The sequence below is a fragment of the Pholcus phalangioides genome, unplaced genomic scaffold (genome assembly GCF_987345545.1).
Source record: "Pholcus phalangioides strain wild (caught in Gottingen) unplaced genomic scaffold, Ppha-v1.0 ptg000013l_1, whole genome shotgun sequence".
Taxonomy (NCBI): Eukaryota; Metazoa; Arthropoda; class Arachnida; order Araneae; family Pholcidae; genus Pholcus; species Pholcus phalangioides.
In genome coordinates, this window is record NW_028301606.1 from 1,955,270 (window position 1) to 2,085,615 (window position 130,346).

Sequence of the window (130,346 nt, forward strand, 5' to 3'; positions counted from 1 at the left end):
AATCACTTTGGCGCAGTAATGCTCACACAAGCCAAGCATGCTTGCTGTGACATATTTTGTTATTGTTTTTTTTAATAATGAATATCATTCCTCCACTTATGCCAGGAACATAAATGTGCAAATTTTCATTTTTTTTTTTTTTTTTTTACTTTGCCAGAAATATGGATGGGTTTCCTTGTTGAAGTAAACGTTACAAAACTTTTAAGTTATAGAGTAATGTGGGTGAAGTAAACATTCAAACATTATTTTTCAAATTATTTTTTTCTCCCAAGAATTTGCACATTCATACTTCTTGCATAAGTGGAGATATCAGATTTTGTTGCTTATAAATTGAGTTCATACTTGGTGTCATGATTAGCATAGAAATGCTCATAATTATAAAATGCTCACTTTATGCTCAATTTCTCTGCATGACTGAAGCTTTTACTCATTAGAAATAATGTCACTAACATTCTATTTTCTTTTGGTTTATAAGTGAGCATTGTTTTTATGATTCATATATACAGTGAAACCTGTGAATAATGATACTGTTTATAACAATAAACCTGCCTATAGTGATATTTTCTTTGATCTCGGTAGAATTCCTATTCAACAGGAAATAGTGCAAATGCTCAAATTGTCTACAATGATAACCTGTCTATAACAATATTTTTTCTAGGTCCCTACAGTATCGCTATAGACAGGTTTCGCTGTATATGTAAAAAGACTATATATGATCACTGTAGGAGATTATTATTCCCAAATATTTGATTGACAGTTATTCTTCCAATTCCATCCCATAAATAATTTTCTTTATTTTCTACAGTTGGAATATTTATTCAAAATATGATTTAAATAGCAAAAATTAATGGTATGGTTTTAATAAGCGATATATAATAAGGGAACTTATGAAAGCGCATATACTACCCATATATATCTACCCATTTTCTGTTAGTTTTTTCTGTAAAGAAAAAAATCGAAATTTTACAAGAGAACACAGAATACTCAAATTTACTGAGAATACTGGGGCTTTATATTAATAGTAATACATGTTTAATAAAATTATTTGAATATATGAAGCAACAAGTTTTTTTAATTGTTTTGAATGATATTGAGCAATTAAAAGGATATTTTTTCCTTTTAGAGAAATTGAATTGCTGAAAATTGCTTTTGTTAAGTTTTTTATTATCCCAATCTTTCACACTTCTGTTGTTTTTCTTTGATTTATTCAGCTGGCCTGTGCCAGCACATGATAAAAGAGTGAAGATGTAATGTAAATTCATTGGTAATATCGATAAAAAGTACATAAGAATGTTTGCATATTGTCAGATTTTATACTTTGTTATTTAAAATGAAATATTTTTGTCCTCGATTATATATATTTTTCTCATTGCACTAATATATATATATATAGATAGATAGATGAATATCTTTTTATGTTATAGAAGGAAAAAAATGTACAGAGAGCGCATTTGGTAGTGATGCATTGAAAATAAACATTTGTGTACAGCTTTTGAAATTTTCATCCAGAAAACACACCCATGCAGCAGAACATTTTTAGTAGTGTATATTAAGTGACAAAAAAAATTGCTATGAAAAAATATATATACACACCACACATGTATGCAAAGTTTGAGTTTGTGAATTTATAAAATAAATAACTTGTCTACGAAAGTCTTATTTACCTTTACTCTTGTGAAACTTATTTTGTTAATGTAATTTTCAGTCTCTTACCTAAAATCAATAAAATCAAATCGAATTTATTCATTTACAACATAGAGATTTAGATTAGTTTAAAAAAAAACACAAAAAAAAAAAAAAAACATATTTATCATCCAGAGGCTGTGATGCCTGTATGGATGATTGAAAATTTACATGATAATTAATGAATAAAATATATAAAACATAGGACATGAACAGAAACATTAAAAAAAAGAGAGACAGATATACAACATAAAAGAGACAAAATTATCACTGTCAAATAAAACAAATACGTAAAGATAAAAAAAATCAAGAACGAAAAAACACACACATACACAACACAAAAAAGACAAAGTTCTTATGTATGGCGAGAAATGTAAAATAAAACAAAACATTATGGGAAAAAAAATGAAACTCGCACATACATAGACAAACAAGAACAATTTTTTTTTAATTGAAAAAATATTCATAATTAAAGTGGCAAGGCTAAAGTGAATAAATTTTATTGCTCCTTCTAAAGGTCAAAATAAGAGTCTACATCGTCTATTTAAATTAATAATTTGAAAACCCTTTCTAATTTAATACTAATTAAAAGTGGCACAGCTTTTAATATGAATACATTTCTTTTTAACAGTGCTTTTCAATGGAGAGTATTTATTTATTGTCAGACATTGAGCAATGTTTCACCCATTTTGTTTATTTTTGAATTGAAGGAAGATATTGCCTGATTGTTTAATAAATTACCCCAGGACCATCTTAACACATGGGTCTGCTAGGCATGGCCCGGAGGGCAGGCGTTCTCGTGTGTCCCTATGCACCCCAGAATGGACTCTGGTTTTCCATGGATAATGGAATCTGGTGCTAAGTTAACTTGCAGGTGCCACTTTGGCGAATGCTTCAATTTTCCACGTGGAAATTCGAACAATTGCCAAGGGCCACATAGTTTTTTGGCCTTCTGATTAGGGCTTTCCCTGTTATTCATGGTTTTGTTGCCTGTTGGCAAATTTTGTCATCCTTCACCCATTCCAGTCTAATTTTCTTGAGTACTCATCCCTCCAAATTAGCCGTCCTTGACTTTTTAGCTCGCTTAGTCTCCACCTCCAACATGTGTATATATGCCTCTGTGTCTAAGTCACTCTTTTGATAGCCCGCATGCTTTCAGCTTTTTAACCAATCCGTAATGGTATCAACTTGCAGAATCAGAAACCAGTATGCACTATGTTTATACATTTCAAAGCAGATTCCGAACAGGTGGATTAGAGTCTGGACATTCACAGTTTCCTGTGCTAGCCGCTGCATTGCCAATCAGCAAGAATGTATTTTCAGCTATGTAACAGTCAGCCCTCGGTTTACGAACTGGTCTCGGTTTATGAACACATAAACCAGTGAAAAGCACGTCTTACAAACATGCAAAATAGACTAAATACCAAAAAAAACTTTTTTAGATGTCTGTGACCGCATGTCAATTTTTTTATTTGAGAGAAGAGTTGGTTAAATAATTAAATTTCATCAAAGTAAAGCTTCCACATCCCATACGACTTCAGTTTTTAATACCATTAATCAACAAGTCATTCTAAACTTTAAGAAGCTCCGCACCAAAGAATGTTTTCAAAGATGTTTTGTAATATGTATGTATTAACCAACATGCAAAAACATCTGAAAACCTTTAAAATACTTTACGTTGCATAGTTCTTATTGACGATGCTTGGCAGCAAGTGTTTTGCAGAACCATGCATTTGGCTGGCAAAGATTTTGAGGGCTTTGTCATTAGATGACAATGAAGATGGCCATCTCATAATTTTCATTTAATCATTTCATAAGTATGGTTATTTTTTCAATGTTAGTTCATATAATATGATCTCCCTATGAAGTCTCGCCACAGAGAGCAACAGGCCTAGAATGGTGCAAATATTCAGTCATTACTCTTCCCTCATAATTCTAAATATAGATGGCAGCACTATAACAAGCATTAGAGAAATGAACTTCACGTTAGGTTCATAACACGCACGCACATTTTCCAGCATGGATAGATTTAGCAAAGCACAGTGGCAGGCCACATGATCTGGTTAGGAGTAGTATTAGTTTAATGATTTTTATTGTATTTAACTAGCAGATAGATTCAGGTTGGTTGTGGGCCCCAGGCAAAGAATTGGGGCCCAAAAATTGGGGTCCCTTAAATTATAAAAAGTTCAAAGTTTGGATTTGGTGGGGCACCCGCTATTAAATCTGCCTCCTGTTGTAAAAATTCACACTAAAAATTTTTGGGTTTCCAGGAACCCAATTGATTTTGCACTGAATAATTGATTTTGCACTGATTCCTATCGGAGAAATTGTTTCGGTTTGCCAACAATTCGGTTTACGAACGTACTTCAGAAAATAATTAAGTTCGTAAACCGAGGGTTGACTGTAATTGATTTCGCATTCAAGCAGACGCCAGACACTACATTTTCTCGAGAGAAATACAGAAATTTGGATTCCAAATTCGGGAAAGTACGGGACATTGTTACGCATTGCTAGGCTGACCATATTTTCTCTAGAGAAATACGGGACATCGGGATTCCAAATACGAGACATCGCCAATTATTGCCAAAAACTACGCCAAAACCAAACAAAGTTGCCAAATATTGTTGAAATTACTGAAAAATTACAATGGCGGGGAAATGATGCATTACTGCAAATTGCAGTGGATTAAATGTATTCCACGAAAAAAAACGTTTACCAAGGCAAATGCGGGAGATTAATATCCCATATATAGTTGTAACTATCATAAAATAATTTGAGTTGAAAAATAATTTCAATCTTCGACTTCAATAAAGAATAAAAATTCAAGTAGGCTTCGTGTGAAATACGGGGAAAACCGGGACACTTGTGCCAAAAAGTCGGGACGGCCAAAAAAAGACAAAATACCGGGACAGTCCCGGAAAATACAGGACGTATGGTCACCCTACGCATTGCTAAAATGATGCCATAAAAATAAGCAAAGTTGCCAAATATTGCTAAAATCTAGGTCAGAAATAAAACACTACGAAATTAAAACGTTCACCATGACAAGTTGTAATTATAGCTTAATAAAATTTATGAGTACGAAAATAATTGATAATTGATTTCAATAAAGAATAAAAAATTCAAGTTGGCCTTGTTTAAAAAAAATGTAAAAACCAGGAAAGTTTTGCAAAAAAGTCAAAACGGCCACAATGCGGAAAGTATGGTCACTTCATGCAGACAAATTTGATAAAAAGAAAACGGATATTTCTCTGACTACGGACTTCTCAACCGGCCGAAATTTGCAGAATCAAACAATTGATCGGGTTATGACGTCACAGCGCTCAAGTTCCGTCAGCTTAGAACTCCTTAATACACTCCTTAATAATATATGAAGGCGTCTTACGTCAGCTGTACGAAAAAGTTCGTTTCAAGGCGTGGTAGAAACGCGACCAATCACAGCGACGTATCTCACGAAGTCCGTAGGCGAGCCGGAAGTGCTCTCAATAGCCTCCCTGTTGTTATTGTTATTTATAAAATATTCTTTTATTCCTCGCAATCTGCAAATACGAATGTCGTATCAAATGATAGTTTAAAATTTCAGTTTCGGTGCGAGTTTTTCTTCGAAGCAATGGCAATTCTACCTCCTCCTTCTCAGGTAATTTTATTGAGGCATCATCACACCATTCGTTGACTATTAAATGTCAGTAATGTTTTTTTTTAATGTCAAAGTGTTTGTCCATCCATTGATATTTCATTTCCGTAAAATGTTCAAACACGGGACACATTGGGGGTTGATGTTTACCTCATCTCTCTCCTTTCTTTACTGTAACTTTGCTGGGGTATCCAGGGGGCCCCTTTTAGATCAGAGGCACATTTACGGTTTCGCTGACTATGGACCCTCCTCCCTTTGCTGAAACTTCGCTGAGGTAATCAGCCCAGAGCTTTTGAGGGGCCCCCTCTTGGATCAGATTCGAATTTACGGTTTCCCCTCCTGCTGGGCCCCTCTCTCCCTTCTTTGCTGGGGCAACCAGGGCCCTAGATTTTGGAAAAACCCACCTTTCAGATCAGAGGCAGATGTACTGTTTTACTGCCTTTGCTTTGACTTCTCAGGTACAACCATTGCCGCTGTGGTGGTCGAGTGGTCATAATGACGGACTCGCATCACTGGAATCTAGGTTCGAACCCCACTGTCACCACAGTGGTGGTGAAGTTGGTTTCTTGTGGTTCCCAACTTCGAGGCACAAATGCAAGTCGATCTCCCCATTAAAAAGTCTCGCCACAGAGAGCAACACGCCTACAACGATAAATTATTCAATCATTACACTTCACTCACAATTAGAAAAACTGGTGGCAGGTGGAAGCACGACACATAACAAGCATTACACATAACAAGCATTACACAGAAACAAACTTCACGTCAGGTTTCACTACACGTACACACTCATTCCCGCATGTACCAATTTGTTAGAGGTTCCGCAGAGGAATATGGACGAGGTGCATGTGTGGTTTAGTAGTAGGTACAACCATGGCCCAGAGAGTTTAAAAAGGCCCCACTTCGATCAGAGGTGGATTTACAGTTTTGGTGCCTGTGGGTCACCCCCTGTTGCTGTAACTTTGCTGGGGCAATCAGGCTCTAGCTTTTAGAAGGGCCTATTTGGGATCATAGGCAGATTTACGGTTTTGCCGCACGTGAGCTATTAAAATTTTGTTGCTCTTTCATTCTAGTCTAATTTTCTTGATCATTTCTCAAATTTGTGCATGTTATAACCTGCTTTCTCTCCCACTCCTATAAACATGCTTGTGTCTCTGAGTCAGTCTTTATGGTCATTCACATGCTCACACCCTCTCCAGGTTCCTCTTTTGGTAATTCACATGCTCACTGACACATACTCCCCTCCCATAACTGTTATAACTCCCGATATTTCTCCACCCGTGCTGTAGTCAGCAAAAATATCTAAATTTTTCTCAGTGATTTTCTTCCTTTGCAATGACAATAATTGAAATCTATAATTCATATGTTACTAGTTATTCTAATCAAATGGTTTATTCATTTTAGGTTGCTGGAAGCCATGAGGTGCTCTATGAATATTTCTACAAACAGGTGAAGCATTTTCTTCTCATTACATGTGTAATTATTAAATGTAGTGTTCCTCGTGGAAAGTTTTTGCTTTGAAAAAAATTCCAACATGGTTTATGGTTGTTCATGGTGGTAAGAAAGATTTTAGACAGTTTTTTTTTTGTAGCAGAGGGTTGGCAGAAGAGAATTTTCCCTGTCAAGTAAAGTCAACTGTGGTTAATGACAAAAAATTCAGCGGCTTATTTAAGGGCTTGACAAATCTTATTCATTCAACAAAAATTCTGATTGGCAACAAAAATTTTGTATGTGTAGTTTAAAAATGGTAAATTTTGTATGTAAAGTTTTCATACAAAATCGCTGGACAAATCCCAGGTGCCAGGTCACCATGGTGACTAAAAAAATTGGTATTGGCAGCTCTTAAAGTTTTCTTTGTGTAGCTACTAAATTGCAGTCTTAAAGCAACCCAAAATGTTTGGAATTTATAGCAGCATATCTCTCAACATGAACGAGGGTCACTATGCCCTGAAAAATTCAAAAGAAGCATTATTTTGGACCTTTTTCTTCAGGTAAGAATTTTTTTGGCACCTAAAAGATTGTTCTGGTGACTAGATTTTTTTACGATTTGTCCAGCCCTGATAGTTACTGTAGTCTAAGACTGAGGGCAATAATTGTTTGAAATTAATATCACCCGCACAACAAGTAATATTTCCATAATACATACACAGCAAATTCCAGCATGCACCAATTCAATGTGCATGTGTGGTTTAATAGTTGTGCCTCCGCCAACATAGAAAGGTGTCACGAAGTCCCAGAAAAGTTTGAAAAGGGTTACAGTGAATCCTGCTTGAAACGTTTTTTAAAAAAAACCCTCGTGCAAAAATGTTGTAAACACTTTAAGCAGGAAACCTCAATGAGAGATTTAGTGTATCTAGTGAAAGTTGGGATCAATGAAAATAAGTCTTACTAAGCAGGATCCATTATCTACAGGGGCATCAGAAGTGTTTGGAACTGGTGGGCTCTCGTCTTGATCTTTATATAAGACATGTTGAATTAATAATAATTTTGAATCTTCTGAATAAATTCAGGGTGCTCATACCCATGTCATAAATTACCATGTGTGTGCTCCAGCATTCCCAGCCTCGAAGTCACAAGTTACTTCTTTTGGTCATTCATGTGCAAGGGTATCAGAATATATCCGTGGGTTGAGCCTTTACATAATATTTTCATTTCTGAATTCTTTCTGGGGGTGTCGAGACCCATGTCACAAATTACCGTGGGTGTTCAAGCACTCACAGCACCCCCGGCTCTGATGCCACTGATTGTCTGTATTTTCTAAGGGAAACAAAATTCTTGGCAGGTGATATTTGGCCCTAGCCAAAAAAATTTGGCTGAATCCTAAGTTTTTCTTTTTTTAATTTCTATGCCCCGGCTTATTTAATATTTTGGCACCTAGTTATGGCATGCACAATGTTATACTGTATGCTAACATTTTGTTTGGTCTGATTTTCCAACGGGAAATGAGATAATGTGTATCAAGATCTGTGTTTTCTGTGATATCCCATGTAGAGCCTTATAATTATGAATATTGTGATATTATGTCATTATATAATCTCGCTTGGTAGAAATTTTTGTTTGTTTTATTAGAAAAATTTGTATTAACAAATATTGTTTCTGGTAATTTAGGTTGATCCAGTTGGAACTGATTGTGTCGCAGCAGTTGAAGCTGCTGCATTTCTGAAGAGATCTGGCTTGTCTGACTCTATCCTCAGCAAAGTATGCTTATTCACTTGTTTTAAAATCCTTAAACAGTTATTCATTTTTTCAGTTATTATTTTCGATAAAATCTGATGACCAAAGAGTAAAAGTACCAGTTATTTTTCCAAAATTCACTTTTGCTCATTGCGAAGTTTGACAAATCGAAAGAATTTTATGTGACAGTCAAATTTCTTAATAGCCAAGAATGATCTTAATGTAGAGAAAGACTGTCAAAAATATTGTTTTTCATGTTCCTGGGACTTTTTATCCATTTACTATGTTAAAAGACACTCATAAAAACCTCAGGAAATAAGAAATTTTTGTTTCATTCATAGACAATTTTGCTGGGGTTTTTTTTGTTTTTGTTTTTTTGGGGGACAAAAGATGCATTTAATGCAACTGAATAAAAAAAAAGGGGGGAAAGTTGCAAATGTGACATTCAAAAAAAGAGTATTCTTCTCCATGACTTAAAAGTTGGAGAATAAAAATATTTTATATTCATTTATTTCACCTGCAGGCCCAATTTGATGACTTGTTTGTGTGACCATCAACTATTCTTACTGCTATGATAGAAAGATTTTGGGCAGTTTGGCCATCATGAATGAATGAAAATCATTCTATGTTTTGCTTTGGTCAGAGTTGTGCGAAAAACAGTTTTTTTATTCATTTATTAAATCTTTCCATCCATCGCAGTGCAAATAATGGTTCCAAAAGTAATATGCTTCAGTCATTCTCACTGTTAGTATTCTAGTGTGAGTTAATAAAGGTTTTCAGTAATGTAATAATAATGATAGTATATTCTGTATGTAGTCTATGTCTACTGGTTGTTAATAATATTCAGTGATTTTGTGGAGCTGCTGTGCGGTTGTGTGGGCATCGTGCTGGACTCTGGTCCTGAGGATCCAGTTTTGAATCCTGTTGATGGCACAGTGGTGGTAGGCTGAAGTTGGTTGTATCCCCTAGGGGGACAGAGCGGGGACCATGGTTGGTCTGGAGGCTGAAGTTGGTTTTCTGCAGTTTTCCAGTTTCAAGGCACGAATGCAAGCTGGTCTCCCATTTAAAAAGTCTCTCTGCAGACAACAGACAGACCTACAACACAATACTGACATAACATGAAAATTCAAGCATTTCTATCTTTACTTCAGAAAATGGAAGACAGATGGCAGCATGAACACAAAGCTAGCACAACTCTACAACATAGATACATTAGAGCGACACATTCACTCAGAACACAGATTCCGGCATGTGCCGATTCATTGGAAATTCTGAAGAGAAATGTGCGCGAATTGCATGTACAATTGAGTAGTAGATTTTGTGGAACTCTCATTATCATTTAAAAAAAGAAGTAGCCGACATATATATAGACAATGAATGGTGCTGTTACAGATGCACTAACCTATTCATTTGATATTGTATTATGATTATTTAACATGGGAGAAGTTTTAACTTTTGATACATTTAATATTTTCAGATATGGGACATGTCAGATCCTGAAGGTAAAGGATTTTTGGATAAAAGAGGCTTCTTTGTTGCTCTCAAATTGATAGCCCTGTCACAAAGTGGGAAGGATCTCACTGTAGTGAACCTGAACTTGGATTGCCCACCTCCTCAAATGGTACTTTTATATATTGCTAATATAATTATTATCATGACAACATTGGTCTTGCAACTTCAGAGCAGCTGGATTGAATGTTTAGTTTCAATATTTTTGAGCAACAGAATTATTTTTTCACTTTGAATGAAAATTTCATAATATTATCCTAAAAGTGAAACTATAAAAATTCATCAATCAAAAAAATTCATTGATCAAAAAACACTAATATGCCATATATTAGTGCAAAATAAAACATTATTTATGGCACATTTTTTTTTAATTAAATTTTTACATTTCTAAAGTACGCTTAGATGCTGTGTCCTCTATGCTTGAATAAATTACTTAGTAGACAGGTTTTTTTTATAATTGTCTTTTCAAGCATATAATATTATACCACTTGGTCAAATTGATATGTTCAAAGTTGATTTCTGTAATTAATGATCATTACTTTTTTTTATGTTTCGAAGTCTGTGCATTAAGTTAGTGCTACTGTGAAATGCTAAAGCCAAACAAATGTCTTTCTTTCTGTAGAAAACACAAAGCGGCAGAAGCTCTCCGGCAATTGATTGGACTATAAAGGTACTATTGTTTACTAGTAAAATGTTTCTACGATCCCCACAATTCATTTTTGTTTTTATTTCAATGCACAGTTATTTGCTTCATTATAGGAAAAATATGTTTCTTTACTAGTTGGATGTTTATTTGAAAAAGTCCAGTAAAAAAAAATTCTGAGGATAGCAATTCTCTTAATTTTCAGCTGTCTGAAAGAAAAAAATATGAGGAGATGTTTTACTCAATGTCACCTGTCAATGGGAAACTGCCTGGTGATAAAGTTAAACCAGTGAGTATAAAAAAATGATTTCATGATAATGTGAAATAATTTTTCTCATTTTCATTTTTAGCTAAAAACAAGGTAAATTGTGTGTGGAAACAAATTTTGTCATGTGTCAACCAATGAATTGTGAATGAAATCGAAAACTATTAAATTTTTTTAATGCGTAACTTTTGTGATATTTGCAAATTTTTAACCTTTAATGAATGAATATAAGGAAAATATATATGACAATTTTTAGTGGAAATAAAATTAAAATTTATGGAAGCATATTTGGGGGGGGGAGGAAAATTAATTCATTGAAGGAAAAATTGATAACTGCCAAATAAGTGGAGATAATTTTAAAATTTGATGTTAAAGATACATAGGCTAATTACATGTGTGATATATTTTTTTTAATTATCCTTTCAATCTTATGTATCATACCACTTGGCTGAATTTATTGCAGGTGATGCTCAATTCTAAACTTCCAGTGGATGTTTTAGGCAAAGTAAGTCTTTTTAAAAACATTTTATGATGTTTTATTCTCAAGATTAGACAAAGATAAAGAGTTTGATTGAAAGACGACAAAATCTCTTTTTATTATGAGTTATTCATGTTGTTTATATTGAGTGATCTTTCTGATATTTTTGTGTGCTTCAGCTATTACGGTGAAATGGGGCTGGAGAAAAGTATGGCTACACAGGATTTATTGTTATAGATAGAATATTATAACCTATCCACAAGCATTGATGAAATATCTTGCCCTCATTAAAAGCATTTTATGACACAAATACATTTAGCGATGAAAAGCCCAGATGTTTTGAAAAGTTTATTTCTCACTGAACACATTTTCCTATACCCCTTACTCCAGGGCTGGACAAATCCCAAGCATCAGGTCACCATGGTGACTAAAAATTTTGTTTTGGCACCTAAAATTTTCTTTTTGTAGTTATTAAATTGCAGACTAACAGCAGCACAAAAGATTTTTGGAATTTATATCAGCATACCTGCCAACATGAAAGAGGATCATTATGCCCTGAAAAAGTCAAAAGAAGCACTATTTTGGAACTTTTTTGGCATCTAAAAATTTATTCTGGCACCTATATTTCTTGCGATTTGTCCCACCCTGTGCCTTACTTTGCACTTGCTGGCAATCAGAAGAAAACGTAATTAATTAAAAAAGGATTACAGGTGGTTTAGAGATTTATACTATGCCATGTAAAGGGTTATCACTGTGGAAAGTGAAAATATTATACAAGATTTTCACTTTATATTGAAGTTTATATTATGAAAAATACTGTGATGGATATTCTGGAAGGAATATTTCATGTTTGTTATCATGAATTTTATAATTCTTCAGGACATGAAGCACTGCATATGTTATTCAGTTGTATGTATCTGTTTTTTTTTTAATGTTATTCACTGGTGAAACCTTGCTTTTAATTATTGCATCTGAAACTCATTGAAATGTCATTATTTGTTCGAATTGTTTTTATTTCTGCCATTTTTTCTCGATTTGCTTGGTCAGCATAAGATTTATTTTACCTAATGTGGTGTTGCCCTTTTTTAACTTCAAAAGAGCCATTTAGGTTCCCTTCATTTTATTTTCCCTTTTAAATTGATTGTGGTGCTTTGTTCTTTCTCCATCCATGGTTGTAGCATGATCGTTTTTCTGTATTTTGATTTTGTCTCTCTCTTTCTCTCTTTTTTTAATAAGCTTTCATTTTAATTATTCTTCTATTTTGTTCTCAGAAGACCTATGAATAAAATTGAAATCATGGTACGTGTTGATTCTGTTTTTCGCGAATATAATTCATTTTATGATAATGAATATCTTTGAAAAGAAATTAAAATATATATATTTACTAGGGGGGCTCTGCCCCCTGCCGCCTTTGGCGGCCAACCCCCCCCCCCCCCCCCCCCACTTCTCTCCCGGACATATCTTGTTTATTTCGTCCCACTTCATCAGCGTGCTATGGAAAAGGGGAAAGGGACGTGTGAAAGCACCAGCCTACTGCAGAAGCGAATTTTAATGAAAATAATAATAAAGCAACAAAAAACAAATGAGATTCATCAAGTATCCCCAGAAAACTTCCCCATGGGGGTCCCCAGATTCAATTCGCTGAATTTCAGTGGGGCCCCACACTGGATATATCTTGGGCTACCGATGTGTTGCAAATTTTACAATGTTAAACCACAAAAATCAATGAGATACATTCAGGGGCACCGAATTACAACCTGCCAACATTTCCATGAAGTCCTGACCTGCAAGCTTGTTGGACACCCCCCTGTGAGAATTTTTCATTTTTATCAATTTTACAACGAATAAAATCCAGGGCCCCACATCCAGTAGCGGGGACACAATACGCAGATTTTTAGTGGGGCCCCAGACTGGCTATATCTCGGGTTTCGGCTGTGGCAAATTCTACAACAGAAAAGAATCAGATTCATCCAGGGCCCCCAAAATCAAACCTGTAAACATGGGCCCCCCGACTTGGAAGCTTGTCGGTCATCCCCCGGAGCGAGTGCCATGAAAAATTTCCATTTGTATTCGTTTTACCAACGAATAAAATCCAGGGCCCCCAACCAATTACCCGGGACACCAATTCGCATACTTTTGGTGGGGCCCCAGACTGGCTTTATCTCGGGCTTCCGCTGTTGCAAATTCTACAACAGAAAACAATGAGATTCATCCAGGCCCCCAAAATGAAACCTGTAAACATAGGGCCCCCGACTTGGAAGCTTGTCGGTCATCCCCCGGAGCGAGTGCCATGAAAAATTTCCATTTGTATTCGTTTTACCAACGAATAAAATCCAGGGCCCCCAACCAATTACCCGGGACACCAATTCGCATACTTTTGGTGGGGCCCCAGACTGGCTTTATCTCGGGCTTCCGCTGTTGCGAATTCTACAACAGAAAAGAATGAGATTCGTCCAGGGCCCCAAAATGAAACCTGTAAACATGGGGCCCCCGACTTGGAAGCTTGTCGGTCATCCCCCGGTGCGAGTGCTATGAAAAATTTTCATTTGTATTCGTTTTACCAACAAATAAAATCCAGGGCACCCAAAATGAAACCTGTAAACATGGGCCCCGACTTGGAAGCTTGTCGGCCATCCCACGGAGCGAGTACCATGAAAAATTTTCATTTGTATTCGTTTTACCAACGAATAAAATCCAGGACCCCCCCAACCAATTACCCGGGACACCAATTCGCATACTTTTGGTGGGGCCCCAGACTGGATATATCTTTTGCTTCCGCTATCGAAATTTTTCAACGTTAAAGCAGCAAGAAAACAATGAGATCCATCAAGGGCCCCTGGAAATGAAAACTTTTTACTTATACGTGAAATCTTCCCCGGGTACCCCGACCCTGTGTTGGGAGCACTGCTGTTGTGTGTGTATATTATACATATATATACCTCTCGGCATGGACCCCCCCCCCCACAAAGGAAGGGCTGACAGGGGAAACAACGATTCTTATCACTTTTTGATTTTTCACACTATAAATTAATCACAGAGGGGCCCCTGAAAAGCTGGTTTGGGGGCTCGAAATCTAAATTCCAGCCTAAGGGCTCTGCTGTAGGATGTAGGAGCCTCTTGGTACATGCACATAACATGTTCCCGATGGGTCAAATGGGTCCCGATATGTGAATATCGACCCAATATCGATATATGATATCATATCGATATATGAATATATGAATATGAATGTACGATATATGAATATGAATGTACGATATATGAATGTGAATATCGATATATGAATCGAACCCACTTCCGTAACAGATTTCCATCACTCAAAAATTTCACCCACTTCTGTCACTCGGTTGCTTAGCAACAGGCCCTTTTCGAGTTTGTTTGTGATTTTATATTATAGAATAGATTTAGCATAAAATAATAGTATAATTTCATGTGAAATAAAAAGATTGAAAATTTCACACTAATTAGTTTTGTATTGATTTCAGATTTGGGATCTGAGTGATACTGATCAAGATGGATGCCTTAGTAAAGAAGAGTTCATATTGGTAAGTGTTGGTATTACAGTACTTTTGCACACATCTGCCTTTCATTTTGTCATCTTCTAAAACATAACTGTATTTGTAAAAATCTATACTTTGACTTTGCTTTACTGCATTCACATATTTTTGAAATGATAATGTATTTTCAACTAAAAATCATCATTGTTTTAGATAGTAGCATCTTCATAAACATTTTTATTAGTTATGAAAATTTGACTCGATTCATCAAGCCCTCTGTTCTTTGATAGTGCTACAACATCTGATGAAATCATATTTATTTTAGGGTATGCATCTTATATATAAAGCTTTAGAAAATATTCCTGTACCTCCGGTGCTTCCACCAGAGCTTGCAGCTCTGTTGAGGAAGAAAAGTGTTACTGGTGGAGTTGCTGTTCTGCCTGATGTTCTACCCCCACTAGTTGAAACATCTACTGCAACTATTGGTAGAATTAGACGTTCCAGTACACCTTCTTCAGATGTAAGTATTTGACATATTTATTCTACATAACATCTCAGAATCATCCCATAGTACTGGACTACTATAGTAGAACTTGGAATAATTTATAATAATTTGAACCATGTTTCAGAGTTTCCTTTGTCTTTTTTTTCCTCCTTCAGTATGGTGGTAGAAATCAACCATGGGTTGTCAACACTATTGACAAAGCAAAGTATGATGATATTTTTTATTCCCTTGATAAGGACTTTGATGGACATGTAACAGGTTTAGATTGCAAAGATACATTCCTTCAGTCTGGGCTTCCACAATCTAATCTTGCTCATATTTGGTGAGTTTTTTTGTGTGCTTTTTTTTTCCAGGGCAGTAGATACTTGTTAGTTTGACACTCTTATAAGAGATAAAAATAATGTCCATTTAAGAGGGTCTCTGTATGATTTCACCTTTAACAATTTACAAAAAGCATTCCATAGGATCTTAGAGTAAAATCTTGAAGAATCAAGGAATATAGGTACAGCAAAAGCGATTTATTCTTTTTGAAAGTATTTTCCCTCAGATGGCATGCAATGGTCCCATCATTCAATCCACTTTTCAAAGCAAGTAGATAAGTCTTTTTCTGGAAGCTGCCTCTTAACCCTACACAGCAGAAATAACTAATAATAATCTCACAAAGCTTTTCCTTTAATGCTAGAAACCCAGAAATCGCATGATGCCATATCCAGACTATAATGGGGTTGTGGCATGATTTTAATATTGTATTTACACGTTATGTTTCAGTTTGAGAAATTTGTGACATCATATATCGAGAACTGGTAGAAATTTAAGTTGTGCAGTGTTTACTGAGGCATCTGCCAGAAAAAGTCTTTACTTGCTTTGAAAAGTGGATTAAACAATGGGACCATTGCATATCATCTGAGAGATGATACTTTCAAAAAGAATAAATCGTTTTTTGCTGGTACCTATATTTTTTGATTTTTTTCAAAATTTTATTTTCAAGTTTTATGGAATGCACCTTGTATAAAGGTCATTTGTGTGCATGTTTTTCATTAAATTAAATACTAATTCTCCCATTTATTTTTGAGTTAAGTGAGTTTCATAGCAAAATTAAGTTACCTCCATAAAAAATAATTAAGGGTATTTGTGTTTTTTATTGCTGAAGGGAGGACAATTCTTAAATGCTACTTAATTTATTTTGTGAATTTTGAATGAACTAATGATTTATGCTCACCTCGTTGGGCATTTTGCCTGTTGTGGCGTTGTATTTGTATTTGTAGCAGTGTTTTCCAACCTGTGATCCAAAGTACTCTGGAGGTGGGAGAGATCACTTTCATTTACTTCCATTGCATAAATCAATGGCACATTTAGTGCTTTCTTTTTTCAAACTGAGCACAACTCCGGCCTATCACCATAGGCAATTTACTACTAAATAAGTTGCGCCTGAAGTGTGCATGTGTGCCTAACAGTTTGAGTGTGTATCTAGTGTCGTGTAGGAATTTTTAGTGCTGTTATGTATTTTTCGAACTATGAGTGAAGCGTATTAACCGTTTAAAGGCCAATGTTCCATAAATGGAACATAGTTTTTATTTGCAAAAATATCAGGTAAAAATTGATTCTAATATTTCCGGTTTTTTATTGTATATAGAGAAAAGTTCAAAGTATTTTTTGAAATAAATTCGTAAACTTCATGTTAATTTAATCTTTTTTGACAGAAATTGGAAATTTTTTGGGAATTTTTTCCCCCATTTCGATTAAAATTTGCCGAAATTTCAATTTCGAAGTAAATTAAAAATTATTTTGTGCATTTCTACCACTTAATACATCAATCAAAGTAAATCAATTAGTTTTTTTGTACTGTTAAACATTCAAAAACTACGCGCGTTCAAATGTGCATGTTCCATTTATGGAACATTGGCCTTTCAAGAGAGCTGGATTCTAAGGATATCTAATGTGCAGTGCGCTGCTTCAATTTTCCCGTTCGAACTCCAAGGGTGGTGTCATCATTTGACATGTGTATGGGGGCGAATTCTGGGTAATATGAAACAGAGAATTTGTGCTTTCTGGAGGGTGGGGGGGGGGGTGAATTGTTTATATTTATATTGGTTGAGTACTTTTTATTCTTGCATTCTTCTAAATACATGTTTTTGTGAACCGCAGACTAATCAAACCGTGATCGGTAATCGTAGATAGTTTTTTTATGTTCAGCTGTATGTAACTATGTCCGGAAGATATCTCACATTAGAAGCTGTAGGATATTTAGAAACATTTAGATATATACATAATTAGTAGGATATTTATAACTCGCATATATATATGCCAATTACTTGCTAATGAAAATGGGGACATCACGGATGATGATTTTATTGTTGAAAATTATCTAAATTATCTAGTGACAACAGTTCCAACTAATGTATGTGGAATGCTAGATATATATTTTGTAACATCGAGGATGAAGTATTAGAAATTCCCGTAACACATTTTTAAAAAATGTGGGGCAGAAAAAGTGCAACACTCATGTGAAGGTTTCAAGAAAAGCGCAGTTTTAAGCAATCCAAAAAAAAAAAAAATGGGATAAGAAAAATTCTTTCTAGAATCCGATCAAAACCCTCAGCTCTGGATTCCATTTAAAAAGATTTGCCATATAACCATTATAGCACGTTGGGATAATTCATTCAGAGTTGCGAGAAGCAGATCTTATTTTGCATTTAGAATTCTGAAGAGGAGTGACAATGAACCTTCTACGAAAGAAGGAGGGGTTAATTATTCATCCAGGTCCACATTGTCAACTGAAAAAAAGATGTCAGGTCATCTGATGGACATTATATTGTGTCTGCGATGCAAGGACTTTGTGCGGTTTGCCAAAAACACCATATATAAATGCTACCAATGTGACAAACGGGTCCATCAAAGATGTTTTCCTTCTTTTATCACAGACATTATAAAAAAAATTTGAATTTTCTTCACGCACACACACGTTTTAATGGTAAAAAAATTGGTATGTGTTGCGAATTTAAAATTGTAGTCCAAAATAGAAAATTTCGGGAGATAACTGTACTCCAGAAATAAGAAATCGCGAGAATGTAGGCGATACCAGTTTCCGCTTTCACCTCTCCCCAAGTGCCAATGTTCCATAAATGGAATATTGGCACTTGGCATAAATGGAACATTGTGAAAAACAAAGAAAATAAATTTTTTCTTCAAATTTCAAAGTTGATCTATGCATAGGCATGCAAAAGGACCTCAAATTCCAAATTTCAAAACAATGAGTGATGATGTTCATAGTTTGGCCTTTAAACGGTTAATTGAATATGTGTGTCATTGAAAATCTGTTGCTCTCTGCGGTGAGATTTTTTGAATGGGAAGTGGAACACAATTTAGTGTTGTTAAATTGTTATTTATGACTTTAATTTTTATTGTATGTAAATTATTAAAACACCACACATTTTGGCTTTAATTTGGGGAGGGGGGATTAATGGACTGACATTTTCTATGGGGAAGTGTCTACAATGTCAAGAAACACTGAGTGTCAGGATTGGTTGAGTTATCCGCTTGTCAAGTTATCGTGGTTGCACTTTGATTCCTAGTTTTTCTTGTGTGTATATGCAGACATTTGAATGTGTCTTCAACTTTGTTTCTTAAAAATATTTTTTTATTATTACTATAAACATTTTTTTTTATTAAAAAAATTATTTGTTCTATAATCAATTGATCTGTTAATTTGTTTCGAAATTGATCAATCAAATTTAGTATTAAGAAATAATTATCACTAGAATTATTGTCAAAGAACATCATTGTCACTCACAAAGTAATAAGCATTCAATGATATTTTTACATCGTAAAAGCGCTGTTGAACAAAATGTTATGTGAAAGTCATACTACTATGTTCAAAAAGTTCTGAGACTTATTTTATTATGGAAGAATGAATACAGATAGAACCTGTATTCATTCTTCATTAGTGATTCATTTAGTGATAGAATGGTGTTTCATTCGAAGTAACTTACCTGCGTAATTATCTATTTTTGCCATTGTTCATACAAAGATGTAAATGCAGATTGCAAGTCTTTTTCTTTTGCATCCTCCAGTGCCATCGTCGCTGCTTGCTGCTCTTCTTTGGAACCTGATAATTGTTGCCCCTAAGTCACAAGTCAAGATCAGGAAAATAAGCTGGTTGTGGAAGAATCAGAATGTGATGTTTTGACAGGTAATTTGACACCGGGGGGACTTGTGAGGCAGTGTATTATTGTAATGGAGGACGTGGTCTCACAAAGATCTGGTCACTTGCATCTCACAGAATCATGCAGACATTTATATATATATAAGGACTCACAGATCCCTCCTGGCGTCAGATTACCTGTCAAACCACATTCCGATACTTTCACAACCAACTTATTCCCCTAATCTTGCCCCTTTTTTCCCTCAGATAAAGAATTTTCTTAAGGGACAATGGTTCTACATCACCATACGCAGAATAGTTACTTTGGAGGAAACACCAAATAAACAAGTTCTATCTGTATTCATTCTTCCATGGTGAAATAACTCTTGGCACTTTTTTTTTATCATAGTTGTATACGTATATCTCTACAGACTTTGGCACAGTTTGACCAAATTGGTACTTGCGCCAATAAATCAAAAATCCTAATCCGTCTCTGCAGCCTCTCTGCTAATGAGTAGAAATATTCATTCATAGTTTGCTCCTTTCACATTTTATAAGTATAGATTAGATGAAATATGTTCTAGTGTAATTATTAAGATGTATGTGTGAAATGGTAAGTTTGATGGTGTGACAGAAATGTTAAATTTCTATTGTGAATGCTTTAAAAAATTAAACTGCTAATACTCTTACATGTCTTAAGGAATCTCTGTGATATCAAGCAAAATGGAAAATTGAATATTGAGCAATTTGCGCTGGCAATGTATTTTGTTCAGTTGAAACTGAGAGGATTGGAAGTTCCTTCTGCTTTGCTACCTGAGATGATTCCCCCTTCAATGAGATCAAAAGGATCAGATGCATTAACGGTGAATATTTTATTTTCTTTCAGTGAGGAAGTTGAGATTGATTGGTAACATGTGTGAATTATTGATAAAAGTATGAATTTCGCAACAGTTCAGTGAAATCATTTGATACTATGCGATGCAGGCACAGCCTAGTAACTTCTCATGGTAAATGAATTTCTATTTATACAAATACAAGGGCCTTAATATTGGGTATTGTAATCATATCAAGTTTCACTTAACATTTTATGTTATTACTTTCAGTTTGATAGTTGAAGATTTGCAAAAACTTTGTGCAAGTCAGGTGCATCTTTTAAATTTTGAACATTTCATGTCTATTATTATAAGGTGTTTGCTGAAATTTTTTTTATGTATTGTAATTTTCCCCCCTTTTTTTTGTAGGAAAATACACCTTTAGTTCTTCCTGGTGAAAGCGAAAGCTCAGGAAGTAAAGAACTGGATATGATTAGCAACGAGATAAAAGAAATACAAATGTGAGTTGTTTTTATGCAAAACAATTTGATATATATATTTTTTAAATAAGAGTGAAGTCATTCTCTTTGAAAAGTAATTTATGAATTTAAATTGTTTTTGTGTGCATGTGTTGATATATACACTGCTCAAAACAAATAGGGGAGCAAGCAAAAAAGTGAAGAAAACCGTGCGAGACAGCCACGTATTGGCATACAATGGATAGTACACGCGTATCAATACGCAATACAGAAAAAAGATGTAAAAAAATTGGAATTAAGCTTTAATTCTTTGAATATATGGAAAAAACATGAAAAGATGATTTAGGGCAACAATTTGGTTACATGTAAACGATAAAAAAAAAGTACTGTTTAGACATGATGCATGAGTTTTAATAGGGCGTGTGGTCTCCTCAAACATCTAAGACTGCTGCACACCTGTTTGCCATGGATGCGATGAGGTTATCGATCAGACTTTGGGGAATACTGTTCCACTCCTCAAGAAGTGCAATCTGCAAGTCTCGGACAGTAACAGGCGGCCTTGGTCGCGCAGCAATGCATCATCCGAGCATGTCCCAAACATGCTCGATTGGATTCAGGTCAGGAGAGCACGCTGGCCATTCCATACGCTGTATTGTTTCAGCTTCAAGCATGTTCTCCGCCAGACGAGCTCTATGCGGTCGGGCATTATCATCCTGAAAAACAAAGGAATCTCCAATGGCTCCAGCGTAAGGGATGACATGAGGTCGCAGTATCTCATCTGCATACCTTCGGGCCGTCAAAGTGCCATTCCGAATGATATGCAGGTCCGTACGTCCGCCTATGCTGATTCCACCCCATACCATCCAACCAGCTCGTCTGTATTGTGACCTTTCACGAACGAATGCGGGGTTATTTCGAGCGCCCCTGTCCCTCCATACCAGAACACGTCGGGTGTCACACTCCAGACTGAATCGGGACTCGTCTGTAAACAGCACTTGGCTCCAATCATGTTGCTCCCAATCTCGATGTTCAGCAGCCCATCTTCTTCGGGCCGCACGGTGGCGGGGGGTCAACGGAATGCAGACCATTGGCCTACGTGCATAGAGCCCTCCCTCATGAAGCCGATTACGTACTATTTGGCTGGACACCCTTCGTCCTGTTGATAAGAGCAACCGTCTTTGCAGCTGCGTAGCATTCTCTGTTCTCTTTTGATGGGCTGTTAACCATATATACCGGTCATCAGTTGCTGTAGTGCTGCGTGGCCGACCTTGCCCTGGTCGACGTCTAACATTTCCTGTTTTTTGGAATCGATTCCACAGCCTTGCAACAACACTTCTGGCGACTCCAACAGCGTCCGCGACACTACGTTGTGTTTGCCCGGATTCCAGTCTGCCTATAACACACCATGCCATGGATTCCAATAAATCACGTTGTTGAGACATCCTCAAGTCACCCTGTCTCAAAAAAAAATACTGTGCAATCGAATTTCACAGTTACATCAGTAAAACAGACGTTTCTGCAACATCCCGATTTCTGCCCTTATCTCCTTTGTCTGGTTTTTGACGTCATGAACTTTGATTTGCATATGAAGTTTTCTTCTTCCGTTTCCTGCTAGGCTTTAAATTATGGATGATTCATTTTATGTTACTTATCGGTATACATCTTTGCGTAATTTTCTTAAAACCATGTGCTCCCCTAATTGTTTTGAGCAGTGTATATATATTTTTTGTTTTTAATTTGAACAATCATTCACATTTTGTATATCCATTCTCTTGTCTTGATTGTCTATATCAGAGTGCACAACCTCCGGCCTGTGGGCCAAATGTGGCCTGCCAATGGGTTTAAATCCGGCTTGCAGAAGGTGTTCTGATAGAAAAATATCAATGCACACAATATAGGATATAATTATTCTTATGCTGGCCATATTTTCTTCATAAAAAAGAAAGTTGAGGAAATTCTGATCCATATGGGATATTACCAATTATGCCAAAAATTTGTCTGCGGTGAGAAAAGTTGCCAACTTTTGCTAAAATTACTGAACAACTGTTAATGGTAGGAAATAGAGGGCTATACTACAAGTCGCAATGGATTAAAATGTAATTCATGAAAAAAAATGCATGCTTGTGACAATTATGCAAGTTTTTGGGTATGCTGGATAATTGTATGACAAATGGATTGAATAACTTAAAATCAACAAAACATTGCATAAACTGAAAGCACTCCATTTAGATGAAATATGTATGTATAGAACATGTGATGTATAAACTGTTTTAAATGTATGTATATAATTTATTTTTTATGATTTAGGGAAAAAATGACCCTGGAAAAAGATCTAGCCCAAAAAGAAGCAGATGTGAAAATTAAGAGTGGAGAGTTGAAAAACTGCCAGAATGAGTTGGATGCATTGGAAACAATGTTGAAGCAATTGGAAATGCAGAAAGGAGAAGCTCGAAAGAGGTTGAATGATCTTGATAATCAGGTAACACTTATTTAAATAATTTTTTTTCCACTTAACTGGTTTTTATGCTATTGTTTCATACCATTGTATAGGAATTGGGTGTATTTTTCCAATTTCACAAATATTTTTGTTTCAATTTTTTCCCAAATCAAATCAGCTTTTTTCCCTCAATGTCCTAGTATCAAGCTTGCTTTAACTATTGTTGATGCATGACTGCATGTTGAACTAGGTTATTTTAATTAACAAGATCATATCAAGGATGATCAGGAATATATACATTGTTAACGAGCTCATGTTTTTATTGTATATCGAGTGTGACCCTACTGCAACATTGATTCTAATCATCCCACTAATGTAAACATCCCAAAATGCCGTGATCGAATTTTATTCATAACCTTACGAATTTTGTGCTCCATAGATATTCATTGCGCTGTGTTTCTAAGTCAATAACCACAGGCCCGTGTAAATGACAAGTCCAAGGAAACAAAGATAAAACAGTTAATTAATCTTTAATTATTAGGCTACTATAAATAAGGGCATTAAATATACGATTTACAAATAGAAGCTAGGATAGTGCATTTACATAATTTCAATTTACATGGAGAGTGATAAATGGTTCGTAAAGTCGGAAGTGTGACTTACCCCAAATCCGGTGAAGATCAACTTCACTCTTTCGATGGTGCCCATTTCACGCTTATCTTGTGGACTTCCACAACCTCTCTCTATCTCACTCACTCAGTCTCTCTCTATCTCTCCTTGAGTCTCTCCCTGTGTCCCTCAAACTTCATATATATATTTTTCTTTGGCTATCCGCCTACTCCTACCTATATTCCATCAACTTCATTTCATTCGCTAATTCCGATTTTCTTTCCTAAATTTTCTTTTCCGAACTTCTCTTCACTTTACATTATTGGATAACATTTTCCTATGGACATGCGTTTCATTGGCTACTGCTATCCCTTTGGTTCGGTTGACGTTCCTGTGGGAACTATTCCCGGAATTCACAAATCTCCTTTCACCTAATACCATCTGCTCTAACCCTGGACTTTCTCACGCTTTTACCTGTATACAAAATTCTGACCAGCTGCAAATATCATTGAAATATGAGCGCGGCCGCTGAATTTTATTACCATATTCTTCTTATACAACTTATACCGATTTCTTTCATAGTGTCCTGCACCCTTTATGCGATTCATTTCAGTCCCCATATTTATAGATCTGCTTATCGCTACTTTTTATACTACTTCTTCGATTCTGTATTCCTTACGTGCTACGCGCCAAATTTATAGGTTTCTTTCATGATCCATATTCTTTGGGACTCTAACTCCTAACACCTGGATAACACCTGGCTGGTATGGCTTTGAAATACATAATTTCAAAGTCCATCCTTTCATACCATTATTCCTCGAACGATACGATTATTTAACTTTGCTAATTCCTTTACAGTATAACATTCCTCCCCCTGACGCTAAAATTTGCTTACAGCAAATTTTAAAGCTTCAATCAACTTATGAGGATATGGGGTTGTAAAGAGGACTATAGTTACTGACTGTACTACCCTATTACTTGGGCTCTGCCAAAAACTGTTGGGGTAAGTCACCACTTCTTTTACAATATATTGAAACACGAAAAAAATATGAATAGTTATTGAACATAAACATTGTATAAAATTTCCTATATATAATAAACATGAACTCAAGCAATGATATCAATTTCACCATCAACTTAATAAAAGATGAGGTATGGTACATGGCATAAAATCTCCTATGCATTAGAGCCACTCTATGACAGTCCAACCGCAAACACTATACTTATTCATCTGCAAAGAGAACTTTTGGACTTAGTAGAAAATAGACAATCTCACATAAATAAAATTATCAAAAAAATATTTCTCCATCACCTGCATAAAATAGGGACATATTGACATTTTTTTTTTTTTTTTCATTTGAAAATCATTTGGTGAAAATATCTGCATTCTCCTGAAATATATAAATATAAAATATAGCACGTGTTTGTTTCCATGAGTATAACCATATCATCGTTTACAAAATGATAACATAGTGGAACAAGTGAATACAAATAGGAAGATAGTTAACATAATGAGTAATAGGAATCGCATCCCTTGCGATATAAAAGATGTAGTAATATTTGTCCATGGTGCAAACCAATGACTCGGCGATACATGGTTCGCATAAAAGGCCAAAGTTGATAAGTTCGGGTGGAGAATTTCGAGGTTGGGATTCTCCAAACAGAAAGTTAGGGGTTGACATGTATGAACTGTCCTTCCATATAAACACAGTTTATCCGATATGCACCTGGTTTCTGCTTTGAACTGCACCACTTGTTTTTCTGGCGTAGTTCCCAAATGTAGAGTACTTGTCGCCACCGCGATGCGTTGAAAACTCACTGACACTGTCCCTTCGGCACACGAACTATAGGCGACAAAGGTCAATCGTGCTAAAGGGTTGCACGAGTAACAACCTTCTGCTGTAATTTCTTCCGTATGGAATTTCGGGCACACTGTACGTCGTTCCATCACGATGTGGTAATCTTCGAATGACAGATGCACATTGACAGGTTTGCTGAACAACAATTCAGACATTAGCTGTTCATTTTCGTCGATATAAAAATAGTGGTAACCGATAGTGCGTGGTAATGCTGAGACTTTATTCTCGATCATTCTGTGGAGAGCCGACGTCACCATGTGACAATGTAGCACTTCTTCATAAGCGCTACACTGTATACTGTTCTCATTGAAGATGAAAGAATTCGTTAGCGAACTGTTAGCTTGAATTTGTCCAATAGCGTTGCCTTGAGGTACTCCTGCTGGAGCTGCATGTTCGATGTACGCCTCCCTTTGTTTTCCTACTCGCATTATGAGTGAATTTTGCATTAACTGGGTTGGTTGGTCGTACGCGCCAAGGATATGAATTTTAACACCTTTTGTCGTGGACATGACATGATTTGTGACCGTCGCTTGAGATGACGCGTTCATGCTCTCTGTAATTTCCAAATCATAAAAACACGAGTATCCCGTGACGGCTCGTACTTCATAAGTCCTTAAATGATCAGGGACTAGGAAGGCTCTATAAAACAAACAACCTTGGGAGTCAATGATTGTGCATGTCGAGGAACCCGAGTCCATCGCTATACATCTATTTATTCCTGGGTATTGTTTAGACTCAGTCGTTTCCGCAACAAAACTTTTAGCTGGAACACAATGCTCGCCCCATCCACACATAGTGTTTTGAGGACACGCTACTTGGGCGACGGTTTTCAGTTCGGTAGGAAACGTGAAGTATTGTCTCTGGGTATTCCAATTACACTTGACCTTGTTCAATTTTATACTTAGAGAAAATATATTATTTTTGTTTTCATCTTGGAACCACAAACACTGGGTGAATTTCAAATTCTCGAGGGTAATCGTGGCGTGTGTGGTAAGTTTACAAGTGTCTTTGTCATGCACATTTTCACATTCGGTAATCGTTGAAGTCACTATTAAATGGTTATTGCATGTGGTGTCTAGCGAGCATACTACCGATAATAAAGCAAACAGCACCAACAGGGTCACGGTTTGGTTAGGCATTCCAATCCCGTTTAAAAATTGTTGCGTTTGATCAACGGAGTGACGTAACCGGCGACCGACATGGACCCATCCAATCATTGTTAATCTCGCTGTACCTCTAATTATGCGATAGGTGTGGTACACCACGCTGAAAACCGATTTGATAATTGTGAGAACAGTCGTCAAAGCTGTTTTGAGATATATGACCATAATAGAAGTCATTAGTATACACAATGCATACACAGTATATTGTATGGTCGGTGGCAAACATCGTAAATGTTCAAAGGCCGCTACACAGAAAAGACATGGCAATTTCCGGCAAATGGTTCTACCATTGATACGTAATTCTTCTCTCATCGTTAATCCGCCCTGTTCAGCCACAAATATAAATTGAAGGAGTCCCGGAAATCTGAGGAAATTCTCGGGCACCACTGCTTGCTTAACGGAATTATTGAAGTGAACAATTTCTTCTAGTCCTTCCTTCCTTACTATTAAAACACCCGATGTAGAAACTCTAACTACAGGGTCATGAAATTCGATAAATTGTCCGTTATGATTAAAAATGGCTTCTTCTTGATCTAACAAAGCGCGGCGATGGCGCTTGTGCACACTATCATGATCTACACGTTGATCACAAAAGGTTAAGGAAATTATACGCGGATCTTCAATAACATTGAATCCATCTATGTGAAAAATAGTGGATTTGCCGTGTTTGATTTTACAAAAACACGTCGCTGGGCTTTTACACGTCATTTCTTGGCAATATTCGGCCGCCCCATTGCATGGTGTGCTAGTGGAGCATCCGCATGGGAAACCGTCTCTTGTACACTCGAAAATTTTAGTAGTTCCCGGAACCGTAAGATTCTGCTTCATTACGAATTGACGGGGTTGTATTAGTTTTTGTGCTGTGCGCGGAGACCATATATAGCTTTTCCACACACGTACACAATTTTGACATCGTTTGGTCACTGCACAACTAGTCGCGGGCAAGTGCGCATGCTGTGCCTTGGATAACACGTGTGAGCATCTTTGGATGGCATCCTTCATTTCACATATCTCAACATTGTGTCTCGCCATTGCGCTGCTGCTGGTGAAAACTAGGAATATAATCTAGAAAGAGAAAAGTTGCGGTGTTTTTTTTTTTTTTTTTTGTACTGATTCTTAGTGATTAAGGAAAGTCACCTTCCTGTATACAAACCAGATTATATTAGATATCTCTCTCCATGAATATATTAAAGTTAAAATGGCAGCAAAATGTTACCATTTACTATTTTCTTATTAATTAATAGTAATGACATTCAATAGTTTCTGAGCTAGCGAATCTGCGATTCGGTCCAGAACAGTCTTTTCGGATTCTTGGTAATCACTTGGTTGTGATATCCAAGACATGAATTTTTCAGCCATGGTTGTATCATTTTCTACATGACTGTTACCGCTATTGGACGCATTAGAATTTTCTACGGAATTACTGTCCGTCTTTTGATCAATAATATTTAACTTCTGTACTCGACCATATTCATCCCGCGGTCGAAGATTATAATGGGACTCTTCTCTTATAGTTCCGGAACTTTCCCTTTCAATGGATTCTTGCTCACCCCCCATTTCATTTTCGTCTATAAAAGGAAGGTCATCCCAAGCAATAGAAAAATTCTGTGGGGAGACATTCGGTTCGGCGCCTGTGTTGTCCCCCTGGTCATCTGTAACTGGTATTGTGTTATTTTTTGGGTATTGGTATGAATAGAGAAACTCGGGGAGATCCAAAAAGGCATTGTCGTCATTGTTGCTTTCTGTAGCTTGCGGTATTTCCGTATTGTCGTCCTCAGTCGTTTCTTGTCCTTCGTCTGCGGAATTCTCATCATCTATTATTTCCGGGTAAGGTTCATAGGGTCTTTCTAATTGAATTTTCGTTAATCTGTCACTATGTACGCATTGACTAGGTTTCTCTGGTTTATAAATATGTTTTATACAAAATAGTACTGGTGATTTTTGTTCAACAATACGGTAAGGACCTGAAGATAATCTGCATAATTTACGATTAACTCCTTTCTTAAGTAAACCCGGATTATATAAATAAACCATATCACCTAATTTCAACTTTTTATCGAATGCGGTTTTCTCCCGATATTGCTCTTGCTGCTCAGCCGCTGCAAGCATACTTGTCCGCACAAATTCGTGCGCTTTTTGCAACTTCGGTAGCAATTGAAGAACATAATCTTCATGCGTATAGTAATTAAACGTTTGGGGTTCTTTCAATAACTCCTCCGCTGTATTCATGTCTTTCCCAAAAAGGACAAAATATGGACTTTCTTTCAGTACCGCATGTACAGCGCTCCGGTAGGACATGAGAACATGGGGTAAAAGATCATCCCATTCATTTGATTCGTCTAAAAGGCATGATAAGGTATGCGTTAAGGTAGCGTGACACCTCTCATTAGAACTATTTGTTTGCGGATGTAACGCGGATGTTGAAAGTGGTTTTATTTTAAGCTTTTCCAGCATTGCTCGGAAAACTGACTTATGTAAGTTGGATCCCCTATCAGTGAGACAAAATTGCGGTCGGCCATAACGCGCAATTATTTCCGAATAAAATGTCCGTGCTAAAGTCTCTGACTTGGTGTCAGGTAACGCTACTGCTTCAATGAATTTACTAAAATTATCCATCATCACCAATATGTATCTATTACCATGCGAAGTTATGTGAAAAGGACCCATTATATCAACCGACACTAATTGAAATGGCTCCGTAGGGATAAAATTACGTTGTAATGAAGCCTTTTTACGTGGGTCATGACTACGCCTTTCTAAACAAATACGACAAGTATTGACATGAATTTGACAGTCTCTGTAATAGCCGGGCCAAAAATACTGACTCCTCAGGCGCTGAAAAGTTTTGTCAAATCCCATGTGACTGCTTAAATTGTCGTGTATTTCGGTTAATATTTCATTACGCAAAACTAGGGGTATTACAACCTGTTCGATATAATCATCCCTGATGGGACGAATATCTTTAGATGCATAATGACATAAAAGACCATTTTTCATGAAATAAGCGTCACCCATCTTTTTAACTGGTTCCGCGTTTTGCCCAGTTAACATGTCAATAATAGGTTTTAATTGAGCATCGCGTCTTTGCTGTTCACGGATTCGTTGTTCTAATGATGAGTGGCCGGTCGTTACAGTATTTATAGCACGGCTCAAACAATCTGGTGCTTGATTCGACTGTCCAGCAACGTGCTCGACTTGAAAATCATATTCGGCTAAATTCAAACACCACCTGGTTAAACGAGGGTTTTTTGTCTTAAGCGAAATTAGGTATTGGAGTGGTCGATGATCGCTCTTCACCCGAAATCGTCTCCCAATTAAATAGGGCCTAAAATAGTTTATCCCCTCCATGATAGCAAGTAATTCTTGCTCCACTGCTGGATAATTTTGTTCCGCAGGTTTAAATTTACGGGACATGTACGCTATGGGGTGATTACCTCCATCATACTCTTGATACAAACAACACCCAATTCCTATTTTGCTGGCATCCGCGGACATAATAAATTCCTTGGTAAAGTCGGGAAATGCCAGTACAGGTGGGTTTCGTAGCGCTTGCTGAAGATATTTAAAAGCTTCTTGCTGCCTTTGGCCCCATATAAAATTTACATTTTTCTTAGTTAATTCAGTAAGGGGTTTGGCAATGTCAGAGTAAAATGGTATGAACTTCTTAAAAAAATTACACATGCCCAGGAAACGTCGAACTTCCTTTACCGTCCGTGGTTGCGGAAATTCGTCGATAGCTTTAACATTATCCGTGTGGGGACGAATTCCATTTTGCGAAATTATATGACCTAAATATTTAATCTCGGTTTGAAAGAATTTACATTTCTTCGGTGCAAGCTTTAAATTGTACTTCTCGAGTAATTTAAATACTCTGACCAATTTCTGTAAATGTGACTCAAGATCCGGACTAGCAATTAATATATCGTCAATGAAACAATGTATATAATCATCATTTAATTCTGATAGAAGACTATTAGCCAATTTTTGGAAAGCCACAGCACTATTCTTCATCCCCATGGGTAAACAATTGAATTGGAAACAACCCTCCTCATTACGGAAGGAAACTAGGGGTCTATCCTCTTCGGCGAGTTCAAGCTGATAATATGCACTACAAAGATCCAGGCTGCTAAAATATTTGGCTCCCTTTAATTGTGCCAAAATGTCCTGGATTAAAGGTAATGCATACTCATCCGATTTGATTGCCTCATTTGTCCGTCTAAGATCGACAACCATGCGATACGTATTTTGTTCTCGTTTTCTCACCATGATTGTCGGTGCGGGGTGAGAACTGACACAAGGCTCAATTATTTTACTCTGCAACATGTCGTTAATTTGTTTCCTCATCTCTCCTCGTAAGTGATAAGGTGTCCGATATATCGGCGACTTTTTTATTTCCTGATCCGACCACGAGATTTTATATTTTCCAAGAGACGTGCGCCCAATTTCACTGATATCGCGGGCGAAAACATGGGCATAGCTCAAAAGCAAAGGGGTTAGTTTCTTTTTGATCCCTGGTGGCAAGTCACCTAAGTCAAAGTCCTGTTCTGATAATTTATTTAATTTCTTATTCTCCAATGGTATTGGAGGTTCACCTATTTCGTCACACTCGATTACTGAAACTTTTCCCAGCTTCGTACCTTTACTTACATGTTTATGATGTTGTGACACATTGGCAATTAACACATTAATTTTCCCATGCTCATCGACCTTTCCCACTGAATGGGCCACCCATACCGAATTTGTCATATTTCTATTCCTTGGTGAAACTTCTACCTCATTTCCACATTGAAGTTGTGGAACCTTCACTGATATAATTTTAGACGATCGCGCCGGTAACCACAGTTTTTCGCTCAATGTGATATTTACACTACTACTGCCATTAGGAGTCGCACCTGGTGTACCTACTAATAAGGGGATATTCGTAGACTGATTACGCAAACATCCACTTCCTACATCCAAAATAAACTTTCCCGATTTTATAAAGTCAAAACCTAAAATGGCCTTATACTCTTTACTGAGCTCATAGTCGGAAACATATACTTTCTGATTAATTGTAAAAGATCCAACTTCTATAGGTACACTAAAACATGAATTATGGGGCAGTGTTTGTCCCGTGACACCACGAATTTCAATCTTATCATTTAGTATCTCTTGACATTGCGCATTATTTACAATTCTTTTCATGAGAATGGGGTCAATGACACTTATACAAGCCCCGGAATCCACGAGAGCGGGGAATTCGAGTGAACCCACTCGTACTATTATAATAGGTAGGTTATGGCCTAAAATTCCCGGTTGGTTAAGGAAGGATACGCAATTTTTGTGTAGTTGGCCTCCCCTACCCAAAAATTGTCACTGCCTCTCCGTTTGCTGACCGTTCCTGCTCTGACTTCTATAATTCCCTCTTCGGGAGGAAAAGTTTGCTCTATTCATTGGAGTCGACCTCCTCGGAAAAACGCTGACATTCGGACAATGTCGAATGAAGTGTGCGCTTGATCCACATTGAAAACAGGCGCGGTTGCCTTGTTGGGGCGCTCTAGCTAAAGGCCGTGGTGGGTCATTGTATCGTTGGGAAAAGTTACGAGTGTGGGATTGTTGATTATGAATGGGAACGAAGCTGCTCCTATTGTGAGACCCTTTTACCTCTCTCATCTCCTTGGAGAGTTCCTCAAGTTTAGTACGCTGTTGTACCGACTCATTCATAATTTCGGCCATCATTGATTGCAAAGATGCGAAATCGAAATTTGACTGCGGCTGTTGACTCGAGGCTACATTAACGGTCCCGAATGAACGGCAAAGACCTTCATTATTTTCTATTAACGTGGCGATTTTAATCGCCGTTGCTAGATCTTGGGGATCCTGGTTTAACACACTTTTTTGAATTCGGGGATTAAGTCCCGCTAGAAATTGGGATAATTTTGTGCGGTCGGCGAGACGCTCCACTTCCGGGCTAGAAAAATTTGCCCCTTCAAGGAAACCGAAAGCCGCATTCTTGATTCGTGAAGCGAATTCTTTGACGTTCTCATTTGCCTTCTGTTTACAACCCGTGAAATTTTGCAAATGATATGTTAAGGGAAATTCGTTGTGGAAAAACTTCAAAAATTCAGTTTTGAAACGTTCATAATTTGTTTCCGATCTCAGTTCCGGACTGGTGGCAACAAATTCGGCAGCGCGTCCTTTCAATTTTGATTTCAGGACAATTAATTTTTCATTATCCTGCCAGTCTGCTAATTTTGCGGTATCCTCTAGGGATTCAATGAAATATTCGGCCGAAAACGACGGTTCTGAACCGGAAAAATTTGCGATTAGCCCTAAATAGCCAGTGATTGTGTTAACCTTTACTTGGGGTGCTTCACCCGATGAATGCACCACACTACTACCACCGTGATTAGGCATTGTAATTTACCGCTTACGAAAAGTTATTGAATATTAATATGAAATTACGTTATATATTAATGCAACCTTGGACTCACATTGACACGGTACTGGTCTGAGGCACCATTGTTAACGACTCATGTTTTTATTGTATATCGAGTGTGACCCTACTGCAACATTGATTCTAATCATCCCACTAATGTAAACATCCCAAAATGCCGTGATCGAATTTTATTCATAACCTTACGAATTTTGTGCTCCATAGATATTCATTGCGCTGTGTTTCTAAGTCAATAACCACAGGCCCGTGTAAATGACAAGTCCAAGGAAACAAAGATAAAACAGTTAATTAATCTTTAATTATTAGGCTACTATAAATAAGGGCATTAAATATACGATTTACAAATAGAAGCTAGGATAGTGCATTTACATAATTTCAATTTACATGGAGAGTGATAAATGGTTCGTAAAGTCGGAAGTGTGACTTACCCCAAATCCGGTGAAGATCAACTTCACTCTTTCGATGGTGCCCATTTCACGCTTATCTTGTGGACTTCCACAACCTCTCTCTATCTCACTCACTCAGTCTCTCTCTATCTCTCCTTGAGTCTCTCCCTGTGTCCCTCAAACTTCATATATATATTTTTCTTTGGCTATCCGCCTACTCCTACCTATATTCCATCAACTTCATTTCATTCGCTAATTCCGATTTTCTTTCCTAAATTTTCTTTTCCGAACTTCTCTTCACTTTACATTATTGGATAACATTTTCCTATGGACATGCGTTTCATTGGCTACTGCTATCCCTTTGGTTCGGTTGACGTTCCTGTGGGAACTATTCCCGGAATTCACAAATCTCCTTTCACCTAATACCATCTGCTCTAACCCTGGACTTTCTCACGCTTTTACCTGTATACAAAATTCTGACCAGCTGCAAATATCATTGAAATATGAGCGCGGCCGCTGAATTTTATTACCATATTCTTCTTATACAACTTATACCGATTTCTTTCATAGTGTCCTGCACCCTTTATGCGATTCATTTCAGTCCCCATATTTATAGATCTGCTTATCGCTACTTTTTATACTACTTCTTCGATTCTGTATTCCTTACGTGCTACGCGCCAAATTTATAGGTTTCTTTCATGATCCATATTCTTTGGGACTCTAACTCCTAACACCTGGATAACACCTGGCTGGTATGGCTTTGAAATACATAATTTCAAAGTCCATCCTTTCATACCATTATTCCTCGAACGATACGATTATTTAACTTTGCTAATTCCTTTACAGTATAACAACATGAAAGAAAATCACTGTTGAATTACTATCGTGAATCACTTTTTGCACGATTATTTTGAATTTCTAAAACATTTTTGAGGCAATATAAAGTTTATTTAGCATTTTTGCATAGTAGATTTCTTGTAGAGTATACTTTCAAGGAAGCATGACCCATTGCTTATTTTGTTTAGTTGCTGTAGCTTGTTATAAATTGTGCTGAATAATATATATGTTTAGAATGTGGATTTTGGTTTCAAAATTTTTTTCAACCCATAACTTATAATAGTTCTCATAATTAAATTTAATAATTTGTGTTTTTTGCGTTTGTGCCTTCCTGTTTTGTAGTTTTTTAAATTATTATTTTGCACGTCAATTCTGGTTACAATATGCATGCTGTTTAATGTGCTTGATAGTTTTTTTTTTTTACCTCTTGAATAAATTAGAAAAGCTCTGTAGATCAAACACTCACGGAAGCAATCGAATCAATGGAAGAAGAACTTAACCAGGTAGTTTTTGTGTTGTGTATTGTTTTTCAATGTTTTGTGATGTTAGTATTTTTTTTTGTTAAAGGCTTCCCCTCTCCCGAACACATTCAAAAAATATGTTGTTTGGAGCTGAAAAAAGTATCTTTTTTTTTACCTGTCTTTTTTTTGTTGAACATAATCTAAGAGTAACATTTTCTTGTATTTAAATGATTTAGGTGGGTTTTTTTTAATTCTGGATTGAATAACTTCATTAGGGACTTCATTGGTAGAACTTGATTAAGCATTCATTTGCTCTATACTCTGTGATTATTTACTTAGAGAGATATATATCTCTGAGTATATACATGAATGAATGCCAGAACTTTGCCACTGGACTCATCCCTCTGAGTATATACAGGGTGCCTCAGCACCAGGTTTACGAACTTCTAGAAGGGGTAGGGTGCACCCAGATGACTCAGAATCATTTGCAATGTAGGGTCGGAAATGTTTTCCTGACGCATTAGAAGGCGTTACACAAGAACTATAGTTATGGGTGTTTTGTGCATTGGCCTGCTCGATCACCGTATCATGCCCCAATTGGTTCTTTCAGAGTCCCCAAACTGGAGGTATATCAAAGCATTGGTATATGACACTATTGACAGCACTGAAAAACTTGTTGCCTGCATTGCAGGAAAATCCTAGACATGCCCAGAATCTTCTAGAATGTTCAAAATCAAATCCTTTGAGATGTGAGATCTGCATTACAGCTCATAAATGACACTTTAAACACCTTTGACCTCTGTCACTTTTTTTATGCCATTTATTATTGAAACATGTGTTCACTTACATGGTGTCCTTTCACTTGTGTTTTCTGTGTACCCTACCGCATCAGGAAAGCATTTCCAACCCTGCATTGCTATGTGATTCTCAGTCGTTAAGCCATACCCTACCCCTCCTGGAGGTTTGTAAAAGTGGTGCTGAGACACCCTGTATACTCACTGTACTCTGTGAGCTCAATAAAAGTGTTGAAACTCAAACTAATTTTTTTTTATCATTATAAACTTTGATGTTTTTTCCTATATGTTGTGATTTGGTTTGCATGTTATTGTTTTATGCTTTGAGAGCACAACTAATTCTGATGCTTCAATCTGCTATGTTCATGTAGGATTTACTAATTTAAGGCTAGCCAAATGGCTTGCTGCTTTTAAACTGTGATTCCCATTCTATTAGGTATCTATTATCATTCTGTTTAATTGCATGCAATCTATCTTATAAGTAAAAGGTTTTTAACACACTGTGGGTACCATGACCTCCTGATGAATGATGCCATTCATTTTGTAAATTTTTTTAACTTAATTTTTAGAACAGTGAAACAAGTCTAAGAAAGACATTGTATATGAGGTGGAAATCTGTCTTTTATATGGAATCAAAAATAGTCCCAGTCTTGATTAAAGTTTTGACATGCACTTTTATAAAATGAAAACTTGTATGAAACTGAATATTATTTGAGTCTTTTGGCATTCTGTTTCATGTAGGTTCCACTGTAATTTATGCCCAATGAAAAATTGATGAAATAAAAAAATTTAAAGACCCATTTTTCTCCAATTGTAGATTGAGTTATTGAAGATACAGAAGGAAGAACAGAAAGTGGGTCTAGAGGTATAGTTTTTCAATTTTATGTTTCAAATATTTGGGAAACTTTATAGACTCTTGTGTAAGCAGAGTTTTTTTCTGTTAAATGTTTTCTGGTTTTTTAGGGGTATATTGTCTTAGATGCAGATCAGTTTTGGAGAAAAAAAATTAAAGACTTTTACCAACCCCATCCCTATAGCAGGGATCCACTGACTGGCCTGTAAAGTAATTTCCACCTGATCCACGAAAACGGAACCATCTTTGTAGCATCATGTTGGGGGGGGGGATGCTCCTAGGCTGAGCAATACCCCCAACCTGCAAGCCGGATACAATTGCTGGTAATTAATATGCAAGGCCAACAAAGGCCCCTCATACACCGAGAGGTGCCAGGTAGTGCCCAGATGAACCAATGCATACGTGCATGAAAGGTGTTTCCAAAATGTGTTGATCCACATAACACTCTAATGTTAAATCATCAGTTGTGTGAATAGTAACCTTTTTGGATATCCAGCCAAAAGACTTTTTTTTTTTTTTTTTTAAACCGAGCACAACTCAGGTCTATCGCCATAGGCAATTTTCTACCTAGTGAGTTGTGCCGGAAGTGTAATTGTGTGTACCTAACAGTCTGAGTGCGTATCAAGTGTTGTGTATGATTTTTCAGTGCTGCCATCTATATCTCAGAAGTGAAGTGAGTGATGTGTCGTGACTGAATATTTGTACTGTTTGTAGGTCTGTTGCTCTCTGTGGCGAGACTTTTTAACGGGGAGATCGGCTCGCATTTGCGCCTCGAAGTTGGGAACCACAGAAAACCAACTTCAGCCGACCCAGCCAAAAGACTGAAATATTGTGCACCCGTGCCTTCTTGCCCAGTGGATACACAATATAATTATAGCGTAGTATTATTACTGTTTCATAAATAGTTGGCCCAAAAAAATGATTAAAAATATTTTGATTATTTTACATTGTAACTTTTACACCATAGAAGGAAACATTTTTTTCCTCTCTGAAATGGGTCTAATTTTTGAGACTAATAAATTTGTCCTAATTTTTTGCAGTTTAGGGTAAGTAAGGGAGGGTCAGCTTACATACAAATTTTTACGGTAATTAGAGGACAAAGATTTTGCTTAAACCATTCTCTTTTTTTATCACTCGTGAGTCATAGTGATCACTCTGTAAATATCTCATGCATTGAAGTTCTAAAAATTGTAACTTACTTTTCTTCTTTAGGCTCAGGAGGAAGAACTCAAGACAAAAAGGGAAGAACTTAGCAGTATGAAGCAAGAAGAAGAGAAATTGGAAACACTGATAAAAGACAACAAGAAACATTTAGAAGTTCTCACAAACAAGTTGCAAAGTACTCAGTTGCAGATCAGTCAGGTAAAAAAACGTCATGTGCTCTTTTATTTTTTTACCTATGTGAATTTAGGAACTGTTTAATTTAGAAAAAATAATGTATGTATATCATCCTATTGACATTAATTTCAACCGATTTTGAAAGAGTTGTATTTCCATCACCTAAACTAACAGAGTTTATTCACAGTTTTCTCTTAAATTGCAATTTCAAATGTATCAGTTGAAAAACAATTTTTTGATGAACATCATTTATAAAATTAAAGTTTTAATCTAAAATCAGTGATGGCTTATCGATCTAATTATAGCTAAAACTCAAAATTGACCAAGTGAATGAACAGTACCAGCTAATGACAGATGGAATTACAAAAATGGATGCTGCTCTTCAGAATGGTGACAGTAGCATTGTACCTGATTATATTTTGAATGGAATTTCTCCCGTTCATGAGATTGATCTGAATACCTTTGCCCCTTCTGTGAGTTTGCAGAATCTGCATTTATAAATATTCTTTTCTTTTGAAAACAAAATATATATATTTATCTAAATAGATTTTATTTTCACACTTTTATCTATAAACAAAATATTCATATACTTTGGTTCTGATTAATCAAATGTTGATTAGTGTAGTAAGTAAGCATAGACTTTAAAAAGTAATTTCAAGTAGATATTAGTTTGTTTGGTTCGCCATTGAATAAACCAGCTGTAAATAAATATATTTTTTATTCATTCTGTTGCTTTTGGTGTTTCCCCCCCCCCCCATCATCAAAGTCATGTTAAACATAAAACTAGAAATTAAATTTTTATGTGCATTCTATATCTGTATTGTTGAGAGAAAAAAATTTAAAACATTTCTGATACCTTAAAAAACTCTTATTACACTGGGTAAAGTTCACACCTAATCTGCAAACGAAAGCGGGTAATAGATGGGAACATAGAACACCACAGCAACCCTGTCCTATTTCTAACCATTTTCAATTTATGGTGGATAATGGAAAAAAATGTGCCAAATCTAAAAAAAAAAACCCCAAATTTGTGCAGTTTCTGAAAGACGTACTCAGAGACTAAGCTCATATTTAGAAAGAACAGAAAAAGTGCTATAGGGTGGCATTATTTTCATTAGAATATCTGGCTTTAATGGTGAGCTGCAACAACAGCATCTATTGCAGAAGACCTCCGTGTGATGCTTGTGACGTCACTGAAGAAGGTCATCTCGCCTATAGCCATTAGATATACTACAAAAAAGGGTAAAGATGGTGCATGCAAAAAAAAATCGGCCTGCTATATCTAATAGCTATAGATAACTTTTGGAGGCCTTCTGTTATAGATGGTGTTTGCTGCATTCACTGAGAGATTGGCAAAGTAAAAAATCAACTTGTTGAAATCTGTAATTGTCATTCTAGATTTCAGTAATGCATTGCAAATTAAAGGTTAAATTTTTCCTCAGCTAGAACACATATGTTATATTGTAAGGCTCTTTTGAAAGCTGGTGAAATGGACAAATTTTTGGTGAATTTGACCTATTGTAGCTAGAAGAGGGTTTGGGAATCGACAGTTACAGATTTTGGTGAGAATTCGATTTTGCACTTCTTCAATCTCTCAGCTCTTGTAGCTTGCCACTAAATTCAGATATTCTAATGAAAATGATATCACCTTACAGGATTTTGTCTGTTCTTTCCAAATATGTGCTTAGTTTTTGTGTAGGCCTTTTAAAAGCTTCACAAATTTGGGTGGGTTTTTTTTCAGACTTGATGTGTTTTCCTTCCGCTATCTATTATTCACTATACCTTGAAAATGGTTAGAGATTGGACAAGGTTGCTATGGTGTTTTTTCTTTTTGGGCACACACCTACAACTCTCTTTTGCTTGGCAGATTAGGGGAAGTTCACCCTATATACATTTTTGCCACTCCACATCAAATTGCTTAACATCTTTTGTTAGATTTTGATATTTATCATTTTATACTTAAATAATATTAAATTAATGATATTTTATGTATAAATCAGTGAAGTCTATATATTTTCTGATGTTTTTTTCCTAGGGTGATAATGAAAATGTCCAAAGCGAAGTCAATGGACCTGTGGCTGATTTTCAAGTGAGTTTTGAAATCATCTTAATTTTTATTACTATGGATAATGTATTTAAATTTTCAAGTGCCAATATTCTAGCCTAACTTTTATTATAATATATACTCTTTTATGAGAATGTGTGGTGCATAATTTATATTTGCGACCATTAATAAAGTTTTAAAAATGTTCATAAGAAATTATTGGGTGTGTGTGTGCGCACGCGTGCGTGAAATTTTCAATTTTGTGTATACAGCAAAATGAAAAAAAATTATCCATTCTTTTGCCATAACACAATTTTCAGGTTTGCCACACTGCCTTCTGTGCATGCGTGTTTAGAATTGATACTACTGTGGTCACATTATCAAAGTTTAGCTGTGGTAGTGTCATTTTTCCTGTTTCTTTTTGAGTATAAACATGGCCACTAGCAAAAGAGGAACAAATACAAGGCCACAACAGGCAAAATGTCCAATGAGGTGGCTGAGAAAATGATGCCCATAACAAATATGGATGTCATATATTTCTAAAATATAGCAACCCCCAATCAAAAATGCAATCATAAAAACTAAAGACTATATATACATGATAAAATGTTATACAATGCCCATAAAATGTATTTAGGATTGTCTTATTGTAAGTATGGATAGCTTCTCTATTTACCCCAGCATCTTTATCATATTTTTTTTTAACGTGTCAATTGTGTTGGAATTTTCTACCCCCGGGGATAAGCTATTCCATTTATTAACAACTCTATTGGAGAAGAATTCCCTGCGACACCCTAACCTAGAATTGTCCTTTGCCAAATGGTACTGGTGTCCCCTTGTAAGAGCAGTTGATTAGTGACATTAATAATTCATGGTCTAAACTTTCCTGTGGGTGAATTTGAACCCAAGCACCCTGAACTCTTCCCATCTCTGACTTCATGACTTAACAACCCACCATGACATCATTTAGAGCAGTAATCCTATTTCTCTGATTAGTAGGTGTGCCAGAGGCTGAAATTCATCTCCCCAGCATGACCCAACCCACACGGGTAAAAGACTTACATCCCGGAAGGGACAGAGCCTGGGTCGTGTGTGGTCTGACAGAGGCTGAAATTCGTTGGAGGCTTACAATGCAATACAGGGATGCTGTACCAAATAGAGCAATGTTAAAGTGTGTATGAGTAGATAGAGAAGTTTTAAAGAATGCAAGCATGATGGATCAGGATGTCCCAAGTTCTACTGGCCAACACATAAGTTACCATAGACCAGTGTTTTTCAACCTTTGGTCCCCCGCACCCTTTGGTGGGATCCATGAGTATTTTCTAAGGGGTCAGCAGATCATTATCATTTACCACCATTAATGACACATTTAGTGCTGTGAAATTGTAATTTATTAATTCAATAGTTTATAGTTTGTAAATTATAAAGCAAATTATCAAAAATGCATTTTGGATTATATGGGGAGGGGGTGTGGCTTAAAATTGAACTTTGCTACAGGGGTTTGAAGAACATTGACCTTCACTACAGGGACGGGAGGGGGTCTGTAACATCAAAAAGGTAGGTAAATACTGCCATAGACGATGTAATGTTTTCTGAAGATTAGTCATAGTTATTCCCCTTTGAACTCTTACATGTTTGTGAATAAATTGAAACAAGTAAAGCAATGACACCATTTCTAATTTTCCCACATAGTTTAAACTTGGTGAAATGCAAAAATAACTGAAGATATTGTTAAATATTGTTACTGGTATCAGTAACAATATTTAATGTGATATCTTCTTGAATTTGATTAGACCCCTCCCCTCTTTCCCAGGGGATGATATTACTCCCTGGGAAACACTGGATTAGACTGATGTTAAATGTAAGATGCATTTGTACAAGAAAATTACTGACACTAATATAATTTAGACATGTGGCATTTAGATATTTTTGTCAACTGTTAAGAAAAGTATTTTGTAGCATTTTTACTGTGAGAGAGAATTTTCTCTTTCTATAGTTATTTTTTATTACAATTCTATGAACTCTATCCAGGATGATCCATTCAAGAATAAAGATCCTTTCAAAGAAATGAATGGATTTGCTACTGACCCATTTGCTGAAGAAGACCCATTCAAGTCTGGTAAGATGTTAAATATAATTTCTGTAACATATTAATAATACAGAACACCTGAAATACCAGTTCACATCTTTAAAGTACTATCTATTTATTATAAATTTTATTTGTTGATTAATATTTTTAGATCCATTTGCTGATGGAGGAGTATCAGCAAGTGAAGATCCATTTGCTTCTGCAGATCCATTTCAAGAACCATTTGTTGCACCGGCTGAAAGCAAGGTTAATTTCTTATATTACTTTTTCACCTTACATTTTAAGCTATGTCTAAATATTTAAATATTTTTCGACACTGGATTTTAGTTATTCAAAAAATATTTGTCAGATGTTACAGTACAGTGATACTTTGGCTAATGAAAATAATTTAGTCCAGAATCACAATTGTCAGCTGAAATATGATTTTCCATAGGTTTCTATGGCAAATCATTTCATTCTTTTTAAGAGTTGCCTGAAATTTCGAAGTAACTTTTATGAAACACTATATAAAAAACTAGAAACTGACTGAAGGCTGAAATTAATAACTTCATAATTGGATGAAGGAGAAATAAAAGTAAAATGAAAAACCGAGTGTCTTTTTATTTTACATGTATATTATGCAGTCTGGTTTGTGAGCCATAGTAAAAAAAAAATGTGTGAAGTGGTGTGCTATTCGATATAGTTAGCGGATTTCTCTCTCATTCACATGCAGATGGATAAGATATGTTTCTAGATTGTCCAGACTGTTCAGTTTGGTATTAGAAAGCTGACCATATGCACTGAAACCATTCAAGTCCAGAGCTCTTTTTCCCTTGCTTTTCTTTTAAATGTATTTTTTCTTAGCTTAATCATTTATTTTACATGAAATAGCTCAAAATCTTTCGGAAAAAAAAGAGGTGCATCTGGAAAGTGATTCTAAGGTAGGAAATAAATTAATCTGGCTGAAATTACAGTTACTAATTGATTGACACTAAAATTTAGCTCACGAAGTGGCTGTTTTATGTTAGCACATGCATCCATATGGACTATAATTTTTGTTAGCAGAGGTAGAAAAATGTGGAAGAAGATCTTCGTCAGCCAAAAAATTCTTAAGCTGAAGTGTTTGTTAGTCGAGATATCACTGTATAGTAGTAAGTAAATAAGTAATGTCTTTATTGTGCATTAGGCTGAAGCCCTACAATGCAAAAAAATATTTAAAAAAAAAACCACTTTGTGTAATTTATTAAATATTTTACAAGATGGAAATTAATTGTTTCAGTTCTTTTTTACGTATAATCTTTAATTCAACCAAGTGTTGTTTTTTTTAAATATTTTGAAAAAAATATATATATATAAAACTGAGGTATTGACCAGTTTGCAATGATGTGTAGAAAAGCAATTGCCCCTTGGTAATCACACGATTGACATCTATTAGAGAAACAATTTAGGCCCCTAATAAAATTACAATGAGCTTATAGTAAAAAACTCAAAATCGTCAACGAATAAGGCAAATACCAGGAACTACTAAAATAATACCTAATGCATTTTGACACGCTGTGGGTGTCATCTTCAGAGGATAAGAGTATCATGCTGGCCGAGTTTCCCACTTTTGGATCGAGCACCAAATCTTCAATCTCGGTTGCTCAGTGGAGCAAATAAACTATACATCTGTTCAAGTCAAACGTGGTGGCAAGAATGACGAATACTTTTTTTTAGTTTTTCCTGCTATTTGCCTTATTCGTTGACAATTTTTTGAGTATTATTAGGCGAAGTCATCTTTTCTTCCGTATTGTAGTAAAATAGTCTGATCTGAGGGATTCTCTCTCTCTCTCTCTCTGTTGAAAATGCAAGTATTCTTCAGGTAGAAAGAAACTTTTGATATGTTTCTTTAATGAGAAACTAAAGAAACAGTCCTATTTAAAAAAGTGCCAACAAAATTTTCAGCTATTGCATATGTGACGGATTTGAAATTGGCCTTACACCCCTTTGAGAAGGATGGGTATCACTGTATATGAATATTCATAGTTGTACAATATTACACAAACTACTAAAGTAATTAATCGCTGCATACATATTTTGCTACTCTGTAGGGGAAAAGCTTCCCTATAATCCAAATAATGTATAATGTGACCTGCAAATTCCTCCCATAACCCAGAGTGGTGAATGAAATATCCCAACATAGATGTTCCAGTTCATTATTATAACGCACACACAAAAAAAACAAAAAAAAAAACATGAAGGACCTTCATTAGATCTTTGGATTAACTTTCTGGCTGCTATTTATATCACTGCTAATGGAATTCACGGAACAGTGAGATTGTTGACCACATTTTTTCAAAAAAATATATTTTTTCTCTCTCCTGTAAGCATGGACAGAGATAGACTTAAAAGTCTGGGTGGGGGGGGGGGGGGGTACGATGGCAATTCTTATATACACATATACATTAGATCAGTTGACTCCACCTTTGAAGCTGGGGGGGAAGCAATACCCTCGTGTATCTCCGCCCATGCCTGTAAGACGTTATTTTCAACAAAAGAAAAGAAAAAAAATTGATTTACTTTTTAAAATCTTTATTTTTATTCTGACCTGGTGTAGGGGGGCTGCAGATAATACACAGTGGCCTATAATCTGTGGTAAGAAATTTATGTTTTTTAACATATAATCCACATATTAAAGGCAGGAAATTATGATATTTTTGATGCATTATTAAACCAACATGTTATTATATATATATATTTTTTTTAACAGAAATGTTTTACTACTGTAACACTGAAAAAATTTATTTATTCTATCAATGGCTTTCCTTTCAAGCAGTTTATTTCAATTATGAGGGAACAGAAGTTTACTATTTTAATTTAGCTGATAACATTTTGGAGTTTAAAAATGTACTCGTACCATGTTATTTTCATAGCTTATTTTAGAATTTGTTTATGACACTATTTGTTAATTTTTTTTTTCATATACAGTAGGCTCTCGACTATCAGGACTTCACATTATTCGTATTCTGCCTAGTTAAATAATAATAGTTCTGTGATAAAGTGGGGGATGATTTACTTTGCCAAAGCGTTACAAGTGTTATATCAATTTGGGCAATCATTTATCAATGAGCAGTAAAATAAATTGGAATAATTTTTGTAAGAATTAAGTATGCATTAATATTTTGTTTATTTTTAAAGTTTATATATTCATACTGTACAGCTTACATGATTTTATATTCTCTGTGATTAAGTTGGACATTATCAAATTTATCTTAAAATATGTATAATATTTTTATTCTTAAGCTTTCTTTTTAAAAAATTTAAAACATAAAATACCATAGGCAAATAATAGGGGAGGGGGTTAATAGGGAGCTGAGATTATTTTGTATTTTTGCAGTAAAAAAGCAAAACACTGAAACAATAAAAAAAAGTCCTGCATTCACTATTGTACAGTACATATCATATATATACAAAGTACTGACCTGTATTTAGAGGATAGTTAGAAAATGTGAGTAAGTGCGGTTTTTTTTTTTTGGTACAAAAAAGGGTGTTTTTAATGGCATGTGGGTGGGGTAGGGAGTGAGCATTCATAGAACTCCAATGTATCTGTCTTTTTTGTTATCTGGCCTGCTTTTCTGCCAGATAGTTGGGAGTCTACTGTAATTAAAATTTGTGAAATGATTTGTTCACAATTCTGTTTCTTCATTTTTGCAAAAGGTGGATCCATTTCAAAATAGTGATCCATTTGGGTCTTTTGGATCATCCTCTTCTAAACAAAGTGAGTATTTTGATTAACATTTTATTAACATAAATCTTTTTTTTTAATTTGCACACCAAAATTTGTTTGTCAGCATTTTAACTGCTATTCTTGAACTATCTGATGATATTTTCAATTTGACTCTAGTTCAGTTCAGTTTCACTTTGCGAATTCATGTATTATTTATTATTAAATATAAAAATTAAGCTTTAATGATGAGCGTCTTTAATTCAATCATACAGGAATTCTAACATCACATTAATTTCATTGTCTTAATTTTATTCCTCCATGTTCTTCATCATGGCTCCCACAAGTGTGGGACTGACATTGCTCAAACAATAGGGCCTTTTTTTTCACTATAAAATCAGTATGGGAGGATCCCTGTCTAGGGGCTCTGCTCCAGAATGTGGGCGGGGGGGGGGGGGGTGCAGCATGTTGTTTATACTCATTTAGATGGGCATGAGGGATTGTACTTGCTTTAGCCATTTTACATGGTTTATTACAAATCTCATGAGAAATGAATAGGCCTGGGCATGTATTCATATTTTCCACCTACTATATCATTCACACTCTAATTTTCCAAAAAGCTGCATTGCGATGAGATAAAAATCTTGTAATTATTACACAGTATTAGTACAATAAAGGAGACAGCAATCAACATATTAATTGATATATTTTATGTTGTGTCTTTTTTTCCTGAATTCAAATTTTTCACTAAAATAAAACTGTGTAGCCAAACCCTGATTTATATTAAGGTTAAATCTTGAAAAGTTATTATATTGGGGCTGTGATTTACAAATATGTATACCAGAACTTTTTAAAAAATGTTAAATCAAGGAATTTGTTAAAGCAGGGTTTGTTATATTGTGATCCGACTATATTAACAAACATCTTATTGTGTCATTATTAACCCTAGAATACTAACTCTACGTTTTGGGGACATAGAGGTATAGGCAGTTAACATGCAGTTTTTATCAGCTTTTTTTTTTAATTAGTATTCTAGGGTTAAAATAAATCAAAGTTTTGCAAAATCCCCTGACTTGAGATTATCTTTCATTTTATAGCAAATGATCCATTTGATCCCTTTGGCTTGGCGAGCAACCAGTCTCCTCAGTCTCCTGTGCAGGTTTGTAAACTATTTTATTAATTTTCCATTCGTGTGAATCGTTTTGAAATTTTTTGAACTTTTACTCTCTATCTAATTTCATATATAGAATAAGTATTTTTAAGACTAAATTCTAGATTTTTCATAGTAATTATTTTTTAGTTGGATTAGTCATAAGGAATTAATTTCCCGTTGTGTAAAATGTTTAAATTTTATAGGAGTCTGAACATGCTGATCCTTTCGGAGCTGATCCATTTGGTGCACAGCCTCTGGCACCTCCTAGACCAGTTAGCCCGACTCCAGCTCTGCCACCAAAGAAAAGCAAAGCACCACCCCCTAGACCAGCGCCTCCAAAACTGGGTTCCAGTGGAGCCAAACCTGCTCCAACAAGAGCAGCACCTGCACCCCCTGTTCCCCCTGCACCAGATCCATTCAAAGTTGCAGAAGCGGAAGCTGCAAGGTCATCATCTCAGGGGTTCAGTGACCTCTTCCCTGCAGAAACGACAAAACAGGATCCATTTGAGCCATTTAATAATCCTCCTGTGGCCCAAGATAAAACACCCCAAGATAATAACTTCGCGAATTTCGATAACTTTGCAGACTTTGATAGTGCAAAATGATAGGTTTTTTCATTGTGTATATCTTGTACAAAACAAAAATTCAAAAAAAAAAAAGATGAAATACTTTAGAAATTTAGTTGTTATGAAATAGCGAAATGTATGGAGATGAAAAGAAAATGAATTTTCGATTGTTAAAAAAAATTATGCTGGGATCGCGTCCCATTAAGGTGTTTCCGAAATAATGTGCAGATTTACTTTCAAGATGCTAAAAGAAAGAAAAAAAGTAAATGAGCATAGTTATGCTTATTTTTAGATGTACATGTTTGTGTGTTTCAAATATCAATTTTTGTATATATGTGTATGTTCGCATTGCTTAGACAGATAGGTTTTACTTCTGTGTTTTCGATGGATGGGAGATGGGTGTTTTATAACTGAGCTTGAAGGCATATTTATCCATATTGTGTCCTCTATCGAGATCAGTCCTTTCTTTATGTATGACAATTGAAAAATTATATATTCCGATCGATCTTTATTTTTCTTTGTGATTGTTGTTTTTCTTCTCTGTATATTGTTATTAGCAGTGCAGTTGATTTTTCAGATATTTTATGAAATTTCATGTTCTTATGTTCTGAACGTTTGCTGGAAGTTGATTTTTGTTGTAACTGTGTTAAATACCATGCTTTTAATATCTAACTGAAACAATGTTGCTTTATGCTAAAACCATCACACATATTTGTAAAATTTTAATGAAGCTTATTTCTCCCCCCCCCCCCCCAATTGTGATGTATGAAAATTTTATGAGTAGGATTTTTAAATACCGTAATCTCCAGTGATTAAAGCCGCAGCTTTACATAGCTGTAAAAAATTAACTTTTGCTAATTCCAGCCTGCAGTCTACTCAATAGCTTTTTTTCTGATATTATGACTTCTGGACTCTGTTATGAAGCTGGGCTGGAAGAGATCTCAGCAACAGATAATGCCAGTGGCAAAGTTCTGGTGTTCATTCATGATATTCTGATTTGGAGGAAATCTAATGGATTTTTATGGAAGTTTTTATGTATTTTTTCTTAATTCGATTAATTTTTTTTAATATCAGTGATGGAAAACTTTTGTAGGAGCAGGCAAAAAGAAATTTTAGTGGGCCTAACGTATAATATTCGAACATTGATTCATAGTTGGAATTTTTATGCTCAGAAGTAGCTGAATTTGTTGTATTCTTTGAAGACTGCCAGGGCTTTTCATTGCAAATGAGACAGTGGTTTATTCTTTGCCCATAGTCATGTGCAGGATTTTTTCAAAAAGGGGAAGGTTATATTTTTTCCTGCAAAATAATGCTATATTCTCAGCTCGTGGGAAGGCCATGCGTATGCCAATGTCCTTTACTATTGTGAAAAAGTACTTCCATATGCATTCATCTTTGAAAAAACACAGCACTTCAAATCAACTTAGTACTTTTTGTAGACGTTTTGAGGATGATATATAAAAACAAGTATATTTTTAATAAATTTATGCATATTTATTAGGGCATGTTCCATTTTTTGCATATGCAGAAGATTTTAAATTAATTTTTATTTAAATTCTCAACTATATTTTGCTTAAAAAAAATAGAACACACCTGAACTTTTTTGAAGCATTGAAATTAGAGATTTCTGTACTATTATTTTAAAATCTGCAGGCCGGATAGAATCTCTAAGGGGACCTCAATTTGTTCATCTCTAGTTTATAGTATGAAATTCTCAATGAAAAGTCAAAAAGTAAAATTAAACAGACAGAACTTAGTTCCATTCAAAATGTTTTTCATTTTTAAATGAAAACCAGGGGAGAGCGGAGCTAGTTGGCAGTTTTTTTTTTCTATTTTTTCCTGTGATACTTACAGCAAATATGACCAATGCTGCGGATAGCGGTGCTCCTTGGCTACAAATTCATGGTGAAAATATCACTTGAAATTGTATGCTTAATTTGTCAAATTGTTTCAACTATACCCCAGATGTGGGGCTAATTGCCATAGCATGATGATTAATAGGATCAGAGGAATAAACGTAAGTTAGTAATTACAAAACTTTTATTTGAATACAAAATTGCAGAAAAAAAATTTGCATATTAAGCTCTCAATATATTTGAAGAAAATGAATGAAAAGAAAAGTTACGAGAAACCAAAAAGAACAAAACAAGGAAATAATTTCCTTGATGAAGTCATCAAGGAATTCTCAGCTTCATGTCCACCAAGAAAGTAGGTAGATCGTAGTTGTAATTTTCGCATAATTTTTCTGCAGTTATACCGAATTGGTAAGTTGGCATATGACATGTTCTATGCCAACATGCCCTTCAGCAGAGATGGCAACTTGCACTAACATGACTCCTTTGATGAGGGCTGCCCCACTGTTCCAAAAAAGTTCTATGAAGCATTGCAGAACAATCATTTTGGACTACCCATCACAACTATCAAAAATGTGTCAACATATTCTAGGGCTTCAAAAGCTTTAAGTGAAAAAAAAAAAAACTTTTCTACTTAAACTTTTAAAAATCAGAAAACTTGCTGTCCTCCCTCTCTGGAAGCTCCCATCACGCTGAAACTACAATGTACGATGCTGCACTTTCAGGTGGTTTGACAATGGTGATACTAGTACTCTGTGCTCACTGCGGTTGAAAGAAGAAATTGTTTGCCAACTAGCCCTTGGTCTCCCCACATGCGGTTTATATGAGCTGGAACATGTAAACTATTTCTACAAAATGTTTTCTCCAGTCATTTTTCTGAATGTAGTTTATACATCCCAGCGGCTTATCTACTGGAAATTACTGTAACTGTGTGAATTGATACTGAAAAAATAAAATGACGTGTGAGCTTTAGGTATCATTATTTCATTCTGTTTTTGTTAAGGGTGTATTTGAAGTTTTATGTAGGTACGAAAACTAAATCAAATGGTCAATCAAAATGAAAGTCAAAACTTTGTATTTTTTAATGTGACAGGTGCATATTGTATCAATTTAATAATTGAAGTGTTATTAGAAAAAAAATTCCCCTTTTATATGGTAGAAAAGTTTTGTTTTTGAAATAATTTTTTAGACTGAAAATTAGTAACTTTTCTGGAGGAAAACTTAAATGTTTATGGTTGGAAACATTGATTGTAAAAAAAAGTTAAAAATGTGATTCATTCAGAGGAAAAATGATTAGTGTTGGTTGCATGGTTTCAAAACATTCAGACACATTTTCAGTGGTTCCGTGATGTTTAAATTTCAAATATATAAAACACATTTGAATTAGAATCCAAATTTGTGAATGGGGATTGTCAATAGTTTGTTAGAAATTGGGATAACTACTCAGAATCAAAGATCAGTCTGTATGTTTCTTTTGTATAAACCTTATTGTATTGCTCAGCACGTTAGTGATTTTTTTGGTTTTTTTTGCATATGTGCATTTTTATGATCATCAAATAATCAGTTATTTGCAAGATTAAAATGAGTACAAATTATATTTCTCATAGGAAGTATTGAAAAATATACTTTTTGTTGCATTAGCCCACTGGAAATACATAGGATATATAATTTATGTTTGTATTGTACTATATGAGTTTATGTAATGCTTGAGCATAGGTAATGTGCATAAATATGCAAAACTGTCTTTAACTGTTGAATCTAGTCCCGTAATATACATAATGTGTGTGTTATACAAAATAATTTTGTGTGCTGCATGTACATTTGATGTGACGTAGCTATGCAGTCAGTGGAGAAATTCTTTTGAAGGATTGATACCTTTTTTGCCTCCTCTCATTGCTTTTTTCCTTTCCCATGTAATAAATATTTTCTTACGTTACTTTCAACGGTTTTGTTTCATAACGTTTTTTATTTTAAGTGTGAATGTGTTATTGCAAAGCCCGAAGTGCTGCCAATTCGTTAAACAGCGGGAGACCCTGGCCATAGTTCTATGTGCTGATGTAAGAAGGTCCGGTAGGAGACAAATCCATTTTTTTCCCATCGCTAACATGATACATGGCAAGGTGATTAAAAAACTACATTGTGGTCCATAGATACATGGCTACATTGGTGTACGCAAAAGGGGTTTTGGGGGGTCTCTCTCTAAACCCCCAAGCCGTTATTTTGCAAGAAAAAAGTAAACCCCCCCAAAAAAAAAAATTGAAACCTCCCTTTGAAAAAATCCCGCTTATGCCTGTGTATGGCTATATACAGTAGCTTAGGTGCCAGCCAAGACACGATGAAAAACTATTAGTTTCAACCGACGTAAATTGTTAATGTAGAAAATAAACATATTTCTGATTTGACAAAATTTTTATTTTCAATACACAAACCCTTTTCAAACACACACATTGATTTCAAAAACCTACTGTGGGAATTATGAAAGTACAGTAATAGTAGCAAATTCTTTTGTGCAATCACGGAAGTCAGTGATGGTTACCAAATCCTACGGACGAACAAAATTTCCCTCAAAAATTTTCCTTTAAGCAAGTTTTTCCATAAAAGGCAAAACTAATGTGCTGCCTTCTATTGGTAGAAATATTCAGTCAAGTGTTTAGCTGGGGGGAAAAAGCAAAAAACTAGAAAAGCATTGCAGGAAACAAATTTCAAAATATCAATTTTTTTTGTTTGTTTAATAAAATTTAAATATTTTATCAAGTAACATTTTCCCCACTCTGGTTAGAGCATTAACATTGATAATTTGGTAAAAGAAGAAAAATAAAATATAGAAATGTTTCCTAGACAGTTAAAAATTTGTAAATCAGAATAATAAAATCTAGTCAACAAAAACGCGAGGCATACAAAAAAAAAAGCTAAGGCCGAGCAACTGGCAACATGAACTCGAGGCTATAAAAAAAAAAACTCTAACCAGAGAAATCTCGGGACAAGATTTAAGTTTGTCACGTTCGAAAAATCGGGAAAAAAGATCACATTACTATCGCGAAGTGGTGCTTGGTAAAAGTTTGGGAACCATGAAAAATGCAAAATCCAGCAATGAATGGATGTCTCGCCACAGAGAGCAACAGGCCTACAACGATAAATTATTCAATCATTACGCTTCACTCATAGTTAGGAAAACTGGTGGCAGATGGCAGCACTACACATAAGCATTATATAGAAACAAACTTCACGTCAGGTTTTACTACACGTACATTCCAACTTGTACCAATTCGTTAGAGGTTCCGCAGAGAAATATGGACGAGGTGCATGTGTGGTTCAGTAGCCACGAGTGGAAATTTTTTAAGACCGCTCACATAAAGAATCTACTGACTTGTCTAACGAGTTGCCGAAAAACTTGGAAAAAATCCGACGTGTCCACCCCAAACATTTTTCAAAATTCGGTTTTGCTGACTTGCATAGTGGGTCGATCTCCTCCTGACTCTGACAAAAATTCCATCCAGTGCGGACTTATCCGAAAGCAGCCCGGTCATCAACAAGCAGATCAAGTTCACCTCAGAAGAAGTAACTAATACACCTGCAATCATGGTGCAGTGCCCGCTCTTTTTCTAGAAATCTGATCATGGGTGGAGATACAGCGTCAAAGGTGGAGTCGACTGATCTAATGTATATATGAATTGGCATCATCGTGCCTCCCCCCCCCCCAAACTTCCAAGTCTATCTCCGCCTATGAATCTGATGATTCCGCGGCCAGTTCCAACTCAACATATCACATTCACGTTCTGCTTGGAGGATATTACGAAGTGCTGCTCAAAGAAGGATAAAAAACAATCCTGGACGAATTTCATCACTGAAGCTGGGAATCAAACAATATGACTGAGCCTAGTTTGCCTTTTTGTGAACACAAAAAGGCAAACTAAAACGGCTCCAAAAACTTTATTTATCATCCCAGAAATGTTTTTCTTCTCGGTATTTTTTGAAACATTAATAACTTGTGTGTGTGCAATTTCCCGATTTTGACAATATTTCTCATGCGCAAACGCATACTTACTGACGTACATTAAATACACCTTCCTAGGCTGTTTACTAGTAGCCCACCTATAATCACACTACCATCCTTGAGGGACAGGCATAAGGGTAAAAATTTGAATCTGGCAAGAAATTGTATGCCATGCTGTTTTCGCAGTTTTTTTCTTCGCTAACTTCACTGTCTATGAGAGAACAAATACTCGTTTCCAAAAAATGTGAAGAGTTCAGTTAATTATTTATAATTATTTAATTAAATGAATATAAAGAGAGTTTAGTTAATTAGTTAATAAATCTCTCTTCCCCCGTCAATATCCATACTGGGTGCAGTTTATATGCCGGAGTTATCTCTCCTTGCACATACAAATACAACGCCACATCAGGCAAAATGCCCAACGAGGTGGTTGAGAAAAAGATGCCCATAAAAATATGGATGTCATATATTTCAAAAATATAGCAACCCAATTAAAAATGCAATTAGCAACATGCGACTTATATGCTGGAGTTTTGTCCCTGGTGCGGCCCGCGACACCACCTGACCATTATATTGGCCCTCGAGGAGAGAGAACTTGGCCACCCCTGCAGTAGCTATATTGGATTAACTCCATGTGTCGAGAGAGAAAAAACAAATTGACAGAAAAATGATTACCGCATGTGACTGCGGTTTGATGGATTTGCTATAGCTAACGTGGACACAATAATTACTGTATCAAGAAAAAACACGCACTCTTGGCGATGACCCCGAATCACATTTTTTGTTATCGGACTTTGGCCAAGAAATTCTGACATTGTTAATGTCAAAAAGCCCCAAAACATTTTTTGAATATTGACCCGCACAAACACATCTTTAACTTGAGAATCGTATGAGATACAGTGACAACAAACGGTGAGACACGAAAATAGAACAGCCCCCCGCAAAGCTATTGTTCTGGAATCCACATACCTGGCTAGATAAAACCCACTACTCAATTTACATATTCACTGTCGAAAATTTGACTAAATCTAGTTTTTGTGACTCCCTCTCTGCACTTGAGACTCGTGCGTTAAGACGCGCTAACATCTCCAACCTGGTGAAGCAACTAGAGAGCTCAATACTTGTGCTCGATTTCGTGCTCACGCGAGCACCAAATCTTACAGTAGAGCCATTTAAAGTTTTCTTATATATATAATAGATTTATTTTTTGAATTTTGGCATACGCCTCCCTTATACAGGATGATTTAAAAAACATGCAATTTTTGTCATGCAGCGCTGTCTCTGAACGCGATATATGTATATACAAGACGACTGCAGCGGTCTTGTACATACAGTACATACGACTTATTCAGAGACCTGTTTCCGTTCTTTGTAGCCTTGCAGTGAACGACCGGCGTAAAGATATGATTTTGCCACTTATTGCCATCGTGAATTGCAAATAGGATGACTGGTTTCACGAATCAGGAAGAGGTGGACATGCATTTCATTTATGGGAAATGAAAAAAGCTACGCAGTTCCCCGCAACTAAATCCTTGGTCAGCCAGGGCAAGCACTCATTTTAGCGCCCCCTTGTAATGTTGATTGGTGAAATTTGAGCTCCTTTTAGTCTGGGGCACCAAACTCTCCTGCTGGGGTCCGAGTAGCGCCTTGATAAGATGCTCGTCCACCACCATGAAAGTTTCCGTCAGGTCCGATCCTGAGCAAAGAACATAGATAACAAGTTCTTTTCTGACGAACCTGAAGTGGCCACAGGTAGATGGCACCACCTTTCCGACCCAAATCTATCGGTAGTAAATTTCCGTACGGTAATATGGCTGGAGTTGGTATGCGGTAAATTGGTGCCGTTGCCAGATAGAAAAACTTGAGTGCACATTGGTGTTTATGCGAAACGGGCTCCTTTGTCATCGGCATGTAGGATACATAGATCACGACTTTATCCGTCCAACCTAGAGAATATAAATACGTCCCCTGATTTACCCTCGGCGCGTCAGACCGAATGCTTCACATGACCAAACACATCGAATCGGCCATGTCCAAGGATCAGACGGATAGTCACGTGATCTCTAGCTTCGTTGGCCTTGAACTGAGTCGGGGATGCAGGCGTGGATCTCGTGCGATAAGTCAACACCATCTGTAGCAGGCGGCCTCCACGTGAAAATCGTGACGTCACTGAAGTTATTTCATCTATAGCCATTGGATATAGCAAGCCAACGCATGTGATATTTTTACCTTTTCTGCGGTATATCCAATGGCTATAGGTAAGACGCCTTCATAAGGAGGTTTGCATTAAGGAGTTCTAGCTATAGGTAAACAACTTCAGTGACGCCACGAGCTTGGCACGGAGGCTTTCTGCTATAGATGGTGTTGGATAAGTCGAGAGGGGCATTTCGTAATTCACGGCACATACTTCCCATATTATTCGGCTTTTGGGAGGGAGCAGAGGGCCTCGAAATTGGTTGCCTTCTGTATTATACGGCACGGGCCAGCGCCTCAAAGAACACTTATTAATTGCCCCCCCCCCCCCCCCCGAAAATTTATATTTGCCCAAACTTATGAGGATCAAGCCCTTTTGGAAGGGGATTAACACGCACCCACCTCTGGATCCATACCTCAAGAAGTCCGTTTCGTACAAACACCGGTTTAATCACAAAGGTTTTTCGATCTGGCATCCATCTACAATTCAGATCACATTAAATATTACTTCGTAGTATTTAAATTGCAGGAAAAAAATCGATTCCTCTTGTTAAATTATTAAAAAAAATTGCGAAAGAATTCTTTCGCATCTAAAATTTTAGCAGAAATATGTATTTTTTTCCGTTTTCACATACTGTATGTAAAAAAACTAATAGTACAAGATTTAATGTTTTTTTATCATATGCAATTATTAAAAGAAGCTCAGAAATCTTTTTTTATAAGACAAAAAAAAACTAAAATTCCCTTCATTGCCGAAATTTTACGATCAATAAACATCATTATCGATCAAAAAATGTGAATTAAATATGATGTGAATACAAATAATTCATTGCCCGATTATTACTTGAGATATACTGTTAATAAACGGCAAGAACCACCAAATACTTCCCTTCTATTGCCAAAACCTGATTTCAATAATTTGCGAGCTTATAAAAACAGGGGGGAAAAAACTAAGACACATCATTACGCAGATCATTCTTATATTAATGAAAATGTATATTTATTATATGCTACAAAAAATATATAGAAATTGATATACGCACATACACTTCAGATATTCGATTAAACAATATTCGATTAATACTCCAATGATCACAATTATAAAAAAAAGGCAGCATTTTAAAATGCAAGCACCTATACTTTGTGAATATGTATTTATGTCAATAGATATGAATTATGGAATTTCACTTAAACAGTACATTTCACACGTAAACATAGGTTATAATGGATCGCTACTCACCAAAAATTCGAGCTCTACAATGAATTAAATTCCCGATTCAATTGAGTCCGATTACATCAGCGATGGAAATCGCTCATGAACTCGTAATGCTTGTAGAGACTGCCCGGTTCGAAAAAAAACATTGACGACATCGGGAGAACTATCATGACCAGTATCGAGAGGATTATTGCAAGGGCTAATTGCAGAAAATTGTAAACCTTCGTCGACCACGACTCGGTTTGTTTGACCGGATCCACCGCAGTACATTCTCGGACTACGGATCGAACAGTGTCTTGTTCTGTTGATGATGAAGCACTCGTGCACTCACTCTGTTCGCGGACCGTCACGTTTTCCGATACATGAGGTTTTTGATCAGTCTCTGCAGGTGATTGTTGCGGTGCTGGTGCCGCTTTGACCACCGCAACGTACTCGAAAGATTCGTTCATCAGTTCCTGGTAGAGCTTCTCCCCGTTGTCGTCGTCCTTCTCTTCCCAACGACCGCTGGAAGCGTCGTCAACAGAACTTTTGAACTCCTCCCACGTCGGCGTATCGTAGCTCTCGAATTTCTGCTGCTGGACGCAGTTCTTACCGTAGAAAACCGGAGTCTGGTCCATGCTGGCTGAATTCTGCATCATCATCATGACGTAATCCTGTTCGTCTTGGAATGAGTTTGCGATGGACATCCCGCACTTCGCCACTTCGTACATGCACCTGATGTCCTCTGGTAGATCGCAGAAATTCAGTTCTCTACACAGCGGTTGGCCATCGGATCCGCGGATGGTAGAGTCCCCCTCATCTCGACTGATGAGAGATATGTCCGAGATCGAATAATGGCTATTCCACGTGTGAGAAGTGAACGGCACATTGTTAGAAAAATCCACTTGGGTATTGTTATTCGACATATGTCTCAGGTAGTCACTGGAAAAACTATTCATCGCGATTACAGTATACAGTAACTATGGGTCTAACTAATAAATTGTGTGTGGATATCAAATCAATACTCTCATCTTCTATTACGGAATGGTTGTATTGAACGACGAGCGCGATCAGCTTTACACATGACCCTATAACTCTCCTTCAAGTACGAAGACTAACAAGATTGAATTTTTTTTCACCCCTTTTTATGATAGTGCTCATGCGCGATCGCTCGTTTCTGAACGTGTTGTACGCAACTGTGACAAGTTTGGCAATTTTTTTTTTAGAGAAACCATGACGTCTTCGAATCTTTGAAGAAATGTGTGTAGCCTGTTTCAATGGGCTAGGCATTATTATTATAGCCACTGGAAAAATTCATAAATAAAAAGAGTAAGTATATAGACGCATTACGCCATACACGTTCAACCCATGGCCAGCGGGCCAAATGTATCTCTCGGAGTCATCTGATGTGGCCCGTATCTCAAACCTAATTTTGTAAAAATGAACTATATAAGCAACACACACACACATACATATAAAATCAGATCTCTTAGGGTGGTATTCACCGACATGGTTTAAACTAGTCACAATTTTTGGATAAGTGATCGACAGGGATTGGTTAAATTCAAGTTTTTAACCAATCCGTGTCGATCACCCATCTAAAAATTGTGACTATAGTTCAAACCATGTCGGTGAATACCTTCTCAATTGACCAGCGGCACATTCTCAGATCACTTAAACGACCTAGGGCGCTGTTTCAGATCGCTTCCCTTGAGTGGCCCTCAACACTTTTCCCGGGTCATTTAAGTGGCCCACGGCATGTTCCCACTTCACTTAACCCATTAGCTGCCACGATCACCATTTGGGGAGTTTGGAATTTTACGTGCTTTACGTTTACAACCTTTTGTGCATATATATAACTTATCCCGACAAAAATTAAAAAAACAAAATTAGCTGTTAATGGGTTAAATGACCCGTGGCACAGTTTTGCTTTTTAGTGAGTGGGCAGAGATACAGGGGAGCAGGGGGGACCCCCCCCCCCCTTTCAACAACGGAGCCGGTATATGTGTATACAGCAGAACCTCGGTAATCCAGCAGACCAAGGTGTGCCGGATTACTGGAAGTTTGTTGAAAAAGCCTATATTTTTTAATATAACAGTAGACACAGCATATTGTAATCATGGATAATGCTATAATATAATGTGGTTCTTATAATATGTAAACCATTGCTGTATAGGAATGTACCTTGAAGTGCAAATAAAATTTTTGTATGCTTAAGGGAAGCTCCTGCAGAATATGGATGTTCAGAAGAGCCACTCACTAAGCAAGGAAATTTCAAACCCCCAAAGCAGGAGAAAGCACGAGCAAATATTGGAAGATCATGGAAGTCACTAACAGGGACGTTGCTGGATACTTGGTCAGTCGGGGCAAGCACAGATTTTGGCATCCTTCTCCCCCATAACGTTTAAGGAGAAGTAAAAAGAGAGAGATGTGAAATTTGCGTCCTTATCTGGTCCATCACCCGAGGCACCAGACCTACCTGCTGCCCCCCCCCCCCCCCGTTACAGACCAGGTCACTACCGCACAAAATTTGCAAAGCAAAACCCTGCTGTATATTCCTGCATTCCTTAGACAAATATGTTTATGAAACGGGATAAAAAAACAAACCATAGCACTCCCCAATTAATATGAAGTAGTTGTCAACATCATGTGTGTTGAAAGTACTTAATTATTATACGATTATTTACATTTTTAAATGTTTACTTAAAAATAACCGATTATGACTGCAATTAATTGATTATAATTTTCCACGAATCACCTTCCACTTTTCATGAGACCAAAGAATATCATTATTAAAAAAAACTCATTGTTTGATAAACTATTCATGTGTTGAAGGGGGAAAAACCCTGTAAAATTAAAGGAGAAATTAACACAACGCGTGCGCATATTGCGTTGCCCATGAAGGAAGAAAACTACATGGGTGTTGCCAGTATCCTAATAGATATTGCCCATGTTCGTGACATTGCCAAAGGAAAACCGATTTCATTCCAAAAATTTCGTTTGCGAACCTCATTCGAACCTCTCGTACGACAATTTATTCAAATTTTCATGAATTTTCGAAAAAGTTCGGTGACTTTTGGCTCACCTTGTACATACACGATTTATACTCTACTGGATCTGGATAGAACAAGGGGCCTCAACCTTTAGGAGGAGTGCGAGCCACTTCGTTGGTTCATATACGGGTTGCGGGCCACTTTGTTAAGTGATCTAGGACACCACCGCGGGACACTTAAGTGATACGAAAATGTATGTGCCACGGGACACTTAAGTGATACGAAAATGCATGTGCCACGGGACACTTAAGTGTTGTAGAACTGCACCGCTGATCACTCTATAAGAATCCGAATCCGAACCTTTAGGACAGTGTTCCTCAAAGTGTTCGCCGCGGCTCCCAGGAGCGTGTCAGCATTCGTCAGGGAAGTCGCGGCGAGCTAGAGATATTGATTTCCGCCCATTTATGCTTTGAAATCGTTCTTTCATGTATGAAAGAATATCACCCCCCCCCCCACAAAACTGTACTGGGGAGCCGCAGGTGAACCATGAATTGAGTAAGGGGTCCGCGGGGGACCAATAGAGTAAGGGACCCGCGGGGACAAACAGTACTAATTTGAAAACTTGTCGCAGGCCACTGAATCATGTGAACAGCATCATGGGTCACTTAAGTAATCTGTAAATGTGTCACTGGGATCACTCACGTGATCTGTATGAGCCGCAGGTCACTCATGTGATCTGTAAATATGCGGCGGCTCATTCTAGTGAATGCCAAAGTTCTGGCGTTCATTCAGATCACTTAAGTGACCCGCGACACTTACAGATTACTATGGCACATCCCCCCCCCCCATCACCAGAATGAGCCGCCGCATATTTACAGATCACATCCACCTGACACTCAAGTGATCTGGGAATATGTCACGAGACGTTTAAGTTTTCTGGAACTGTGCCATGGTGATCTGTAAATGTGCCGCCGGTGAATTAACTGATCTGGAACTGTGTCGGGGGGTCATCCAAATGATCTTTTAATACGACGCAGGTAGCTCAAGTGATCTGTAAATATGCTGTGGGTCATTGGAGTGATCTGAAAATGTGCCGCAGATCACTTAAGTGATCTGTAAATGTGCCACGGGTCACTTAAGTGATGTGGGAATACTTTACGGGCCACCTATGTAATGCGGGATATTTGACGAGCCACTCAAGAAACGTGGAACTGCAGCGCGGGTTCTTTAAGATGTCTGAAAATTTGCAACGAGGTCACGGGCCACATAAAATGCCTCAAATGCCACATTTGGCCCGCAAGTCATGGGCTTAGCATATGGCCACTGTGGTGATCGAGTGGTCATAGTGACGGACTCTTATCACACGGTTCCAAGTTTTAACCCCCATCATTGTCACAGTGGTAGTCGGCTGAAGTTGGTTTTCAACTTTGAGGCGTGAGTATGAGCCGATCTCCCCGTTAAAAAGTCTCGCCACAGAAAGCAACAAACCTACGAACAGTGCAAATGCAATTCAATCATTACACTTCACTCACACTACACTTTATAGCATAAAAACAAAAAATTATGCGAATCATCTCGGGGCGGCATGCGCAATTTACTACACCTAAACCAGACATGCACCTCGTCCATATTCCTCTGCGGAACTTCTAACAAATTGGTACATGTTGGAATGTGTGTGTACGTATAGTGAACCCCTTCCGTGAAGTTTGTTTTTGTGTAATGCTTGTTATGTGTAGTGCTGCCATCTGCAATAAATTTTTTAAACTATGTGTTTTTTCTCAACTCATAGTGAGTGAAGTGTAATGAATGAATAATTGTAACGCTGTAGGCCTGTTGCTCCCTGCAGCGAGACTTTTCAACGGGGAGATCGTCTCGCATTCGCGCCTCGAAGTTAGAAACCGCAGAAAACCAACTTCAGCCGACCGAATTAGCTGTATCCGACATGTGTTCATGTGTCCCAAACAGTCTGTTTGTGTACCTCTTCTCGGGTGAATGGTAGCATAGGCGACGGAACCTAGAGGCTGAGGCACTTTGAGCCTTCCCCCCCCCCCCCCGAAATAAATTTTGTAAGTGAGCTTAGCTCTTTTCCTTCAATAATTTCTGAAAGAAACAATGCAATGCACCTTTCCTTGCCTGCGTACATGCGTGAATCCCGTATATACGGGACAACCAGCAACTTTCAGCACCCCCAGTGTTTTCTTCATGTCGACGCCTCTGAATAGGAGGACTCCATAATAATGAGATCTGGTTCTATATCCGGTGTTTCGGAAGAACGAAGAACGGTGAGAAAATGGTGTTTAATCCAGGAAATCAATATTTCCCGTTATGCGTAACATGTTAAAGCCCGCCTTTGATTTTCCTGCATTATGCAATTGAACAATGAGCTATAATGTTTCATTGTTGACGTTAACTGGCACTAAATTTTCTTTAACAATGTAAGGTTGTCATTGTTGTTTTTTCATCTGGAAACACGATGTTTTCAGTTTGATTCTTCATTCTTATCCATCCCCTCTGTAGAGCGCCCACGGCTTTTTCCTGTCCCATCCTTGCCACGCAGAGATTGGTCGAACCGGCCCCCTTGCAATAGAGTAGCTGGTTGACATGTCACTCTCGGGCGGGATGGTCGACAAGCAAGGAAGCCGAGGCAGAGGAAGCAGTCCGTGTCGAAAGGCTTCTTTCCATCGTTGGGCCGAGCCGTAGGATCTTAACCGGATTTGGGGCTCGGCCGAAACGTGGTGTACGGGTGAGGCCCTCTACCAAGAGCACGCAACCAACATTGCGGTTGCTGTTGCTTTGGTGCCCGTCGAGAGAAGATCTTCGATCGGCTGCGCAGGATGAAGACGGAAATAGGCCTACGTGGGAAACCCGCCGTACGGAAAGGGGTTAACGCGCCTGGCACCATACCTCTTGGGTGGTGTGGAAAATGGTGCGACAAACTGTACAAAAGACAAAAACAATAGCAACGAAAAACAGTAATACTAAAAAAATACTAAAAAGGAAATCATAAATAAGGTGAAAACATAACTAAGGTAAGGTAAGGTACATAACTAAGGTGTGACCCCCAAGGGGCTAAGGTGTCTTTTTCACATCTCTAGCCCTGGGGCCCGGGACGGTTATAATCATTTTTTGCTTTTTCACGCTATAAGGGGCCCGTTGAAAGTCTGACCGAGGGGCCCGCAAAAGATCCCAGCCAAGAGGCCCCGCTACAGGATGTGGGGGTCATGAGTAGGTCTACATAGAAAGCATGCCAGCGGCGTCGGAGCCGGGGGTGCTGTGGGTGCTCTAGTACCCACGGTAATTCGTGACATGGATCCGAGCACCCCCAGAAGTGATACAGAAATTAAAAATTTCCGATATAAAACTAAAGACGAGCACCCACAGTTTCGAAACACTTCCGACGCCCCTGAAGCATGCATTTTTTTTCTATTCTCTTCGCGGCTTGTTTGCCTCTATAGTGAGCAGTCTTTGCATTTAAAGGCATCTATAGCTAAATCCGACGGGGATGAATGTTGATCCGAAAATGGAATGGGTTGAGGGTTTGTGACTCGGAATCTGGGGATCCAGAATCCCTGAGATGCCGAGTCACACAAATCCTCAATACATCCTCGAGAGAGAGATACATCCTCAATAATTCCGGATCCGGAAGGTATCACCAACCAGGAAAATGATCTATAATTTCAGATCCAAAATTTCATCCCGATTCTACCGAAGAATAGTAGACACGTCGTAGAGGTATTATTCCAATTAGAAAAATTCTCAACAGGCGTTCAAAAATCACCCTGTACAAGTTTTGAGAGTGAAAATACAGTGCGTAACAAAACAAGAACTCTAAATTTTTGTATGGACTCCCTGTGCACTAACTTCCAATTAGAAAGTTGTTGCCCTGTCACTCCTGAAGCCAACAAAAGAAATTCCATGTTTCTAAGTGCAAGATTTACAGATATTTAAATTCGAAAAACTGGGGGAAAAAAATTGGGAAGAACAGCGTTAAATACGGAAAGCCCGTTTTGATTTCCCCGCATTTAACGCTGTTCTTTCCCAAATTTCCTCCGTTATTCGAATTCAAATATCTCTGTGAATATTGCATCTATAAACATGAAATTTCTTTTGTTGGCTCCAGGAGAGACAGGGCAACAACTTTTTAATTGGAAGTTAGAGCACGGGACAACCGTTTAAAAATTTAGAGTTCTTATTTTGTTACGCACTGTATTTTCACTCTAAAAACTGGTACATGGTAATTTTTGAACGCCTGTTGAGCACTTTTCAAATCGGAATAATACCTCTCTACGACGTGTCTACTATTCTTCGGTAGAATCGGGATGAAAAATTATGGATCTGAAATTGTAGATCATTTTCCTGGTTGGTGATATCTTCCTGATCCGGAATTATTGAGGATGTATTTTTTTTTTTGAGGATTTGTGACTCGGCATTTCAGGGATTCCGGATCCCCAGATTCCGAGTCACAAACCCTCAATCCATTCCATTTTCTGGTCAACATTCACCCTCGTCGGATTTAGCTATAGATGCCTTTAAATGCAAAGACTGCTCTCTATAGAGGAAAACAAGCCGCGAAGAGAATAGAAAAACCTATAAACATGAATTTTTTTTTGTTTGCATCAGGAGAGACAGGGCAAGAAAAACAGAACGATTAAACATTTTGCAACCAATTATGTAGGAAAAAAATACGGAGTTGTGTCACGTTTCATCAATATGGACCCGTGCTGCTACCTATCAAATGGAAATAAAACTATTCGTTGCAATTCGTCATGTAAAATTAGACGTTGTCAAACAATCTACGATAATCTCCCCCACAGCCCCCTCTCCAAGGATAAGGCTAGCAAAGCTCCAGCCCTGAACCATCATAATCACTTTTTCTTCAAACTATTAATTAAAGAGGGGTGAATGAAAAGTCTGGCCTAGCGGCCTGCTGAAGGTAACAGCCTAATATAACACTGCAGCAGGATGTGACGGGAGGGCCATGACCCCACAAGAGGTGAAGCCGATGGGAATAATACGAACCTTGACAGACACTCCTCGTTAGCGGACAGAATGCTCCAAAGTGGAGGAAAAAAGAAAAATAATTCCGGAAACCTGAAAAGGAAGACAAAAGAGCGGATTTTCCGAAACGTAGGAGGATTCTTGAAATGACATCAAAAAGGAGGACGGTTGATGACCCCAGCCATGTGCCACTATATTAGTATGACGGCGTTATCTGTTGTGAAAATTGGGAAAAATGTTGTTTTATCAAGGGTACGTGTCCTCCTTTATCAGTTTTAGAATTCTGGTAACCCAAGGTCGGTTCTGGACATTTTTCAAGTGTTTGCGAATGATATTTTGGCAATAAAAAAAATCGCCTCCTTTCAGTTGGCTCCTTCTGCGGCCACGTAGTTCGCAGGATTTAAGATCCGACCCCTGTCGTAGCCCTAGCCGAGGGCCACAGGTTGGGTATGAAAACAAAGCGAAACAACTCTCATCTATTAATAGAAATACAAACGGCAAACTCTACCTAAAAAGTCATGTAGTTCTTCAATACTATCATAGATGGCAATTAACGACAACTGCAACGGTCTATGATCGTCATCCCATTCGTTCCTGAATACGATTAAATCGCCAATAAACGATCGTTACATCATGAAGTCGGTGTCATTCGCCGTACTGCATTTGAGCTCTACCGAAATGAGCACAGGAAGTACTAGAACGAAAAATAAAGATTAGTTTTTTTCATTTAAACTTTGAAACCAGTGCATTTATTCACTAAAATTCATATTTTGAGCAAATTAATTGGTTTTTACTGAATTTTGTGCATCAAAAATTATCTATTCATGCATTTAATCCAGCGTAGTTCTCATAATTTGATTCAGTATAACCACACTTTTTTGGGGTCAAAGCCGTCCCGAATGTTTGATTGTTTTGAAATGCCGCGGTTTACTTGAAATAATTTGTATTAGTGGCGTAGGTGACACAAAGGTATTTAAACCGTGGAAATCTATGGATCCGCTCTGATTTTCGTATCTCTAGCGTTTTTCTTTAAAAGTACGTAGTGTAATTCGAATTTGTGATGAATTAATATATCGTTATTCACGTGTAGTGTATTCTTTCGAGTAGAGATATGAGACGATGTAATGCTCCAAGCCAGCTTGCGAAACGTAAGTTTGAGCCTACAGATAGTAATAAGCTGTTGAGGAAAGTCGTGCCAAAGTGTCGCCGAACCGATGACGGCGATGGTCGCCAAAGGCAAGCCATCAAAGATGACCAAGAAAATGTCCCCAACAATCTAAGCCACGAAGAACTGATAAAGAAGATCTTGTTGCAGCCGTTCAAGGTGCCAATCACTAATTACAATGGCTCCTACAAGCATAAGTCTTTGGGTCTGAGGCGATCCGGGGTTCGAGTCGCTTTACACGACCCTTACGAAGAAAACGCCCTAGTTCTTTACGCTCCTGTTGACGCTGACAAGCCGTTGATGGATTCCAACAAGAATGAGGTGCACGTTGTGGTGGATCCACTGCTTTCCAAGATCTTGCGTCCCCACCAGAGGGAAGGAGTCAAGTTTATGTGGGACTGTGTAACGGGTAAACAGATTGAAGACAGTTACGGTTGTATCATGGCTGATGAAATGGGTCTTGGTAAAACGCTCCAGTGTATAACACTGCTGTGGACTGGTCTGCGCCAGGGACCAGACACCAAACCTACATTCAAAAATGTGATTATAGTTGCGCCGAGTAGTTTGGTGAAGAACTGGGAGAAAGAAGTCGGTAAATGGTTGGGCGGTCGCATCAGTGTCCTTGCTATCGATGGAGGTGACGAAATAAAAAAAAAACTTGAAAGCTTCGCCAATCAGTTTGGTTCTCGATGTGCAATGCCAATCCTGATCATCTCGTATGAAACATTCAGACTTCACGCAGCAATATTATGCAAAACAGAAGTTGGTTTAGTTATATGTGACGAAGGTCATCGTTTGAAGAACTCTGAGAACTTGACATATCAAGCGCTTGATGGCCTGCAGGCCAAGAGAAGAGTATTACTATCCGGCACTCCTATTCAAAATGACTTGTTGGAATATTTCAGTCTCATCCAATTTGTCAATAAAGGTATCTTGGGAACCGCCAAAGAATTCAAGCGGAATTTTGAACTTCCTATATTAAAGTGCCGTGATGTCGATGCCACGTTGGAGCAGCAGCAGAAAGGTAAAGAAAAACTGAATGAGCTCATTGCTATTGTCAACAAATGCATGATCAGAAGAACATCTTTATTGCTGACAAACTATTTACCTGTGAAAATTGAACTTGTCATCTGCTGCGGGATGACAAAGCTGCAGCAAGAGCTTTACATGCATTACGTCAAATCGCAAGCAGTGTCTAAGGCCATCAGCGGCAATAGCAAGATCAGCGCACTCTCAGCAGTGACCAATTTGAAAAAGATTTCGAACCATCCGGATTTGGTCTATGAATTGTGTAAAGGGAATAAAGATGGATTGGGAACGTGCATGCCATTATTCCCAGCAAAATATGATACCAGTAAATTACTTCCCGAATTATCTGGGAAAATGAAAGTATTAGACGGCATATTGGCTGTCATAAAAGCCACAACAAATGACAAAATTGTCCTAGTGTCAAATTATACTCAAACCCTTGACCTATTCGAAAAATTGTGTGCAATGAGGAAATATAACTTTGTCAGGCTCGATGGAACGATGACAGTGAAGAAAAGAGGCAAAATTGTTGAGAACTTCAATGATCCCAGCAACGGCCTTTTCGTATTTATGTTGAGTAGCAAAGCCGGTGGGTGTGGTTTGAATCTCATTGGTGCTAATCGCTTGGTGATGTACGATCCAGATTGGAATCCAGCTAATGATGCTCAAGCTATGGCGCGTGTGTGGCGAGACGGGCAGAAGAAAGAATGTTTTGTCTACAGGTTGTTATCAAGCGGTACCATCGACGAGAAAATCCTTCTTCGTCAGACTCATAAGAAAGGCCTCAGTGACTGCGTGGTTGATGAAGAAGAGGTTCAAAGGCACTTCAGTTTATCGGAATTGAAAGAATTGTTCCAGTATGAGCCAGATACACTGAGCGAGGTTCACGAAAAGATCCGGTGCAAGAGATGTGTGAACAACATTCAGTCGATTCCGCCACCAGAGGGATCGACCTGCAACAATGACTTGGCTCAGTGGAACCACGCCAAAGATAAAAAGCATGTGCCTGACCATGTGATAAAAATATGTTGGGACACGGGCGTAAATTTTGCTTTCCACCAAAAATCTCACGAGAAGAAAATAATCCCTTGAGTTTCCCTGTTTCGAAATTTTTTGTTCTTTTTGTAAATATTGTGAATTAATTGTGTTGTGTTACGAAGTTTTGGATTTCTCATTGTACTCTAACAGGCAAATCCTTATTTTCAAGATGTGCTCGAGGATTGAGATTATTTTCGTAACTTATGATAATTATGCATATCCAAATGTAATTATAGTCGTATTCATTCCATACATCTGTTAAATATGTACTTTCTTTTTGCAAATTATAGTTTAGTTCATTGTGACTTGTAGTAACACTCTATTTCCCATTGGCGATTTTTTCAGCAGTTTTATAGGTAGTTAGCAACTTTGCTTCCCTTTAACAATTGTTTTTGGCATAATTGCCAGCTATATTTACCATTGATAATTTTTTGGGTATAATTTAAGAATTTACATATCTTTGGCATTTTTTTTTATCCCATATAACTCCCGATTTTTGGTATATTTATAAAGAAATAGAAAATATTGTTATAGCTTTTCCAAATTACTGACACTTTTGTATTGGAACCTTTTTTCCTCGCCAAAGGTTGTGCATCCCTGCTCTAAGGTAATGTCTCTTTTGTCTAAAAGGCACCCTTGTGATTGGTTAAAGCCCTGATTCCCAACGTGGGGCCCATGCCCCACAGGGGGGGGGGAAGCACTATGGTGTTTTAGGGGAATTTCATCTTTTAGCAATCAGGATTTATGAAAATTAATATTTAATGAAAAAATAATTTCAGATTAGTGAAAATTCATGTTTAATGATCTCAGAATAAAAAAAAAAAAAATTCTCCAATAATGTAGGAATCCCTATTTGACCCGATTCGTCGAAAAGGTTGAAAACCCCTGATTTAGACTGGGTTGATAAATTTTTTACTTATCCCACGTGTATAAGAGATTCATTTTCAAATAATAAAACTATGATAAAACATCCCTGAACAAACACACTCTTTAGCAGACATCTCCTGGTAATGGACGTTTTTTTTTACTCATGTCGACGGGCCTCAGCGTATTTTGCTGTCCATTAACAGACACTCTTTGTTGGTGGACAAAATTAAGTATCTAGGATAAAACCCATGGGTTTTACCTATAACCTGTCCGTTATCGGGAGATTCGATTGTATATGTCACAGAAAGGGGACAGGAGCGTAAGTAGGACCTACTTTTGGGGGTAGGGAGCATGCAAGCAAATTTGATGTTTCAGTTTTTAACCTTGAAAAACATTTTAAATTCACAGAAACTGATTAAAACATAATTTAAAGTTGTTTTCAATAGTTTAACATTTACAGTTTTTTCAGTTTCAGATTCCCCCTTCCTTGTATGTCTGTTAAAAAGTGGGGGGGGGGGGGCACAAAATTATTTCTCACGATGCTTACGTGGGGCATGGCGAAAAAACGGTTGGGAATCATTGAGTTAAAGGAAGGCACATGATGATTGATCAAAAATGTGATTGTACAGAATTCAAACTGTAATGTCTTTTTCTTCCTTCTTTATCTTGGTTTCTGTGTGAAACGAGCCTTGTAATAATAATAGTAGATGTTAAAAGAAGCAGTGAGAAAGGATTTTTTTCTCTAACTGTGGCCATCATTGAGTAAAAGCGTGACAGTTTGGGACTAGGAGATGCTTCTGCCACTGATTAGTAAAATTTTACAATATGCTTGTCTCACCTAGGAAAAAAACCATTGTTTTGAAATGCTCGTGTGACAGTTCAGCAGTTGTTAAAGAGTAAACATACTAGAATAAATTAGCCCACACAAGTGATTAATTAGACAGCATCTAGCGACAATACAAAGAAAACAGGAGGAGGCTGGGGGTTGTTAGACGTTCCATGTTATGGGATTTAAGGAGGTGGAGTCGGGGGGAAGAACATCTAACAGTGATAAGATTCAGCCAATTCACACCAGTTTGGTGAATAGAGTTTGACGGACCCATTGTTAGATTGTTTGAATCGCACCACTGGGCTTAAGTACCTTGAGACAGCCAGGTTCCAGTGCCTATGTTAGCAATTATTATGTATGGGCGAAAAGTTAAGCATGTTTATTCTTGCACACGGCTAAACATTTTGAAATCTTTCCATGAAACAAAACTTTCATCTACAGTCAAATGGTGTTTAATTTGAAATAGCATCCTTGTGTGTATTCTACAGTAGAGAATCGATTATCCGAATACAGATCAACCGAAACATCTGTTAACCGAAAGCATTACAATCAGCAAATTCAAATTTACATGCCATGTGTAGAAGTTCCGATAGAGGCTGCTCTAGTGCTTTCCCCCTCCCTTACTTGTAAGACATGTGATGTAAAATATATACAGTTTTGTGTTTAATATCACTGCTTCTTTGTTTCATATTGCTCCTATGACATTGGTACAATTTTTTTCCATGAATGATCGGTTATTCAAAAAAATCAGTTATCTGAACTTCCCCAATTGTTTCGGATAACAGATGCTCTACTGTATTTCAGAAGCACTGTTGCCATTCAAGTATTAGTATCATATGAGTTTGTATTGTGTGTGTGTGTGTGTGTTTTTATGGAGCTCATTTTGCTGAAAATGAAAAGGATTACTTTTTTTCTTTGAAGTCACATAAATTCATATGTGATATGAAATGTTCCTTTAAAAAATGAAGGTGTTCGATGCAGATATTGAATTTGATATAAAGTTTAATAGAATGTGAAACAAAGTACAGTCAAACCCCCTCTTAACAGACACCCCTCAGACGCGGTCACCCCTCTTTTGTAGCCAAATAATAATTTCCTCTTGTATAATAAAAGTATGCATTTCAAACCCCTGATTAATGGTGAATCACTCTATTTTACGGAATTTTTTTCCGTATATATCCAATATTTTTTTTCTCCTACTGGTGTCCGCAAAAGAGAGGTTTTACTGTAACACATTGTAACAACGTTATATTTCCTTTCTTTAAAATTTTGATAGTTTCAATTTGCGCCTGATGTTTAATCAAAATATTCCAATAAAAATGTGATAATCAGACCTTATTTATTGATATCTATAATCAGAACCAGGGAATTAGGGGGGGGGGGCACGAGCCTGGGCAGAGTCTTGACGGGGCAAAAAAAAGAAAAAGAAAGAAAACAGTCTTTCTGCAGAGAGAGAGAGAGAGAGCATTTCATACCATACACTGCCCAGGCTCTATTGACCAGTGTCAATTTTAGCCATTGCCGCGGATGAGGGTGCAGGGCAGTGTCGGGTGCTTTATTATGCATATAAAACACAGTACATGAATACAAACATATTATTTAAAAAAAAGGTATATACAGATTTAAAAATTTCTATTATACAAAATTTATATCTGATGAGCTCTTATAATGTCTTTTATCTCTAATGAGCCCTTTGTTGTTCTCTGTGGCAGGTGCCATGTCTCCTGAACCACGTCTTCCCTTGTTGGCTTGGGTGAGCCCTCCGCCGTGGCCATGCCAGGTCCTCGTCTTCCCTCCTTGGCTTGTTGGCTCCGGTGTGCCTTCTGCCGTGGCCAGACCAGGTCGTGGACCACGTGTCTTCACTGCTAGGCTTGTTGGCTTGGGTGAACCGTCGGCCAGGGCAGGTCAAGTCTTCCCTCGTTGGCTTGTAGAGAGAGAGAGGAGGAGCAGACAGACCTTCAGCAAGATATTTACATGACAAAAATTCAGGCATTTTCCGTTTTCATTTTAAAATATGGAAAACAGAAGACAGAATATGTCAGCACGGTTATAACATGAAACAAGCAGAGCATGGGTTTCCAACTGGTGTTCTGCAGAACCCTGGGGTTCTATGACAGTTTTTTTTTTTTTTTTTGGGAGGTTACACACATGGTCAAAAATCCTTAAATATCCCGGATACCAGAGAGCTTTCAAAGAAGAAAACTTTCTTGTTGCTGATATTCGCAAAGCTGATCTTGGTTTTGAATTTTAACGAGATAGTATCCCATTGAAAAAAAAAAAATTCAGACCTCTTGGATGACTAACCTAGAGAATGTGAATTAACCAAAACAGTGTGCAAGTATGTGAGAAACCAAAAGAATGACCCGGTGAGCGAGGGACGAAAACAGTGACCTATAGGGTGTGAAAGCCTATGAAGGACCGAAAGATAGTGACACACAAACATAGGCAGGCTATAATCCGGGACGGCTGATTTGGGGGAATGAATAGTCAAGAACAATAGACTAGAATGTATGAATGGATTGCGGCAAAATTTGTATAGCTCACAAAACGATGTATCCTCATTCGGGGAAGGAGGGCGGGGGGGGGGGGGCACATCGGAAGCCCTAAAGTTATGCGGTCCCATTAAATTGCTTGAGTTTTGTGGGAAAATGAGGAAAAACCCTGCTGAGCTGAATAAAATTTTTTATTTCGGTTTTGCCAAGGGTCCTTTTTATTCTCCCTATGTGGGCACATTCTCTTTAATTTCACTTGCACAGATCTTTTTTCTGCGCAGCAGAAACTCTATGTTCGGAAAGTACTCCCATTCTTAGTTATTCTGAGACTAAATGTCTATTTTGTGTTAACTATGAAAAAAGGATGTCTTTCTTAGTTACATACCCCCTAACAACATAATTTAACATTTCTTAGTCCATAACCAAACTAACAAACAGGTAAAAATAAAATTTAATTAGCCAAACTATGCATTTTAGAAAATAGCAATACAGTATTATATTGAGAAACATCACACTTAATTGAGACCCCCCCCCCTCTTCTGCCACCTATCAAATAAAATCACAACCATTAATCACCCTTCAAAATAGAATTGGTGATAATGATGTGCGCATAAACAAACAAGACAGTATGGTAGTAATAAATACTTTTTAAGTATTAATGTAAATTAAATTAACGAATTTGCCGCAAAATTTTAACAGTTGATGTTTTACTACCAGTAAAAGTACCGTGAAAAAATTAAATTTGTGATCATTATTTGAACTATCGATTCCAACAGCAGATTTTTTGATTAACAAACTTTTTATTTCTAGTGACGAAATTAATTTAATAGCTAATTAATACAATTAATAAATGGAGCGCCTTATACACCTAAGTTGCACCACTGATGATGTCCGCGACGCTATAGCTGATCATAACGTTTTCCCGCGAACAAAAAGAAGTTGGCCACCCCTGACCTAGAGATTAAGGGACTAGGTCGATGAGTGATCAAAAGGTTAGCCTGGAAAGTTTGCAAACATGTGAGGGACCTTGAAAGCAAATGCAATTGCATTTACAATATGCTTTTGAAAATTTTGTTCTGAAACAATCAATGCTCATTAAAAATTATTTTCACAGAAAAATGTTCAGTTCCACTTGTAATTATCGCTCTGAAATTTAGCTTTTACAGGCTGCCCTAAATTGTTTCCAACCGTTAACTTTAAAAACATTCAATTACAAAACGTTTTCAAATGACGTGTGATTTGTGGTTACTCAAAATGTTTTAAATTAGGGTCGTATATGTAAAAAGAAAGATTAACTTGTTATGCAGACGCCGCGTGTTAAAACTTCCAGTTAGTCAAATGTAAATGCGGCTCTTTTGAGAAGTCATTTACGAAAAATTTCATATTTTCAAATGAAGTATCAACGGAAATTTTTTCGGTGGCTTTGAAGTTCTGAACATTTATCGCCAGTGATTGAGGGTGTGATTCAGAAATTGCGAAATATAAATTAGATTCAAAGTAGAAAAATTCTGTAATTGTCAAAAAGGCGAATGTTACTGTGGATAAAAAAATTATATATCTGAGTTCATTCCAGCTGTGTACAGTCTTTAAAAATAGCAACTTTTGAGTCAATGAAAAACTTACCAACACAGTGATGAGTTGTCAAAACATAGTGATTTTAATCTCGATAAATATTGCATTTAAAAATATGAAATTTTTCACAAATGACTTTCCAGATCATGATCTACATTTCAATAATTGGAAGTTTTAGCACACTGAGACACTGTATAAAAAGTTATCTTTTATTTTATTATGTACACGACCCTTCAACCAAAGGTTAACATTTTAAATAACTGCACGTCATTTGATAACTTTTGTAACTGAAAGTATGTTTTTCAAAAGTTAACGGTTGCAGAAATATCTGTCGCGCAAATGATTTGGAGCATCTTGTATTTCACAGGTTTCTAAGATATCGCAGTTTTTTCGCCTGTCCTTTCTTGGAACTTTTTCCCATCAATTTAATCTCATTCCCAAGGGTGCCATGAACGTAAAAAATTAGGAATTCTGAATTACATTCTCTAATATACTTTATCTAAATCCCTCTTGAATTTAAAATTGATTTCTGAAACATTTCTATATAATGTTTGTATAGTCAGAGAAAATTTATTAGAACGTGTCAGACACTTCAATGACTAATGGTTGGTACTTTTTTTTATTACAGCAATTCTTTTCAACGTGGCTTCAGCTGAATTCGAATCGATTTGCTTTCTCTTAATTATGTGTTTTTTCCGCTTTTAGCAGTTAAATGGATAAATGAGTTGATATATTGTGGGGCGGAAAAAAGAGGGAAAATAGGGATTCTTCATACTATGTTTAGTAAATGTAAATATTGACAGCGATAAGATTGAAATGGGGACATCTTGCCGATCCAACACTCATGTTCGTTTATGTATAGCAGAGGTTTTCAATCTTTTTTTTGTCGCGAGCACTGCCTATACCCACCATCAAAAGAAGAGCAAACGGCAAGTTTGACATACAAATGCATGAAATCAGGATGATTTCAGTCCTTGAATGTAATTTGTATAATGTGTTTAATTGGAACGTTGATCAACTGCTCGCGAGCACGAAATCAAACATGAGCATCGGGCACTCTAGGTGCTTCAGGGAGCACCGAGGTGCTCGCGAGCAACGGGTTGAAGATGTCTGATGTATAGTAATCGCACTAGTAGAGACTATTAGACTAGTAGAGCATTTTAGTTGTTTCATCGTCTCTTGTTGAGAAATGAATTCAAATCTCTTTCATTCTTTCTTGTTACTTCACAATATCACAATGAAGTAGAAATCTGATGATAGATCTCCGTAGAAAATTATAGTAATATATTGAATCATAATGTACAGTCCCCCCCCCCCCCCCCCGTATTCGCGGTTTTTTTTCTTTATTGGAAAATTTTTTTTGGCAACACTCAACAATCCCCATTCATGTGTTTTTTTTTTACAAAACTTGAGTGTTTTAGGATGGCTAATTTTTCTAGTGCTACTGATAATGGTTCGGATCGGAAAGACAAAAGAACAGTGAAAAGTTTACAAAAAAATAAAAAATAAATTTGATATATTGACTATGCTTTGGCGAAAGTAAGTCAATTGCTGCTGTGTCCCGACATTACGGAATCAACGAATCTACAGTGAGACATATCAAGAAAAAAGGAATCTCTAAAATTCGTTCAGCCGTGGCTGTAGCTGCACCTGTGGCAGCGAAAACTTTGCATCGCCTACGGGATCCATGTCTTTCTCGTACAGAAAATGCTGTTTTTTTGAGGGTACAAGAGTGCAACAGAAAAGGTATTCCAATTGATTGTATAATTATAACGGAAAAGGCGAAACAAATTTACTCTTCTCTAAAGGCTGGTGAAACGTCTATTTCATCAGAATTTTACGCTAGTAAAGGTTGGTTTCATAGGTTTAAGAAACGATTCTGATTACGCAGTGTGAAAATCACTGGCGATCAAGCTTCTGCCGACCAGGAGATAGCTAGCAAATTTCCTATTTACCACTCAAGAATAAAAGCGAGCCCCTGGTTTTAAGGCAAGTAAAGATAGACTTACTATGTTGTTTCGTGCAAATGCGTATGTGTACGTGATAAAGCCCACTGTCATTTTCAAATCTGCGAATCCGCGAGCATTGAAGGGAAAGGATAAGTCAAAGCTCCCAGAGTATGAACAGGGGATGAACAATAGAAAGGCTTGGACCACGAAAACACTTTTCCTGGATTGGTTTAAGCTGTGTTTTGTTCCGGAAGTCGGGAAGTACATTGAGAGAGTGAAGACATGCCATAAAGTTCTTTTGATACAGGATAATGCTCCTTGACACCCAGATGTCAACGAGTTCAAAGTACCAAGTACTTGGTACACCAAAGTGGTACTTTAATTTTTGTTAATTGCATTTTTAATTGGGTTGCTATATTTTTGAAATATATGACATCCATATTTTTATGGGCATCTTTTTCTCAGCCACCTCGTTGGGCATTTTGCCTGTTGTGGCGTTGTATTTGTATTTGTAAGTCCTTTATATGCCTCCTAATACATCTATCATTTAGTCCCTTGATTAAGGGTAATGAGAGCATTCAAGGCTCACTATACATGCCACACAATGGAGGTGATTGTGCACGCAATAGAAGTAGATGCAAATTCAAAAAATGTCTTGAAGGTTTGGAAGAATTACACTATCGCTGATGCCATTACTGTAATCACTAGAGCCGTGGCAGCTCTTAAGAGAGGAACAGTCAACTCGGGTTCTGATTATGCATAATTCCCAAATAAAAATGGGAAATGTGATGAATATGGAAAAATTTATATTCTTTCTTCTCTTCATTAAATCAATTGATTATTTTCACCTGTACATACGTGCGCTACGTGTATTTTACAATAAAAATTGAATCAAATTAAAATAAGTGTGAAGAGAAAGATAAACACTCATATAGAAACATTTTCAAACTTGTAAAGTTGGCTTTCTTCACACGTATCAGCAAACAAAACCATGACAATTCGGAAATTCACCATCCTGGACCACTTATATTCCGCTAATCAAGTAATTGATTACTGGAATATCATATTTACCAATACAAGCTTGGGATTATGCATAATCACAGTTGTGAATATGACAAATTCTCGATTAATGGACAAAAATGAATGAATTTGAGTTTTGAAAAAAATTAGTTTTTCTGATTCTATACTGTCAGCCAACGAGGAGTGAAATACACTGCTGGCCACCGTAAATGCAACACCCTGAAGGAAGCATGCAAATAATATGAAATTTACAACATGCATTAGCGGAGGTGAGATATGCAAATGATTAGAATTTCAGCGCAGACGCACATCACGCGCGCCTGTGGCGCCACTTCAAAGCGCTATTAAAGGCTTGGAGATTTCGACGATTTGAAGTACGGCAATTGTGTTTTTCTTGTGGTTTTTTCAAAAAAACGATCAATTATGCCTCGTGGAAAACAGCGATCATCTTTTGATCAAGTATCCGAGTTCGACAGAGGAAGGATAGTGGCCTACCGAGATTGTGGATTATCTTTCAGGGAAATCGGTAGTCGTGTTGGACGAAACCAAACAACTGTAATGCGGATATGTGATCGTTGGATGCAGGAGGGTACGACGGACCGACGTGTTCGATCGCATCCACCTCAGTGCACCACTTCACGTGATGACAGGCGTATTGTGCGTATGGCAGTGACGGATCGCTCAGCCACATCACGAACCATAGCACAGCACATTCAGTCTGTATCGCATCATCCAGTGTCTGCGCGTACCATTCGACGCCGTTTACAGCAGAGTGGTCTGTCCGCAAGACGTCCATTGCTTCGTCTACCCTTGACGCAGAACCACAGACGTCTCCGCCGCCAATGGTGCTTTGAAAGAAGGATGTGGACGGCGCAATGGAATGAAATTGTCTTTACTGACGAGTCACGCTTCTGTCTACAACACCACGATGGTCGGATTCGAGTCTGGAGACACCGTGGAGAGAGGATGCTGAACAGCTGCGTTATGCACCGCCAGAATGGTCCTGCACCGGGTATTATGGTATGGGGCGGTATTGGATATCACTCTCGCACTCCTCTAATACGCATTCCCGGTACTTTAAAAAGCCAGCGCTACATCTCCGAGGTGTTGGAGCCAGTTGTCCTTCCTTACCTTCAGGGCTTGCCCACAGCCATATTTCAACAGGATAATGCGCGACCACACGTGGCACGCATTGTCCAAAGGTTCTTCGTCAATCGCCAGATTAAATTGCTTCCCTGGCCAGCTCGCTCTCCGGATCTTTCGCCGATAGAAAACATGTGGTCCATGGTTGCTCAACGATTGACCCAGATTACATCCCCAGCTGCCACACCAGATCAACTTTGGCAACGCGTGGAAGCTGCTTGGTCTGCTGTACCCCAAGAACACATCCAAAGTCTCTTTGAATCAATGCCGAGGCGTGTGGCAGCGGTGATCTCCTACAATGGCGGCTACTCTGGCTACTGATTTTGGCAGGAACCACACTTCACAGAAGTCTATAAATTTAATCATTTGATGCTTGGTCAACATGTTATCTACAAAATAAATATTGTTGCGATATCTCTTGTCTTTCTTGGTGTTGCAATTTGGGTGGCCAGCAGTGTACATTAAAGCCATATTTCCCGGGACCGGGTATCAGAAGTGTCCACTAACGGGAGGTGTCCGCTAACGGGGCGTGTCCGGTAGAGTTGTATACCCTTGGCAGAAAGTGTGATCATCCACACACAAAAACAATAACAATGCTACGTTTAACACGCAAAAAAAAAAACCGAAAATAAAAATTGTTCTTTTCCTCCAAGTGAAAATTTTTAGTGAAAACAATCGTTCTAAATACGAAATAAATGGGGAAAAAAAGCAACACAGATTTATTCCAATTTGACTTTAAAAATCATTCCATGAACTGCCAACACCTGGCAAAAAACGTTTTCGATCAATACTTTGGAAGATCAATTTAAATAAATAAATATATATAGGCTCGAAATATGCATATGAAGTAATGTTTGCGCAGTTGCAGCTAACCAGGCAATGTATAAAAAACGAATGCAACGGGGTTTTAATTATTATACCTCTTTATGAAGCCCTAAGAGATGGCTCCCACAAGATATCGTGTGTTTGTGTGATAATTTCCCATGTTGGAAGACGAGGTCCTCAAAGGGGGAATTGCAGGATTGCTAAACTGTAGAAGCTTAGCTTATTTTCAAAAGGGGATATTTCCCTTTTTTTTCCGAAATGAACTTTTTAATGGTTTATGAATCTTTGGGATATACTGTCACATTTTGCAACTGGGATTTTTCAAACGGGGATAATTTTGGTAGAAATTACAATGTAAAATTAGTCGTTTCTATCAAAAGGGAATATATATCCACCTTTTTCATACATTTCAGTATTTTTCATTTCTCGATAACAGACACTCATGCGACCGAAAATTTTGTCCACTAACCAGGAGTGTTCGTTACGGGAGGTTCCACTCGTGTTATGTTAATGATGAGAGGGATGTAAGAGTACCTTCCTGGGATAGTTAAAACCTAAAACCAACAGGTGACGTAGGAATTCCCAATTTTTCAGGCTAAGACCAGCTTAAATTTTAATCAAAAGGTGACATTTCCACTTTCTTTCAAAACGGAAACATTTTCAAAGTTCAAATGCGGATTCCTTTTATGGGCATCTTTTTCTCAGCCACCTCGTTGAGCATTTTGCCTGTTGTGGCGTTGTATTTGTATTGTATTTGTATGCTACCTGTGTGCGTGTGTTGGGCTATTTTATAAGGAATACATTTTTTACTTCTACTACAAAATTTAGCAAAAGCAGAAATGCCCCCTTTTCAAAATAAGCTCCTTAACTGTGCTTTGTGTACAGTGTGCTAACTTTGAAAAAATATCATTGGACTGTGTGTGGTGGTTTTTTCGACGCGATGGCAAGGCGCTTTATCGTCTTGTAATATAGAATAAGTTGCATCCCAAAACCATTTTCGGACACTCGGAATCAAAAGTTTTTCTATAATGGCCATATATAGAACTTTCGAGATCATAGTACAATTCACGATGCAAATTCCTCCTCGGCTGTCGTGCATGTCCAAAGTCAAATGAACGACAAAACAAATTGTGTTGATCTTTTTCGTATCAAATGCACTCATCTCATTAAGCTTTTCTTCTGTTCTTCTCCGATCAAATTTATCTTAGCTATCTCCAGTTTGCAAGCTGATTCTTGACTCTTCATTGTAAAGTTAGTTGAGGTATCTTCTTTCAGTCATCCATTTTTCAGCTGACGTGATTTTTTTACGTTCTTGTAATCGAGACATCGTCTACTGCCCATTTGTATGAGGTTTAGGTTTTTTTTATTTGCACAGTGACTGTATCTCTCTTCTCGTGGAAGATTGCATAAAGTATGGTTGCAGACACGAACTTTGTACTTTGCTCAGACTGTATACAGTTATTTCCGGGGAGGTATGACGACCATTCATGGTAAGTGCTATGAGTTTTATATTACCACTCATTGTGATTCCAACGAGCCCGAGGTAAATTCTCAACACTGCCAGCTCTCTGGATATTTTTTTCAAAGATATAGTACCTGAGCACAGTTAAACAATCCTGCAACTTCCCTTTGAGGAACTTCCAACGGGGAAATCATTAGCTTTTGAGACAATCAGAAAGATGTCATACGGGAGCCATCTCTTAGCACTGGAAAAAAACGCATAATAATGAAAACTCCCGTTGTATTCATTTTTTTTATACTTTGTAACACTGCAACTGCGCAAACACATTATATAATTTACATTACGATATATTTTTTAGAAAATTGATCGAACATTTATTTCCCATCCAAAGAATTGATCGAACATTTTTTCCCGGGTGTTGCCAGTTCATAAACTGTTTTTCGAGGTCAAATTAGAATAAATTTATGTCTTTCCCCCCCCCCCCCCATTTATTTCATATTAACATCTGAGATGAACACGCATCTACAGGAAGGTGTATCGACAAAAACTATCCGCCGTGAACTGCATGCAGCAAACATACAAGGTAGAGCGGCTATTCCAAAATCATTGGTGACACCATGCCTTGAAACAACGAATATGGTGTCACGAACATAAGATTTGGACACAACAATAATGGAAGAATGTCATCTGGTCAGACGAATCATCGTTCACATTATTCCACACTAACGGATGTGTTTACGTTTGGAGAACGCCAGCACAAGCCTACAACGTTGATTGTCTCCTTTCTACTGTTAAGCATGGAGGGGGATCAGTGATGCTGTGGGGCGTCATGTCTCACCGTGGTATTGGCCCACTTGCTGTCCTGGATGGGCGGGTTAAAGCATCGGTTCATGTCAGTATTCTGGCCGACCATCTTCATCCAATGGTGCAATATCAGTTCCCTGATTCTCGACTTGTGTTCCAAGATCATAATTCGCCCGTTCACACTGCTGAAATTGTCGGAGACTGGCTTGTGAACGCGATGATGAACTGCACCATCCCATGTGGCCCGCTCAGTCCCCTGATCTTAACATAATTGAACCTTTGTGGGGTATTTTGGAGGCCAAACTGCGCAGTAGATTTCCACCTCCAAAGACACGTTCTGAATTAGTGACCTTTTTGCAGGAGGAGCGGCTACGTATCCCCGTGACTGTGGTGCATGACTTGTATTTGTCCATCCCAAGACGGATGCAAACTGTAATTAATACAAAAGGAGGAACAACAGCCTATTAATAAAGATCTTGTCTCATTTCACAGGTGTTCGAATTATTTTGTCCAACCCCTGTATATTTCGCGTTTTAAACGTAGCATTGCTAATGTTCTTGTGGATGATCAAACACATTCTGCCAAGGGTAGTATAAATATTACATCTGATTTATTCTGCCACTTTTTCCCAAGTAAGAAATGTATTCGTGATTATATGATCGATTTTTGATCGTGTATCTCACAGATACCATACCATCATTAGTATCACTCCAGAGGCGCCACCTTATTATTTTATTTTTTTTAGTCTAATTCCTGGCGGTTACATAGAATTTTCGTGAAAGTTCTCGCGGACCAGCCATGAAATAAATCAAGGCCATGCCCAGCAATAAGCCAATAACCCCCAACTTTAATCCCATATCCAACACTAAGTCTATATCCCATAGTAAGCACATATCCCAGACTACTAATTGTTCAGTAATTTTTAAAGTTACATTGTTAGAGGGGGAGAATCGATGCCAAATACCCAACAAAACGTGCTACCGAATACAGAGCACGTCATTTATATTGAAACACTGTCAAACAAGTTAAGCGCGTGAATATCAAGAAGGATGAGTCGCGAGAGTGAAGTTGTTCAAACTAAAGCGCCCATCACTACTTTACTCCCTCTTTCTGTACATGTGTGTGTCCTAATAATGCCGCTTGCTGCGTATATCGTGTTCAACGGACGCAAAGTTTAAATCGTGCATTCAAATTTAACGTTACTATCGGGAAAAGGTTAATTTTGGAAATCAGGAACTCGACGCTAAAGCTAATAGATCAAAGGGGGGGGGGGGGGAAGAGAAAACCGTTTAAATTATTCATACAAAATGGAGGAACCTCTCCATCAAGTCCTGTAAAGAGAGAGAGGGGATGAGAGAGACAACACACACATAACGTACTGCTTGTTGGCTAGCTGTCTGTCTGTATGAGCGAAAGGGGATACAGATTGAACGTTTCAGGTCACGCGTTTTCATGTTACCAACGTTTACAACGAATTTGATGGTGGAGGTACGTACTGTACTGTAGTCCCCCCCCCCTAACAAACAACCCACCCACGACTAGCTTGGAAGGAGCGTGAGTGGCTGGCTAGCCACAGAAGCTATGCATTGTGTTGTTGAATAATGAATGCCAAAATGTTAGGGTTCTCCCCTCTCTTTGAACCTTTTCCCCCTTCTCTGGAAAGGGAACAGTGTTGTTGCCTGGATATAACTAATGCCCACACCAACGATTTCTCTCTCTCTCTAAGCCAGGATTTTGTTGAAAAGTTCAGTTGGAAGACTTGTGTGTGTGTGTGAACCTTTCTCCTTCCCGGAACTATAAAAATTGCTTTCGGACGCCATTGCAATGTTATTCTCCTAGTGTGGTTATGAAGCATGTAATAAAATTATTTAAAATTAGTCTAATTGAAAAAGTAGTCATTTTGATAATTTTTGTTGCACCAAGGTCATTTTCTATAAACGAGGGCTAATTAGACCAGGACCTTCAATTTATTGTCGATTCCGAACGGCAGCTTTTTTTTATACTCACCGAGAAGTTGGTGCGCTAACCCCCCCTTTTGTGTGGAACTCCCTGCGGTAGCCATCTTTTTCTGTGGTCATTTCATGTCGCAGTTTCTGTTGTACCCGTGTCAGGAAAATTCCTGATAAGGACGAACTACGTATCGAACTCGCGATACCTCTAAACATCCTTTGGTACTTTAGAAGAGTATCTTATCGATCTGGGCTACCGCGCCCAATTTTTTCGCAAAATTCTCCGACACATTTGAAAATTCACTGACAACAATTCGACAAGTAACTGAGCAAGCAATGACCAAATGAGTGACTGAATGAGCCAGGGACTGAGACTCACTTGCTCATTCATCCACTCAACTGCTCGCTCGCTCATCCAGCCACTCATTCACTAACTCACTCGGTCATGTCGAATTGCTGCCGGTAAAGTTTCTGAACACGTAATAAAATGCATGTTTTAACATTGAAGTTGGCTAACGAACGATTTCCATTGTTCGCATGAAGTCACTTGAACTTGCCTGTACGTGTAGTTTGAATATACAGCAGATATCATTTGATATGCCAATCTGATGATGATGAAGCGTGCATGGGCGAAGATACGCCACCCCCCAGTGTAAATGAAGGAGCCGACTGATCCAACGTACAGGGTGTCCCATGAATTCGTAAATAATTCGAATAGTTTATATTCGTAGTAGTAAAAAATTGGCGAAAATTGAAGAAATTGGTACATTTGAAGATGGTTTGCGAAATAGTTATTCTCACGAAGGGTCGATTTTTTTGGGGTTACGGAAACTTTGCCCATGACATTTTGCACCTTGTACGTTTCGTCCCCGGTGCATTTCACCTGCCCTGACCATATGAGTGATAAAATGAGTTGCACATTTACCCCTGAGATTCACTCATACAGTCAAATACTTGGTCACTCATTTGATCATGCTCATACGGTCACTCATACAGTCGATTGCACACACACTTGGTCACTTCCACAGACAGTCACTCATACGGTTTGGGGAGGTGAAATATCGGATGCGAAATTAACAGGGACGAAACGTACAAGGGAGAAATTCCCGGACCCCCGCCCCTTTTTACAGAGAAAAAAAAATACAGTAAAACCTCGTTAAGTCGCCACTCCTGTTAAGTCATCATTTTTCTTCAGGCCCTTCCACCTCTCATAGACCACAATGTTATTAAACCCTCGTTTACTCGTCTCTAATTTCGGTTAACTCGTCACTATGGAAAAGTTTGAGAAAGAGGACCAGAAGAGACTATTTTTTTTATGGCTCCCATTGAAAAAAGAGCTTGTTAACAGCATTGCCATATGCTTAAAAGTCACCATAAAATCCTATACAACCAAACGGAGCAGTTTAAGTAACAAAAGTTACGCTGGGGAAGTTCATTTGCCGACTAAGGTTTTTGGAACGTTGAGGACTGTTCAGGCTAGATCTCATTTCTGCATGGGCTCTACTGGAGAAACCACGAGACACCCCAGGCTCCGTCGCAAGAAGCAACGTACGCATGCCCCCCAGGGCATCTCCGGCAAAACCAAAATTTATTGATACGTCAAAGATTACACATAGTGCAAGGATATCAAAAATTATGTAAATCGAAGAATCAAATTAATCAAGTCAAAGTGCAACGGGCACGGATAATAAATAATCATAGAAAGCATGGAGTGTACTAATTTAGGACTTGAAATTTAAACAAAATATGTTTGTTGAAAAAAAATTTGACATTCTTTTCCCAAGTAGAGGTCTTCTGTTTACTTTTCCCTGCCCAGGACCCCTCCACCAAGTCAAAAGTGTTCGAGATTACTTTGAAGTTGCATCATGAACTGCTGATGAAGAATTCAAACACTAAAATTAAATTTGATGTCTATGTAAAATTAATGTGCAATAGAGAGTTCTATTATGAAGAAAAGCTACTTATAGCTTTAGACTAACAGTTGCTCTGTTAGTAATAAATGTCATATTACTTTAAATTTATACGATTTTCATAACATTGCCCATTGAAACTGACGGCACTCCGCTTAAGCCGTCATAATTTTTCGATAACTTGAGGTGATGACTTATCGAGGTTTTACTGTAGTTCAACGTTTTTTGATAGAGAGCGCTGCACGAAAGCAAGTCAATGCCAATCAGAGTCCTATAAATTGCATGGTGTACAACTAACAGATCATTTCTGAATTATCTTCACACAAACACCGTAAACATCAATATACATTGATTTACCAACTGATAAATCAATCGATATTGAAATGCACGGCTTTCATCACTAATTTAAAACCTTTTTAAAATCAATACAAAATGCAATGTTTTTATTTAACAGACGTACTGGTGATTGAACAATACAGGGCAATAATAATAAAAGTTGATGAGAGAAAGATGTGCAGGTCACGTTACATGACCAGCTTCGACACACACACACACACAGGGCCGTCTTAACAGCAGCATGGGCCCCCGGGTCAAGTGATTTTTCTGTGAGGCCCTACTTGACAAATTTTCGAAAAATTAACTAATTCTCATTTTCCTGAGGCCCCTCTTCTCTTGAGGCTCCCGGGCTGTGCCCGGATGGGCCCATGCGTTAAGGCGGCACTGTACACACACACACACGTATACATATAAAAATCACGTTTTTACAGATTTCGCTCTCCGACGCTGAGCCGCGCTAGTGTTGCCTTTCATGAGTTTCTGGCAGTCTTTCTCGCACATTAGACTGCCGTTTACTAGACTGTACCTGTCGCCGGCCACCAACGGGCAGTGGCACCGTGAGCAAACGAAACACCTCACGTGATACACGTGACAAAGCGTCCTCATGACGAATTCGTTGGACGAGATGACCTGTCCACAGGCCCTGCATTCGCCACCAGAACCGAACAACCTAGAACGGGAACAAGCACACTCTTATCAATCTCAATTCGCTTACAATAAATTGCCAATTCACACAATTTTATCGGCCCCACCACGCATGTAAGACAATAATAAAAAAATTTGAAATTACTAAAATATTGTCAAACTCAGTTATAACGACACCGAAGATTAAACGAAATTGTGTCGTTATAACCAAGGTGTCGTTACAGACGAAGTCAACGTTTCCAAAACTTTTGTTTTGTGAAAAATATAAACAGATGCAATCAAATGCAGACAAATTCGGTTATAACGGCATCGAAGATTCGTGAATTTTTGCCGTAATAATCGAGATCGGGTTTCCGGGATTTTTTTTTGACAAAAAATGCGATTTCAGATGCAATAAAATTTCAGGATAAGAAGCTGTTATTTCAATATACGGGTAATTGGTGTGATTGACCGAGAGTTAATGGTATATCATCAATTTTCGCCAAAAATATTACAACTGTCAGAAAAAACACCAAATATAGCTAACGAATAACCCTTGGCGAGAAATATACAGCAGTTCTAGAACAGCGTTTCTTACCTGTGGTCCGCGACGATGGCATACGTAGTCCGCAAGCAGACTTGATAGTCTGAATTCTAACTGAATGAAAAATTATTAAAAAATTGTGATTGATATTAGTAATATAACTGTATCTGAATATCACAGTTTGTCGGTGGCACCGAAGAAGACTCCATTACCACGCTTAGGAAGTTCCAGTAAATGGCTGTGAAGGGTAAAAATTGTGGGTAGAAAAGTATGTGTGTGTGTAAGAAGAAAAAGATGGAAAAAGATAGAATCATAAAAAGTCCGGGAAAAAGAGACAATTATACTTTTAGTAAGCTCTTTGCACAGGGTCAACATGGTCATTACAACATAATTTTTACATGAGCCCAATAGCAATCACTCAGTTTGGTGGCGGGAAATAAAAGCCTCTACATGAATCTCGAGGAAAACAAACCCTAACAATTGTCAGCTAGTTACTGATCAACACTCTTAGACTCAGACTCTCACTGTCCCTCAGAGTCTTTACGCTAGTATTTCTACCCGCAAATTAGATTTATCTTATAAACAAATAAATCTCTTCATACATTCATGCATAATACACTTATGTGTAAAAATAATAATAATCTATTATAAATTTACATTATGATACTGCATTTCTTTACAGTGATTTGCAATTTTTTTCAAATAAAACCTAATGCTCTACTACCGTAATCCTAAGCCGACATTGCAGCCTTTACAACCCTAATAACGGTATGGATTCAAATAAAAATTATACCTTTATAATTAGGTTCACCATACATCATCGTGGAAAAAAAATGCTGTCCTAAATATGGGATTGTCCTAAATTCAATGTATTGCTTTAAATGCAATTCGTAATTACTATTGCTAAAATTGCCGAAGGTTGCGAAAACTGCTGCAAATTGCATTTAAAAAAATGTGTTTAACGAAAAATATATTAAAAAATGATCCGATGTCAATATTTCATCGAAAAAAATACGGTAAACTGGGATCTCAAATAGGATAAAATACGGGACATCGCCAATTGTGATCAAATACGTTGCCAGAAGTAACAATCTTCAATTGTCATCAAAATTGTGGAAAACACGTTGAACCTGACATGAATTATCATAATATAATTTATATACAGGGTGGGCAAAAAGTCCGTAGAAACATTAAAAATGAATAAAAACCGGAAAAATGATCGAAATAAAAAAACGGTTTGCAGGGTTAGCATCGTTAGGTCACGGGAATTTTTTTGACAGGGAAAAAAAACCTGAAAAAAGCCGATAGGTGGCGCTGGTACGAGCGACTTCGGTGGAAATATGCAAATGAGACGGTTTGTAAGAACTTGCGCTACTAATACTTGACCAGTTTACCATTGTAAACCGTGCATGTGGACCTGCTGCTCTCTGCCGTTGCTGGATTTGTGACTCGCCTGTGGTGTTGGTCATGTGAAACACACATACTCTGTAATAAACGATTTGGAGGCATTCTGTTCGTTATTTGCGTTTCTTTTCTTTGACTTGTGTACGTCCGTGCTACCTATCGGCTGTTTTTGTTATTTTTCCCTGTCAAAAAATTCCCGTGACCTAGCGATGATAATCCTGCAAACCGCCTTTTATTTCGGTTATTTTCCCGGTTTTTATTCATTTTTAAAGTTTCTACGCACTTTTTGCTCACCCTGTATTATATTACATGGTGAAACATCTTCGAACTAGAACTTCTGCTGCCACCTATCAAATAAAACTGTTATAACTCTTTGATTAAAATTGATTGATTTTGATTAATACTCTGTATAAAAACTATATCACATGATATTTATTGATATCTTATAGCTAATAATAATAGTTTAACTATCAAATTTATCGCAATATTTTAATAGTTCATATTTTTGTATGGTAAAACAATTTCCATAAATTGTAAAATATAAATTTTTAATAACATTACTGTATATAAATAATCTTGTCACCGAGTAAAGTCTTCGGCTGAGCCTTCGCTCTCGCTGCTCTCAATCAACATACCATTATCCAACATGGCTTCTGCCTTGGGCGCTCCTGTGTAACCCAACTGCACAGAGTGACAGAATTCATAACTTGCTCGTTTAACTAAAAGGTTACGTCTGTGCAGCATAAGTAAGGCGTTCTGCAAGACTAGCAGCTATCTTTCAGGAAGAACTTTCAGAGTCAAAAATGGGAAACCAAACTTGCACCCAGTAAGAGCCTCAGTTCCACAAGGATATAATGATTCTGTTTAGGCCCTCAGCTCTTACTTTATATTAATGACATTCTTGCACCTCTGGAAGGAATCATAGCACTTTTTGCTGACGATGCCATCATACTCACCAATCATAGGAAATCTAATAAATGCCGTGAAAATCTTCAAGAAATCGTCGAGGCCATTGAGAATTGGTGTGGCATCAACGTCGTTGAGGCAAACTACAGCAAGTACCAATTTATTTGGTTCAAGAGGAAAACGGACTCGGGAAACACGGGGATTTTAAACGCATATTTTTTCAGTTTTAATACATATTTTGGAATTTTTAACGATTTTTTGAGGATTTAGGAACTCAAATTTTATGCTATCAAAGTTTGTTCAACAAAAAAATATGCATTAAAAAAATCATTTTGACATTATTTTGTGCACATAATTGCATGTTTCCCTTACTTTTTTAGTGTATATAATCCTATTATTATAATACTTTAACACAGTGCTTAACCTCGCCTTATATTAATACAAAGTCAGTTTGCGGATATCGTGTTGTTTCATTGGCTTCATGCTGTTGATAATAAGAGGTGGATGAAATAATGTGACTTGACCGTGTATTTATTTCAATGTCGCGGCACAAATTTTCTTTGGGCGAGCAAGTTCTCATAATTACATCACCGGGTACTTATTTTGTCGTAGAGGTAAACGATAACAGAGATAAATGAGTGCAAAATTATCTCATATCTAATGTTGTGAAATATCGCGAATCATTGGGAAAAAAAAATTTCGTAGAAAAACAAGAGCTGTTTTCTATTTTTTTTTCTCTTCTTCTACGGATTATTTCGGACATTTTTTGCTCTTTCAACATTCACCGCTGAAAAAACCTTGACTACGCATAAAATTTAAGTTCCCAAAATTTTTCATTGTCGGTAAATACACACTACCTGGAGTTTTGTTACAACCGTTCAGAAACACGTGTGTGTCACGTGCAAATCAAGGAATCCGTTTTGGACTCTGACGACCAGTGCATTACGTTTGGACGCAGCTGTTTGGGAGCAGGACATTTGGACCCGTGCCGTTTGGACATCGGCTGATTGGACGACGCCGTTTCGAGAAGCAGCAGTTCTCAATATCATGAGAACTTTAGTGATCGGGAACTACAACTTTATGCTATAACTTAATGCGATCATGCTATATAATTCAAAGTGATTATTAATGTGATATGTAATAACTGTTTATACAGTCTTTTACTTTTTACGTATTTTATGATTTACATTTTTCATTGGTGTGTTTTTACGTTTCTCTCCAAAAAAATGTGTTATTACATGTGATTTTATTAATGTAATATAATACATTGATGCAATAAAGATTAATAATTTAATTAAAAATGATTATTTAACCACCACTGTGGTGACGGTGGGGGTTTGAAACCGGGTTCTCGCGTCCGCCATTTATGACCAAGATCACCACAGCAGTTGCTCTCTTTTCCTAGTGTACATGGCTCTCCAGAATAGTTAAACAGCTTCATGGTATCGAATAGGCACACGTTAATAATGACCAGAGGCATACGCAGGAAGGGGGCCCCCCTAAGCCGACCAAAAATCAGAAAAAAAAATCGATATTTTGGTTTAAAAAAAATTAATATATATATCTAAAGGAAATACCCTTTATATATGCTACCTTAACCAGTTTCTGCTAATTTAAATGCTTTGTAAAGGGTAGCAACTCAAAATTTCTTGGGAAGAAAATTTTTGTGGCCTCCCTCCCCCAGCAAAGGTCGATCATGCGTACGCTTCTGATAACGACAGTTCATCGCGTTGCCCCTAACCGTTGCCCCCATCGCGTGAGGTTGGCGGAACCTCAAAGAACCGCGGCGGGCATTTCGAGAACCATTGGCCTAAGCATTGAGACAGCCCTGGGGGGGGCGGGGCGGGCGGTACTTTCTTTTCTTTCTTCCAAACCCAGCACAACTCAGGTCTATCGCCATGGGCAATTTATTACTTAGTGAGTTGTGCCGGAAGTGTATGTATGAGTGCGTATCTATATATAGTGTTGTCTCTGATTCTTCAGTGTTGCCATCTATATTTCAGAAACGACGTGAGTGAAGTGTAATGATGAATAACTACCGTTGTAGGCCTGGTTGCTCTCCGTGGCTAGACTTTTTAACGGGGAGATCGGCTCGCATTCGCGCCTCGAAGTTGTGAACCACAGAAAACCTTCAGCCGACCACCACTGTGGCACCGGTGGGGTTCGAACTCGGGACCTCACGATGCGAGTCCGTCACTATGACCACTCGACCACCACAGCGGTGCGGGGGGGGGGGAAATTTCTATTGACATTTAATAATTTGTATTTTAACGTATTCATTTCGCTCTAGTTAGACTAGTTTCATGTTATACTCTGGTGCTGCTTCCTGGCTTCCATACTTCGAAACGAAAACTGTAGATGCCTGAATTTTCACGTTCTGCAAGTATCATGCTGCTATTCTGCCTGCCCTCAGCGGAGAGACCTTTTTCCAAATGGGAGACAGAGGATCGCAGTCGCGTCTCGGAAATTTGAAAACCGCATAACACCACATTCAGCGGAGGGAAGCACCTACTGCTAATCAAGTTCGATTTCACTAATTAATCCAGTCTTGCGCCCATTAAATTTAACAGCTAAGGGATCATTCAAGTATTACGTCAGCATCGAGAGGGGGGAGTGGGGTTGGAAGGTTGCTTACATCATCAGCCACCCCTTTTTGAAGATATGAAATATTCCAAGCTGCTGACGAAATTTTGCTGACGTGGGGGGGGGGGGGGGGGGTCAGTGTTTTGCTGACAAGGGTGGGGGGGTCAAAAATGGCTGAAAATCTGCTTACGTAATAGTTGAATGGCCCCTAATGCATAATAAATTGTAATGTAATTATGCTGTAAAAATTTACTTATCTCGCCCCGACTCATACAGGAATAAAAAAACTATTACACATTTTATCTAGATATTAAACAGAATCTCGGTACATGCCTACCACAAAGAACCAACGACACGCGAAAGCACTTTCACTCAGTAGATTACCCGCATCTTAACAGAATACCCGAGAGTTAGGGAGGGGGTATCCGTGGCGAGGATTCACACTCACTCAATCCTCTTTTATAAGAGATTTTCCATTTCTATTTATATGTCTTTCCAGGAGAATGGTGGGGGGTTTTCGATGTGAATTAATATGTATCCTATGGAATGGGAAAAATGAAGAGAAAAACCATGGTGGCGGCGGTGGAAGGAGTTCGCGTAGGTGTTTCTAATTACTTCCACATCTAAAGCATCAACCCCCCTCCCCCCTTTAAGATTTTATTTGCTTTCAATTTGTCGGAGGGCAATACCGCTCTCGCACACGCGCTTTCGGCTTTTATCCAACGCTGTACATACCGAGCCGTGTTGGCAAAAGCAAGAAGATTTTAATCATGGACGCCGATCACGTTGACGCCGAGCAGATATTGCAAGGCAGTATGACAAACAGCGTTTGAAGAACTCTCCGGGAGGGGGGTGTCGGCGCGTACTGGAAAGGTTCGAGAAAAGAGGTGGGAGATGTTTAATTTGAAGGCCCAACCGAGAAAGAGAGATGATTGAACGGCAGTATTGCCTTGCAAACGTTACACAAGCGTACTTGGTACGGAGCAGGGCGAAAACGAGTGGGAGAGATACCGACGGGAATTTTGGCCATCACCATCACCTAGACCTCTCCCACCAACCTTGTCGTCACTTCAACCATTGTGAGAAGTAATAAACGCGCGAGAGAGAGAACGTGGAAAAATCTATTGAAAATATCGTCAACTCCGGAGTGTGATAAGTTCTCGGCAGCGAAGGCGAGTGCATGTACACACACACATGTGTACATACACGAACATTGTCGAGAAGCTCGTCTCCCACACACCGACCGACACCATTGCGCGCTTTCACTCCCGTCTTGTTTACTAAAACGGAGAGAAATTGGGAAACTAATCAAATCTCGAGAACCTCTACCAAGCCTTTGAAGAGGAAATTCAAAATAAGTTTAATTTCCCCCTCCACGTATTTATGTATACGTGTCCATGTACATATGTACGTAGCATATTCATTTCATGGGGGGAAGAAAACCTCCTTTTTGCCAACCTGAAGGGAAATATTATTACGCAACCGCGAGCTGAGATCGTTTGAAAAAAGTCCAAAATATGCAACATTTTAAAATTCATATTAAAGGGTCGTAAGATTCGGATCTTGGAAACGGGAATGTGTTAGTGGTTGTTAATTGGGGACGAAAGAAAGAAAGAAAAATACCTATAGACCTATTTATATTTGATACATATGTTACACGGTAAATGTGATGTAAAAATCCGGTTATTTTATGCATAATCGCCGAGCATTGGTGGTAAATTTGAAATTTTTTTCTAAATTTATCAATTTTACCGGCGATTATGCATGGTACCAAAACGTCGTTGGTAAATTGAATAAGTACTAAAACAATTATCACTTTTACACGCGATTATGGATAATACCAAAGCATCGTGTGGTTGGTAAACAGGATAAATCGTCTTATATGATATATGCCTGCTTATGGCCTCTATATCCGGGAGCAGTACCCCTAGGCTAGGATCTTTTGCGGCCCCTCTCCCGGTAAGAATTTTCACGGGTCCTTCTATAGTTAATTTATAGCGTGGAAAAACAAAAATGATGAAAATTGTCCCGGGCCCAAAGGCTAGAGCCCTGTCAGCCCCGCCCTTGTGGGGTAGGGGGGTAGGGCCCCCACAAGGGGTGGGCTGGCAAGGCTCCAGCCTGGGGCCCGGGACGATTTTCATTATTTTTTTGTTTTCCATGCTATAAATCGATCATAGGGTCCCGTGAAAGTCTGGTCGGGGGGGAGGGGCGTAAAAATCCAGCCGAAGGGCCCTACTCCAGGATGGGGGGGGGCTTGGCCTACTGTACATGATAATTCATACATGTATTATATAATTATAATCGGGGTACGGTCGTAAAATTTGTAATCATTATCCAGGGTACCAGTGCAGTCTTAACGCATGGGCCCACCCGGGCACGGCACGAGGGCCTCGAGAGAAGAGGGGCCTCACAAAAATTAGATTTGTTTGAAATTTTCTATAATTTACCTGGTAGGGCCTCAAAAAAAAACCACTTGGCCCGGGGGCCCATGGTGCTCTTAAGACGGCCCTGCTGGGTACGACTATATTCATCACACATTCTAGACTCATTTGCATTTGGATTTTTTTTTCTCATTTATCAAATTCACCATTCACCCTAGGGTAGGCATTATGCATAAGGCAGATAATGTTTTTAGTATAAAGAAAGTACAGTGATAGTCTGAATTATCGAGAATCCAGAAATAATGAAAGCAACAATTATTGTAGAATTAGTGAAGATCCAGAATAAATTAAAACAACAATTTTAGAATTGTGGGGTGTAGGGCCTGTGAAAAACATCCCTGGGGCTTTTCTACTGGATGTGGAGGGGGGGGGGCATGGACGTTGTCTCATCGTGAAGATCGATTGAAGACCGTTACTGCGTATGAAGACAAACTTCGCTTATCCGATTGGCGATGATACTTCAGGAATTACCTTTGGCCAAAAGATGGCGCTTTCGACCCAAGTGTCGAGTCTCTTCTCAACTTACGTTCACATATCCCGTGTTGACATTTACTTAATAAAAGAAAATTAAAGCGGCTTCCGTCCAAACAGTATGAAAGACCTTTCGTTCAGTTGAGTATAAGCCCTTTCCATCCCCCCCCCTCCACGCTCATCGTAATGTTTTCCCATTTCGTCCAATTTCCAGAAACAGCATTAAAAAAAAATACCCAGGGTTGTGTGTGTATGTGTATAGACAGGGAGGAAAGAGGGGAGCCGCAAACCATTCTCTCCAATATATATGTTAATATCGTTCAGAGCGTTTTGATAATATGTTCCCGAGTCCCAGGGCTCATTATAGAATGCCCGACTCATGAATGCCTCCCAGAATATTCTTCCAAATCGCCCCCCGCCCCTAACAAAAAAATAACAGTCTACATCCACACACACACACACAGAAAAAATGAGAGGAAATACTAGAAAATTCTGTATAATATGGTTTGTGGACTGTGTCTACCGATGTTTTTCTTCCATGGAATAGAGGCAATTTTTACCTTTTTCTTCCTTTTTTCCAACATCCGATATTAATCCGGAACTGTAAAAAGTTCTCGAATTCACACGGTTTAATATGAAAACGGGGGGGGGGGGGAGAAGAGAAAAAAAAAACCTCTTTATGGAGGGCCATGTTATTTTCCAAACAAAAACAGGATGAAATTTCTTTGTGTGTAAAAAAATGTTTCATGAATGTTATTTGCACATGAATTTTACTCCAGAAAAAAGCACTGAATGACTCTCTCTCTCTCTCTCTCTACACTGAACGGTAGCAATACAAGTGAGTTTAAAGAAGGGATGGTGAGGGCTGATCGCTCCTCTCAAGAGCCAGCTGGTACGGGAAAAACCTGCCTGTCCCGTAAAATATGGGACGATCCATAAAATGTGGACGGTGGAACTTACACGATTTCGATCTGTGCTCAGATGCACGATCAATCCAATTTCGACGTTTAAATCAGGAGTGAAAGGAGGGGCGCTTTCTTCAGCCTTATTTGATTTGCAACAAGAGCTGTCTTGACGATTGAGCCCACTCACGTCTTGCCCGAGGGCCTGAGGTTTATATAGAGGGCTTCCACTAAAATGAGTTCTGGCACTATGATTTTGAAGATGAATTGTTAGGGTGGGGTACTTACAGCTAGGTAACATGGCTTTCTTTGGGGTAGGCCTCATGATGCTATAAAGATAGCCCCGGTCACGAGCACCTATAACGAGGTCACGAGCACCCGGGAGATATCCCAAACCTGTTGTTTGAGAGTACGATAAAGAGGTACCCAAGGACCCTTGATGGTGGTTGTCTGATTTAGTACTCGAGTGTCATTGATGAATATTCAGGGCCCGATTTATGTATGGGAGAGAGAGGGATACTTGCCCAGGGTCGCAAAATTTTGGGGGGCCAAGAAACTGAACAATAGTTTTCAGACTAAAGAAAAATATCTTCGATCCTAGCATAATAGAAAAATATCGACTATCAAAGGGGGAAGTGGGGGGGGGGAAGCTAATTCTTGCTATGGCCAGGACGAGGACATCATGTTTATTTGAGTTTGAGTATGTTTCAGAATTGCCGTACACGGGTGCTCTTCTAATGACGACGGGTCATAGACGGTACTCGCAAACTGGAAGACCCTTGGTCATCAGTAGCACTCGCATGGGAGGTCTGAGGTATGATTAAACGGAAGTCAGTATAATGCTGATCTTCGAATCATAGTTGAATGACGAAGGGAACTAAAATTTTCGTTCGTTTTATCCGGAGGCATGGCTCCCCACATCTTTGAGCAGGCCCCCCTTCACCACACTTTTCATGGGCCCTTCTTCTATAATGAATTCATAGCATAAAAAAAGCAAAAAATGCTAGAAATTGTCCCGGGCCCCAGGGCTGGAGGGAGGTTCGTTACAGCGAGGTTCAACTGTATTAGCGTGACAAAACTCGCCTAATTTCGAAGTTACTATGGGTATTTGGTTTAAAGTCTTTCTTATACAAGTACACGCAAAGTGTACAGTGTTTTCAACAGGTTTCTTGCAAGGACCGCGGTGCTAACACCCAGGGCCGCAACTAGATGCTTGGTCGCCCGGGGCAAGCGCTCATTTTGACGCCCCCTTGTAATGTTGAAGGAGAGGTTTCAGTTTGTGCCCTCGGTATAGCGTCCGGGGCACGAGACCCGCCTGCTCCCCCCTAGTTGCGGCCCTGCTAACACCAGCTTTAGTAGAAGTCTACTAAAAAGCTGGTGTTGGCTGTGCACGAATTAAAGAATGCCAGGTTTCTTTCACATATTCTTCGGTAGCACGAGCTACTCAAAAGTTCTCGACAGTTGGGTCCGATTTCTTACTCGCGACGCCACTGTGAAAACCCATTATCAGATACCTCCTTTTAAAGGACACTTTCTTTTTTAAATTACGTCAACGGGCTTCAATGTGTTTATTCTATTACAGTGTTTCGTGCTCAATGGTTTCTGATGGATTGTTTCCATAGAGTGTATATAATTGCTTCATTGGTTGAATAAATAGAAGATGCTTTCCAACACGACCCAGCCTCTCGGGAGGTGAAGAGAGGACGTTGTCTTGCACAAAAGCTCTGGGGCGTGAGCGGTCATCAGTCAATCAATCTATTGCAGTGTTCTTCAATCTTTTTATTTACGGACTAGGAGAAAATAAGTAAGAGAAATAATTTGCGGACCGGCAAAAAAAAAAATAATAATGGCAGAAATAATTTGCAGACCAGCAAAAAATAAATGAGTAGGAGAAATAAATTACACAGATCTTCTGAAGGCTAAGACAGAAATAAAAACCAACGAGCAGACGGTATAAAAATTTAATTAAATTTAAAATTATGTAGTGGATTCATGAATAGGTTGAAATGTGTCGAGAACCATCGGTTGCAGAACACTGTTCTGGTACCTATTAACGGACACTCCCGGTTAGCGGGCAACATTTTCAGTCCCGCGGTTTCCGCTATCGAGAGGTTCTACAGAACAGTCTACTTAAAGTTTTTTCTTCAAGTAATACTCTTTCTGAAAAATCGAATCGGTAACTAAAAAGTGACCACAAGACCATCAAAACTGTAACTTCCCCAGAAGTATTTATTATCTGAAAAAACCACAGAATATACTCACGAATTATAACCACAGACTTTCAATACGAATGTGTACAGTATCCTGTGAAAGTCCAAAACGGACAAAAGAATGGACTTCTATACTGCCTATGTGTGGTATAGTGAAGACTATTCCCCTCAAAGGCATAGGTTAAAAACTGGTATACGGTATAAATAGAAAAAAGGGGGTTTCCCTCTTTATAGTAGGGGCAACCTCAGTGGGGTTCCTTCATCTCCTTTTCTTCTTCACAAAGAACCTTCTCCTAAGCAGTCATCAGCGAAAGGTCACCGAATTGCGAATGAACAGAAAAGGCTGTAGGGCCCTGAAGGCCCTATGTACTTCCCTCTTTGTTGAAGGTCGATTTTTTTCTTAAAACCACATTCAATGGAATTCTTTGGATTTTTTTTTTACCTTCAAGGACTCCTTACCTACGAGGTTCCTTCATTTTTTTCGTTCTCTTTTAACGCCTTGGGTACCCAAAATTTTCAAGTCCAATGATGTTTAATCAGGGCCGTCTAAAGATCATCATGGGCCCCCGGGCCAAGTGATTTTTCTGAGGCCCTACCAGGCAAATTCTCGAGAATTCCAATCAGATCTTATTTTTGTGAGGGCCCACGGGCCGTGTCCATGCCTTAAGACGGCACTGTGTTTAATCCATGTATATATTTTACTTAAATTCGTAAATTTTTGATATGAACATGATCAAGAAAGTATGAAGGGTATAGTCCTGCAGGGCCGTAAAATTCGATCAAAAGAAACTAGATATGTATTTATTTCGTTCCGACTTTAATTTGAGATTCCATGACTGCCAGTATCAAAAATATGTGAGTCTGAGACCTTACTAAGCCACTAGGGGATATACGCTGGTCCGTCTCAGGAGACATGGGCCACGGTGGAAACATCCAACGATCGAGGGCCACCAGACCAACAGTGACTCTCCGATCTGTCCCTCTAGGGCAGCGGTTCTCAACCTGTGCTCCGCGGAGCCCTTGGGGTTCCTTATGCGCTCTCCAGGGGCTCCGCGGTCGCTCGAGGAAAATATAAAAAAACAGTAAAATTAAAAAAAAATCAATTATAAATATTTTTAAATAGTAAAAACAAATCAGTAACTTTGATGAATAATTACAAAATTGGCCTACGGGGCTCCGCCATAGAATTTTTTTACTTATAACGGCTCCGCGAGTCGAAAAAGGTTGAGAACCGCTGCTCTAGGGGATATAAGCTGGCCCGTCTCAGGAGACGTGGGCCACGTTGGAAAAATCCAACGACATCCAAGACCAGCAAACCACCCACACCAAGCCATAAGCCAACCAGCAACAGGACCCTTCCCCATACAACTTCACCCCATCAAACACGATTGAGGGCCGCAAAACTCCTTTAGTCTGAACGTATTTTGATGAAAATGATCAATATTTACCTGACGTAGTCGTTTTTGCAGAGGATCATGCCGCCCCTAGAGAAGCACGACGAGCCTATGTCGGCGAGGGTAGCCCTGCAGAAACTGCACCTGAGGCAATCGGTGTGCCAATACCGATCGAGCGAATGCAACAGGAATCGGTCCAGGATCCTCTGGCCGCACCCGGCGCAACAGCATGCCGTCAGCTTCTGTTGCTGCTGCTGCTGTATAGTCATTTGCTGGACCGGTTGCTGCTGCTGAGGCTGCTGTTGGTGGTGGGGGTGGTGATGATGATTCAGATGTGGATGATGATTATGATGCGGTTGTAGTTGCTGCTGCTGCTGCTGATGGAGAGGGTGATGATGAGGGTGGTGATGCGTCGTCTCCATGTTTGGTGGCTACATGTCTTACTTTCAGGTTTTCTGAAATGAAAAATAATAATAACATGCACATTTAATTTTTTTTTTCATGTAGAGCGTGTATACAATTCAGCCCGGCGAATACGATTCGCTATACGGTCAAATGATTCCGTTGGCCGCACATTGGGCTGGTGGTATACAGTACCATTTATGCCCAACCTGCAGTCCACGACCTCAAACCTAGATGTGTAAAAATCAACTAAGTGACACATTTACACATCACTTAGGTGACGTTCGGTGCAATTCAACACTACTAAATCACGGCCGACTAGACATAATTGTTTAGTGGGCTATGACTAAATGCGGCTCAGTTCCACATTATTTAATACGGTGCAGTTCTACATAATTTAATAAGGTGCAGTTCCACACATTTAAGTGGCCAGTTCTACATCACTTAAGTGACCAGTTACACATCACACAAATTTACTGATTTATATTATTTTCCTCGAGTCGCTGCGGAGCCCCTGGTAGGTGCACACGGAGCCATTGGCGCTCCGCGGAGTACCGGTTGAGAACCCCTGCTCTAAAGTGATCCGCGGCATATATACAAATCATACCAGAGACTCGTGATACATACAAAAAACCCTTAAGGGGCCCGAGATACGTTTTCAAACCAATAAAGTGGCCCCGCATTCTCCTGGTGTATACGAACCGGCCTGACTCCATGCTACTAGGTGGAGGTTACTGCATTGGTTCTCAATGTATGAGCGATGGTTCCCAGGGCGTCGCTCAGAGCAGAATATATTGATGTGCGTCCGAGTATAGTGATCAGGGGGAATCAGAATTTACTCAGATATTTCCACAACTGTTGCTGCCTCAAGATTGTCAAGTCACCAATCAGTGGTTCTCAACCGAAAGCCCTAACTCCCTTGTAGCCCTGGGATCAGTGGCGTAGCCAGGGGGAGGGGGAGCAGAAGGGAGCGATTGCTCCCCCAATCGAAATTTTGCCTACATTGGCTCCTATTTTTCTAAATGACTTTTGATCTTTAAAAAAAACTTGAAAAATATTGACTTTTTCATTTTCTACCTTCATATTTGCGCTTCTTGCAGTTTCACAGTGATTGGGTTTGTACTAATCCTTAAGAAAAGAATGAAAAAAGAAAGTTGAGGTTTTCATTACCATTTTTGACAATTGCTCTCAAGCTCTTCATCTGGAAGCATGTTCAGATCAACCTCTGTTCCCCCCACCTTTATCAAAGGGCAGAATCTTGCCCGCTTCTAGCTGTAACTTTTTTCTCTTGCTATTGGTAGTTCTCGGTAGAGCTCCTAGAAATACCTTTCGTAGCTATGAGGATATGGAGTTCACGAAACCTCATTCTGTTCTGAAAGGCCACCAAGAGCATTGAATAAGGCGCCTTTTGAAGAAATTAGGCACGGGAACCTATTGTGGACAGACCACTGAATCTATGAAGTAATGGCTAGGATTCAAGCTCCAAGATGTATCGCCTTTCCTTTGGGTGTCTAAGGTTGGGTGTCTAGAGCTTGAGCTCCTAGAAATGCCAGTTTATGTATGGGTGACTTAGCTACATTCATAGTGCCTAGAAATGCCACGTTATCTGCTGGTGCCTTGGCAAGAGCTTGTAGCTTGTGTATAGGGCAGTGTCAAAGACTAGGAAAAGGTGGAAAACTGCTATGAGCTTTTGAACCCTAAAAAGCCCAAGATTTTGGGGCAAAAGGGGGTTCTGGAATAGTTTTTCTTAAAGGTGGGTAAATAAAAACCTATAATCTTGGGTCAATAGCACTCTGATATGTAGAGAATGGGAGATGAAATTAGTCTTCTATATTTGTACGGCAATATATTGTACTATATTATGCGGTGATAATGCATAATTTTATGTTAAAATGTGACTTTCAGAAGCATTGTCTTTTTTCATGGCGTAGTTTCTCTTTCCTGTGAATCAGTTTGCTTCATTATGCATATACAGCAGTGTGCCGAATCTGAGAAATTATTTCCTGGAAAAAGTTATGGGGGGCCGGTGTGTTTGTTATCTCATGACACGCGTATATCTCCCCTCCAATTAATCCTAGTATTTCTTAAACTTTTGGCACCCGTGCCCCCCGCCCCCGGCTTCGTCATCAATCAGTGACTGCCCAGAATAGCCTGATGCAGAGGGTTCTCGAACTTTTTCCACCCGAGGTGCCCCTTTCCCCTATTCAATGATTATCCGCGAGCTCCGCCAGCTTCCTGGAGCTGTTTAACAAAACATATTTTCGAAAAACTTTTGTCAGGGTCACCGCTCCATGGAGCATCTGATAAATATTGGAGGCGCACCAGGGCGCCGCAGCACACAGTTTGAGAATCCCTGCCTAATGTAAAAAAACTCCACTACTAAGTACTGAATAAGCACGCATCAATACACCAACGCGTTCCTCAAAAACGAGACGTCCCTCAAAAAAGGGTGGCGATGAGCCACGAGCACACACACTTTGAGAATCCGTTAATATATTTCTGAAATAATATAAATGCACTATATACTGTATACTCATCGCTTTTTAAAGCAGAATTTCGGGCGTTATTCGTTTATTTTCCACAACACATAGATGGTCTACGCAGGGTTGTCTTACGAGCATCAAAGGGACTTTTCTAAGGCCCTCTACCTGTTCAGAAATTCCTGCCTAACAGTTCACTCTCCAAAAATTTTAACTATTAATATAAGCAGGCGGTCGTGAGCGTAAGACTCGTGCCATGCTGAAAGATGTGGGAGTATGTGTGGTGTGAACCTAACGTGAAGCTTGTTTCTGTGTAATGATTGCCATATAGAGCTGCCATCTATATTTCGAACTATGAGTGAAGTGTAATGACTGAGTGGCGAGACTTTTTAAAGGAGAGGGCATGCCATCGACCGCTGCGGTAAAAAAAAACAAAATCACCAAAAACTATCGTTTTTGGCACAGGCAAGTAATTATTTCTCAGAAAAAAAAACAAAAAACGGAGGACTAAATCATAATTTGATCCTTAAGTGAGATTCTTCTCCTCGGCAGATGTTATTTATAGGATCGTGTTTTTGCAGGCACCACTTCCCCCCTTTCTCAGGAGATAGGCTTGCTATTTTAGAGGCTTCTTTGCAGCAGTCAATTTGTTAATGAGAGAGATTCGACCCCGAGAGCAGTGGTATCTAGAAAACTTCCATTTGGATGTTTATTTTGAGCATGGTCTGATTTAGTTACTTGAAGATATGCCTCGAAAGAAAGAAATTAAGGCCTTCCTTACAAGTGAATGGTGATAAGGCTCTAGCCTAGAAGCCTAAGTACCCGTGGATACGGCCTAAGGTCTACCTCATATACTTTTTCCCCAATTGTTTATATTGTAAATTCTCTAGAAAATCTGTTTAGGTGGCTCGCTATATGTCCCAGCTGGAGGGATGTAGGAGGGGGTCTAATCAAAAAATTTGCTCATGCTTAGGGTGCCCTTGTCTCTATGAATGTTGCAACTACATAGATCCGTCAGACCAGACATGACCCGGGCTGTCCCTTCCGGGATGTACGCCCTTTACCCGTGTGGGTTGGGGACTACATAAATCTAGCACTGGTTCCAGGACCACCGGAGAAAGCAGTAAAAATCAAAATGAAATAGTGGTCACTGCGTTTGAACCATTTTCACGACTTTCATGTTTTTGCGGCTCGGCTCTGCCCGATGAACCCAGGGTCGAAACTAGAGGCGGGTGCGGGGCAGAATTTAGGAAGCGGCAGGCAGTTTCAGGTGGAAACAAAGAACACCGTTATGAAGTTATCGAATTTTAAAATGGTGGGGGTGGCAAAAACCCTAGTTAAAGCACACTTTTACCCTTACATAATTATGATACTGGTTCCAGCGCCACGCTTCACTCACTCAGTGTTATAAGAAAATATAATTTTGAAGAGTAATTTCACTCTTTTTTCTGAAATTTCAAGAGGCTTTTTTATCCGTGAGAAATAACTATGAAAAAAAAATTTAAAGGAGTATAGGCCTACTTTCACTCAGATTTGGTGGAATAAAATAGAATTTTTATGCGTGAACCACGCATCTAGATACGTATCGGTGAAAACTGTTTGCACCCACATGTGTCTGGTAGTACTACTTTACCGCACACTCGGGATCATATCGCCATAGAGCAATTTACTACCGATAGAGTTGGGTAAGAAATGAACGCGCCATCTACCGGTGGTCACCTCAGGCTCGTCAAGAAAAAAAATTACCCATGTTTTTTCTCCAGGTCCGAACCCGCGGATCTGACGGGGCCACCAGAAGAAGCAGTAGAAGTATGACCATTGTGTTTCAAAACATTTTCATTTCCTTTTATATTTTGCGGCCTGGTGCATTTTTGACCATTTTCGCATTTTATGCTTCGGTGCTGCTTCACTTTTGCACCGACATAATATAAGTTGTACACTGGTTTCAGACGCTGCCCGATTTCGGCGTAGAGGGGGGGGGGGGCATTTGCCGAGTGGCCCAAAATTTGAACAAAACATGTACACCAACGTCGTTGATCCTGATTGCATGTTAACAGTAATTATTGCTTTTGCCCTGTGCCCCTTCATGTAAAAGTCGGACTCTGGTTCCAGGACATAGCATTTTTAACCATTTTCACGGCATTTGAGAGCTCGGCGATGTTTCACCTTTTGCATCTACGTGAGTCCGATAATGGTTGTAGGCATGGCTTGATATTGGCACGGGTAAATGAGCCATTTACCCAGGGTCGATCGAGATTACCTTGTAGTTGTATCATGAACTACTGATGAAGAATTAAATCACTAAAATTAAATTTCATGTATATGTAAAATTAATATGCAACAGTTTTGTTGTGAAGAAAAGAACTATTTTGCTCTGATTACTATAAAATAAATATTACTGGTATAAATCAAAGTGTACCTGTATATTCTACCATAATAAGTTTAGTAATAAGAAATCAAAAAAGGTAAAAAATTTCTATTATTTTTCTTTGGCTATCTATAAATTTTATTAATATATTGTAATTTTGATTCATATTTTAATAAATGTTATATTAGTTTAAATTAATATGATTTTCACAATATTGCACATTGAAATTGACAGCACTTCGCTTAAGTCGTCACTCCGCTTAAGCCGCGCCATAATTTTCCAATAACATGAGGTGACGACTTATCGAGGTTTTACTGTATTTACGAATTTAGGGACACTCTGTGCATGAGAGATAAACAGCAGTCCAGTTTACTTCATGGAAATCATAATTTTTATACAGAACCGCTGTTCCCCACTTACCCGGGATTTTTTTGAGTGGAGGGACTAGGCAACATTTATTGCTGGTTCTCCCCAAATTCATGTGAATGATAATCGGGGCCCTCGGGGTTGTACGGAATATATATATAGTGAGTCGTCGTCCCTATTCAAATTGTTATTTTGAAAAGCCCCTTTCCCCCATGGCTGGTAATTGTCCCATAATAATGCCGGGTGCCCCCTTGGATCCTATCAATACACAGGCCTCAAAATACCTCCCAGCAGATTTGGCTATTAGAGGAGAAGAACGGCAATTTCCTGTGGGAAATAGCACAGCCAAATACGGCTATTATTAGCATAATAGCCACAATCATCATCATCAGAGGGTGATTAAAGCAATTTATTCCCACGGAAATATTCATTGGGTTAATGAAAAAAGAAAAGAAAAAAAAGGGATTTCATGGTAAGAAGGGCCTTACATTGACTGGGATGGGGCATTACATTGACTGGACAAAGATGGAGGAGCGTGGCTTCCCCACACCACAGTTGGGTCCCTAGCCCAGGATCGTGGCGGGCTCTCAGTCAGATTTTTGAGCCTCACTGTAGTGAATTTATAGTGCGAAAAAAAACCAAGAAAATGATAAAAATCGTCCCGGGCCCCGGGCTGGAGATTTGCTAGCCCAATTTCTCCCTTTGAGGAGCCCAAAAATATGAACATGAGATTCGACAGACTGGGTTTTTCACGTGCAAATAAATATAAATTAATTAATAAAACGACATCTCGGGCCGGAGCCCTGTCAGCTGAGCCCCCCCCCCCATATATACAGAACATTTTCAGGCAATATGTACTACGGTTGAATATGTGAAAACAATGGTGTATAAGCAAAGCTTTCCCACAAGGAAGGGGAAGGCTAAATGGGGGTTCTATTTAGGGGTTCTCCATGGCCCTCCCACATCCTGGAGCAAGGTCCCTAGGCTCGGATCTTTCAGCGGGCCAGCAAGCCAGACCTTTCATGGGCCCTTCTGTAGTGAAATTGTAGCATGACAAAAAAAAAAAAAAATGATGATAATTATTTCGGAACAGGGCTGGAGTCCTCTCAGTCCTACTCTTGTAAGAACCATTGAGTTTTCGATGCTCGAGCTTTTTTTACTTTTCAAGCCAGGGGGCCCAAACTGGTAAATACATCATGGCAAGCGCACGTGCGAGCTACTGATTCCACTGATATTAGTTATTCACCGGGGGAAGGGGGGGGGGGGAGACAATTTGAATTCAAGTTAAACAGTGTGTGGCCTAGTAAAAAAAATTAACAGAACCACTGCTATAAATCAACTAGAAAATCCATTCGGAGGGCAAGGCAACCAAAGATGCTCGGGAAGGGGGGGGGGGGTTCTTGAGCAGAAGCGCATACATAATTCAAATTATAGTCATAGTCCTCAGAGATGAATGTATGCTGTAAGTTATTTGATAACACCAGTGGCGTCCTAACGGGTGGGCTAACGAGGCTCCGAATCAAACAGGACCCCTCCACTCCCCTTTCTTTTTTTTCTGTTTTTAAATAATTGAATACAGTGAAACCCCTCTTTTACAGCCAAATAGTAATTTCCCCGTGCATAATAAAATTATGCTTCTCAAACCCCCGATTAACGGCCATTCCCCCCCCCCCCCAGCATTTGTGGACGAATTCTTTTTGTCCCGTCGGTATCCGCAGAAGAGAGGTTTCACTTTATTTCAAGGGCGTAGCGGTGGGAGGGACCCCCCGAAATGTGGGAAGATGACCAAAATAAGGGAAAAAGATGGTCAAATCTATTGTTTTATCACTTAGGTCCCCCCCCCCCTCCGAACGAAATTTCTGGCTACTGGCCTCGCGGAGACCCATCCCCCCAGCGTCAATGAGGGGGAAGGGGTGATACAAAATATATGTTGGCTTCATGTTATGTACTACTACTACTACTACTACTTAACGGTACACAAAGGGCAGGGGACTTCACCGCATGGCCCGGGTTCCATATTTGGCCCTCGGAGCTTTTTGTCGTGGCTCGCCGATCATTACCAGAAAATGGCTGAAAACAGTGAAAAATTAGAGACTTAATGGAAGAGATAATGTCGGAATGGATCAAAGAAATGTAATTCCGGAACAAATTCATGAAAACTCAGAATAAATGAAAGAAATAATTTTTGAATTTTTCAAACATATAATTTCAGAATTAGTCAAAAAAATAATAATTATAAATCAATAAGAGGAAACATTTCGTAATTTCTGAGAGAAATTATTTCACAATCAGTAAAAGAATAATTGCATAATCATTGAAAGAAATGATTTCAAGATAATTGAGACGAAAAATAATTTCAGAATTACCGAAATAAATAACTAAAGAATCATTTGAAGTGATTTCAGATTAAAATTAATCTCAGAATTGATTAATTTAATCGTTAATTAATCAAAAACTTTTTGCAGAATTAGTGAAAATAAAATTATTTTAGCACTAATCAAAATCGATAATTAATAAAAGATAAATAATTTCAGAATAAATAAATCTTTAATTACAGTGAAACCTCTCTTTTGCGGTCACCAACGGGACAAAAAAATTCGCCCGTAAAAGAGGGGTGACCGTTAATCAGGGGTTTGAAATGCATATTTTTATTATAAAAGGAGGGAAAATATTATTTGGTCGTAAAAGACTGGTGACCGCGTCTGAGGGGTGTCCGTTAAGAGGGGGGTTTTACTGTATTTTTATTCCTGTTCACCTCGGGGCTCCATTGGCGATTTCTATTGAGATGGCACTAAATTACATGAGTTGGTGCCCAACGGGAAGTTTCAACTTGGTCCACCGTGTTTGAGAGGTTGAAGATCATGCTGACATTGTCACCCCCACCTCGCTAAGTGAAAAAATATATTATTGACATAGGCGGAGATGAAAATTTGCCCCTCCTCTGTTCACTATACGCCCCCTCAGTGATTCACCCCTAGAGTGAATACGGGACTTATATGACCGTTCATTAACCTCCTACACATTCCTCTGCGGAATTTCTAAGGAATCGGTACATGTCGCAATGTGTGTTTTCAGTTCATGTTGTCAGAATTGCGCGCGTTTCGTGTTATACTGGTGCTGTCACATGGCCTCCATAGTTTAAAGTGGAAATTGTCCGAATTTTTATGTTATGCACTGTCATCCAGTTTCTCATGTCTATCGACCCATGTAGGGCTATTAACACATGAGACTATCCGATCAAAACCCAGGGGCTTCATTACACAACTTTACCACTACGTTTTTCGGTAGTATGAAAATTTGTAGGCCGGTATCCTGAAGGCATGGCCCCCACAAGGTTAGGACTGACAGGGCTTCGCCCCCAGGGTCTCAGAACGGTTATAATTTTTTGTTTCTTATGCTATAAATCAGAGCTTAACAAATCGAAAAAATATTTAGATGACAGTACAATTTCTTAGGAGCCAAGTATGTTATTTTGCTCCAGCTAAACGGTCGTAAATAATGTTTTCTTTTGCTTTCCCCCATGTTAAAAGACGTAGCGTAATGAAATCAGAAAATTTTGTGTCACCCTTAGACTCCAATTTAGCAATTTTCAGGCGCCAATACCGATTTTTCAGTCTCCATGGCGATCTGGCGCTTGGGATTTGTCCAGCCCTGCTATAAATGGGCCAGGAAAAACCTGACTTGGGGCCTGTTGAAGATTCTACCTAGAGAGATCCTGCTCTTTCAAGAGGTCACTTCTCAGAAAATGATCGGTTTACTCAAAAATGTGGTGTGGCCTCTTTTAGAGATGTTCACTGTATGTAAATTTGGCAAATACACCAATTTACACAAAAATTGCCACGTTTTTAAGACAAATAAATCACACTGGTCGAATGGTCGACGCGTTTCGGCTCTTCAATGGAGAGCCGTCATCAGGACCTCGTGGTCAGAACTCACACGAATGAAGAGTGATGTTTACGTCTGGTCGTCCGAAGAGTTCGCCTTTGTATTTGCTGCGTCCGAGTGGTCTTTGGATGCGAATTGGGGAGCCATAAAATACACCAATAAAAAATATTGCCCACCCAGCAAATATAAACCAGCCAACGGGCTCAAGACCCTTATTCAATGTCCCTTATATTCAGGGACATCATAGACCGCAGGTAAAAATTATTTTTCCCCTCATGTCCTATAACACCAGAAATACTTACCTACTATTTTGTATACTTATTCTCGAAAATTTTGTCCTGATGAGGTTCTTAAGTCGTGTCTCGGGTGGCTCATGAATAAAGACAGCGCTGTCAAGGGGTAGGGGTAAGGTCCGTTGCCTGTATTTGATTGGCACAGGGGTGAGGGTCAGTCACGGCCCCCCCACAAGGGTGGGGCTGACAGGGCTCCAGCTCCGGTTGGGGCAATCACCATCTTTTTTTTTTTGTTTTATCATACTATAAATTCATTATAGAAGGGCCCGTGAAAAGTCTGGCTTGGGGGCCCCAAAAAGATTCCAGTCTAGGGGACCCTGCTCCAGGATGGGGGGCATGGGGTCAGTGGGACACAAAAACTTGAAAGCCCCTGGTACACTAATATCTTTTGCAGAACCACCTCAAAATAGAACAAATTTTATTCTAGTTCGAAAGTTTTCCCTGCACATAGTTCACCTCCATTAAGGGGACACCTCTGAAAAAACCCGGATTTCTCGAAAACAAAGATAGAAGCCCTTATTAAAAATTATTCAGATTTTACTGTATAAATATGGCCTAAAAGAACACTTGGGTTCCCCCCCCCCGGACTCATTAAGAGGTACCTGCACGACACATGCTGTAAAAGAAACACGCACGAATGTAAAGAAAAGAATTATAATTTAATCCATTATTCAATACGTAATTAAAACCAGTTCCGATTTACGGCTAGAAAAATACAAAAAAAATCAAAACAAAAACAAGTTTTTACGGAGAGAGAGAATTTAAAAAAAATAATAGGAGAGAAGGGAGGTTCCCACCACCACCACCACTGACCATCAACAAAACAGGTTTTTTGTGGTACTTAACACACAAAAGCTTTGAGCTTAATGTGTTTTCTCACACATACAAACGAAAAAAAAAAAAATAAAGTTGCATAATTTCCATGTCGAGATTCATGTTGAAATAAATACGAATTTTTTTGCCAGAATTATTTTTTTTGTGACACATGTGAACAAAGATCTCAACATAGAAGAGAAGAGAAAAAAAAAATCCTGAAAAATGGTGAATGGGGGGGAAGAGAGAATGAATATATTTTTTACTTACATGTGTAATCCTTCTCAACACCCGTGTGTAAACAAAACTTGACACGATGTAAATAAATACTGACAATGTGCGTTTAATGTTATGTGCACACACACACTCGCTCTCACTCTCTCTCTCATTGAATGAAAAGGTGGCAGATGTCCTGCCAATGGCTTTGTAACATCCAAACACCGCGTTGTGTTTGTCCCTGATTCACCAAATAACGATCTACCTCTCTTTTCCCCGTTTTTATTTTTTTCACTTTCAGCGCCATCTACTAGTCTAAATACATACTATTACTATTGTATTTCGTTTTTGTTTTATAATAATTAGAATAGATGGCAGTATATCTCTCATATGAATAAGTGAATAAGTCACTTATGGTGGTTTTTAGGAAAAAAGGTTTTTTAAAAAATAGGGGAAATCTATATATATAAATAATTATTATATTTATTATATAAAAAGGTTTTTTTTCAATAAAATATAATTATGAATACATTTTTTCGAATATATAATGAATAAATTTTTTTTTAAAACCTGGTGAATAAATTTGTATGCTGGAGGTATAGGTATCAGCACCTCCTAGAGAGAGAACCGTTTTTAAAAAGTACCTCTTATAGTCAGCACCTCTCTCTCTAAGAGGTGCTGACTGTATCCACTATGGATTTGCAGTCTACTATTTCAATAAACACACACACACACAAGGCCGTCTATAGAGCATCATGGGCCCCAGGCCAAGTGACTTTTCTGAGACCCCACCTGGCAAATTCTCGAAAATTTTAACTGGTTCTCATTTTTGTGAGGCCCGCATTCTCTTGAGGCTTCCGGGCCGTGCCTGAGGTGAGCCCATGCGTTAAGACGGCACTGCACACATACACACACACACACACATAGAGAGAGAGAGAGAGAGAACATTTAATAAATTATTTTTTTTCCAAAATAATGAAAATAACGAATTATTTAATACGAAAAGCTGATGGCAGTAAACGTACAGTATAAAACGAAGCAAGCATAATTCTCACAACATAAATACGTTAGGATCACGCATTCACACACACAGAATACGTTCCTGCTTGTACCAACTTGTTAGAAACTCCCCAGAGGAATGTTTACGGGAGGTGCGTATACGTGAGTAGTCAGACCAGAATACCAGAGCGGCTCTTAAGGGTATGTGATAAATGCGGCCGTACGGGAACGCTAGAGATGTTTCTAGTGTGGTGTTGACCGGGCCTTTTTGCATGTTAAAGTGTTGGGGTCCAGACTCAAGGAATAGTAATGAAGTAAATTTTTTATTTTCCATTTGTGGTATAATAAAAGAATTTGGCTTCCCCCTTTCAATAATGAATACGAAAATTTACGGATGTTATATACACTGTGAAGCCTTTTGAAAAGATAGGTGTACGGTGCCCCCCCCCCCCATTAATTTTCTGTAATTCCTATACAGGGGCATGCACTATATCCAGTAGTTTCTTCTGTAAAAACGTAGTCAACTGGGGCAAGCATGCATTTTTGAGTGCTCCCCGTGTAATGTTGGAGGCGTGATTAAATGTTGAATAAGATCCACCCTCTTTTCCAGCCCTCGGGAGCACCATACCCCCCCTAGTAGCGGGACCCCCCCCCCCCCCGTCTACGATGAGCGTTCCATGTTAGAGGACACCTTCCGATAACAGATACTTTTTTAAATACTGTGGACTATGGTGGCCTATTTAAGCTTACACAGGGGCTAGCAAAGCACACTGTGCCTTGTGCCTCACACTTTAGAAAGGACTCGCAAATGCTAAATATGACCTACTCAACGGAAATGCTGCACAATTTTATTAGATCAATCATGATTTTGAGGGTCTCGCATAAATTCTAAGGCCCCCACTGTCCAAGAAATAGACTTTAAAATTCACTATTTCTGTCCCTGTTGCGGATAAAGTTTTCAGGCACATAGGCTTTGGCTATTCACATGATTTTTCATGAAGGGGGTCACTCTGAAGTAAATTTATAGCAAAAAACCGAGTATGGTCTCGATGATAAAGGGACATAATCGGGATAAAAATCCTAAATAATAAGATTCTTCTTGGTTAAGATGATCTTGGCAACATGATCTTTCATCAAATGACAGTAAGTAATTAAAATATCGATTTGTCCCAAATTTCTTATCCTCCAGCTACTTTCAGCAAGTAACTTAAATTTCAGCTAATTTCATCGCCGATGCTTTTTTGAATTTTCACGACATTCAACTGGAATTTTTATACAAGCAGTCGCACTATGTGTCTTTCAAAAGAATGAAGAGAAAATAAAATTGAAGTTTCCTGCGCATGCGTGATTAAAAATCATTTACTTGAAATACTCATCGAATATTAGATTGTTACATTTTAAGTGCCTTTACAACCTTTACAATGTGTGTTAGTAATTCTTTACAATGTATAGGGTCAAATTTTCTGTCAGCTCCTTAAAAATTTATTGAAACCTTTTTATGTTGTAACAAGGCCTGTCCTAGAAATTCTGTCGCTTGAGGCGAATAATATTTTGCCGCCCTTAAGATGCGACAATCTGAAAAAAGTATTTTTCTTTACTTCTATTACCTTGATATATATACCTGAGGGAAGAGTAGTCCGAAGCTACTCACAGAAATCATGAGAGAGCAAGGAGAAGAGCAGGAAAAAGAGACCCTTAATCCTAGGAAAGCGGAATAGACAAGAAGGAAAAAGAGGAATTTGCTGAGAATAAAGCAAACAGAACCTATGAGCGAGTTTTTAAACACGCTGAGGGAGGACTTTGACCCTAAGAAGGCAATGGTCAAGATTAGAGACCACTGGGTTACAAAAGGTAGCAGTGTTGGTCGAGGCAGAGACTGAACAAGATCTGGACAAAATCATACTCGAGTTAGGACGGGAAGAGCTTAGTGATAGGTATAAGGCGGAGCGTGTCAGAGGTAGGGACCCCAAATAATTGTACATCTAGTAGATAAAGATGTTACAGAGGTGGAAATGCTAGAAGCGATCGAGAATAGCATTGGTGGAAATGAAATAGAACAAGTTCGAGTGGTGTCCAAGTACACCCTAACCTGGGAAGTGAACTGGATTTTTCAGGTGAGTCCTGGCGTGTTTAGTCAGCTTATGCATAAGAGAGCTAGAGTGTATATATGTACACGCTTCTACACATTTGGCCAGTTGACACTATATCGTCTGTAAATGCAGATGCATACCCTGCGGATACTAGCCCCCGATCACACAAAAATTAATGCTGAAATGAATGTTGATTGCCGAAAACGAATCGTTCATTTAAGGAATTATTCTTTATAAAAACACATCGGGAATACCAGTCCAGGGCATTCACAGCCGCCCTTGGGGGGGGGGGGGTATGGCAGGCGCGGTCGCATCGGGCTCCGCGCTTTCGGTTATTATACCTTTAGTGTTTCTTTTATAAATTTTGAATTTTCAACCTATGTAAACAAATAACTCCACTAACGTCAGAAATAATGTGGTTTTTAACGTCGGGTGTCATCACGAATCTTCTAACAACGCCTTAAAAGATGCTCTCGATCGAGATGAAAGAAGCTTGCACCCTCGTTGTCGACCGTCACTAGTTACAGTTACTAGATTGTTTGTTGACTCGTGACCGGTCAAAATGTGCTAGTATAAGATTGACTGTACCACGTCGTCAACTGGTGAATTCGAATAGCGATCAAAAAGACTTTATATAGGAAAAAAAACAAAAGAATTGTCTGTAACTATCCATCGCAATAATGAATTTGCATTGTGATTATTTGCGATGAATCGTGGGAGCGAAATAATTTGCTTAATCCCTGAATGATCGGATGTTATCGAATAATGACGAAACTGTGTAACAGTTTTAGAGATGGTGTTTCCTAGAAAACTCGTATATTTTTTGAAGATTCCTTAGACAAGTGGTTTCAACCTAGTAGTACGCGTACCTCCGGGGAAAACGCGGAAGATAATGAATAACGGTGGAAAAAAAGACCCAATAAAAAGTCAAAAAACAGTTTTCATCTTCAGTGGCGTATTTACAGGTGGGGAGCTAGCTTGCTATAGCACCAAGTTCAGAGGGGCGGCAAATTTGAGGGATGAGTAGCCGAGAAAATCAGCAGAATGGGGGAAAGGAGGAAAAAGTTTTTGCAGCTCACCACAGATCCGCGTCTATCCTGAGAGTGACAGACTAGATCAGTGAGTCACCAAACGGGTGATCTAGAGAGTTTGCAAGCATGCGCATGACCAAAAGAGTGACCTAGAGAGTTTGCAAGCATGCGAATGACCAAAAGAATGACCTAGAGAGTTTGCAAGTATGCGAATGACCAAAAGAGTGACCCAGAGCATGTGACCAGAAAAGTAACTAGGTTTTTACTGTTAAATTACGAAATTCATTGAATGGGAGTCCGTCAAAATTTATCAAACATACTACCACTATTAGACCACACATGCAGCACGTCCGTGTTCCTCTGCGGAACTTCTAACTAACGAATTGGTACATGTTGGAATATGTGCATACGTGTTGTGAACCTCACGTGAATTTTTTTTTCCCGTGCAATGCTTGTTATAGTGCTGCCATCTATTTTTTTCTAATCATGAGTAAAGTGCAATGATAGAAAATCTGTACCGTTGAAGGCCTGCTGCTCTCTGTAGTGAGATTTTTTAACGGGGAGATGGGCTCGCATTCGCGCCTCGGAATCGGAGACCATAGAAAACCGACTTCAGCCGACCACCACTGTGGCACCGGTGGTGTGCGAACTCAAGTCGTCGCGAAGCGAGTCCGTCGCTATGTCCGCTCGACCACCACAGTGGATATCAAACATAATAGACTCATTTCGAAATATTTTTTTTTATAATTACCAAATCAACCAATTACACAAGGGCAAGGGTCTTCAATGCATGGCCCGCTGGCTATGTTTGGCCCTCGGAAAGTTCTGTCATGGCCATTCCAGGAAATGGTTGGAAAACTTTTTAAAAACGGTTAATTCCTTAGAATTAATGAAAGAAATAATTTCAGAATTTGTGGGAAAAAAACTTATAAACCGATGAGAGAAATAATTTCGTAATTTCTGATAGAACATTATTTCGCAATCAATAAAAGGATAATTACTTAATTATTGAAAGAAAATAATTTCAGAATTACCGCAAGAAATAATTAAAAAATGATTTAAAGTGATTTCACGATTTCAGAATAAAATTAATCTCAGAATTAATTAATTCAATCAGCAATTAATCAAAACGTTTTCGGAATCAGTAAAAATTATTTTTTTCAAAACTAATCAAAATTGATAATTAATAAAAAAAATTTCAGTGTAAATAAATGTCTTCAATTATTTTTGTCCCTGTTTATCTCGGGCTCCATTGGCCTCTTCTATTAAGATGTTTCTAAATTGCATGAGTTGGTGGACCGCGGGCTTCGAGAGAAGTTTCAATTTTGCCCAATATGCCTGAAACGTTGAAGGCCACCCCCCCCCCCGCACTAGAGTATTATGCATAATTACCGTAGAAGTGATAAATTTCAAGTATTTATCAAACTTTACCAGCTACACTTGGGATAGTGTGTAATCACCGATAAGCAGGGACGGGCTTAAGTATTTTGCGGCCAGGTGCGAAAAAACAATTGCGGCCCCTCTCAACAGAGGTTTTTCAATACTCCATGGGTACTCTGGTTCCCGAGAACGACTGTAAAACTCCTTCGCAGTCATATAAAAATTCCATTTGGCAATAAATATGGACAAAAGTGTCCGCTTCCCAGTTAAAAAATTGCAAGTGCTTCCCCAGGCACTCGAAAATTTGGGGCTCTCAGGGCTAGAAAACCGATTGTCTCCTAAAACCTTAGAGGCTCTCTATCTTGGACTGAATTTTAAGCTATTGCTTTGCTAAGAAGTTGAAGTCAAAATGTAATCAAAACATTTTTATCCCCTTTTGCGGCTCCAAAAATTTAGCGGCCCGGTGCGATAGCACCCTTCGCACCTGCCTAAGGTTGGCCCTGCCGGTAAGAGTGATAATTTTTTTTAGCATTTATCAGATTTATCAACGACACATGGATATGCATAATCGGTGATAAATGTGATAATTGTTTTGATAGATTTGATAATTGTTTTATCAGATTTATCAATAACGCTTCGGTATTATGAATTATCGCCGGTAAATGTGATAAATCATTAGTGACGATTAAGTATAATAACCGATTTACCACATTTACCATAACATATATATATTTTTTCACTTTTATTACCGTGAGTGCGGGCCGGCAAGTTTATAGTGACCGCACCTATCGTGCACCCGTAAGGGCAGCTTTAATGGATACAATACATGTAGGCATACTCCATTTACAAAATGCAATCGTTTGGTTGTGAAATTACGATTGACATTGTGAAGACGAAATAACTTCATACTCTCCTCTATTTTCCTGTTTTCCCCCATGTTGAAACTTTTGCAGACAGTTTTTTTCACTTCCACTTTTTCATCTGGTAATTCAATTTCAGTTTCTTGTCACTTTCCCGGTTTTCTATGTAAACATGGGCACAGACATGGACGTTGATTCACGGCAAGTGAGGGACACACACACACACACGAACCAAACAAACTTTTACATCGGATTACTCTCGAACGGTAGACACTACCCCCGCCTCACATTATCCCATGCCATGTTCTAGAGAATATTCTTTTTCTGCTGCTGTTGGCAGTGCAAACATAGCTTGCCGTAACCAAAGTCTGCATTAAGATTTCCGTACGAAAATAGAAAGACTCGAATTTTTTATTTAATAATGTACGACGCTTTTCACGAAATTTTTATATTTTATCTGTCGCAAGACAGTCACCAAAAAGTAGATTTCAGTCATGTTGTTATAATACGTGGGCCTGCATTTTGATTTTTAAGATTAGTTTTCTCTAGTTATTCAGAAATCACATGCCGAATTGGATAGAGACAAATCACGTGTTGATTTTTTTTCCTGTGTGTTTAAAATGATGAATCATTCACGTTATAGGGAATACTAGCTGATATTGCGAATGAAGGATTTCTACAGTCCGGACAGCAACTAAACTAGGGGTGGCTAACCCGCTGCACGTGTTCACGAAACCATACGCGTTCACGTTCATACCATAGCGTGCCACGGGGTACGCGAACTCGGCTAGTAAATCTATATTTAGTTCTCGGTATGTCCTCTTAAAATAATCTTGATTGTGGCACGGCTTGGAGAAAGGTTGGAAAACCCTGAACTAGATGGTCTTAAAGCCGGTCGTCCACTGGAAGCCACAACGAGCGGAAACAAGCAGTCACGTGTATGCGCAAGATCAGTTGTCGACGAATCCCGGGCCCTATAGTGGCTAACAAATCAGCGTTAGCACCTAAAATTTCCCATGTGATGGCCAACTTGGCGTCTGAGGACAACGAAAATTTTTCAAGGCACGTTAGCGTTTCGAATAACATGGGAAAACGTCACCACAAGACCTAGAAAAGCAAAAAAAAAAAAAAAAATTACGTTGGTCTGTCGCAGACAATTTTTTTTGTCTAAATGCAAATTATTTTTCTTTGCAACTCTAAATTTTATGCTGATGGAAATTCCCCCATTTTGAATTTGAAAAGATTTCAAGAAATGCTCCGAGACATCGATGGTTGAAAATAGTAGTTGATGGTATTAAGTGTTGAAAATTTTGGCAGTCAGTGTACATATTCTGAATAAGTTTTATACATTATTATCGATTAAATAGAATTTCACAAATTTAAGCTATAATTTTGTTCAAAGCCATTGATTTGTCAAGACGAAGTTGAAAAGTTCAAAAACGTCCCGCCAGGAGGCGTTTTGTTATTTAATCGTGTAGCGCATGTCTGATTTAGTATACCTAGACATTTCTTCCATCGCTCTATCTTTATCCATTCAAAAGTTATGGCCACTTTCAGATATCATACACAGACATGTGCAGCCTCTTACAATCATTTTCTACCTCTAAGAATCATTTTGGGATGCCCGGGAGCAAAAAGGATAAATAAAGAACATTGGAAATTTCACATAATCTTGAATAACTCTTGAAATATAGCAAATAGAATCATGAAAGTTGCGTAGTGGTATAGCACTACGAGTACGTGCCAAATGATAAGGAAGGTTGGAACGCCACCTGGTGGAAAATGTATGAACTTTTTGCCGTATCTCGAAATCTAAGCAAAGATAGATAAAAAAAAAATACAGCAACCTGGGCGTAAAAAGACATTTAGTTAGTGAAAACCATACTTGGTTATGAACTATGTATATGAAGGCATTGATAAAATAAGTGTATTCAAGTCACGCGCGATCATTACTGGATATTTTGCTGTTTAGTCGTCAGTTATTAAGCCTTTCTACGTTGTTGTTATTATGTTATTACAATGTAGTATCATATTTAAGGTCTGCCTGCTCTCTGCAGAGAGGGGGTGTCTGTGGAAATCAACAATATTTTTCCGAAAAATCCGCCATGTTCCAAATGATATTTTGAACAGTATATGTATCAGTTGAAAAGCTTCAAAATGTGTTTACAGGAAGTGGTTAGTAAAAAATGCAAAAGTGCATTGATGCTAGTAGGGGGAAAACGCTTTGAAAAAACGTGAAATTTCTCTGCATACATACACAAAAATCAAAAGTGAAGAAATTAGAGGTAGTCTGTATTCGGAGAAGCACCAACAAGTGTTTTTTACGTGATTAAATTTATTTCGTTGTTTTTGTCCTTTGCTTCATTCGAACATATTACGGTTTATAAAAAAATTTCTGCTATTTAAGCAACAAGAAATCTTTGGCGGAGCGCAGTTTGGGAACTGTGGAAACATCGGAGCTGTCACCAGACTTGCCAAGTTTGTCGTTAATTTGGCGAGATATACAGAGAAATGCGATAATGGCTATTTACAGGCAAAAGATGACATAATAAATGATAATGACTATTTACATCATTTTTGTAACAGTATCATCAGAGCCCGAGGGCGTAGCGGGGGGGGGGGGACTTGGGGGTCGGTCTGGTCCCCCCCACCCCGAAATGTGAGAAAATGGCCGAAAAAAGGGAAAAAGATGGCCAAATTTATTGTTCTATCACTTTGGTTTCCCCCCCCCCCCCCGAAATGAAAGTGGTCTCCCCGAAATTTCTGGCTACACCCCTGTCAGAGCCGCCATTTTCACTTTGTCCGGGGGGGGGGGGAGCGAAGACCATGAACTCAGTGTATGTGTATATATATATATATTTATATATATATACCATTTCTAGCGTATTTTCTAAAGCCGGGAGCAGCCCCACCCACCTCCCCAAATAATGGGGGTGAGTATTCATCCCCATTCATCCTCAAGTCAAAATAGTGCAGTTTCATCCTCAGTTTAATAAAAAAAAAGTGTCTCGTCAAATCCTCTTTTTTCTTTCAGCCCCTTTTTTTTCTTCTCTACCCCTTCAAGCCAAAGAATAGAGGACTTCACAACTTCAAATTTAGGTATTCCCGTGGCAAAGTCTGGTCGATGACGATTCGCGAGCATCGTGGTGCTCTTCAAAGTACTAAAAGTGCTCTCAATGTGCCTAATTCCACACTTGCGAGATCGACACCCGCTTTAAACATTCATCATTTATACTCATGTCCATAAATTAAGGATAATTCAGAATCACGGGAATCGAAATCTAAAGTAAAAATTTCACCTGTAGAATTATCACACACATCTGCAAGAATGATATGCAAATTTCAGGAAGCCATCAGATGATGCCGATAGTACGTCACAATGACGAGCGTGTAAGAGGAGGGTATATAAGGAATGGTGGCAAACAAGTAAAATTGTTCACAAGAGTTCTGTAAGGCGCTCAGTGCCATAAGCGAATAGTTATGACAGAGGGCGCATGTGGATGATTTTTTACGTGGTAGAATTATCGGCCGCTTGGAATGTGGGCGTACTCAGATGGAAGTCTCCGAGGAACTTGGAATTGCCCAAAGTGTCATCTCTAGGCTTTGGCAACGATTCCAAGATAACGGAAATGTCAGTAGACGTTACAGTACAGGTCGCCCCCGAGTTACAACGCCGAATGAAGACCGGTATTTGGCAGTAACTGCCAAAAGAAGCAGACGGAGCACAGCATCCGACATGTCTCGTCAGCTATCAGCAGCCACGGGTACCACAGTTCCAAGGCAAACCGTGTACAGACGTTTGGGAGATATTGGTCTATATGCTCGCAGGCCTGTCAGATGTGTTCCGCTCACGGCAACTCACTATCGGCAGCGATTAGCCTGGAGTATAGAGAACATGCAATGTGGACATCGTCACATTGGGCTTGTGTGATGTTTTCCGACGAGTCCAGGTTTAGCTTGCAGTCTGATTAACGTCGGACTTTCATATGGAGAACGCCAGGTACCGGTTACCACAAAGACAACATCATTGAACGAGACACCGTTACGGTGGTGCAGCATTGCTCGTTTGGGGTGGAATTATACTGGGTTCCAGAACAGATCTGCATGTTCAAACCGGAACCATGAAAGCCCAAATTTATCGGGACATCATTCTTGAACAACATGTACGTTTGTTTAGGGGTGCCATGGGCGCAGAGTTTGTGTTTATGGATGACAACGCCCGTCCTCACCGAGCAAACATCGTAAGCGAATGCCTTGAATCTGAGGATATGACCCGTATGGAACGGCCAGCATTCTCACCTGACTTGAATCCGATAGAGCATGTGTGGGACATGCTTGGCCGCCGAGTTGCAGCCCGTCAACCACCTCCTACATGTGTACCGGAACTTCGGAGAGCATTGCTTGCTGAGTGGAGTGATCTTCCCCAAGATCAGATCGATAATTTGATACTCAGCATGCCTAGGCGTTGTACTGAGTTTATTTCATCGCATGGGAGACATACAATGTATTAACCATCATACCAACCATGTAATAGTAAGATTTTGTAAAGGAGATATTTTTTACAATTGCTCCAGGGAGCAAAAATCGTAGTTTTTATGAATGGTATCATACATAAACCATCGTTTTTGTTCTTTATCTTTTGTTTAATAAATGGGCTTTATGAATAAGTAACGTTTGTTTTGTTTCTGAACCTTTATTTGCCGGAGCTGGCATTATCCTCAATTTATGGACATGAGTGTATATTGGCCGTAATTTAAGCATGTGAATACATGAGTCATACATACTCAAACCATGGCCCGCGGACTAAATGTGGCCCTCGGAGTTATCTGATGTAGCCCGTGACCTCAATCTTAAATTGTAAAAATTAACTAGGTGGCACAGATTACTTTAGTGACTCGCGGCATTTACACATTACACATTTACAGATCACTCAAATGATTCGCGGCACATTTACATTCTACCACTTTCCACCACACCAACTCCGGTTATATATCGTCATACGCATACGGCAATTTGCAACCAGTGGAGTTGGACGGGAAATGAAGACGTCATCTATTGGTTGTCTCCACGGGATCGGTAAGTAAAGAACTTGATTCGATGTTCTTTGGCCGGATTCGAACCCGTGGAACTTGATGGTAATATTCATAAAGGTTCAGCGTATCTTGCAGCTGTGCCGCTCGGGAGGGACATATAAAGGTAAATCAAGTGACCCGCGGTTATTTACCTCAGAACTGGACGAATTCCAGGCACCAGGTCGCCATGGTATCTACAAGATTGGTATTGGCGCCCGATATTTTCATTGTGTAGTTCAGGCATCTCCAACCCGTTGCTCGTGAGCACCATGGTGCACGATGCTCAAGTCCGATTTCGTGCTCGCGAGAACTTGATCAACGTTCCAATTAAACAACTTGGAGGAATTGAATTCAAGGATTGAAATCATCGTCATTTCATGCATTTTTGAATGTTAAACTTGCCGTAAAGGTGCTCTTATTTTGATGATGGGTACAAACAGTGCTCGCGACAGGAAAAAAAAAAGGTTGAAGACTTCCTTTCTGTAGTAACTAAACTGCAGGCTGAGAGCAGCACAAAATGTTTGGAATTTATAGCAGCATGTAAAAAGTCAAAAGAAGAATTATTTTGGACCTTTTTCTGCGGGTAAAACTTTTTTGCGCCTATTTTCTTTTTGGCTCCTATGTATTTTTTGCGATTTTCCCAGCCCTTATTTATTTATCACTTAAGTGACCTGCGGTACACTTCCAAAGCACTTGACTCAAGTGGCACGCGACATATTTACAGATCACTGGGTGACCCGCAGCTCATTTCCAGATCACTGGAATGACCCACGGCCCAGTTCCGGAGGGTCCATTCCTTACATGGGCCACGACACGGTTTCAAACACCACTCGCCTAAAGTTTGCGTGACGTTGAGATAGGTGATCATCTTTCGATGATGGGAGTGCCTGGATGTTGATGAAACTGAACTGATATTTATCACCCTAGGACGAAACGGCACTATCTCAGCAAGAGGATGAAACGGCATAAGATGAATCGGAACATCGTTAGCCGCGCACATAGTGAGGCAACCGAGAGGCACAAGAATGTAGAATAGAGATTAGCGACGAAAACAGTTGCATTTTTTCGTTATACACCGCACGTAGAGAAATTTGGCTGCACACATAGGCCGAACACATACTGGGGATGTGAGCGGAGAGGTACGAAATAGCTGCGAAAACAAATATACTGTTTTGTTCTGCGCCTCACATACTCGGGCAGCGAGACGAGGAGGAGAAAGAGGCAGCTCAAGAGGTACGCGATTCTTTCAAGCCTGTTTGTTTTCATCGCGAGGTAAAATCAGACGCTATTTGGGGATTGGTCAGTTTTCTCCCCTTTTTTTTCTCCTCACTCTCTTGGAAAAAAAAAAGAATTTCTGAGGGGGGATCATCATCATCACACCCATTTGGTTTGGAGGGAGCATTTCGGACTTTTTTTCACTTTTGGCGCTCTCTCTTCTTTTCGATTCCCGTTGTGCTTAACCCAGTCTATCCTAATTTAAAAGTTTGACGATTGTTGTGGTAGAATTTTACGGACTAATTCCCCCCGTCATTTTTTTAGACGTGAATATTTTTCAAAATCTTACTGGGACTACGAGATAGATATTTCGCAAATTTCCGCCCATCCCATTGCGCTTTTTGCATGGAAAACTACACTATGTGCAAGAGAACTTCCTTCTGACGAACGAGCAGTTCTGCAACTAGGAAGGGGGCAGGGGGTATGGTTTCCCGGGCGTAGTATCAGAAGGGGCGCAAATTCCATCCCTTAAATTCCATCTTTTCAATTGTCCCTGAATAGTTTTTAATAACAAACGTACTGCCATGGGACATAGGCACCAGAACATGGCGGGGGGTGGGGGGGGGACTATTTCAACCCCCCCCCCCCAATAAATTTTGTGTTAGGGGGCTGAGAACCCCCTTTAATGAATAAATAATGCGGGGCACTTCACCCTTCTACATATGAGCTCACCACGGAACGACTGGCAACTTTCAGCCCTCTCAATGTTTTTCGCCTTTGCCCTGGGCTGCAAAATGTAAAGGGTGGCAAATTTTTTGTCTGAAACTGGAAAACCACTATAAAATCATAAGTTATATACCACTATAAATCATTATGTAGTCGCTGGGGCGGAAAAATCATTTCTTCCCCACAAAGACATCCAAAATCTTTTAGAAAGAAAACTATGTAGTGTCTATACCAGCGGTTCTCAACCAGTGCTCCACGTGCACTGGTTGAGGGGGGGCTCCGCGTTCACTCGATGAAAGTAAAATTAACCAGTAAATTTTATGACCAAATGAAAAAAAAAACCGTAGCGTACGGGGCTCCGTCGTAGAAATTATATACTAAAAAGGGCTCCGTGACTCAGAAAAAAGGTTGAGAATTGCTGGTCGACACTAATTTTCTACTCAATACTGAACATGTTCTTAGAACTTCAACAAAAAAATTTGTAGAGATTTTTCCAGGAACGTCATTTCAACGTTTTCCAGGGTAGGGGGGGGGGAAGGCAAAGAAAGAAAACACACATGAACTCAATGTATGTATATCTACTCTATAATATAAAACACAAACTCGAAAAGTGCCTGTTTCTAAGCAACCGAAATTAGTGACGATTTTATGTTACGGAAGTGGGTGACGTTTTTTGAGTGGCGGAAATCTGTTACGATTTTGGGTCAAGTTTTCATTTAACTCTAGCATATTCGGGACCCATTTGACCCATCGGGACCAAGTTATGTGCATTTACGGAGAGGCTCCCACATCCTACAGCAGGGCGCCTAGACTGGAATAGATGGCGAACCCCCAAACCAGCTTTTCAGGGGCCCTCTATGGTTAATTTATAGTGTGAAAAATCAAAAAGTGATAAGAATCGTTCCGGCCCCTGTCAGCCCTGCCCTTGTGTGGGGGGGGGGGGCATGTCGAGAGGTATAATATACATATAACACCAGTGCTCCCAACACACAGGGTCGGGGTACCCGGGGGATTGCACGTATACCTTAATGGGGAAGTTAAAAGGTTTGATTTCCAGGGCCCTTGATGGATCTCGTTGTTTTCTTGCTGCTTTAACATTGAAAAATTTGCGATAGCGGAAGCCCAAGATATATCCAGTCTGGGGACCTCATAAAATTTTCGAATTCGGTCACGGGTAACTGAGGGGGAGGGGGGCTGGAATTTATTCGTTGGTAAAATGAATACAAATGAACATTTGCCGTGGCACTCACAGGGGGGATGTATGACAAGCTCTGAGTCAGAGGACCGTTTCATTTTGGGGGCCTGGATGAATCTCATTTTTTTCTATTATTTAACATTTTAGAATTTGCAACAGCGAAAGCCCGAGATAAAGCCAATCTGGGGGCCCCACTAAAAGTATGGTGTCCCAGGTAATTGGTTGGGGGCCTTGGACTTTATTCGTTGGTAAAATGAATACAAATGAAAATTTTTCATGGCACTTGCAGCGGGGAATGACCAACAAGCTTCCAAGTCGGGGCCCCATGTTTACAGGTTTCATTTTGGGGGCCCTGGATGAATATAATTCTTTTCTGTCGTTTAAAAATTTGCAACACATCGATAGCCCGAGATAAATCCAGTCGCTGCTAAAATTCAGCGAATTGGAGTCTGGAGACCCCTTGGGCAAGTTTTCTGGGGGTACTTGATGAATCACATTTGTTTTATGTTGTTTTATTATTGTAAAATTCGCTTCTTCAGTAAGCTGGTGCTTTCACATGTCCCTTTCCATAACGCTGATGAAGTGGGACGAAATAAACAAGACATGTTGTGATGAGAAGGGGGGGGGGGGGGTTGGCCGCCAAAGGCTGCAGGGGCGCAGAGCCCCTAGTATATATATATTTGTATGTATATATACCATTTTTATTGTATTTTCAAAAGCTCCCCTCCCTCGAATGACGGCCCTGGATTTGTCAACACGTTGATGGATTAGCAGGAGTTCTCAAACTGTGCGCGTCAACCTTCGTCAGGGTCGCAGCTTCGCAGTGGTCCTGACAAAGGTTTTTCAAAGAAATGCTTTGCTTACAACTGCTCTTCACATAGGCGTACGGCAGAATTTTCTCGGGGAGGGGGGTTAAAATTTGTTTTTCCTTCTGGGGAGTTTACGTTTTTTCCGGCAAAATAACATATAATCTCGGCTTAAGCTTGGGGGGGGGGGGTTAGAACCCCAAATCCCCCCTTTGCGTACGCCAATGGCTCTTCATAAGGGAAATGGGTGGCGCGGGTGGAAAATGTTTGAGATCCCGTTTTTTAGGAAAACGGATAAACACCGTGATGATTGCTCATCGCTTACTAACATTGTCGAAACACGGGTTTTCTGTTTTTTTCTCTTTTATTTTATTGTACTGAATATCTGTTATTTCCGTGGATTTGAATTGGAATGCCGTGTGTTATGAAAGAGGCATGAGCTTTTTTCTGATACAAATAATGAACATCTCACACACAATACATATCTCTGTATTTCTTAAAAAATCGAAACCAGTTGATTGCAGCATCCGTGCGTTCATTGAAATTGGTTATGCACAGAACATGCCGGTTATAAGCAGTGCCGTCGTTAGGCATGGGCCCACCAGGGCAAGGACCGTTTGACCTCAAGATAAAAAAGGCTTCACAAAAGTGAGATGTGGTTGAGATTTTCGGGAATTTGCCTGGTAGGGCCTCAGAAAAATCCTTTGGCCCTTGGGCCCATGATGCTCTTAAGACGGCCCTGCATATAGGAGGAATCTGTAATTCTGGGATTTCATAAATAATGGATCCACTCTGATAATTTGTGATTAACGACCACGTATACATTTATCGCTAATAACAATCATTTTCATAATGATACGGTGGCCATAAAAAAATTACAGTTGCGTCATCGAGGTGTATGGATAACTTCTCGCTTCATCTCATTAACGGTGATATTTTCTTTAGAAAGTATCGAAATTAGCTTCTGCGGATTATAGGCATGTATTTTTATTCAGTGTCTAACTAATTCTGTTGTCTCTCTATCTTGATTGAAGTATAATTATTTAAATCTTTATGCAATAATATTATAATATAATAACATTATGCAATAATATTATAATATAATAACATTATGCAATAATATTATAATATAATAACATTATGCAATAATATTATAATATAATAACATTATGCAATAATATTATAATATAATAACATTATGCAATAATATTATAATATAATAACATTATGCAATAATATTATAATATAATAACATTATGCAATAATATTCGAAACAACGGTCTGATACAAGAAGTCATTAAAAACATATATCAGGACTTGTAGTCTTTTGAGGATTAACGCGTTTATTGCTGCGCTTCTCAACCTTTTTTGACCCACGGAGCCCTTTCCGGTATGTAATTTCTATGGCGGCGCCCCGGACGCCTATTTTTTATTTATTCATCAAAGTTTCTGACCTATTTTTATTATTCAAAAATATTAATAATTATTTTTTCCAAATTTACTAGTTTTTTTTATTTATTTTCCTCGAGTGGCCACGGAGCCCCTGGGAGTTCACACGGGGCCCTAAGGGCTCTACGGAGCACTGGTTGAGAACCGCTGGTTTATTGGAATCCTCCAATATTGCCAAACTGATTGATTTGGCATGAACAGACTGGTAGGGTTACTAGTTGGCGAGATGTCACTTTTCCCGCTCAAAGGCTTCTCTTCTTTACCCTTCAGAACGCCTGCGGTCATTTTCGCTCTCTCCGCCTCGTCAGTATGTGAGGGGACATCGAGATAAGCATCGATGTATTTTCTCTTTTAAAATCGCTCTCTGTCGTCTCCCCAGTATGTGTTCGGCCATAGGGGGACGAAGAGGTACGAGGTACAAAAATTGTGACTAGGAAGAAAAAATCGCATAGGGTGGAAGAAGAGATATCCGCACGTAGTCAGGAGGAGAGAGCACGTAGTCAAATTTCATAGAGAAAATGACCAGAGAGGTTCTGAAATGAAAGGGTGTGATGATGATCCCTCCGCAGAAGCTCTTCTTCATTTTAGTAAGAGAGATAGAGAGAGAGAGAGAAAGAAGGAGAGAGAGAAGAAAAAAAACGGGCCAATCAGTGGATAGTGAAAATTAGCAGGTCAAGGTAAAAACAAACAGGATGGTTCTCTCAAGTCGCGCACCTATTTCTTTCGTTGATTTGCCTCTTTCTCTCTCTGTCTCGCTTCTCGAGATTTTGCGGTCTTACAACCAACAACACACCCGTTTTCGTCGCTAATTCCCGTACCTCTTGGTCGCCCCACTATGTGCGTGGTCAAGGCAAAACTCTCCTCGAGGTTCAAAGAATGAACAGTTGTGAGACTCAAAATCAGTTCCATGACTAGAGATCTGATTATTCGTTAACATTAGAACGTAATGATAAAAAAAAGTTTTAATACATATACAGTAACTTGTCAATTATCTAAAATTTTGTAACCTGACGGAACAAAAAATTGGAAATTCGCTTACAGCGAAAAGTCCGTTATAACGAAAAATTTGTTCGTGATCGTCGTTTTATAACGGACTTTTACTGTACCTCCTGACACAGTATATCAATGACGGAGAGATAGATACCAATCTGTTTCCAGTCAAGATTTCTTCTCAGATTAAATTTTTCAAAAGAAATTAAAGACCTACCGAGAGACGATTATCGATTGGAAATGAATAATTATTTTATTTTTTTTTCCCTCCCTTCAAGAATCCTATTCTCCAATCACAGCAGCTGAATTTTCTATTGGACGAATGATCGGACTGGTGGGCGTTCCCATATATATGCGCCTGATTTAAAATACATTATTGTCCATGAGAAATTCTCTTTACGCGATCTATATTCGATGAAGCATCATCGGGGCATGGATTTTGACTTGGATTTTATCAGTCGATATGGAGCTCCAGTACAAGGTATGACACAGTTGATGTATTTACACACCTCATAAGACCTATAACCTATTCCCATTCATATACTCTATCCTGCACGCAGGGACTCAACTAGGGGGGAAGCAGGCGGGTTTGGTGCCCCGGGTGTTGGACTAAGGGGGGGGGCACACCGAAGTCACGCTATAAGTAATCACCTTATATAAGATAATTTTTAAGCTGAAATAATTTTATTTAGTGAGTTGAAACACCGACAAAAAACATTTAGGTGCTTAGCAATATCTTGTGAGCCCATAAAAACAATAATTGGTATATGTTTGTCGATACAAATAATAACGAAAGAAAAAGAAAATACACATATATATATATAATACTAAGAGATAAATGGCAATAGAGAGGAATGAAGTCGATAGACAAAAAAAAATCGGCATTTAGCGGCGTATGCAAGATAAAAGATTACATTACAGTGCCAAATACATCATTTTAAATTTGCTAGAGTTAATAGCCAACATTTTAAAGTTTTAAAAAAGATATAGATGAGGATTGTTAACTGAGGAAGTAAATTGAATATTTTTTAGGAGCTAAATATAAAGAAAAAAGAATTAGAAACGAGTTATATATTTGGCTTTGGAACCTGTATAGTACGACGTCTAAAAATCGTATTCCAGATATGTGTAATTTCAAACTAAGGCCGGTATTACACTGTAAAAGTTTGATAAAATTCCTTTTATAAAACTTGCAAAATCTAACCAATAAGGTTATTGGTTACATTCTAGAAAATGCAACCGGTGACCTTGTTGGCTGCGTTTTTCAAGTTTTATAAAAGGACTTTATACAAAACTTTTATAGTGTAATACCGGCCTAAAAGTCATTTCTTTTATAAAACATTTTTAAACTGTTAGAAACATACAAATATTGTAGAGGGGGAGAGCATCTAATTAAGTAAAAAGTAGAAATGTATGCGTGTGTCTATTTTTACTCAGAATGGTACGGATGAAGGCATTCTGTGTGACGAAAACTGTAGAAAAATTGCTGAGGAATGTCCCCTCCCCCAACACATAATGACATGATTCAATCTAGATTCTACTAACGCAAAATAAAGCAGTTTTAAAATAGATTGGGAACATTTATTCCTGATAAAATAAAATTTCCTAATGGTGCGATTTAATTCCACACTCAAATAATTAATATGTGTTTTCCAGGATAGTTTTGAATCTAAAAAAATTCCTAAATACTTAAAAGTAGATGATATAATTGGGTTAATATAATATAATTGGGTTCCCAGTCTTGAGCCTTGTCCGTGTTCTTTTTTTCTTATCTTTTGCTTCGGTTGAAGAAGCTGTGTGAAGGCAGGGAAGTAACTGGATGCTTTGTCAACCGGGGCAAACCACGACCTCCTATATAACCTACATTGGTTATATAGGAGGTCGTGGGCAAGCACGCATTTTCGAGCTCCCATGTAATGCAAAAAGAGCACTTAATTCTTCTTTGCGGCATTTTACTGGTGAACGGTTGATCTTAGAGGCATATTTCCAATTAGAAAAATTATCCAAATAACGTGTAGAACTCAGATACGTCATTCATGTTGTAAGAGGTAGCATACTATAGTTAAAAACCCTTTAAGCCGCAATTAAAAATCACTAAACCCCTTTCCCCTATCAAAAATGTCATATCTTCTTTAATGAAGTAGGCTCTCTTCCGATTTTTAGCAGGTGCAGACTTGTGGAAGGGAGGGAGGGTATAAGGAAAATGTTTTTATTGAGAAGTAATTTTTACAAAACATTTGGGCACGCCAATGCTAAAATAAGGGGCTATTATGGAGGCGAGATATCTCGTCATTGCCGCTTGAAGGGATGAAATGAAAAAAAACTAACTTTTTATACGGACGCCCTGTGCTCATAAACTCAATTATAAAGTTGTTTCCCTGTCTCTCTTAATGCCAACAAAAAAACTTCCACGTTTCTAAATGCAATATATTCACTGAGATATTGGGATTCAAAAACAGGGGAAAATTGAGAAAGAACAGCATAAATAAGGGAAAGAAGCGTTGTCCGTTAGTTTTCGCTGTTCTTTCATAACTTTTCTCAAATTTCCGAACTCGAATATGTCAGCAAATATGGCACTTAGAAACGTGGATTATTATTATTATTATTTTGACATCAGTAGAAAGACAGGGCAACAAATTTCTAATAAGGCTTTTGAGCACAGGGTGTCCGTACAGAAAGTTAATTTTGTTTATCTAACTATACAAACCGTTGCAACATGAGTGACGTATCTGAGTTCCACGCGCAATTAGGATAATTTTTCTAATTGGAAGAATGCATTTAGGATGAACGGTTCACCAGTAAAATGCGGTAAAGGGAAAATGAAGAATCACCCTGTATACTACTACTTAGCCATACACGTGCACCTCGTAAACATTCCTCCAAAGAATTTCCAACTACTGTTAGGAATACTGTTAGGAATTCCACTTCTGTACGTGTAGAAACGCGTCTGCGTGTATATAACGTGTGCGTGGCCATAACGTATTTATGTTGTTAGAGCAAGGGCGTAGCCGGGGGGGGGGGGACTTGGGGGTCTGGTCCCCCCCCCCCCCCGAAATGTGAGAAAATGACCGAAAAAAGGGAAAAAGAT

At 38.6% G+C, this 130,346-nt stretch overlaps 3 protein-coding genes across 4 annotated transcripts; 2 read left to right on the plus strand and 1 right to left on the minus strand.

Annotated features, from left to right (window-relative positions):
• The first annotated feature begins 5,139 nt into the window (after positions 1 to 5,139).
• On the plus strand, positions 5,140 to 47,773 carry Eps-15 (Epidermal growth factor receptor pathway substrate 15). 2 transcript variants are annotated; one of them, XM_089240573.1, is made up of 23 exons: positions 5,146 to 5,320; positions 6,722 to 6,766; positions 8,426 to 8,515; positions 9,969 to 10,112; positions 10,623 to 10,670; positions 10,849 to 10,932; positions 11,372 to 11,413; positions 14,872 to 14,931; positions 15,209 to 15,403; positions 15,544 to 15,710; positions 20,230 to 20,392; positions 20,771 to 20,862; positions 23,128 to 23,299; positions 34,988 to 35,050; positions 36,620 to 36,667; positions 37,868 to 38,017; positions 38,299 to 38,466; positions 40,029 to 40,082; positions 42,069 to 42,156; positions 42,278 to 42,372; positions 45,802 to 45,862; positions 46,906 to 46,967; positions 47,165 to 47,773. In XM_089240573.1, exons 1-23 carry the CDS (start codon positions 5,294 to 5,296, stop codon positions 47,564 to 47,566), a joined length of 2,520 nt encoding a protein of 839 aa, XP_089096699.1. In that variant the 5' UTR covers positions 5,146 to 5,293; the 3' UTR covers positions 47,567 to 47,773. The 2 variants fall into 2 exon arrangements, with proteins under 2 accessions (XP_089096698.1, XP_089096699.1); XM_089240572.1 differs by lacking the exon at positions 34,988 to 35,050 and having other exon boundaries at positions 5,140 to 5,320.
• A 17,888-nt stretch (positions 47,774 to 65,661) lies between these two features.
• Positions 65,662 to 70,982, plus strand: okr (DNA repair and recombination protein RAD54-like okr). Its single transcript, XM_089240574.1, has one exon. The coding sequence runs from the start codon at positions 65,865 to 65,867 to the stop codon at positions 68,037 to 68,039; it is 2,175 nt and encodes a 724-aa protein (XP_089096700.1). The 5' UTR covers positions 65,662 to 65,864; the 3' UTR covers positions 68,040 to 70,982.
• Positions 70,983 to 85,220: 14,238 nt separating this feature from the next.
• LOC149078466 (LIM domain transcription factor LMO4-like) lies at positions 85,221 to 109,682 on the minus strand. The gene is made up of 3 exons (XM_089240575.1): positions 109,500 to 109,682; positions 98,677 to 99,077; positions 85,221 to 85,813 (listed from the first exon to the last, which is right to left on the minus strand). The coding sequence occupies exons 2-3, from the start codon at positions 99,042 to 99,044 to the stop codon at positions 85,561 to 85,563; spliced, it is 621 nt and encodes a 206-aa protein (XP_089096701.1). The 5' UTR covers positions 99,045 to 99,077; positions 109,500 to 109,682; the 3' UTR covers positions 85,221 to 85,560.
• Positions 109,683 to 130,346: the final 20,664 nt, after the last annotated feature.

Coding starts and splice junctions, on each gene's coding strand:
- Eps-15 (XM_089240573.1), top strand. CDS start 5,294: ATGGCAATTCTACCTCCTCCTTCTCAG. Junction 6,767..8,425: donor ATGAATATTTCTACAAACAG/GTGAAGCATTTT, acceptor CTGGTAATTTAG/GTTGATCCAGTTGGAACTGA. Junction 23,300..34,987: donor TGAATGATCTTGATAATCAG/GTAACACTTATT, acceptor TGAATAAATTAG/AAAAGCTCTGTAGATCAAAC.
- okr (XM_089240574.1), top strand. CDS start 65,865: ATGAGACGATGTAATGCTCCAAGCCAGCTTGCGAAACGTAAGTTTGAG.
- LOC149078466 (XM_089240575.1), bottom strand. CDS start 99,044: ATGGAGACGACGCATCACCACCCTCATCATCACCCTCTCCATCAGCAG. Junction 85,814..98,676: donor TGCAAAAACGACTACGTCAG/GTAAATATTGAT, acceptor TTCCCGTTCTAG/GTTGTTCGGTTCTGGTGGCG.